The sequence below is a fragment of the Meriones unguiculatus genome, chromosome 8 (assembly GCF_030254825.1).
Source record: "Meriones unguiculatus strain TT.TT164.6M chromosome 8, Bangor_MerUng_6.1, whole genome shotgun sequence".
In the NCBI taxonomy this organism is placed as follows: domain Eukaryota; kingdom Metazoa; phylum Chordata; class Mammalia; order Rodentia; family Muridae; genus Meriones; species Meriones unguiculatus.
The window spans coordinates 109,835,135-109,978,264 of record NC_083356.1 but is presented as its reverse complement, the minus strand read 5'-3'; the positions used below and the strand labels follow the sequence as shown (position 1 = coordinate 109,978,264).

The window sequence follows — 143,130 nt, the reverse complement described above, 5'->3', positions numbered from 1 at the left end:
ACAAAGAGAGGAGGAGAAGAATATCCATCAGTGAAGATCAGCCCTGCCCCCAAAGAACCCAGGGCCCTTAACCAGCAGGAAGTGGTCTCATGATAACGACTCTCCTGCCCCTCATCCTTCTTTCTCTCCTACCTAGTGTTCAGGGGTTGGAAGGGTGGAAGAGAGTTAGGGACCCACAAAGCAGCAAACGCTGGCTACATAGCTCTCACTCTGTAACTGGGCTGTCTTGAACCGACAGTCTTCAGCCTTTCCCTCCCATGCTCTGAGATGACAGGTGTGTGCCTCCATGCCAGGCTCAGTCTTTTTCATCTTGGTTAATGTGACACTGCACGCTCATGTTGTCTCCCCCCCCCCCCCCCGGCTCTCTCCTTAAATGTCTCTGGTAGTGCTTCTTTTTCTACCAACTTCCTAAGTGCTGAGCTGTTTTCAAGCTCTGCTAAAGGCTCCATTGTTTTCTCTAACTAAACCATTGGCCTAGAGGCTTCTTTTAAAATCTGTGCATCGTAATCTCCAAATCAACATCTCTAGCTAAAGGATGGCCGCATGTACAGGGACCTTCCTGTATTATCTATCTACCGTTCTTATTTGTCTGACTGATGAAATACTCTGAATGAGTGTGGTCAAAGTGGGATTCTTTTCACCCGCTCTCAAGGGGCACGAACAGACAGCAGAAGTAGCTTATCCTTGAATGACTTCTCCAACTTGCTGAGAGGCGTGGCTTCCTACTCTATTAGTGATTCCTATAAAAATATATCCACCTCCAAAATGCATCTGTTGATAGATCTCCGTCTTCGTTATCTGCCGTGCAGGGAGCTACCACCCCTCCTCATGCTCATTGCTCCTCTCCTCTCTCAGCTTCCTCTCACGCCCTAGCTACCACCTGTTCTGCATAGCAGTTCTTCGGGGCTCAGTATTTCCCTGTCTTGATGGAAACAAGTGGCTTTCTATCTCTGAATTTAACCAAACTGGCATGCAAGTATCACTAAAATCAGGCGCTTTTTTGTAGTTAGGGGTTGTGTTGGTGTGATAAAAAGCACGATGACCAAACGCAGCTTCAGGGGGAGACTCGTTTCTGTCACAGTCCCCCTTAGAGTCCATGATCCGAGAAGTCAGGCAAAGAACGAGATGCAGGAGCTGAAGCACAGGCTGTGGAGGAGTGCGGCTTCCTGGGTTGTGTCTGACGGCTTCTCACAGCACTCTGGGCTACAGCCCAGGGGTGACCTCCCACAGCAATAGACAATGAATAAAATGCCCCACATGCTAATTCGGTGGAGGCTTTTTTTTTTTCAGTTAATGTTTTTGTTTCCAAAATGACTCTAGCCTGTGTCAAGTTGACATAAAAGTTAGCCAGCACAGGGTATAGGTTGTCTTCCTGTGTTATCTCTATCATAAATATGCCAATGACACATGTTTGTGGGTTTATTTCTTTCATATACCAGGTCATTTCAGTCAGTACCTAGTGTTATGTGCCTTCTACTGAGAGAGTGTTTGTTAATTTTTATTCAGCCATCTCCTTTCATTCAGTGTTCATTTTTAATTTCATTTTCTCAGAGATTCCTCTTCAATTATTTTATTTTTACTTACCATTTTGTCATATGATGATGAAGAATTATTAGGAAAACATCTGTTAAAGAGTTGAGGCTTCAGGAGGACATTCGAGGACGGTAGCCAGACTTTTGGCTACTTCTTTGGGTTCTTTTTCCTATCTCCCTATACCACCTCATCCACAACCCCCCAACACTAAGTAGGAGGGAAAGACGAGAAGGGAAGGGGGTGTCAATATCATTAGACTACTTTCTGCTGATTAGGGATGTAGAGTTCTTTGGGGCAAATTTGATCTTCCTTGTCAGGATAATGCCAAACAGCAAACAGCAACAGGAGCAAACAGCAAACACACCTCTTAGGGCACTGGCGTTTAACTACCCTCTCAAGAGTCCCCAGAATTCCAGAAGTAAACTGTGTGCATCTGGCAGAGTCACTCCCCTGCCTGAGAACAAATCACAGCCAGCTGCTGTAGACAGTCTGAAGCAGCCCCGTATTCCACCCCTGGGACTCAAGCGACTATTCTCCCCTAATGTTTCTGTTTTTTAAAGAGAACATGTCACACAATAGGCCTTAGAGCTGACGTGAGAAGGGGTGTCAGGGGCAGAAAGGTGTATGAAGCAAAACCAAGCAGAAAGTGCTTGTCTACCCTGGGCAGTCGGGGACATGCAGAGAAGTAACAGCTCCTGTTTTTAGCTTCATGAGTGGATAGGAAATAGTCTAAGGTCAGGTTTCTCTTAAAAGGTTATTTTAGAAATATGAGCTTTCTTCTAGCAGCTTAAATTGTTGAATTTTTGCAAGTCTTCTGTGTCACTAGAACACTCATTATTTTACGGCTTCTACGTGGCGTTGAGATCAGATCTTTGGAAAGTACAGAGGAGAAGCCCTGCAGGGAATTTTTGCTGCTCTTACTGCTTGCTGTGTAACTTAGGGGTATCTCCTACAAGCGTGAGGATGTGATTTCTTCCAAAAGTTGACTCAGTCTGTGACCTTCAGCTCAGCTCACGGCACCTGGAAACAGTGTTACTTGACACAAGAGCTTTGCTGACTGCTGGAAACACGAATTGTGGACTACAAGTGTAGTCTTCAGAAAAGTCCACCCCTGACTTTGCCTAAAAGGCTTTGAAGTGAGAGAAGGATCTAAAAACAAACAAACAAAAAACAAACAACAAAAAAAAAACCCACTTCTTTTTACAACCTTTATTTGCTCCTGTGATGAGGGAGAGACGAGGTTTGAATTTTTCAGTAGTCTGAGGTAGCGTGGATATCGGGATTATTAATTTTTCAGAGGATTCTTGTGTAATGGACTAAACCTTTGAATTTCAGGCCTGTGCTCCGTTGTACCACTGGAGGACCGAGATGAAGCAGGAGAGAGAGCCGGTCGGCACTTGCTTTCTTCAGGACGGAACAAGGACTGTTGAGTATGCTCCGTGCAGGTCAAGTAGGTGTGACAAGCAGCCCCTGCGCTTAGCGAGAGACCCCAGGAGCCTGCTGTGTGGCATGCAGTATGTGTGTTCGTGTGCTTGTGTGTCAAAATGTGTAGCCATTGTGAGGGAGACAGAGCAAAATGAAAAGTAATTCTGCTCATACAAAGAAATTGCAGATGTGAATTAATCATCTTTCTTGTTTCTAAGAGCTCAGTTTGGACAGCCTTGGTTCCTGATAATTAATACCTGATTTTGGAAATCTGTTGTTTCCAGTCACAGTTAGTGAAGACATACTCATGTGAGCTTCTCTCAAGGAGAACTGGGCATCACAGTTGAAGAATCAGAGTCACTATGTCAGGCCTGGCACCAGCTTTTTTACAAGCTCTATAAGGTGGTTTTGTTGGATTCCAAAGTTTGAGAAACATGGGTGTAGATGAATAATGTTAAAAAAGATGTTTCTGTGACCAGAGTTGGCACAGGAAGGTGAAGCTAGTGTTTTGGTGCCTGTGTCTAAATTTGCCAGGCTTTGGTTTCATTGGAATTTCAACTAACGTTAGTTGTAGCTCCTGTCTGTTGGTTATCCCTCAGGCTTTTCCCTGAGGCTAGCTGAAATTCCAGTGTCAGTTAATACCCTGGTGATTTCAAGCAGGGGTCACTTTGGTTTCTCCTTTCTCCACATGTCTTTCTTCCACTGGGGATCACAGACCTTTTGTGAAGCCCACTTTTTATTGGATTGGCCCTAAGTTTACAGCCTCTTTATATCAAAGACATACAACTAGGTTGTCCAAGCCAGGCTGTGATGGTGCAAGCTTTTAATCCCAGCACATGGGGAAGCAGAGACAGGTGGATCTCTGTGAGTTCAAGGCCAGCCTGGTCTACAGAGTGAGTTCTAGACACCCAGAGCTACACAGAGAAACCCTGTCTTGAAAAACAAACAAACAGATTGTACGAATGCAGTCTTGCCTTGTCTATGAGCACATTCTGCAGGATGTTCCATCTACATTTAAGATAGATGCGACATTTGATACTACGTGGGTAGGATCAAATCCTACATGCTACCAATTTTTTTTAATGAATCGTTTATTTAGAGCAGTTTCCCAAATAGTAACTTCAGAACATGATTAACAGTGAGTAATGAAACAGTGACCAGCAAAATTGTGCCAACAAATGGGGAACTCCATGTAGTCTCCCTGGTACCTTTTATGATGCTCAGATAGTTGAGCAGGCAGAATTAATTAGCAAAATCACACCACTTAAGACTCTTCCCGTTAGAGCTGTTGATTCCGTGTTAGCTGGCATATAACCTCAGGTCAAAGGAGTGACGCAGTCTTCCAGCGTCTAAGTGCTTGGGTTTTCGGGGAATTGCAAATTTTTTATTAAACAATCACTTCTTAGTTGGACACTTGGTCATGCCAGTTGTTGTAATGGGGAAGTAAGCAAAGGAATGGTGCCTGTGTGGAGAGCAGGCCCTGCGCAGGGCGCCGGAGACAGCGCGGCATCCCAGCGCTTGGTACCATCCGTGTCGCTGCCTTTGGGTGGGTGTTTGGGTCGTGGCCAGCATGTACAGGACGTAAGGACTACTTTGGCATTTTTGATGCCCGTATTTCAGAAACGCGCTCATTTTGAAAATAGAACTTTGTAGCTATGAGAGAGAGCTCATCATTCTGTGTCAGTAAAGCTGATATGGAACACATGCAGGTACACACTCACGCATGCCTACAGACTTGTGTGGACACACAGGCTTACACACACACACACACACACACACACGCACAGCAGTTACCTTTGTTCGCACTCGAGAAGTGCCGAAAGTGAGGCTCATCCGCTGGAGCATTTCCCTGCCTATATTTGATGGTACTGAATGGTCAACCATTGCATACCATGATTTAAACCCAGGTTGTCATTTTTTCCCTTCGGTGCTAGGTGTTGGGCCCAGGCTCTCATTTCGTTAAGCGCTTTCACTCCTGAACTATAACCAGACCTAGGTCTACCGTAGTCCAGAAGAATTCTTTCCTTGTGTTGCTTACCAGAGAACGTACTTTCCACTTCAGCTGCTTCTAAAAAGAGCATTTTAGTGATGGGACCTGTGTTTCCCTTCCTTCCTTTCTTTATTTTTTCCTTCCTTCCTTTTTTTTCTTTCTTTTGTTCTTTCTTTCTTTCTTTCTCCTCCTCCTCCTCCTCCTCTTCTTCCTCTCCTGCTTCTTTGAGACAGGGTTTCTCTATTTAGCCTTGGCTGTCCTGGACTTACTTTGTAGACCAGGCTGGCCTTGAACTCACAGAGATCTGCCTTTTTCTGCCTCCCTGAGTGCTGGCGTTACAGAATGCCACACCCATTTGCTTATACACTTAGAGAAAGTTGAGTCATTCTGGAGTTGACACGCTATATGGCCCCCGTTTCCTGAAACTCGTCAACGCCTGGCTCTTATCAGAAAGGGTTTATGGATTTCGAATTTAACTAAAACATCTCAAAGAAAAGCGTCATAAAACACAGAGGCAGAGGAAATGGCAGAAAAGACAACCAGGTGATAGTACAGAAGTGTGTCCACACCTCTGAACTCTGAGATACCGCAGACTCCAGATGAGAAAAGGGCGGTTTACCCAGAGCGGATGAGGATAAGGAGCGAGAGTGTGAAAACCTGGGTCATGGCCCCAGATTCCGCTGACAGCAATTCCTTTAACACAGCAGTGGTTACTGCTTGCACACTTCCTGACCAGGCATTTTCCAGGTACCATTTGATTTGTTTATTTTTTATTTTTCTGCTTTCTTCTTTCATGTATTACATGCTGACCACAGTTTTTACCCCAGCACCATTTGACATTCTTCATTTTATTCATCCTTCTGTAAACTGTATGGTCCAGAACACCATGACTCCCATTTTGAGAGGTCACATGCTGACCTCTTTGTGTATGCTTGTGCTGGGGTGCTGTTGTTTTGTTTTGTTTTGGTTGGCTGCCGAGTCATTGATTTTGCTTTTCACATGACCTGCCTGAATAAAGAGCTTCACTGCTTGCTTCCTTGTTACTTCTTTATTGTTTGCGGTTGCTTCTGGCTTTGAAGACAGTTTCCTTGACCATACTTGGCCTTAGCAGTGGCCACATGTCCATCTGTGAAGACTGCCTGAGTCATATAGTATGAAGTTAGTTTTAATTGAGTGGTAAGTTACTTAGTTCAGAATTGGTTGCTTTTCCTAAGACTTACAAAAGAAGGAACAGTTACAAAAAAGCAAATTATTGACTTCTGTGGTTGAAAGACACTCTGGGAGCCATGTTTAAATGAGACTCCCGTGAGTACAGCTGCAAGAACAGTTGCTTGTTTTACCCTTCCTGGAACATTAAGTTTGGACTTCTCAATTGTCTGAAAATCTGCACCGTGTTATTTGTAGTTTTTTGTTGTGTTTGTTTGTTTGTTTTTGTTTTTATTTTTTAGACAGGGTCTCTTGAAATAGCCCTGGCTGTCCTGGAACTCGCTATGTAGACCAGACTGTCCTTGAACTCACAAAGGTCCTTCTGAGTGCTGCTTAAAGGCGTGCACCAACAGCTGCCATCGAGTGTTTCAGCTGCATCGTCTATAAAATACTCATGTAGGAAATATATTGGGGCAGTGTAGATCTCCCTGCTGGCAACTGTGAGGTTCCCTGAAGGAGGAAGCACTTCAGAGAGAAGGCTTCCATTTGCAGCCGGAGCCTCACTGCTCTGTGTGGATAATGTTCACCGCTGAATAGAGAACGTACATTATAGAGCGCATTGCATGCCATGATTTTTTTTTTTGAGAGATTTTAAGCTATGTATTTGCTTTGCATACTCACAGTGATTGATGTTTCGTGACAGAAGCTATAATTTTTCTGGAGCTGTATTTGCAGGAAGGCGTTTAGTCCAGCTCTGGTGACGCATGCCTTAATATCCTAGCACTCAGAGGTGGGGGGGGAGCCTGAATGTGACGCTAGTCTGGGTTACATAGTGGGCTTCTGTCTATGGAAAAAAGATCTCAGCTGTCCCGGGTGACTGGTCACACCCTCCACCCTCCATCTCGGTGTCTGGGCTGAGGAGCTGGTCCTGGCGGACATGTCCCGAGTCAGTCATTCAGAGAGGTCTTGGGTCCAACCACAGTGCATTCATTTCATGCTTTGTTCTGTGTTATTTGCTTGTTTTGGGTTTTGTGTATATTTCCAATCTTTTTATTTTAGAAAATATAGATGCTGATGGACAGGGATTTTGTCAAGGAGGATTCAGCATTGATTTTACTAAAGTAAGTTCTCATTTAAGATAGATTCGGATCTTCTTTACTGACTCAGCTGGGTTTAAAGATACGTGGTCCTGACTTCAGTTTTTTTCATAATTATCATGTTTTAATGAAAATGGAGTGAAGCAGTCTGTTCATTTTGATATTCTTTGACTTAAAATATTCCCTCCTTCAGAAACATTGCACAGTGAGAGTTGGGGAAGGCAGAAAATTTCCGCAGTACATGATAGGCAACTATGACAACACAAAAGTTCCCAGGGAAGGCAAAACTGGCTCATACAGCAAAGGAGCTTGCCACCAAGCCTGGCGACTTCAGTTCATCCCTGGAACCCACATGAGCTGACGACAGATTTGTTCCCACATCTACACCTCCCTTACTTACATCATGCACAACACACACATGCACTCACACACACACACACACTTACACACATACACTCAAAACTCCTGCACACAATACAAATACACACATTCATACAAACGCATTCACACACACATATACACTTACACACGCTCAGAACACCCACATACACACATTCACTATCACACACACACACACACACGCACACTTGAAACTTCCACTTATGGGAATTTACAGAATATTACAGTTTTCTTTTCAACTGAATTTTTTTTCACAAAAGCTATTAATAGGAATTTTGTTACAAAATTAGTTTAATTATGTAAAAGCTGGGAAACATATCTGGTTGCCATCGTTTTGTTTTTTTGTTTTTTTTGTCTGTCGGTGCCAAGTGAAGCTGAGGCAGTTCAACATGGTGAAAAACTCTCATGAGCAGGGTTCTATTCCTAATTAAGCTGACATGCTCTTCAAACTCAAACAGTTTTTAGTTTATCTAAGTAAAAATTTCAGCAGCATTTTTACAGACAAACTTTCTTAAGTATGCTTCTTTAAAACTTTTTTGTTCACTTCAGTATCTTTTTTTGTCAGCTGCCTAAACACTTTGAATAGCAAGTTGATAATGTTAACCCTTCCTGTGAGAAGTTGCAAAAATACATTGATTAAAACAAGAGCTTCCTGGGACTGGGAGATGGCACATCCCATAATCCCAACACTCAGGAGGCTGAGGCAGAGGGTTTGCAAGTTCAGAGCTACACTGGCAACCCAGCAAGACTGCTTCAAAGTAAAAAAACAACACCCGAGGCAACAATGGCAGCAATAAATGTAGAATGTAAAGTTAGAGGAAAAAATATCTTGCCTGTAGCAAGAAAAAAAATTTCAAGACTCCATCATGCACTAACAAGTTTGTAATGGGCTTAAAAAATTTTCGTGTCCTTACTGAAATTTCCCCTCTGAAGCCACATATTTCAAGGTTTATGAGAAACTAAAATGGTTTTTCTTTAGCAGAATATTTCTCGATGATCACTGGAAATTTTATCTTAAGTAGTCATAATAAATGGAGTTGAGAAGCACCTCTTTCCTAACTGAAAGCAAGCCCTGTTTCTGCCAGTGTTTCATTCAGAATGTACAGAGTAGCCCATATCTTCAGAAACAATGTTTCCATGTTAAATGAAGGTCTTAAATTCCTGAATTCCTTTCAAAAAAGTTACTGTGTACTGCTGAAACAAGGGAGCCAGCAGCTGGGATTTAATTATGATATATATTTAATATGTGCACTAGTATCTGAATGTTTAGCACGCTGGTTTCTGTGTCCCAGCTCGCTGTCTTATCTCTTCTGCTCTGTGGTTTGATGTAGGCTGACAGAGTACTTCTTGGTGGTCCTGGCAGCTTTTATTGGCAAGGTAGGTTCACATTTTTCAACTGAGTACTTGGCCACTCATATGCCTGTGAAGTATTTCAAATTATACTGAAGGAAGAAATAGAAAATGTAGAGTTTTACTGCTACAGAACAAAAGCAGCAGCTTAAAGTGCAGAAAGGAAGCTTGAAGTGCTGCTCTCTGGTTCGCGGTGGCAGCTCTGACAGCTGTGTTTACAGCCTAGGGTGTGTAGCTCCTGAGTGTTTACCAGGCCCAGCTTCAGCCCCAGCACTGGGGTTAGGGTCAGAAGACGAAACACACAAGCTTGGGTTTGTTCTTCTTTTCATTAATGCCTTGTGCCCGATGGCGTAGGCAAGGGAGATGGTATTCCTGAGAAACCACTGTGAACGAGGCCAGACTTGGCGATTCTGCTGCTTTAAGACACATCTGTTGTACATTGATGCCATGTTTATATAATTGGCCTGAAATATACAACTAAAAGTCTCGATTCACAGAGAATTGTTTTTAGGTAAGCTCTCCCTCTCTCTCTCTCTACACACACACACACACACACACACACGTGGTTGTGGGTGTCTAGCAGGACCTGTGTTCTCCTCGCCTCACACGCTCCTGTGTGCCCTCCTCCACAGGCCAGCTCATTTCCGACCAAGTGGCAGAGATCATATCTAAGTACGACCCCAACGTCTACAGCATCAAATACAACAACCAGCTAGCGACACGGACTGCACAGGCAATTTTTGATGACAGTTATTTGGGTAAGTAAGCGCAAACTACAGACTGATGGTATGGGGTTGTGGCATATTTGCCCTGCTAGTTTGCACATACTACGTTAGGTAAAAAAAAAATTATGTGAAGTAGATTAATTTTTAATAAAGCCATCTGAGGGGCATGTGGCATCGATGGGCATTGCATGCCGAGGTTATGCCATAATTCAGTAACTAAAGCTGAGGAGGCGCTTACTGCTCTATAACACTGCTAGTTAACAGGTAACCGTGAGATGATGCCCCTCTTCCGGGCGTTGTCTGGGTAGTCTTTGCGCAGCTCATGTAATTCCCACGAGTCTACGGGACACACCATCCCCGCTCACACCTCATCACTAATAACGCTGGGGTCCAGAGGCCAGGCCGCTTGCTCGCGCTGCCTGACTACAGGCTTTGGTTTGGGGATGTGTCACTGTTGGTTCTCGCTCTTTAAGTTTCTCTCTTATTTATGGAAACAAGTCACACCACAGAAGTGGGGCTCCCTGACTGAGAATCTGTTATTCCTTGTGCCTTCTGGGCAAACTGCAGATTGCTGTTAATACTGCTGTTAACACTCCTTTTGTCTTATTTTCCGAATAGGGATGCCTTTTCTGAGTATTTAACCGACTCGCTGCCTTCAGGGTTTTAATTAACTAATTAATTTAGTATAGTGTTCTGTCTGCATGTACACCTGCATGCCAGAAGAGGGCACTAGATATCACTGCAGGTGGTTGTGAGCTGCTATGTGGTTGCTGGGAATTGAATTTAGGACCTTTGGAAGAGCAGCCAGAGCTGCTGGATGTGAGCCATCTCTCCAGCCCTTCCTTCCTTCCTTCCTTCCTTCCTTCCTTCCTTCCTTCCTTCCTTCCTTCCTTCCTTCCTTCCTCTTTCTTTCTCTTTCTTTCTTCCTTTTTTCCTTTCTTTCCTTTCTTTCTTGTCACGTGCATATGGATTCTTTACCCCTAGAAGGGAAGGCACAGCAAGTGTCTCGCCTTCTGTTTCTGTCCAGGTTACTCCGTGGCTGTGGGAGACTTCAATGGCGATGGCGTTGAAGGTAGGAAGAGCTCGGGCTACTGTTAACCCTCTCCATATAAGCATCTGAAATACAAGGCACTGGGAATTTCAGCGGTGTGAGGCCCTTGCTATGGAATACACAGAAGGAAGAGAGCGTTGGGAGGAGGCGGCATGGCTTCGCCTGGCAGGACACGATGGAATGGCCGTGGCTTCTGCCCGTGGCACCAGCCTCATTTCTGTTTACTTTTTTTTTTTTTTTTTTGTACTTGCTATAGTACTTGATCTTTCCATCCCCATTTCATAAGATGGCAAATGACTTAGAGCTTACTTGCTTGTATTTGAGTTCCTGGCTGGCCTTGAACTCATTCTGTAGACAAGGTTGCCCTCAAGCTTAATCTGCCTGCCTCCACAGAGGTCCTCCTGCTTCTGCCTCCCGAGGGTTGGCATTAAAGGTGTGTGCCACCAGGCCTGACATATTTGAGTTTTTAATAATGTTTTATGACTTACAAATTATGTTTTTATAATGTAAAATGCAAGGTAGGTTTTTTTGTATGCAACATCAATTAAAGAATATCTAGTTCATTTTCTACTGGATTAATAAAATTTAAAGCTCTCTGGCAGAGTACCTACATCTGTAAATTCCAGTGTTTGTCTTAAGAATGAGTAATTAAGGTTTGACTTTTTCTTCCCCCCAGATTTTGTGTCAGGAGTTCCAAGAGCAGCGAGGACTTTGGGAATGGTAGGAGTTAAAAGTGTTGTTTTTGAACACCAGGGCAGGGGCTGGGGTTATGGTCAGAAGATGGAGAGTTCTGCCTCCCTGGCATGGGGCCTCTCTTTGGATCACCAGCGTGCGTGAGCGTGCAGGCCTGCCACACTGCAGCCACTGTGCTGTGGGTGAGGTGAGACAGGTGCTACCGGAGCTCACGGTCGGCCAGCATGCTAATGGCCGCCCTCCCGGCTTAGAAAGGGACTGCCTCACACAAGCACGCTCAGCGTGGACCTCCGGTCTCCACACACAGACACACACCCTGCCCCCTGCACATGTCTCCACAGACACGTTCACCCTGAATCTGGAGCTGTCATTACCTTCACTGTCTTTCACTTGCTTTTGCTTTCCTCCATAGGTTTATATTTACGATGGGAAAAACATGTCGTCCTTATACAATTTCACTGGTGAACAGGTATGCTATTAAAATGTCACACCCTATTATAAGAATTGACTGAAAAAAATGTAGGAAGGTATTAAAAGTAGAGATATTAAAGCCCTGAACATCGTAAGCTGTCGCAGGCTGAAGAGGGTCCGATCACACAGGCTTCAGGCTTTGGTTTTGTTTTTCCGAGGCGGTGGTTTCTCTATATCCTCCTGGCTGTCCTGGAACTCACTGTGAAGACCAGTCTAGCCTCAAACTTAGACATCCACCTGCCTCTGCCTCCTGATTGTTGGGATTAAAGGTGTGTGCCACCACTGCCCAGCTGGCTTTTGATATTTTACCTTTGTTTTTAAACAAAAAATTTTGATTCAGCAAATCTTTTTATCTTGCCATATTATAGCTTGTTTTTGTTTGCTATTTAAAAAAAACATGAAAGTAAAATTGTACATACATGAAAATGTAATATTTCCCTATGATGTCATTAAAGTTTCCTTAAAGAATGACCTGTGACATTTTTAATCCCAGAACTAGGGAGGCAGAGGCAGGTGGATCTCTGAGCATTGGAGGCCAGACGGGTCTACAGAGCGAGTTCTAACCCCTTACCCCAAACAAAGGGGAAAAAATTAGAATGACCTGTGTGTGTTAGTGTTATTAGATGCCAAAAAGCACAACACAGATGTGTGTGTTACTGATGGTGTATTCTCAGTTATGTGTTACTGATGGTGTGTACACAGTTGTGTGTTACTGATGGTGTATTCTCAGTTGTGTGTTACTGATGGTGTATTCTCAGTTATGTGTTACTGATGGTGTGTACTCAGTTGTGTGTTACTGATGGTGTATTCTCAGTTGTGTGTTCCTGATGGTGTGTACGCAGTTGTGTGTTACTGATGGTGTGTACGCAGTTGTGTGTTACTGATGGTGTGTACGCAGTTGTGTGTTACTGATGGTGTGTACTCAGTGTCTGTTACTGATGGTGTGTACGCAGTTGTGTGTTACTGATGGTGTGTACTCAGTTGTGAATTATTGATGGTGTATTCTCAGTTATGTGTTACTGATGGTGTGTACGCAGTTGTGTGTTACTGATGGTGTATTCTCAGTTGTGTGTTACTGATGGTGTGTACGCAGTTGTGAATTATTGATGGTGTATTCTCAGTTGTGTGTTACTGATGGTGTGTACGCAGTTGTGAATTATTGATGGTGTATTCTCAGTTGTGTGTTACTGATGGTGTGTACGCAGTTGTGTGTTACTGATGGTGTATTCTCAGTTGTGTGTTACTGATGGTGTGTGCGCAGTTGTGTGTTACTGATGGTGTGTACTCAGTGTCTGTTACTGATGGTGTGTACTCAGTTGTGTGTTACTGATGGTGTGTACTCAGTGTCTGTTACTGATGGTGTGTACTCAGTGTCTGTTACTGATGGTGTGTACGCAGTTGTGTATTCCTGATGGTGTGTGCGCAGTTGTGAATTATTGATGGTGTATATGCAGTCGAACCCCAACATAAAGATTCTTCGGTAAAGTTTGGTAGGAGGCATTCTGAATGAGTATAGATGTCTTATAATATTCTTGTCTGTGTGTGTCAGGGAATTAAGTTACAGGGTGGTATCAGCAGAGATACCACTAAAGTTTCACAGTAGGCAGAGAGAAAACAAGCCCTTAGCTTTGTATCCAGGAGCCTTTTTGCTGGGCTGTGGTAGGCTTTGAGAGAGGAGGAGACGCTGAGAAGCCTCATGATGGAGGCTCTGGAACAATGAAGGTGATGAGCCTTTCTATGAGGTGTAAATGTAAGCCGCTGATCTGGCTGGCTGAAGTGTAAATGTTTTGTTCCATCTTCTTCTTCAGATGGCTGCATATTTTGGATTTTCTGTAGCTGCCACTGACATTAATGGGGATGAGTAAGTTTTAAAAAAATGTTTCCCGAAACTGTTTTTCTCTGTGTTTATAAGTGTTTGACTGAAACTAAACAGTATTTCTTCTGTTTCTTTGTCTCCTTCCTGTTAATCTCCTGTTACTCTAAAAAAGCAATTTGATGCTCCCTAGTCATGAATATGAGAAAGCCTCTGAGTTGTTTCTAAGTTTTAAAATAGCTCTAACACAGTGGTTCTCAATCTTCCTAACACGTGACACGTTAAAACTCCTAATGTGTGGTAGCCCCCAACTGTAAAATCATTTCGTTGCTGCCTAGTCACTGTAATTTTGCTGTTGTTTTGAGTTGTAAGCATTTGATATTCAGGGCGTCTGATATTTGACCCAAGACCCTTAGGCAGAAAACCATGCCTTAAACCATGGCACTGTAACTGTATGAAAGCCCTGCCATTGAGCCACGCAGCCGCAAGAGGCTTAAAAGGGGAGTGGAGAGTGAATGAAAGGAGTTTTAGTAAGAATGTACTGATGTGGGCTGGAGAGAGTGCTCCGTGCATAGCAGGCGCACACGGGCACCAAGCACACACGGGCACCAGGCACACATGGTACACAGCATACATGAGGGCAAGACACCCATCCACTGTGGTGATGGTGCACACCTTTAATCCCAGCAGAGGCAGGCGGATCTCTGTGAGTTCGAGGCCAGCCTGGTGGTCAGAGTGAGTTCCAGGACAGCCAGGGCCACACAGAAAAACTCTGCCTCAAAAAACCCAAACCAACCAACCAACCAAACAACCAACAAAACGTCCCCACACACATAAAATCGAAAATTGAGGGAAATGCTGACTGCGAGGTGGAGTGTGATTTTGTGCGAGGACGCTCTCTTCTCTCAGTTATGCAGATGTGTTCATTGGAGCTCCTCTGTTCATGGACCGAGGCTCTGATGGAAAACTCCAAGAGGTGGGCCAGGTCTCCGTGTGCCTGCAGAGAGCATCAGGAGACTTCCAGACCACGAAGCTGAATGGATTTGAGGTTTTCGCCAGGTTTGGAAGTGCTATAGCTCCTCTGGGAGACCTGGACCAGGATGGCTTTAATGGTAAGATCCAAGTGACTTTCTGAGTCACCTGAAAAAGTCCCCAAATCTCCACCTATAGACACGTTTGTGAGGGGACCTCCTGCCTGAGGAGAGCACATCACTGACACAATATTTAAAAACAAATTGCTTCCCCCCCAAAAAAATGAGCAAAAGATTTCAAAATTTGGCTTTTGTGAGCTACAATGTCAGATGATCAACTTTGGAAAGGAGGCCTCATTCCCAGGGAGCCCTCTGCAGCCTGCTGCCTTCCAGTGCCCTCTACTGTCCGTCTGGCTCCAAGTGAAAAATAGCTCCCAAGAATGAGATTCCACTAACGCTTTTATAGTCGGAGCTTTATGGTGCTGTGAAATCCTGGAAAAGGTTGTACGTCTTGTCGTGGGGACTTGTAAAGGGTGTCAGTTAGAGTAGTCCCATTTCAACAGTTCAGGAGCCTTTAAAAACAAAAGTTGGCTTTCACGTCACAGCTCTTTTCCAAAGCCTGAAACACAGATTAAAAGTTAGATACATAAAATATAGTTTACAAGGATTTTTGTAGAAGAATAGTAAGGAGAGAATAATTGTTCGTTTGTTTGAATAATCAGCAATGTATTTGGGCACCCCTCCCCCCCAAATATAGAAAGTCATTAAGGAGAAAATTTGAGAAATTCGATAGTACAGATGGCTGGCTGTCGAGTGAAATAGAAAAGGCGGCCTCTCCGGCCTTGTGGGCGGTGTGTATCACACACCGACCTGAATGACCACAGAGGAGCTCACATTTAGTGAACAACCAGCCTAACGTATATTTTGCTTCCTAAAATAGTCTTAAATCTTTTTTTTTTTTAAATCATAAAAGAACTTAAAGCTCATGACAAGTTATGGAATGACCACTGTAGGTCAGGTCAAATCATTACTTACAGGTGATAAAAACCGTGAGATAAGAGAGAAAACTGTATTTGATTTTCTACCCTGTGTAAAATTAAGGGCCCCTTGCGTTGTGGCTGGGTGCTGTCTCCCAGGCTTCCTGCTCTGTCCCAGAGGTTATTCCAGTTTTTTTGAGACAGGGTTTTTTGCCTTGGCTGTCCTGGACTCACTCTGTAGACCAGGCTGGCATCAAATTCACAGAGATCCACCTGCCTCTGCCTCTTGAGTGCCGGGATTTAAAAGGACTGTTTACATAATGCAAGTAGATATTTTTTAAGGTGGCATTTTTCGGGCTTGTTGCATATTTATGAAGAGTGACATTCTTAGGGCTTGCGGACAGCAGGTAGTCTCCTAGGTGCTGAAAATCGGAGGCTTCTAACCACAGCCGGCTGTGGTGGTGCACACCCTTGGATCGCAGTGCTTGAGAGGCACAGGGAACTGTCCACAGAGAAGCGCAGTCTCCAGGAAAACAACAACCAGCAAAAAAGGAGGGTAGTCACCTACACACATTTCTAAGGAACTCGGCGTGCCATAGAGTGTATAAATGCAGGAAGTTATTCTTTCCATGGTATTTGAGGTATTCCCGGCTCTGGTGGTCTCACAGATGGGATGGGCAGTCCGTGCATGTTTGGCCACTGAGGAGGCAGAGGTGGTTTAATAAGGACGTTGAAGCAATTTGGTACCAAGTGGCCAGTATAAGCCAAAGAGACATGCATGTCTCTTCAGGCTGGTAGCATCTCAGAGAGGAGAAATTGGTATATTATATTATATTGTATTGTATTGTATTGTATTGTATTATATTATATTATATTATGTTATATTATGTTATGTTATACTATACTATATTATATTACATTAATTTATTATTAAGGTAGGAGTGGCCACTATTACCATACAGTACCATTTAGAGTTGTTTTAAAGAATTAAAATTTTAACATTTTATGTTGTTTCAGTATAAAAGAGCAAGACTAAGCCAGAACTTTGAGATTTATGAGCTAGATTTTAATTTGCAAGATGAAACTCATGAATGAACTAGAAGGAAGAGTCAGAATGAACTGTGTTTGCATGAGTCCTTACCTTCATCTGCAATTTAAGGTGAAGTGCTAGGTCCAGAAAGGTGATGTCTCTTGTTCAAGGTCCGGCCGAGAGCATCTGCCTCCACATGTCATTTTTGCAGTTTTTCTTGAATTAGAGTTTGTTTCCTGTCTTGAGAGTCTCACTCTTTGGCCCGGGCTGACCTTGAACTCAGCATCCTCCTGTGTTAGTCTCTTGAGTGCTGGGATGGCAGGTGTGTGCTGCCATGCCAGCCTAGACTGTGACTCTGCCGGAAGGGTCGTATGAGTAACGTTAGTGCCGAGAACCTCTTCCGGCCATCCAGACCCACCTTCCTCATCCGTTCCTCTCTTGCTCATCTTCTCACAGATATCGCAATTGCTGCTCCCTACGGCGGCACAGATAAGAAGGGGCTTGTTTACATCTTCAATGGACGGTCAACAGGCTTGAACTCGGTGCCATCTCAGATCCTTGAGGGCCAGTGGGCTGCTCAGGGCATGCCACCAAGCTTCGGCTACTCAATGAAGGGAGCTACAGATGTAGACAGAAATGGATATCCAGGTACTCCCCTACAAACACACGTGGTTCTAGGCATTTTCAGCCCCCAGAGAATTAGTTATTCTTTTCTTGCCCGCCATTCTGTTAACGGTTCAATACTGGTGCAGGCTCTGCTGTCATCACTAACAGGAAGGAAGAGGAGGAGCGCCCCGTTTGATGAGAGAGTCCAGTACGAAACACACAGTCTCATTCGTTGCATTAAAGCTTATAATAAAGTATCAGAAAAAAAAATTACAGAAGCCACCAACAAAAGCCAAATGTACATCCCAAGTTTTTAAAATGGCATCCATTGCTTTTTAACAAGCTAGTATTTTTAAGTACTGGTGCAGTCATTGGTGTGTGTGTGTGTGTGTGTGTGTGTGTGTGTGTGTGTGTGTGTGTGTATGAGTGTGAGTGTGTGTGCATACATGTATGCATTGCATGTACCTGCCTATGGAGGCCAGAGGTGGTGTCTAGTGTCTCCCTCTGTCACTTTATAGTTCAGACCGGGCCATCCCTGGAGCTCGTAGATTTGGCTGAGCTGGTTGAGCGAGCTCCGGGGCTCTCCCTTCTCTCCCGCTAGCACACTCTCTGGCGTGGGCGCGGGAGGACACAAGTTCCAGCCCTCACTTCATGCACTTCACTCACAGAGCAGTCTGCCTCGCCTGGACCAATCACTCCCACTTAAAAACAATGCAAAACAAAACGAAACAAAATCCCATCTTACGGAAATTTCCCAGTAACAGTTGTGTGGAATGGAGGTTAAATGGGGTCACGATACGGCCACCTGGGGATGTGAAAAGTGACTGAAAGCAGCAGTGACTCGCCCACTGCATTAATCTGCTTAGAGACTGTCGCCGAGATTCTCACACCCCGTGAGCCTTATAGTGGACCCTTTCTGTACATGAAGTGAAGTTTAGGAAAACCTGTGTGATTTGTTGTTTAGAAATAAGACAGGGAGCTTGTCTGAGCCGGTGTTATTTCAGGCTCGGCTGTGCGCACATTACAGAGCTTACTGTAACAAAACCTTCCTCCCATTTCCCCCGGTGCACTTCTACTCTGTTCGTGTGAGGCAGGGTTTTGCTGTGTAGTCCTCCTCCCCTCGCCTTTTGAGTAGCTGTGGTTACGGGTGGGTGCCAAGCTCATTCATTCATTTATATGCATACGCACATATGAGTATACATATATGTTACATGCATATGTAAAACATACAGTGCATGGGGGTTTTTATTATTTTATATGTGTGGGTGCTTTACCTGCATCTATGTTTGTGCATCAGGTGGTCAGGGCCTGCAGGAGCCGGAAGAGCGTGTCAGGGCCTCACTGTAGTTACAGACAATCGAGTGTTACCATGTGTGTGTGTTGGATCTGAGCCTGGGTCTTCGGGAGGAGCAGCCAGTGCTCTCAGCTACCTCTGGAGATACCTCTCCAGTCTCATATATGCATGTGTGTGTGTTTGTATTATGCATGTGTCAGATAGAGATACCTATTTTTAATTTAACAAAATGGCACCAGGCTTTATAAGCACTGCAGACAGCATTGTGTATTTTATTCCCTTAAGATATCAGAAAGATTCATTATTTTAAAACATGAATTCCATGTTCGCCATTCCAACAAGTAACTGTGTCATCCCTTATTTTACCTTGTATTCTGGAGTTTGTATCTGTATGTTTAATTTTGTTGTGTGTCTGCAAACATTTCCTCAGGCTGAAAGGCCTGCACTGTGTGTCTGTGTGCAGGGTGCTGTGCCGGTGTTTGTATGTGTGGTTCTGCGCGCACGAGCAGGTTAGAGAACGTGTGTTTGATCTCGCCTTCCCACCTTATTTGAAACAAGCTCCGTATGCTGCTGCATAGCTTGGCCTGGTTGCTTCGAGAAGTCCTTCTTCTAGGGCATGCTGGGATTGTAAACACGTGCGCCCCTGTGCCCAGTGCTCAAGCACCGAGGCGTCTCTCAGCCCAAACACTTCCGTGTTTACCTGGATGAGAGTCTTAACTGACCATGAGAGCTTGTTCACTATTTTGAAGTAGTTTTGCCTTGTGCATATTATCCTAAAGCCCAGGAGAACTAAGCATGTCAGAGAATAATGTATATTTTTAAACATATTTTTATTGTTAACTTGTTTTTCCCTCTCTCAAGACTTAGTTGTAGGAGCTTTTGGTGTCGATCGAGCTGTCTTATACAGGTAGGTTCCACAGTCTTTAATATAGAAGTATTCTGAATTATTTGGATTTTTTTAAGTTAACTACTCATTTGAATTTCAGTTTAATTGTCTTGAAGTAGTGATAGAATTATTTGTTCTATTCAAGGTTTGCTGCAAATAGTAGATTTTTCAAGAAACCCTCAAAGAACAGAGAGCTACTTTTTTTTAAAAAAAATTTTTAAAAAGTATTCAGACTTTTCCCTCATTGTTCTCCTGCATTTTTAGTCTCTCTTCAGAAACGTATGAGTAGTACATTTTTGTGTGTCTTCGTCTTGTGTACATAAAACACCAGGCCCTATCCCTAGACCCCCACGAGAATGAATGTAAGATGACAGAGGCTTACATTTTTCTAGAAGAAAAAGCTGGTATTCGTGCCTCAGTGTTCTGTGGCCGTAAAGGAGGTGTCACTGCGATCCGCCAGCGTCACCAGCCACAGAGAATGTAAACATGGGCTTCCAGGGAAGACCTGGGCCCCCTGTTGTTTTGTTTGTTTGTTTTGTTGTTGTTGTTTTTCTTAATATAAAACTCAGAGCTGCGCACGTGAATTTTGCAAAACCGTATTTACCAGTTATTTACCAGACTATCCACTATCTGAAGTGCTTGAGACCAGGAGTGTTCCAGATTTTGGAGTTTTATGGGTTTTCAGGTGTTTGCAGAGACTGACCAGTCAAGCATTTCTAGCATAAAAATTCAAAACTTGAAACAGTCCAAAATCCTTTTCAGGCATCTTGTTGGTACTCAGAAGTTTTGCTTTGAGAGTCCGTAGCATTTCACTTTGAATTTTCAGAATATAGAAATACTCAGTGTGTGTCTTAGTTTAAAAATTATTGTTAGTAAAGAAACACTTGCAGGAGGTAAATTTCCAAGTGATTTAAAGGTGAACCTGGGCTGGAAAGATGGCTCAGCCTTTAAGAATACAGCTAGTAGTGTGTACTGCTCACACGGAAGACCCAGGTTCTGTTCCCAGCACCCACGTCAGGCAGCTCAGATGGCCTGAAAGTCCATCTCCATGGGGTCTGATGTCCTCTCCTGTCACCCCCTCCTCCCAAACACATATCTAAAGCAATAAAAACAAACATTTAAAAGCGCACACGTAACCGTGTGTGCCGTACTGTGGATATTCTCTTTAAGAAGTCTGCCTTTGTCTGTAGGCCTTCTCTCTGCACTGCAGACCTTCCCTGGTCCTGTTCGCGGGCTCCACGCCTCTCACATCCCTCCTGTGCCCCTTCTAATTGGCGGATGCCGTACAGCTCCTAACAATTGCGCTTTGCTGTGCTGAAGTCAGATAGGCAGACCAATTGTCTTCCTGGCCCGGAAATGAACGGTTGCCAAGATGCAGGACTGGGTTAGGTTAGTTGTGGGTGAAACGAGATGGTCGGCCACCTTGTGTTTACGTGTAGGGTAGTACAATGGCCGCAACGATCATTGAACTACATCTGCGGTGAGTGAGAATCTAATCAAACTGTTTAAATTCTCTCTTTTTCCTCTCCCCCCCTCTTTATTTTAAAATTTAAAACCAGAGCCAGACCTGTTGTCACCGTAAATGCTGGCCTTGAAGTGTACCCTAGCATTTTAAATCAAGAGAATAAACTCTGCCCGTTGCCTGGGACCGCTCTCAAAGTTTCCTGGTAAGGATCTCTGTTTCGTTGTAGTTGTGGTGGTTAACAGTTTACTCCTTGTACAGGGTACACAGCGTGAGCTGGCAGGGCTGAGTGTCCCTGAGGCAGTTTCTGAGAATGCAGCCTACATCCACGTCACAGGATAGACGATGGAAGCTGAGTTTCTAAGCGCTAGAAGGTTCCGTAAGCAGCTTATAAGCTAATATGAGAGTGATTTTTAATGTATTAAGTATGGTCAGAAGTATATTCTCAGACTTCATATAATGTTACAAAAATTACTTTTCTCTAATATTTTGTTGGTCTTTTGGGTGTGTGTTATACAGACACACACACATGCACATATACATTTTTTCATAAATTTAGTGTCTGAGTTCTCTATCAAATTTTTTTTGTGTTGCTTAGGAAATTTTAACGATTTTGGCTACATTTTCATTTAACTGTACTGTAGTTATCCTTTATTTAATTCAACTCATGTATTAAAAAAACTAAAACATTTTCATGTATGTCAAAACAAATATAAAAATTAACTAATAAAGAGTCTTGACTCCTGTATAGTGAGAGCAGCTTGGCTTGAGGGACATCTTTCATGGTCCTTACACAGCAAATTTAGCTGGAGCTTACGGTGCGATGAGACACATGAGCAGAGAGGGGAACATTTGGAGAGTCTGAGAGGGAGAAGGGCATTTTCCTGGCCCTCCTGCCTTACTCCCACAAACACAGGAGGTCTGCATTTATTTTCCGTTGGATTACATTAAAGGCTACGGGACACTAGCTCCTTGTCTGTTGGTGAGCAAGCAAGCAGTTCAGGCTTCAGCTGGCAATACTGCACTCACTTCTCCCGAGGAGTCAGGGGCGTGCTGCCAGTTCAGCCAAATCAGAACACCTCTGGTGGGACACCCAGTGTGTGCCCACACGCGACCATTTTATGCAAGAGCCCTCAGGCTCTTAGAACTGTGGCCATGGTAGAGTGACTTGCAGTGAACAGGAAGCCAGGTCTCAAAAATTAGGCCGAGAATGATAGAGGAAGATGCCAAGGACATCTGCCTCTGTGTGTGTGATAGGTGAGCTCCTCCCCCGTGTTCACATATGTGTACACACAGACAGACACACAAGACATGATTAAGCACTAGAGGAGTACTAAGGCATTACTGACATCGTTTGAGGTTTGCAGCCATTCTGCGGGTGACCTAACGTTGGAGGGCGAGGGCGTCAGCTGTGTGCGGACACCATGCCGTGTGAACCAGCCCCTCAGGACCCACTGGTTTTGGTGTCTGGGGAGGAGAGGCTGCTTCTTCGACCCACGCTGGACACGGGATAGTTACGTTAGCAGGGTGAGGTTGGGGTGGTACCCAGTGCTGTGCCTCACAGGCTGACGCCTGAAAACATGTCTCTTGCAGCTTTAACGTCAGGTTCTGCTTAAAGGCGGACGGCAAAGGAACACTTCCGAGGAAGCTCAGTGAGTATCTGGGGCAGAGTCCGTGTGCTAGTGGGAACACAGGTATGGTACTTCAGGGCGCACGGTACGGCGCTCAGGGCGCCGCTATCATTTTAATCTGAATGTCTGTGCCCGAAGACATTTAAGATACGTAACCACACGTAATTGCTTTCTTTGGCAGCTCATAGGCAGGTTCATGTGCGGTCTTTTTTTTCCCTGACATTGTGAGTGTGAGAATGTTCAGTGGTTAATGATGCGAGGTGAATGAGGTCTGGAGGAGACGTCACTGTTTGAGTCTGTGCTTGACTGAGACAGGAGAAGGCCTTAGCCTTCTGTAGAAAGGGTGGACGGTTTGCTGGAATGGCTGATGCAGTCCTGAGAGCAGGGTTTGCCGGGTGGGTGGACGGTGAGTGCTGCTGCAGAGTAGGAGACAGACATGGCGGAGAGGGATGCGGGAAGAGCTGTCCTGTGACGTGCAGAGCGGGGCAGGCAGGACTGGGTTGACTCGGACCTCCCTGGGTTGACGCAGACCGCACAGGGAAACAAGAGAGCTGAGGGGTGACCGAAGGACTGGGTCACACCTGCAGTGAGTGAGCTCGGCGAGCTTGAGAAGCTGCAGGGAGAGGCAAGCAGCCATGCAGACGTCTTAAAGTTTGCAATATAGACCTCTTTTAAGAAACTGCGTAAGTGCCAGGCGCGGTGGAGCACGCCTGTAATCCCAGTGCTCAGGGAAGCAGAGGCAGGTGGTTCTCTGTGAGTTCAAGGCCAGCCTGGTCTACAAAGCAAGTCCAGGACAGGCAGGGCTGCACAGAGAAACCAAAAAACCAACCAACCAAAAAAAAAAAAAAAGCAAGCAAGAAAAGCTGCCTAGAGAAATAAGCATTAGCAGGCAGTAATTAATAACAGTTGCCCGCGAATTCATTTTAAATAATTCCTAACCCATTGGGTTCTCTTTGGTTACGTGCCTCAGGAGCACACAGTCAGTTGTCACCTTAAAGTCCAGCTGGAAAGCCTGTTCAGGTGATGTAAACTGCTCCAGGGACTCACTGTCATGAAATGGATGCGCACTAGCCAGTACTTCCCAGGATCAGCAGGGTGCTTGCTGCTTACATCAGCAGTAGAAGCTGTGTGTTTGGTGTGTGCCATTCTGTGTGATGAGGGAGTGGAACCCAGGGTCTCGTGAGCCTCTCAGCAGGGGTGAAAGTCTTAATTTATTTCTGTTTCATTCCATGGATGTCCTTCCCTTAGCTTACTTCAAGTCCGTTTTTCCCCTCTGATAACTTGGTTTCATTACCATCATTACAATCGCATACGACATTTTTGGGAGACAGGTGAATTATTTAGCTGTTAGTTTCTGGGGTGAATTGGTTGCTCTCTCCCTACAACGCTTAGGCATTTTACTGAATTTAGAAGCAAGTTAGTTTTCTGCCTCCAGGAAGGCCGGAGATTGCTAGGTGAGAGGCCGCCGGAGAGGAGCGTGTGGTTACAAATGCTCTGCTCTGTCCAGACTTCCAGGTGGAGCTCCTCCTGGACAAGCTCAAGCAAAAGGGAGCCATCCGGCGGGCACTATTCCTCCACAGCAGGTCCCCAGGGCACTCCAAGAACATGACTGTCCTCAGAGGGGGCCAGATGCAGTGCGAGGAGCTGGTCGCCTACCTGCGGGTAAGGGACACCTCTTTTGGGCACATGGCTTTTCCTTTCTGTAAGTTGGTGTTTAGCCAAAATGAAAGGCTCAGAGGAACACGCCTGAGGAAATCGGCTTTTCCATCGTCAAAGCTAGCCGAGGAGGGCAGACGGATGGTCGAAGATGCCTTTCCGCCGTGGTATTACTGAATGAACCATGAAAAGTTCTTATTTCTTAAATGTTGCTGAACTCTCAAGTCTGTAAAGCTCTCAGTGCCCAGAGAGTAAGCAATCTGCTCGAAATCCCCAGTGACTAAGTGTAAAATCTGGGAGGTAAACCATGGTGGAGCCTCGTTTGGCAAGAGACTGAGCGCGGAGCAGGGGTGGTTGGCGGACGCCGGGCAGGCACTGGGTTTCACTGGAGCCTTCTGCAGCTTGGGACTGCAGATCGTGGCCTGACACTGACGGGCGCGGCACGAGATCCATTTTGACTCTGGCATGACGGGAGCAGGGCCCTCGCATGGGAGGGGGCCAGTCTGGGAACCAGGTGATGCTCCGTCAAGCAGGAACTTTTTGTTTGTTTGTTTGTCCGTCATGTATGGTTTTCTTACTTGCATGTGGACCATGTCTGTACCTGGTGCCTGTGGAAGCCGTTACATGTTCGAGCTGCCATGTGGGTACTGGGAACGGAATGTGGTTTCTTTGTAAGAGTACTGTCAAGTGAGCCATGTCTCCAGCCACATAGGATTCCTTTTAACAAAAGAAGACAACCAACACTCTCCCTGCCCTAGCGCGCACGCGCACACGCACGCACGCACGCACGCACGCACGCACACACGTTTCATGGCCATAAGCAAAGAAAAGAAGCGGCTTCCCACCATCTCTTTAAAGGTATATCCAACATTATCTTGATAATCACAGTGTGCTGTCGGTAGAATATAGGGAAAATGTATGCATACTTTAAATGCCTTTTAATTTACATGAAATCTTTGGCAAATTTGAAAAAACGAACAAACACATAAAATTTGAAATTGAAAAGGGAAATGATAGATAAAATTGGGACTTAAATTATGAAATTTCCTGAATAACCAACATATAGGAAAACTTGGATAAAAAGAGAAAAATTCTTAGACATACACATTATGTCTGCCATAAGAAGATATTTTAAAAATGGAACATTCACTGAAATTAGATTTGGAGTTTTGTTTGGGTTTGAGATTATCTCCTCTCATCTTGGTTGTCCTTGAACTTGCTTTGTAGCTGAGGTGACCTTGAATTCACAATTCTCCCACCTCCACATCCCAAATGTCCATTAAAAAATCTTTACACAAAAGAACATGAAGCCTCAATGATTTTTATGCCATGCTACAGTTTAGTAATGAGCCATTTCTGATAGTAAACAACCGTAAGTCTTCTAAATGCTCTCCCTGACACATGTCAGCTCACCAAGTTAATAAGTAGACCAGGGTGAATTCATCTTAGGGGACTAACATTAAGAATTTCGAAGCAGGGGCTGGAGAGATGGCTCAGAGGTTAAGAGCACTGGCTGTTCTTCCAGAGTTCAATTCCCATCAACAACCATCTATAATGAGATCTGGTGCCCTCTTCTGGTGCACAGGCACACATGCAGGCAGAACATTGTATACATAATAAATAAATCTTTTAAAAAAGAATTTAAAAGGGGAGCTTTCTACATGAATAAAGAAGGGAAAAAACAAGACCATAGCCATAGGAAAAAAACCCTGATCCCATGAGCGGTTCAGGATTTAAGAGACAGTCACGAATGTGAACAGATCCAAACTTAAATTTAATCTAGTTGCCAATATTTGCTAACTAGTCGGTGTGACGCTAGGAGACTCATTTGCCGCTGCCGAGCCCTTAGTTGTTAGGGCGATTTTGACAACTAAATAATGCGATAACAGAACTGCTGAATCTTGTCACCATAAGGGATCAGCCTAACGAGGGAGGGGACTGCAGTATTGAGATCTCATCCTGCCCTTTGGAGGCGAGAGACCCGCAGGCTCTCAGACGGATTCCAACGCTTTGAGCTAACGATGGCAGAAGTAAGTCAGATGATAGGTGTATAGCAAAGGGTTTTTACAAAGAACTAGTGAAAAATAAAAAAATAGAATAGCCTGTAAGAACTCTGGCTGCGTGTCTGCGCAGTACACCTCTCCATCATCACCAGGAGTCAGCTCGCGGCAGGCCGCTACCTACATGTGGTTTCTTTATGGCTCACAATTAACATGCTGTGTGAAGTTTTACATCATAGAACTAAACCTGGGGGGCTGGGGAGATGGCTCAGAGGGTCAGAGCGCTGGCTGTTCTTCAAAGGTCCTGAGTTCAATTCCCAGCAACCACATGGTGGCTCACAACCATCTATAATGGGATCTGGTGCCCTCTTCTGGCTTGCAGGTGCACATACAGGCAGAATGTTGTGTATTTAATAAAGTAAATCTTTAAGAAAACCCACTAACCCTGATGAATAGTTCTTACTGATCAGCATGTGAGTTTTGCTGCATGCTCACTACAGCCATCACAGGTTCTCAGGGGTTCTTAGGATTGAAGGTTCTAGCAGTGAACAGGGTCTAGCTTGTTTCGTGGTTACTCTGGCTGTGGATTTCTCCAGATAGTTAGTTGGTGTCATCTGTACCCTGATGCTTCTTGGTTTCAGGATGAATCTGAATTCAGAGACAAGCTCACTCCCATCACTGTTTTTATGGAGTACCAGCTGGACCAGAGAACGGCGGCTGATGCAACAGGCCTGCAACCCATCCTGAACCAGTTCACCCCTGCCAACGTCAGCCGGCAGGTAACGCGCCTCCTGAGTTATAGCTCACCTCACCCTTTGACCTGTCTGTGTTTTTTAATGTCATAAGGGATTTACAGTGCTGGTAGATGTTTAAGTAGAAGAGGCCAGAGGGGAAATAATCCAGATAGTTAGATCTTTAAACCTATTCCATAGTTACAGACATCGAAAGGCAGGGCTGTTTCATCTAGGTAGAATAGTAAAATGAGGCAAAGAAAACAGCAGAAGACCAGTTTATTTATATGCGGTTTTTAGTGCTTACTAAGCATCTTTAATGCCTCTTTTGTCGTGGGTGTCCATTGTGTGTGTGTGTGTGTTTGTGTGTGTGTGTGTTATATGAGCTACTAGGCCTGTGGGAGGAGGGTGCTTCACTGGCCAGCTTTGCACATGCTGCCAGTGTTCGCCCTGAGACCAGAGGAAGGCTTTGCTGGTTTGGAGCCTGAACTGTGCGGAGACTAAGCAGTAAGTGTTGCCATTCGCTGTAAGCCTCTGGCATTACAGCCGGGCAGACACCACTATGGTAACCTAACTTCGCTGGCCTGGCCTGCGTCCCACCATGCGGCCTGTCACCGGTCCATCTCCAGCTCTAGTCCTGGCTCTGCTGGAAGTTCTGCCTTCCTCTCTAGCCCTTGCTATAGGCCGCTCAGCTCTTCATTGAACCAATCAGGAGTGAGGGAAATGTATGTTTACCACACATGATGCAGCCAAAGAACACAGGTACCAAAGGCCTGTACTCCGCTCCGTGCCGGCACAGAGGCCAGCATTAGAATGACACAGGGACAGCCTTTACACAGTGCACTGAAAGGTCGCCCGACACTCTGCTATTCCTGTGGGTCTGATGCTTGGGGCCCTGTGACGTTGTCCATGTGACACAAGGCACAGACAGTTCCCACAGGTAACTGTTTTCATGAAGTGACACACAGTTTCAAGCAGTTTGGTTTGGAAAAACCCTTTTTTTAAAACATCTCCCTCTAAGTTTGATTTCCTGTCTCTCTCCTCCGTTTTATTCCTGTTCATAAGCACACACCTCGGTTGTCATTTCTTAACTGCCTCTTTAAGATCTCATGAGCGGCTTTCATTTCTGGGGGTAGAATTTGAGAACACAGAGGGCAAACTGAAAGCTTTTAAAAGCTTATTTGTAATTTATATATTTTAACAAACTTATGTTTTGTGCCTTGATAATTTACTGTATGTGCCTTTTTAAATATACTATCAACTAGCAATGAACTTGAGCACATAGTTCTGTGTTTGCAGTTGTTATTTGGAGATGGAATGGTGGTGCAGTGATGGTTAATTTAACAGTTGAGATTCTTAGTATGTGTGTTTAAGGTGGTACTTTCTTCAGAATAACTTTTTATCTGTGCCGTACAATATGCGTTTTGATATGGGCTATGACTATTTTTTCTTTAGGGTTTTATAATTATTTTAGGAATCTTTATCATTATCGTTATTTTTTTTTAAAGATAAACTCTCACTAAATTGCAGCAAATAAACCTCTTGGTTTTGCCTTTACTTTCTTTTTTCCTTTCTGTTTTTTTTCCTTCTGTGTATTCTACCAAGGTCTGTGTTCTTGCATTCTTTCTCTTTGGAGGCTTTTTCCATACTGTTCTTTGTGGCACATTCCCTTGGCCAGAGCCAGATAAAAAACAAGTTTAGATTTTTTGCTATTTTCTTCTGGTTTATTAATGCTCCTGGTTTGTTTGTTTGTTTGTTTGTTTGTTTTCCTTTCTTTCCCTGTGGGTTTGAACATACTGGGCTTATTTTGACCGTTTTCTCCTTACTAAATATTTGCAGGCAGTTTCTGTGATAGCTGGGGAGGCCATTGTCTTAATGAGGAGCGCTTCAAGGAAGTTTATTTTGTCCCTATTCATATAGGTTAGCCAGGAGCACATAAAAATGAGCCCTCATTTCTGTACTAGACTTTATTCTAAAGTGTTAACAGCTAATTTCGGATATACAAAATTTTCAGTAATTATATTTCATTCTTTTTTTTTTTCCTTGTTCTGGATTACCTACACTGAATGACATGTTTAAAGATGAGTGCCTAGGATCCATGTAGAAAATAACAAGATGCTTTTCTTTTAGGCTCATATTCTCCTTGACTGTGGGGAAGACAATGTCTGTAAGCCTAAACTGGAAGTTTCTGTAGATAGGTAAGTTTTTCTCTAAACAGTAGATATAAAAATAGAAGAAATTTAAGTGGAAAAGCACACTTTTCTATTAAAAATGCTATTTATTTAAAGGAGAATGACTTACAGTAAGGGTAGCAGATATCTGTCTTCACGTACAGGAATTAGTACCGTGGTTATAGAACACCACGTGGTGCCTGGCTTGGCAGATGTGCGGCCATTATTGGGCTGTGCCCGGGGCCCTGCTTACCGCCTGGCTGCTCTGCACTGAGAATATCCTTACCACTTGATACGACCCAGGGGAGACTAAGTCATCTTTCAGCCTAAAAGTCAAGGACTCCAAGTACATGCGCAGAAGTGCGGAGGCGTTGGTAACCCACGCACAGCTCTGGCGTGGGGCTGGCGTGAGCCTGCAGAGAGAGGAGCGCGGGTTTGCGCCCAGTGTGCCCGTGTCTGCTTTCTGTCGAGCAGTGCGGCAGCAGCCCCCCAGACCCCCTTGTTTCACTGTTGGACCTGTTAACTTCCAGCGATCAGAAGAAGGTGTACATTGGGGACGACAACCCCCTGACGCTGACGGTGACGGCGCAGAACCAAGGGGAGGGGGCCTACGAGGCTGAGCTCATCGTCTCCATCCCGCCGCAGGCTGACTTCATCGGGGTCGTCCGCAACAGTGATGTAAGCACGGCGCCTCCGGGAAAACCGCAGCCAAGGTCTTCCCAGCGTTACCCAGGCAGCCCCCGCTCAGTCCCCCTCGGCCGCACGCTTTGCGTAATGTGTTGATGTGGAATCTGAAAACGAGGTCTCTAAGCCTGCCCGTCACCTGCCTCGTCAGGGGTGACAAGAAGAAGTCCTCCGGGGCTTCCCGGCACTTGTACATTTACATGCAACTCGCGTGACAGCTCTGGCTTCTCTGCTCAGATTTCTGTGCTTCATTAAAAAAAAAAAAAAGGAATTTAAATATCTACACAGTAGCAGCGAGGGGGCTTTGTAGTTTCTGCTTTTTTGGCAGAAACTGTTAATTTTCTTTCTCCATCCCAACCTCACTCATCTTTTTTAAAATTATTTTTCATCTTTCAAAGGCCTTAGCGAGGCTTTCGTGTGCGTTTAAGACAGAAAACCAAACACGGCAGGTGGTGTGCGACCTTGGAAACCCCATGAAGGCTGGAACTCAAGTAAGAGGTTTTAATTGAATGGATCCTCCTCCCCCCCTGTAAATAGAATACTATGTGTTTTTTCCCTCTGGCTTTGTTTGTAGTAGTTTCTAAATAAGTTGGGGTTTTCTTTGTTACCGTTGTTTGTTTTTGTGTGTGGTGCTAAGGACCTAGCTCAGGGCCTTGCTTGGAAAACGCCCTGCTCTTGAGCTGCACACTTAGCCCTGTTTTTTGTTTGTTTGTGGTTTTAAGATAGGGTTTTGCTATACAGGCTCAGCATGGCCACAAACTCTAGTTCTTCCCGGCTTTGCCCCCTGAGTGCTCCATTGCAAGGGTGATGGGCACCACCATGGTGGCTCTGGGGAGCATCTTTGTGTGTGTGTGTGTGTGTGTGTGTGTGATGCCGGCAAATGCATGAAAGAATACGACCACATGCTGTGAGAAGGTCACAGGACAGCTTTTGGAAGCCGATCCTCTCTTTCCACTGTGTAGGTCCTGGGAACTGGACTCAGGTTTGGTAACTAGTGTCTTTATGCTCTGAGCCATTTCACCTGCCCTCAGAGGAGTGTCTTTAAATTAGTTTTGAGTTAGAGTTTAGTTATTAGCAGAACTCTGTTCATTTTAACTGGGATGTTGAAATTATAGGTGGAACTGTATACCCTTCCATAAACTCACCTTCATTTCACACTGCCTTAAATCTGGTAGATGGACAAAAACATGGTTTAAACTGAGGACTAAAACTACAACTTTAGCGTTCTGAGCCGAGGTGCTTCCGGAACTGTAAAAGCCACCCTAGCAAGCACCATGGCCTGTCCCTCTTGGGTGAGATGGTGTTACTCGCTGACTGAGGCCTCACCTCTAGGAGATATTTAGGTGGACCAGGCTCCCGTTCTGATGGTGAGCAGGGAGCCACGTCCCCAGGGAGGCTCTGCTCAAGTCCTCTAGAAAGCACGCAGTGTCTGTATTACTGGCACTAGGCGAATCATGCGTGTGGCACTGTCCATGTGGGTTCCCTGCGTGGCGCACTGATGCCAGGTCTGTGCACATGTGTCGCCATGGCCTAAACACTGCACGCGGCTTGAATTGTGGTTTCACAGGCAGTCTTTATTCTGCACAGCTGCTCCCCAGGGAAGAGCCTTTCATCTCGTTCTCTCTGCTCTTCTAGCTCATGGCTCTTTTAGTTCCTAGTTCCCCTTCCTTCCTTCCTTCCTTCCTTCCTTCCTTCCTTCCTTCCTTCCTTCCTTTCCTTTTTGTTTGTTCAAGACAGTGTTCTTTCTGTGTAGCTCTGGCTGTCATAGAACTCTCTCTGTAGACCAGGCTGGCCTCCAACTCAGAAATCCACCAGCCCCTCCCCCTGCCCCCAAGTGCTGGGACTAAAGGTGCTGGGGAAGGGGACTGGGCCAGGTCTGAAGGGAGGTTCTGCTTTTTGTCCAACTCCTTAACTCTGCACACTTAAAACCCCTCCGGTTCCCTGCCTGGCTTCTTAACTCAAGTCAGTGTCACCTTCTTCAGTCAAGTCTTACACTCAACTGTGCAGGGCCTTCATTGGAATTGAAAATTGTAATTTTCTGAAAGTCATACCATAGGGAGGTATGACTGTAACTGTTAATTGTTAAGCAGCCTCCATTCCTACTTCAGTGGACAAACAGATGTAATTATTTTTGTTCACTTTTACCATAAACTAACAAAAAGTATAATGTAGAACTCACTTTTAATTTGGATGTCAAATTTGAAGTTTCCAATTTAAAGAAAACACTCACTGTCGTCACCTTCCCCCTTCAGCTGCTCGCTGGCCTGCGTTTCAGCGTGCATCAACAGTCAGAGATGGACACTTCTGTGAAGTTTGACCTGAAAATCCAGAGGTATGGAAACAATATAGTAGGATAAAATAGCCATTTTTGTCTTACAGATATATTGAATACTACCGTTTAAAGGTGGAATAATGTAGATTAAAATTTCAGCACTGTATTATAGGATTCTTAAATCAGTATTTAATTATACAAATGGTTCTGTTGTCAATTTGAGTTTATAAAACAAAATTAAACTTCAGGAAATAAAACTTTTCTAGTTACTAACTTGAATGAAATGGTAATTAAAATAACTGCATGATCAGTAGGGCTTCAGTTTATGTACTGCTTTGAAATCTCTAGTGTTAGTCCCACTGAGTTTTCTTTTTTATGGCTTTGATGATAAATGTGCCCACTTGAGTTCTAAGCATGTTCCCCCCCTTTTTCAGCTCTAATTCTTTTGACAACGTAAGTCCAGCTGTGTCTTACAGAGTTGACCTTGCTGTCTTGGCTGCTGTTGAGATAAGAGGGTGAGTGCGAATCTCCCGCATCTCATTGTGTGACGTCGGTTGAACTTTCACAGGAGTTGCTTTACCGGTTCATGTGAGGCACACCAACTTAGCAGCGGTAGATTTGGTGTCCATTCACAAGCTTTTCCTTTAAGGCCTTTTAAAATTGGATTTTCTTCAGTTGAATGTAGACGCTTAGGGAAATGAACTGCCTGTGTTGTTTGATATTCACGGTAGGTTTTCTTTGGTCATTGTTTAGAGTTTCAAGTCCAGACCATATCTTTCTGCCAATTCCAAATTGGGAGTCCAAGGAGAACCCCGAGACCGAAGAAGATGTCGGGCCTGCTGTTCAGCACATCTATGAGGTTTGTAGTTACTGGACCCAGCGGAAAGCTAGTGAAGGGGCACAGGGGAGAGCAGCCAAACTCCTTTTAAAGCCAGTCCTGTGTAACTTTGATGTGGAGTTTGCACGGCTTGGACAAGAGCCAGAAGCAGTATTTGTAACTTGATTTCTGTAAACAGATATTTCTGTGCTTCAAGCTCTGTTTGAATAAAAGAGATAGCCCTTGGGCATGCTCCAGACACTTTAGAGTTCCTACTAGGAATTGGAAATGCCTGTAGTTGAGCAAAGTTTTATTACCTATCCGAAAGCTACTAAGTCACCGCTCAGTAATGTCTCAACTGTCTTCTTTACATCTTCATCCTGATGATCTTTCTGTACTGGAGAAACATTTTACCTGTGTATGTAACAGTTGTGTTTAAAATCTATCTGTAGAAATTGCTGCAACTCAGATCCTGTGGGTGATATGTGATTTCTAAATGTGAAGGGATTATAGAACTAAGTGTTGTCCGAGGTGCTTACATTTTCTTTTCCTCATCAGCTGAGGAACAATGGTCCAAGTTCGTTCAGCAAGGCAATCCTGAATCTCCAGTGGCCTTACAAGTTCAACAACAACACTCTGCTGTACATCCTTCATTACGACATTGATGGGCCGATGAACTGCACAGCGGACACAGAGATCAACCCTTTGAGAATCACGGTAGCGTGACTAAAGCAGCTCTCTGTGATGGCGACTCTTCATTTTCTTTCTATACGTATAAATGAAACACATGAAGTACAAACAGCTACTTTAATGTATGAACTCTGCAAAAAGTGTTTTAGTTTGTAACTAGTACACTAAAAATTAGCCCATTCATGCAATAAGTAGGCGTCAATTCTGGGATATCTGTGTGAACCTTATGTTTGTGGGTGTTCAGTAAGCCTTGGGAATTACTCTTTACCTTGGCCCTCTGCAAACTCAGTTTATCAAATGTTCTATCTTTGTTCTAGAATATGTATTTACTTAAGAACATTACATCAGGCTGGGTGGTAAAGGCACACCTTTAATCCCAGCACTCAGGAGGCAGAGGCAGGTGGATCTCTGAGTTGGATGCCAGGACAGCAAAGGCTACACAGAGAAACCCTGTCTGGAAAAACCAAAATCAATAAACAAATTAATAAAGTATTACAGCATATATAGTCTAAGGAAAGGTCAGAAAATAAATAAAAGTAAGCCAGGCTTGATGGCACATACCTGTAAACCCATAACAAGTTTGAGATTATCTGGTATTATATTTTGTGTTCAAATCCAGTCTGGGCTATATAGTAATACTCTGTTTCCAAAATCCTAATTGACAGTCATCATGGACGTACTGTAGAATTTCAGGCCCTTTCAGCGCTGGGATCAGTTTCCCTCCAGGGATGCACGGAAAAGCAATGGTTAGGAAAAGGTATCATGTGTAGGCTACACTAATGAAGTTGACCTCTTATTTTCTGTTCACTCTTCCTGTCACACCACATTTTCACAGACAGTCTGCCAATCACATCTAAGTATTAACGTCCGAATGTTTCCCCGCTGCAGTGTAATGCTGTTTTACCGTGTGCTCCTGTCTCGTCCCTGCAGACTCCAGAGAAGAATGACACCGCGGTAGGACAGGGAGGGCGGAACCACCTCATCACCAAGCGGGATCTCGCCCTCGGCGAGGGAGACCTTCACACTTTGGTAAGTGTCATCGCAAGTGCGCCAAGGGTGAGCATCTAAAAATACAGACTGTCGCCGCAGCGTGCCCGCACCCCTCCGTCCTCTTGTTCTTTATCCCTAGTTAATGACGCTTCTCAACCGATCCATTTCATGGATTGTTTAAAGAAAGCATAAAGTATTCTGACTTCCTTGACTGCCCTTCCAGCTGGACTTTTTTGATCTCATCTTTCTCTTTGACACTCTGCAGGAGGAACCAGGGGCCCCAGTGGTGAAAGCGTAGGAAGGGAATAATTAGCTAAATGTCTTCACTTTAACTGAGTCAGGCACTTCTTTGCTTCCAACATGTCAGTCCTCAGTTCTGGTGATGAGAGTCTTTACCTGCTAGCCCACAAACACTGTTTCTATATAACTGAGTTCCTTTAAAGCCGGGTGCGGTGGCACACGCCTGTAATCCCAGCACTGTGGGAGGCAGAGGCAGGGGCATCTCTGTGAGTTCGAAGCCAGTCTGGTCCACAAAGTGAGTCCAGGACAGCCAGGGCTACACAGAGAAACAAACAAACAAACAAATTCCTCTTAAATGTCTATCAGAAAAAAATAGATAAAAATCCATCATGGCGTTTCCCCAGTGCTTCTCTGTCCACGGTGATCCACATAGTGAAGGCGAACTCCGCGCTCTGTGCAGGTCCTTCCTCTTCGTCTCTCAGTGTCTACCCCCTGCATTCGGTTGGGTCCCTCGCCAGCTGCTGTGTAAAGCACCTAAGGTAGCCCATGTGCGCCGCTGCAGTCCTCGCTGTGTGCTCTAGACCACCTTCCTTCTGGCGGCTCTCGGCCCCCGTCTCCCCTGGAGTTTATTTGCCACGTAACCTGAGGGGTCCTTTGATGTGGGTCACTGCAGGTCCCTTCAGGACTTTCTTAGTAGACTCAGAAAAACTATGGGGGGCTGGAGAGACGGCTCGGTGCTCAACAGCACCGGTGCTCTTCCGGAAGACCTGAGTAGCCTCCTGACGACAGCCCCAGACAGAGCCAGCGCCTCTGTCAAAGGACCCTTGCCTTCATGTTCACGTATCCACGCGCAGGGACACTCAACTGAAAGCAGAATACCGGCGAAGGCTTGTCAGGGCGTGGAATGTGGCAGGCTTTATAATACAATCGTCTGTGAATAATATATCTTGATAAGGTTTTCCCTCCCCAAATTTCACCCAGATTGTCCCCGCCTCCCTGCTCACCTGGCTTTGTGTTCTGTTTTTCTATCTCATTGGAAAAAAAAAAGAAAAGAAGAAAAAAAAATTTAAACCCACAGACTCACAAAAATCTTACAAAAACACAAAATAGTGGCAAAAAAACCCCCAAAGACCAATAAGACAAAAATATGACAAAACGAAGCAAAATGACGAAAGTCCACAGAAACACTGTTGAGTGTCTCTTGTGTTGGCAAGTGTTCCTGACCTGGGCCTGCCCTAGTGTGGTTCATTACCCAGAGAGACTCCGCCGGAGAAAACTAATTTTTCTTTGCCCCTGGGTATCAGTTGTGATAACTTCTTGGTTAGGGCTGGACCTCATGTCCACTCCCCGGCAGCATGGGACCTCTTTGGCTTGCGTCTGTGCTGGTTTTGTGCATGCTGCCACACTTTGTCACTTTATATGTGCATCAGTCCCGTTGTTGCCAGAAGACGCCGCTTCCTCAGTCATCGCCATCCCTCTGCGCTTGGAACTGTTCTGCCTCCTTTTTCACATAGACTCCACATGAAGGCCTTAAAGGGAGGTGGGGAGGGCTTTGATAAAGATGTCCTGTGGGACCCTGCTTCAGTGTTTCACTGTCTGCACGTTGTCCAGTTGTGGGTGTCTGTCTGCAGCAATTGCAAGCTGCTCTGATGGGGGCTGAATTCGGCACTGATGGAAGGATAGGAGCCATCTCTGCAGTATGGTGTAGGGGTCCTGTGGGTATTTACCCGAGAGCAGTGTAGCTGGATCTTGAGGCAGACCAGTTCCTCGCTTCCTTCTGTCTGGTTAATCTCTTTAGACTAAAGTTCTCTTTCTAGTGCGTTCTGTAGAGACGGGGTCTCACACTGACCTTGGAGCTCTTCCGTTGGCTAGCCTAGCTGGATGGCCAGCCATGTGCTTCCTTGATTTTATTGTGTGGGTGCTGGGGATCAGAACTCAGGTCCGTACCCTTGCCTGCCAGGTACTGTACTGACTGGTCCACTCCCACTTCTTGCTTATCTATCCTGTTGATTTACGTGTGCATTCTTAATGATGACAACGAGCTGTTTTCATTACGGTAGCTCTACAGCGTGTTTAGAAATTTCTTCCTTTCTCCCTCCTTCCTCCCTCCCTCCCTCCCTCCACACTTTCCTCCCTTCTTCCCTCCCTCCACCCCTATCTTCACCCTACCTCCCTACTTCCCTTTCTTTCTTCTTTTAAACATAGATCCTTCTCACTGTGGCTCAAGTTGGTCTAGAACATCTGCTGATTTTCCTGCCTCAGCTTCCTGAGTGTTCCGATTGCAAGCTTGTACCATCATGTTTGGCTTATTTCCTTCTTTTTTAAGGTTATTTTGATGTTTGGAGTTTTTAGCAACTCCTTATGAACTTCAGGGTCAGCTTGTACATTTCTTAGGGCCGTTTGTGCCTCGTTAGCCGTTTGAGAACCCCTGCATTCTAGAACACAGGGCACCCAGTTAATTCCTTTCAACAACACTTGAGCTCCTTTCCAAGTGCTTGCACAGAGAACCCTGAGGTATTAGTGTGCTGGCTTTGCACTTGTAGTTCTTCATGCTGTTGTGTTCTTTTTGCTGCTGTTGCTAATGTACAAACTCCAAGTAGTATTTGTATTGCACTTTTGCCCTGGAAAGTCTGCTCTGTTCTTGTTTCTGTTCTCGGTCTTTATGAGCTTTAGTGCAGTTTGCTTGTTTTTGTCTTTTTTGAAATTTTAATGTGTCAGACCTTTTCAACTGCTGCGATGGCTTTTCTGATCTGTTTGCTATGTTGCTGCTGAGCTGTGCTGGCTAGACCTGAGCAGTGGACTAGAAGCAGCACGTCCCGACCCCTTGCCCGGTTCGTGGACTCCTGTCAAGTGTGGAGTTAGTTGCTCTTTTCTCACGGATGCCCTCTGTCAGGTGGAGGGCGCTCGCTTCTCTTCCTGCTCCTCAGCTGCTGCTACTCACTGGACAGCACGCATGTGACACGGTGCAATGTGACCAGCACGTGGAAGGATGTCTGTGGTGGACATTTGTTTCCTTTGGCTGCCAGCCTTCAGGGTCCTGATGAAAGCACTGACTGTGTCTGATGTCATCGGCACGTGACTTTCTTCCCGCAGGCCTCACACAGAATAGCAATAAAGGTCACTGCTTTCTGCTTTTCCACAGGGTCACTGTGCTGCGATTCTTAAAGTTGCCGTGCTCAGGGTGGCCCGAAGAATGTGCAGTTGTCATAAAAGTGAACTTTCTATTATTAGAGTTTATGTTCCTAGAGTAATTTACATAAAAAACAATGCTTTTTGCCAGGGGTGGTGGCACATGCCTTTCATCCCAGCGCTGGGGAGGCAAGGGTAGGCAGATCTCTGTGAGCTTGACGCCAGCCTAGTCTCCAGAGTGAGATCCATGACACCAAGGCTATGTAGCAAGACCTTGTCTCAAAACAAACAAGCAAACAAACAAATTAAAACACAGGAGGCCTGCTCTTTTCTTGGGAAGGGAGGAGGAGTGGAAATGGGAGAGAGGAGATATGGGAGGGGCTGAGGGAGGACTAGAGGAAGGAGAAGAAGGGAAACTACCATTGGTATGTAACATATGTGAAGAATAAAAAATTAAAAGGCAAACAAAACAAAACAAAACAAAACGTGGAGTTAACTATTGGCCTGTTAGGTGTCATACCCAGACGAGAGGAGAATCCATACAGTCTCTGTGTGGCCTTCACGTAGGAATTCTCTGTTGAACCGTTAGAAAAGATGGTGCGCTCTGACTTTTTAAGTGCCTTGTTCTGGCAGGGCTGTGGGGCTGCGAAGTGCCTGCAGATCGTCTGCCAGGTGGGGCGGCTGGACAGAGGGAAGAGCGCCATCCTGTATGTGAAGTCCCTGCTCTGGACGGAGACGTTTATGAACGTAAGCAGACAGGTGCCGCAGTTTTACAGGATTCTTCAGGCGGGTGACAAAGACCTGCTCTAAGAACCCGCTGTTGTTTCTGTGCAGAAGGAGAACCAGAACCATTCCTACGCCCTCAAGTCTTCTGCCTCGTTTAACATCATAGAGTTTCCGTACAAGAACCTTCCGATTGAGGACCTGTTCAACTCCACACTAGTGAGTCGCTGGCTAGAGAGTGAATGATGCAGGCCTTAGAGTGCTTTAGGTGGAAGGTTAACTACAGAAAGCGAGAGCGGTGAAGTTACTTGAGAGGATTACACAGTTCTTTCTTTTTTTAAATTGTCGTGAAGGGAGGGCCCCTGTCACAGTGTTCATTTTGGAGTCAGGGGACATTTTCCCAGAGCGATTTTCACCATCCATCCTTCAGGACCGAGGCTTGAGCCTGGGTTCCCGGTGTGGCCCAGTGCCTTGGCCGAGTGTCCTCTCACTGACCCAGGCTCGCCTTCCTGTGCCCTGCCCTCCCTTAGTCTGCACGTAGAGGGGGCCTTTTCCTTTAGTCCTTGTTCTTTGTAATGGGTTTTTTCGAGTATACAGTTTGTCAGGGGATATTTTGGGGTTGCTTTTGCCCCACAAAGTTATAAGGTTGGAAACTAACTACAATAAGTAAATGTATTTTGAAGATACTTAAGTCCTGATAATGGAAACGCCTGTCATGGTCTGTGTTGGGTTATTTGCAAGTGATTTCATCTGAGGTCAGCCTGTTACTGGGAGTTTCATGTGGTGTGTGCGTGCACAAGTGCTGTTGGTGCCTACTGTGCGCTCAGTGGATTATCTGTGAAGAGAAGAACACGATGCCTCTCAGCCCGTGGGTTGTTTAACGCGCAGTGTCCCCCCAGGTCACCACCACCATCTCCTGGGGCATCCAGCCGGCGCCCATGCCTGTGCCCGTGTGGGTGATCATCCTGGCGGTTCTGGCAGGCCTGCTGCTGCTCGCTGTGTTGGTGTTTGTAATGTACAGGGTGAGTGGAGGGCTTCGAAGGGGTGGGAGGTGAGTGGTGGAAAAGCCGGGAAAGGGTGAAGGGAGTAAAGGAAAGCAGGCAGGGGCGGGGCTGCCCGGTGAGCCGGCCTGTTTCAGGTGGGGCCTAAACAGCAGCACCATCAGGTGGGGCCTAAACAGCAGCACCATCAGGTGGGGCCTAAACAGAAGCAGCATCAGGTGGGGCCTAAACAGAAGCACCGTCCCACAGTGACAGCAGAGCCGGTCACACACAGTCAGAGCGTCCTGTTACCGCTGAGATCTGTGCTTCTTTAACTGGCAGATGGGCTTCTTTAAACGTGTCCGACCTCCTCAAGAAGAGCAAGAGAGGGAGCAGCTTCAGCCTCACGAGAACGGCGAAGGGAACTCCGAAACCTAACCGCGCTTGGCGAGCTGCGCCCCGATGAACCGCCCGGTGGCTGACTAATGTCTCTCCTGAGGAATAACGCCCAGCTGAACTGCCGAGGGCACCCGGCAGCTTACCCACAACATAGAAATGAACGTTTGCCGATATCTGCTTATGCATCAGTTCAGAGTAGCTTCACGTCACACACACCGATGTGTGTTCTCGGGCATCTGAGTGATGAAATTTCAAGTGATTGTCGTTGTCCAGTGTACAGAACCCCAACGGCACCTGAGTTAGTGCGTCATGTGGCATGGTACCTCTTCAGTTCCTGTTTCCCATGTACTCTGTACGGTAGGGCAGTGAGGACTGTAAAGTAACTCAGACGTAGACCTTAGCATCAGTGATTTTACACAGGTACCTAGAACGTTAGTGCACATTACACTACAGCTGAGTTCGTATGCTACTGAAGACTTTGCAGTCGGTTGCATGGGCTTAGATTTTAGTATTTACATAGTAGAACTTTTAAAAAATATGGTACCATCAGGATTCTTTCCTGGGCTATAGCTCGCTTCAGAGCATGTGCTTTGCATGTGTAAATCCCTGGATTTAATCCTCAACGTGGGGGTGGGGGTGGGGATAGTTTCCTATATTAACAACGGTACAGTATTTTTCTATGAAAATTAAGTTTTTATTTATGTTTAGTCTGCATTGTATTTTGTTGTATTTTAACGTTTGTAATTTAAATTCTATATCAAATCCTTTAAGCCATTTCATGCTGAAACTTTGTGATTTAAAAATAACCATTAAGCAATAGGGTGCTTTCAGCTAAATCACGATGATGACTGAAGCCATTGGACTGGGAACCTGATTCCGAAGTATATCTACTTCCTTTGTCTGCCTGTCTGCAACATACAAAGCTTCAGCGATCTTCTCTGCAGTTCTCTGCTGAAATTGCTCATAAAAACACACTCTTTAATTAGACCAGAGCTTTTAAATGGTGTTAATTTATTTTCCTCTTGTATTCATATTTTCCTTCTATTTCCAAAACTGAGAAGGGGTCAAGATCATCTTTATAACCTTTAGGAACCTCAGTCTCCCGCTCTTACCCCATGAGAGATGCTTGGAATCAGCATTCCAAAGGTAGCTCAATGGTCTGCCACTGGCAATAGCACGGGTAGCACCTCAGGTAATGCCGGCAGTGCGTGAAGCCTGCCTCAGCTGTCAGAACAAGTGCTAAAAAGTATTTTTGTAAGCAGTTTATGTTACTGAAAACCTTCTAAAGCTTTCTTACATTTCGTAAATGGCTTTTCTGGGGCTTTAATAAAGGCAGCAGAGGTAGCAAGGCCTGCTCTAAGTGGCGATGATTTATTCACAGTTCTTCAAGGCCCCGGGATGACTATCCTCTATAGCTATTTTTGGGCAATTACATCATGGTGTGCACTAGAAGGTGAGAATTTTAATAGCTTTTTAAACTGCTGTCCTCATTAAGCAATGAAAAATATTTCCCTTAAATAATTGAATATTTTTCTACATTTTAAAAATAATTAAAATTTGTCTCACCATTTCTTATGTTAATTCTATGTGCATATGGCCAAGCTAATTTGGAGAATATATTTTCATAACATGAAGCACACTTGGGTGAGCTGTAACGTTAGAATATAGACATATTTAGCTTTAATGAATTTTTAAATGAATGAGTTTTGGGGTATAGAATTTGTTAATGGCTTGAAAGATCACAATCATATATGCAATAAGTACTTTTTAACTAATAAATTTATATTCTTTTAAGAAATGTTTTTATTTTAGGGCCAAGGGTTGCCCAGCACCAGACTGTCAATAAGCTGGCCCTTACAAACTTACCTTCTCTTTCTACAAATAGCTGCCATTTTTGAGAAAAAATAAATAAATAAATGAAATTCATTCTTTGGTAATGAATCAACATTTTGTTAACGGTTATTTCTACTGTGTTCCTTACCAAGGAGTAATTTTCTATTGGAGATTGAAAGATGTTACAACTGGAGATTAACATGTATTAACATGATGTGTTGTTTTCAACAATATTATGGATTTTCTTTTAAAAAATACAAATTCGTATCTCTATAAAATTAGGAACTGTAATTTCAAAGTCAACTCTGAAAATGTATTGCAATTCTTTTTATTCTATAACAGCATGTGAATATGTTCAATAAAACATCAGGAGATTATTTTAGATTCATATTTGTAATTTACTGAGAATTAAAATTCATTTCCAAGTATAAAATTCTCAAAATGTAAATGTAGTCCAGTTAAAAAAAAATTGAGTTATCCAGAGTCCATTTGACACGTGAGAAATACTGACACTGATACTGATTTCTAATGGAGATATTTATTTTAGAGTTACTACTTTAAAACATCTGTTTGGGGCTTACTTTCCCCCTTACCTTTAATTATCATCATAATTCTGACTATGAGAGGTGAAATGGTCAAAATATTGTAGTCTTAAATCAACCTGTATTATAAAATTACTTACTAATAATCCTCATCAATACAACATTAGTTGCATAATGAGGAAATTGACTCATAGCAGACACAAGTTTTGCTGCTGCTTACGGAGAGCCGTGAGACTTTTGATGGTGAGCCGAACCCTAAGGAGGAGGATTTTGGTGGCAAAGTATGGATAAAGCAGCTGGTTCTTGGAGAATGCCAAGATGGCGCCTGTTCCCCTGTGGGAGAATTCTGGGAAGAGCCTGGTAGAGGAAAAAGCTGTTCTAGAATATCTGTGTGTGGCTGTTGCCTATCTGAGTGTCACTGTGTTTTCACTTGCGGGTGGCCTGTGCGTGTAATCTGACGAGTAAGGGGAAAAGATAGCAAAAATGTATTATGGGATCTACCAAGGCAAATAAAATTGCTAAATGTCTGTGACTTGTAAAGGGCTTCCCTGGACTCATCGGTCCTTTTGTTTGGACCATGGACCTGCAGTATGGACTGGCTTCGTTGTAATTCCTGAGACGTCACGGACTTTCTGTGAGGGGCACTGAATCTTTCCGTTCCCTTGTCATTGTTCTCAAGTGCAATATAACGATGGAACAAAGCTTAGACAGTATAAGTCACTTTTAACTTAGTAATCAGAATCTGAGTAGGCATTTATTAGTTGGGTTTTTTTTTTTTTGTTGTTAGCAGAAAAGAACAATTCTGCTGTAGTTATAGATATACAAGTGAAGTGGTTTTTTTTGTTTTGTTTTTTTGTTTTTTCCTCTAAACCATCCATTCTGCGTTTTATTTTAGGTGGAAAACTATTCCTTACCAGTTTTAAAACACTCTCAGTCTATCAAGGTAACTTGGAAGCTATGTGTATCAAATTACTTTGCTCTCTAAGTAACATGGAAGGTAATTTTCTTTGGCTTCTCTCGTGATCGCCCACATTGGGTGAGACATAGATTGAGTCTATTCTGAAATCTGTCATTTGCTAGCTTGCTTTGAGTTAGTGAAGCGGCTCCATGTTCTGCTTTGTTTCCAGTGTGTAACTTGTGATACAATAAACTTGAACGGCGGAGTCAGTTTCCTGTGTGGGCTCTATCCTGTCCTATGATCTCGCTCTTAATTACAGGAGCCGTCCAAACAGCGGCCTGAGGGCTGAGACACAGCTTCCTAAATTTTTTTTTTAAGAGTATTAGTTATCTAAAGGAAGGAAACCAGCAAAGATAAAGCCACATTCTTAGGGAGGAAAATACATTCTTAGCATTTCAATGGCTCTGGAAATAATAGCATGAATGGGCAAGTGAGATTGCTTGAAATGAAAAGGCCCCTGCATATCCAAGGAAACAGAGTGAAGATGCCTCCCACAGAACCGAAGACAGTCTCTGCTCTACAACCTGTAGAGAACTAATATCTAGAACTTGTGATGAACTCAGGAAACTAAACCCCACAAAGCTAAACCATCCAGTCAATTAAAGGAGCAGATAAAATCCTCAGGCATTTCTGAAAAGATGGAAGTATAAGGGGCTGGTAAATACATGAAAAACACTCAGTATTGGCCATCTGTCCACTTGCTCATCCATGTTTATTTTGGCTCTGTTCAGTACTATTATATCTCAGTAGCCAAGTTACCGGGTCGGTGTAGGAGTTCATAAATGGATGGATGGGTAAATGAGATGTGTATTACAACAGAATTTTATTCTGCAATAAAGAATGCCATTATTTGCAGGAAATGGGTGAGATCATCAAACTCAGTAAAAAAAAAAAAAAAGGATCAGAAAGACGTTGTACGTTTTCTCTTACCTGTTGATTATGATACGTAGAGATAACGACAAAAAAAGTTGAAGGGGAAGAGGAAGGCAGGCAGTGGGGAGAGTGAAGAGAGGTTCGTATGAAGTATGTTCATAGTACATGATAACTGGAGAAAATGTCATCTGTGCAACCCTTCGCTTTGTACACTAAAATACACCAAGAAAGTAGAAGTCTGTAGGGTAAATACAGATTTGCTGGAAATGTGAGTGTTTTTATTTCTAAACAAATAATCTCTAATTTTCATTGCACTGAGCTTTATTATTTTTATTCCATCAGGGTGCTTTAAATAATACACATTTACCACTTCATTTCCTGAGTTTTTATGTATCGATAGCTCTAGTGGAAGAAAACATTCCTAACACCTGAATCCATCCTGCTCCCTTATCCCAGACTGGCTGCTGTGAGGGTGGGGATCAGCATCAGGACCTGAAACTGATAAAGACAGCGCGTGCCGCAGGATCTGAAACACGCTGACCCAGCAAGAGAGCTCAGCACACTGGAAGTGAGCTCAACATGGATGGACCGTCCTATATACGTCTTTTAAAATTAACTTATGTATTTATTAATTACAGTTTATTCACTTTGTATCCCAGCTGTAGCCCCCCCCCATCCCCTCCTAGTTCCACCCTCCCTCCTTCATCTCCTCTCATGTCCCTCTCCAAGTCCACTGATAGGGGAGGTCCTCCTCCCCTTCCCTCTGACCCTAGCCTATCAGGTCTCATCAGGACTGTCCTCCTCTGTGGCCTGGTAAGGCTACTCCCTGCTCTGGGAGGTGATCAAAGAGCCAGCCACTGAGTTCATGTCAGAGACAGTCTCTGTTCCCTTTCTAGGGAACTAACTTGGAGACTGAGCTGCCATGAGCTACATCTCTGCAGGGGTTCTAGTTATCTCCATGAAAAGACCCCTGTGCCTAGATTTTTTTTGGTTCTGTTGCTCTCCTCCTGGAGCTCTGTCCCCTCCAGGTCTTTCATCTGCCACTTCTCTCACAAGATTCCCCGCACTCTGCCTAAAGACTGGCTGTGAGTCTCAGCATCTGCTTTAATACCCTGCTGGGTAGAGTCTTTCAGAGGCCCTCTGTGGTAGGCTCCTGTCCTGTTGTTCCCTGTTTTCTCCCTCTTCTGATGTCCATCCCATTTGCCTTCTTGCTTAGCTTCATTAGGTGTGTACAGATTTAAGTATGTTTATTCTATATTATATTTCTAATATCCACTTATGAGTGAGTATATACCATGTGTGTCTTTCTGTGTCTGGCATACCTCACTCAGGATGATCTTTTCTAAATTCCACCATTTGCCTGCAAATTTCATGCAACAAATCAAGTGATCCAATTAAAAAATGGGGTACAGAGCTGAACAGAATTCTCAATAGAAGGATATCGAATGTCAGAGAAACACTTAAAGAAATGCTCCTTAGTCACCAGGGAAATGCAAATCAAAACAACCCTGGGATTTCACTTTAGACCCATCAGAATGACTAAGATAAAAAACACAAGTGACTAAACATGCTGGAGAGGATGCGGAGAAAGTGGAACCCTCCTCCACTGCTGGTGGAAATGTAAACTTGTACAACCACTTTGGAAAGCAATCTGGTACTTTCTCAGACAATTAGGAATAGCACTTCCTCAAGATCCAGCTATACCACTCCTAGGCATATATCCAAAAGATGCTCAAGTACACAACAAGGACATCTGCTCAACCATGTTTGTAGGAGCTTTATTTGTAATAGCCAGAAGCTGGAAACCACCCAAATGTCCATCAACGGAGGAATGGCTACAGAAATTGTGGTACATTTACACAATGGAATATTACTCAGCAATTAAAAACAAGGAAATCATGAAAGTTGCAGGCGAATGGTGGGAACTGGAAAAGATCGTCCTATATATGTTTTTGAGGAAGGTGCTTCAAGATTGCTGTTGTATATCTCATAAATGCTCGAGGAGATGGACAGGAAACTGGATGCAGAGACCGTACAGTGGAACACACTGAAAGCCCATTAACGTAGCTTCAGGTTTCCTGTCCCACTAGTCACTAAAGTGGCAGGAAAGTAACACACATACTTCATGGGTTTTTTTTTTTAAGTGATTGGATATAAAAACTACTTGTTAAAATGGAGCATTTATAACTTTTGCCAGTACGTTGGTGGGTTTCAGTGTCATTTTAAATACTGTTGTCCTAGATCACTTTTCACATAAACTTTTTTTTTTTTAATTCGAAGGACGTTATTGTAAATGAGAGACTTGTTTGTTGAAAAGGAGAGATGGCTCAGTGGTAATGAGCTATAAAACACGGTGGTGCCTTGTCATTTGGCTTTGTCTCCTAGCCCTAGACTGTGGTTAGACGCCAGAAGTCTTGGCCCTATGGTAAAGGTTTGGTAAAGGAATATGCGTTTACTTAGAGGTAAAAATAACTGTTTAATATACACCTCAGATCCTGATGTTTGCTTGTTTGTGACAGGGTTTCTCTTTATAGACCTAGTTGGCCTCGAACTCACAGCCATCTGCCTGCATTGGCCTCCCGAGTTCTGGGTCCAGTGTGTCTAATCTGAGGTCTCAGCTGCCAAATGGCGACCTTGGGTGGCTGCCTACGACAGAATCAAGATCGGCTAAAGTGTAGGCCTACAGGGAAGGGCCCCAGCTGGACACACTAGAGTTCGTTTTTGGACTGCCCGCGGGAAGTCCTACCTATGATCTGCCTTGCGGCTGGGACCTCACTCTTTACCTCATAGCTGGCCGAGGCTGGAGCCGCGTTCCCCACAACTCGGCGGTGGAAAATTACTGTGGCCAAGAAGGTAAAGACGCCTGTATAAAGCAAAATCATAACAGATACTTACAAACACCCCTTGCTTATTTCATCGGAGCAGCTCTGGAAAGTCACTCTCCTGCAGGGGGTGGGCACAGGCCTTTAATCCCAACGCTCTCTGTCGATCCCCACCTTAAATTCCGTTTCCCCTGCCTCGCCCTTTGTTTTCAGGCTCAGGTGTCTCTGTTTTGTTTTTATGTTGTTTTAGGACAAATGCTCTGATGTGGACGTCTGTCTTCCCTTCCTTTCCCCCTCCAGTCTGTCTTTCACGCTCATAGCAGAGTGATCCTCCGGAAGACGCCGGGTTGGTAGCTGTCTCTCTCCTCGTTAACTCTCCTCAGAGCGGTCTTTGGCTAGATCTCTGCTTGCTTAGGCGGCGTCTGTGAAACGCCAGAGCGGGGCCCTACACAATACATGCAGTGTAACTGTCTGCTAGTCACTTTTCAACAGCTTGCCAGTCTCCACTGAGCTTTCATGCGTGTCACACACGCGCAGGCACCCGCGTGACGCCCTGCTCACTCTGTTTCTCTTTAAATCTCTATTCTGTGCACAGCCCGCCTTCTCCAGGGTCTTCCACGCCTTCCGTCCGCTCTGTGCAATCTTTCTTCTGCGGCAGCCACCGCAGCGGACTGTTTTGCTTGCACTTTGCTTTGCCTAACAGGTGGCAAGCCTTCGGAATGAAGCGATTCTCTTTTACTTACCCCGAGCTCCTGGCGAAAGGCACAGCTAGCATCTAGCTACGCGTTTGTTAAGTGAGACTTTTGTTTGTTTACTGTTTTGTTTTGACCCAGGGTCTCTCTACGCAGCCCTGGCTGTCCTGGAACTCACTGTGTAGAACAGGCTGGCCCCACAATCGCCAGCCTCTGCCCGCTGACGCCACCAAGTCTGTTCACGTTGTTGTTAAAAAACAAAACAAACAGAACCTCAAAACATATGGAAAGCATGGGTTACACCTAGAAAAGGTGGAATTAGGAACATTTTATGATGAAGAGAGAAATCCTCATTTAAGCAGGAAAACAAAAGTTTACTGAGAGCATCAGTTTGTCTTGTATCTCGTCAGTGGGCCGTGGCACAGCGGGGAGGACTCGGGAAGGGAGCCTGGCTTCTGAGCCACAGGGCCTCGTTGCTTTTCGAAGGGAATGAGTGTGTCACTTTCTTTTCTACCTCGGGGTCAAGCAGGAGGAATTCTAGTTCACGTTGTGCACAGGTCTAAAGGTCTCCAGCCGCGAGAAAGTCTCCCCTGTCGGTGTGCCCCAGCTAAGCGCCTGGGCACAGCGTCGTCGTGCCGAGCGCTTGCCGGGCGGCCTCTGGGGGCTCCCGCCGCTCGCCCCTCCCGGCGGTCACGTGCGCGAGGATGCGAACGCCGGCTCCCCGTCCTCCTGCCCGCCCGCCCTCCTCCTCCTCCCGCCCCGGCTGTGCGCCGCAGACAGCGCGAGGGGGAGCGAGCGAGCGGGCGCGGCCGGGTTCCGCAGCCCCGGCGCCCGCCGCCGCCCGCAGCCGCGCAATATGCCGCGGTGGCCCGCTGGCTCTCGGCCATGGCGAGGCTGTGCCCGCGCGCGCCCTGCGCGCTGCTCCTCGGCCTGGCCGCGGTGCTGCTGACGGCGCGGCCGGTGCCCGCGGCCGCCAGAGCCGACCTCGGCCGCTCCGACCTCAGCCTCATCCAGCAGCAGCAGCAGCAGCAGCAGCAGCAGCAGAAGCGGCGCGAGGAGGCGCAGGAGAGGCCGGAGCCGCCGGGGGCGTCCCCCACTTGGCCGGATCCAGGTAGGTCCAGCAGCCCGGCCCGGCCTGCGTCTGTGCCAGCGCCGCGCTCGTTTTCGAGGGGTTCTCTGCCTGGCCTGTCCCTGCGGTCCCCATCCCTCCGCGCCGCCCCCAGCCGCCCGCTCGGCCTCTGGGTCTCTGCTCGGTTGGGAACCTTTCCCGCATAGCCGCGCTACAGCGGGCTTGAGAGGGTCGGGGGCGGCAGGGAGGGTCCGCGCTGGGTGCCAGCTTCCACTGATCATTTTATTTTCCTCCTCCCTTCCTACTGCACGCGCGCGCGCGCGCGCGCACACACACACACACACACACACACACAGACGCGCGCACACACATGCACACACACACACGCACACATGCACACACACATGCACACACGCACACACACATGCACACACATACACACGCACACATGCACACACACACACACACACATGCACACACACGCACACACACATGCACACACACGCACACACACATGCACACACATACACACACACACACATGCACACACACACACACACACATGCACACACACACGCACACATGCGCATACACACACACACACACACACACACACGCTCTAGCATTCTGCTCTCGATCCTCTCCTGGATACTGAGCAAGCAGTCTTGCCTTGTACACCCACACAGCTTTTGCACTGTTTCTCCCTGCCTGCTGTATTTAAATTTAGAACCGGAGGACAGGAAAAAAAATCTCGGTTTATTTCATTGCAATTCTCTTCTTATCCCAGGAAAGGTTTGAGGCGGCTTACAAAGGAGAAAACAAAATTGCGTTTGGTACAGTAAGATGAAAGAAAACAATGAAGCAGGAGTTTGTAGTTGAAGGAAGGGACGGGGGAGGGGCAGACAGAGGTGAGCCCGGAGTGACGTGGAGATCGCAGGGCCAGCCCCTCCCCCAGGGGAATCTCCTTGGAGTGAAACTTAAATGAGCCCTCTCTTGACACGTTCGGTAACTGTGATGGGGGTCGTATCTATGACCATCACCGCCCCTTATTTTCCCTTTCCCCCCTCCCCCAGTTAAAGCTCCCCGGTGAGCAAAGAGCTGGGTTATCCATTTAAGTAGCCTTTTCCCAGCCTCCAACCCAGCTCATTGCCTTCTGCACTGTAGATTCTGCCCAGGCTTTGGAAAGGAAAGGGGATTTTTATAAAAAGCCACCGATTTTCTGGTTCGTGGTCTGAGGTTTCACAAACCCAAGATGAGTGTTATTATTAACACTGGCTTTTAAAAATCTGCCTAGTAACGTTATAGAAGACGCTGAAACGGAATTCTGCAGTGTGGAATCAGCGTCCTCGCTTATCTGGCTTGCTCATCCTCAGAGAGCAGTTCCCAGGCTCGCCAGCTGTGATCCATGACACAGCCCCGATGATTTAATTTCTTGAAGTGCTTGGAGCACAGTATGAGATCACCGAAGTGCACGGGAGAAAGCAAGTGTTTCTGACACCCCCTTAAGCTGATCGCTAGCACCCAGAGGTGGCTGAGATGGAGAGGTGTGCAGGGTGCTTGTGTCTTACTCGGGTTTCATCGTGGAGTGTGGAGGGCCCGAGCCGGTGTTAGACCCTCGGGAGCTCTGGAGCCGGACTGCCAGCCTCTGTATTACAGGAGAGCTTCCTCACACATGCCCAGTGTGGTCGGAGCCTGGGAGTGTGTTGATGAGTTCATGGTTTCTGATACTGTCATCTCTCAGGGATGTTTGTGACGTGGGTCTGATTGCCATGGCATAATGTGTTATAGATAACACATTAAACAACCTGAACCTTCAATATTCAGCGTTAAAGCTGTATTGTTTGCTTTCTGGCGTTATTTGGGAAGCTAGTCACCCCTGTTTCATTTAAGTTGGTTGAGGTAAAGCAGCTGCTGTCCAGCAGTTCACACCAAGGGCTGAAGAGTAGCCGGGCTGTAGTCTTTCTCAAACGCTCTAAAGCCCTGTCCAGTGGCAACCAAGAGCAGGTAAGCAGATTACGTCAGTTGTTGGCATGACAGTTAAATAGATGCCCCCGAACTTACTTCGAGGGACTCTTATTTCAACCTTTGTCCTTCGGCCATTTAGACATTTCTACAAAAAAACTAAGTAGGAGAATGGCCTGTGCTCAGATCATGACACTTGTGTGCAGGGGTCTGGCCGCTCTGGTTTCTTCCTTCTGCAGCTCTTGCCCTGGCTTCCTCATGGAAGCAACAGTGCCCAAATGCTTCTTTCATTTTTGGGGGAGGGGGGAGGTGTCAGGTGCCAGACTTCTGCACTCGCTGCCTTCTCTGTGTGGAGTTTGGAAACTTACATGGCTGGGCATGCCCGGGAACTCCTAACCTGAGGCCTCTCCTGCCCTGCTTCAGCCCCGCCCCCACCTGCCACTCTTAGCCCTTCTTTTAAAAATTACTTATTTGTCTTCATGTCTGTGGGGGTGGGGTGTAGGTGCCACAGAACCCCTGCATGGGGAAGCCAGGGCACAGCTTGCAGGAGCTGGTTCTCCTTACAACGCGTGGGCCCTAGGGACTGACCTCAGGTTCAGACTTGGTGGCAAGCCCTTGACCTGCTGAGCCACCTCACGGTCCCTCCTCAGTAAGCCGGCGAGGGCGTGGACTCTGTTGTGGTCACTGCCATATTTCTGTCACCTAGAAGAGCTCTTGGTATGTCTAGACACTCATCTGTTAGTTGGCCAAGTAGGTGAAGAGATGGATCAATATGCCGGCATCAGGGGACATGCATTTCTCAAGTGTTTGCTAAGCATTTAACATCTTGTGAAGTTCTTCATTCGAATTTGTACAAAAACAAATGTTATAGGAAAAGATTTGTGAGTATAGATGATCAAGTATGTAATTGTGGATCTTCAATGTTAGCTAATTTCAGTGTTTGGTTTAGGCTGTTTATACATGCCTAATTGATGCCGGTACTTGAGGCAATTGCCAGGTTCTGTCAAGAAGATTCTTCAATGCACTTGTGATCCTCTTGTGACCCAGGTGGGTATTAATGTGCTACATCTTTAAGCGGCTGTGCCGGCCGGATCTGTCCCCCGCCTCCGTGTGTCACTTGTCCTGCCTTGGACTTGGAATGCAAAAAGCACAGCGCTTTTCTCAGGCAACATGTTGATGACTAAAGCACACTGAGTGACGTGTCTTAGCAAAGGAAATGATTGTGGGCCTTGGTTATTAGTCTCTGTGGTTTACTCTTCTGGAAATTTCTTTTGTGTTTCTGAGAAATAAGAAAGGTTAAAAGAATGAGTGTATTACATCTAAAAATCAGGGTTTAAAAGAGTACGGTTCTGTGTACTGGTTAGCTTATGGAATATTGTCTTTACATAGTTCTGAGAAGAAAGGCCAAGTTTGGGCTCCGAGAGGCCCCTTTGTTCCCTCCAGCAGAAGTCCCGATACTGCCGTCTGTGCCAGGGTTTGCCAGAAACAGAGATTTGAGGGGCTATCAAAGAGTTAATTGGGAGCTGGCGGTAGTTGAGACAGCCACATCATATTTGCTCTGATGGCCCATTAGGTGGGAGGCATGTGCAGCTCGAGGCATGGGAGCTGCAAAAATAATGAGTGGCATTAAAATTCCATGACAAGCACAGACGCGGCCTCTCCGTGTCTCTTCACAAAAGTCTTTTGCACATAAGGTCCTGGGAAGCATAATCTTTATGGTCTGAAAATCCTTAGTCTTGTATTTTGGTGATATATACATATGTTGAATGTATAAAGAAAATAAACAGATAGCGTGATTGTGCCGGTCACTTAGTGTCACAATTCTGCCATTATTGTCCCACTCACACATCTAACCATTTGTAATGCCTGGATTTTTTTTTTTTTTTTGGTACAGTGGTTTTTTTGGTGATATGTCCATATATGTAAGCACACATATTGCTATTCTTTGATAAATAAGTATTTGCATCTAACCAGTACCTCTCTGGACATGTTTACATCCTGGTGGGACGTTTTCCATCTTCTCCTTCCCATGGTACCCTGTCCTTCACCCAGAGTTCTGTGCTGCTTTGATTGTTTTCATTCCAGATTGATTATGAATTTTGTAGATCTTCAGATATGGATTCCCATATCACTTAATGTTTTGTATTCGTCTTCTCTAGCTTTAGGATACTTTTTTACTGATCTCATTGATGTCCTAGGCCATTAGTAGTTTCCTTCTCTGTTCTGATGTGTAGGATTTCACCTTGAGAATTGCACCAGCTCAGCTTGTTGCTTCTTTTGTCATGATTATTTAGTTTGTCTCTGGTGACCGAGGCTGCTACATCCTTAAGTCTGTGTGAACATGTTTGGTTTATTTTTTGTTTTTGTTTTTGTTTATTTTTTAATGCTTATGAGTGTAATTGCTGTGTCAAATGATATACTTTAATATTTGAATATTATCCGATATTCTATGAGGCTGGGACCTATCTCACTTAATCTAATGGTGAGTTAAATGACAGTTCTCTCTTGAAATGACTTTTGCAGTACAGTGCCTGTCTGAGTTCTCAGTATATTTGATGCACGAAGGAAACAGCTAACGATGTCAAGCTGAGTATCGGCTCCTCCTCATCTCGTGGTTGCTAAAGCGTGTTCTCGGCAAGCTTCCAGCACGGGGCACGTTACGGCTCTCTTCCTTGTTTCCTACATTCGATTTTCTTGCTTGATGTGTCTATTTGCAGCTCTGCACCCTTGTCCTCTGCTTTTTTTTTTTTGTCCCCACTAGTTGTCACTTTCTTTCCTATTTAAATCTCCCATCTGGGAAAAATGGGTCTATTTACTTTTTGTAATCAAGGAATTTGAAAAATCAGTAGGAAAAGTAAGATCAGAAATGGTTCTGTTTGGAAGTGCTCAGGCCACAAAGGCCGTGTTCCCAGATGGGTGACTAGGATGTCTTTCCAGGATTTTAAAACCAAAGGGAACATTTAGTGTTGATTACAGGTTGAGAAACACATGTCATTGTGTTGAGTTTGAGTCCAGTTGGTTTTGTGGTGGATTTTACAATGTTTTTAATGTGACTCACCAGAAACTGTACCAAATATTTTTTTTCTGAAACAAAACTCTTCCCTCAAGAATATAAATATTGAACTTGATTCCCTTTCAAAGTTCTGTCTGGCTGGGTCAGCCAGTGTTATTGTCATTCATTTGGTTGGCCTGTTGAATTTTCTTTTGTCCAAATTGCCTTAGCTACAGAATGAGTGCAGTGTTTTTCATCGACAGCCAATAGAACACATGTTTTGGAATACGTACTCTCTGAGAAGATTCTAAAACTATAGAAGCTCTGCATTTAAGTGTTTAAATGAAACATAAACTAGGCAAATGGCTTCTCTTTGGGGCCAGGCGAGATGGCACACGCCTTTGATCCCAGCACTCTGGAAGCAGGCAGATTTCTGTGAGTGCAAGGCCAGCTTGGTCTACATAGTTCCTGGGCAGCCAGGGCTGCACGGAAAAATGCTGTTCCAAAAACAAACAAACAAACAAACAAACAAAAAACTAACACAACAAAACAAAAGATTCTATTTGGGAATGCATTTTGAACTGTTCTTCTGTGAGCACATAATCCATGTGTCCAAGACAGTAGATTTCCATGTGCATCAAATGATTTTTATGACTGCCTGTATTATTATTAGGCTATATTCTTAAGCCCTGCTCGATGATGCCTGAGAACAGAGGCATAAAATGAAGGAGGGATTCTAAATGCTCTTTCATGGAGGGACGGTGAGGAAGCGCAGTCACTTTCCATCCTTTCCAAGGAGTCAAGCTCACCTCAGTACCTAAGGAAGCAGAGCCGGCCCCAGGGCCGCACACTGCTGCTCGGAACCCCGAGGCCCGGAAGCCAGGTCTCAGCATTAAAGTTTTAATCTCGCACAGATTTGAAATTAACTTCATTTATAAATGACATTTCAGCTTCTTTTTAACATGCAGTGCCCTCCCCCCAGAAAGTGTTTTAGAGTCCTTGAGGGAATCATTTAAAATTTAAATAAGTTTTTGTCAGTAGCAAGGTCTATTGTACTTCAATTTTAGGCTTTAGTAAAAAATGCTGTTTATAAAGTATGTGTTTTATTTTATTTATTTAATTTTTCTTTCTTTCTTTATTTTTTTAAGATTGTGTCTCTTTATGTGGCTCAGGCTGGCGTTGGGTTTATGATCTTTCTGCTTCAGTCTCTGGAGTGCTGGGATGGCTGGCATGGCCCACCACCCTTGGCTTAATGGGCACATAAGGTCATTTGTTCTGTGGCACTTTAGAGTGCTTACTAGGCTAAGGCCGTGATCATTTCTGTGTGCGGGCCCCAAAGCGCACGCTCCCTAGGCCAGCTGTCCAGCTTCGCCTAGCCCCGGTTATGAAGGTCTGAGGCACCTGCTCCAGCTGAGTCACTGATTCTGTGCTTCGGCGCTCTGTGGTGCCTTTCCAGCACGTCTGCTCCTGCGTCTGTCTGTCCGACTGTTTTGTAATAAGGATGTGACAGTAACAAATCAGAGGGCTAAACAGACGTTTTCTGTCCGCTGCTGTGTGGATTGCACGAAGAAGCTGACCGGAGGGTGCAGGTAGCCCGGATGTCGTGACGCACACTGCGTCTGTCTGCTCCCTTGTTTCTTGGGAACCAGTCCAAATCCACTTACTCGAACGTGGCTCAGTCTGGCTCAACGGGTTATATTTCTTAAAAACATACACACAGGCTGGAGAGATGGCGCAGTGGCTGCTCCTGCAGAGGAACTGGGTTCAATTCCCAGCACCCACACGGCAGCTCACAACTGCCTGTAGCTCCAGCTACAGGGGATCTGACACCCTCACACAGACAAAATGTGCCGTCAAAACAACAATGAATATAAAACAAAAGTAAATAAATAAAAAAAAACCCCATAAACACAAGTTCCGTTTCTTTCACAGTTGCACGAACAGGACTGGATTGTAAATGTCTGGTGACCACAGCAGGGTTGGCAGAGTTACCAGATGAGTACCATGCAAGGAAGAAATGGCACCAGAAGGACAAGCACACTCAGCTATTTAAATAAGCAAAATAAACTATATACGAGTTAATGATAAATGTACTGTGAAATGAAGATTAGGAGTAACTAAATATGTGTCTCTGAAGTAAAAAATATGTTTACTCGTTTTTATTCAGATGAATGTGTTTCCAAGGTTATACATACATTTAAAGACAACTTTGAACCCCTAAGTTAATTACACCCCAAAATGTATTTTATCCTCTGATTTTTAAAATTAATTAATTAGTTAGTCGGTTTATTTATACACAGAGACAGGGTTTCTCTGTGTAGCCCTGGCCGTCCTGGAACTTGCTCTGTAGGCCATGCTGGCCTCTGCCTTCTAAGTGTTGGGATTAAGCGTATGTGTCACCTTGCCTGACGCCCTTGTCTTTTGTCTTGTTCTGTTTGCTTGTTTTGAGACAGGGTCTCACTACGTAGCCCTGTCTGGCCTGGCCCTCAGTATGGAGATCAGGGTGGTCCCAGATTCACAGATTCACCTTTTTCAGCCTTCTCAGTGCTGGGAATAAAGGCATGTACTTTAATGTATCTAATGTATATAAACATACCTGGCCCCACGTTATATTTTATAATATATTTGTGTTGTTAGATTCTGGAAGTTTAGCAGAAAAGCTATGATTTATATAATTTTTTTTCTTCTCCTTGCTTCCTTCCAGCATCCTAACCTTTATTTAGTTTAGCTAGAGAAAGGGTATTACTAAGTTGTGGTGGCTGGCCTTGAACTTGTAATCTTCACGCTTTAACCTCCGAGTAGCAGAGATTATAGGGATAAAGCTCATATGTGTGGCTCAATGTTTCTTTGTATTAATTGGAGTTTTACTTTTCTTATAGTTATATGTGAGGAAACTATAGAAATGTAAGAAATAACTAATCTTTTAAACTAAGTTTACAGTGAAACAATGTCAAACATTTAAAATACATAACTAAAAAGTCTGAGGTGTTCCTATTGTAGCTTGAGCCTGGGTCTGTGGTTCACAAGTGTTTTGGGAATCAGGGCCTCCAGGACTAGAATGAAAATGCCCTTGTATTATGAGATTTTTTCTTTTCTGGACATGTTTGAAAAGTGAATAGTATGAGCTAAGACAGGTCTTTCAAAGAAATTGAATCACTTGGTGCTCACCAAATCCAACAAAGCTATTAATTAATGATAATCTAATTTAATTTTTAGCAAATATGACAGAGTGAGTTTTTATTATAATTTAAAGCATTCCTTACCACCTGGTTCAAGTTGATAAATCAAAAGAATGTGAGTTTTAAAATTGTTCCTGTACTATAGCATTTCAAGTAGAGGAGATGTCTCATGACTCAAGGAGCTTGTCAGACACAGGAACTAAACAGATGAGAAGTGAATTTCGGGGAGGTCACACCACGCACTGTGACCTTTTCTTGATGTAAGTGGTCCTCTGGAATAGAAAATGATCCACCGTAATGGACCCTTTTTTCTTTCTTGTTTATGGGAAGGGTTCCTTGCCCCTGTTGATTTATCTTGCGGAGGTTCTAGGGAGCCAGTGGAAGGATGTGTCTGTGAGGGAAGTCCCAGCACTCCAAAGGCCAAGAAAACCCGTCCTGGCTACTCAAACATTTCTAAATGGACTCACCGGGAAAAGAACAAAGGCATCATTCAGACTCTCACAACTTTTTTTGTGTTTTTTTTCAACACGTTATTTTTGCAAAAGTGATGGGTACAAATTAGATGCTTGATAGAGATATAAGCAATCCTTCCAGAGGCTTTAAAAACAGCAATTTCTTAGGACACAGCCCTGTGGTCAGTTCGTTCAGGGTTGGCTCTTCAATTCTGTTTGTATAGTGGGTAATAGATAAAATCCTTTGGTAAGTCACATGACTTTGAATGGGTTTGGGTACAGGGTTGGTGGTACGGCAGGCTGTAGAGCACCTCGCACCTGTTACTTTGGCAGCAGCTGTAATCTGTCATATGGCTGTTTTACAGGACAGTCATGAGACTGAGTGACCCTCATACGGGCTGTGGTGATGACCGTGGTCTTCAGGTTCTGCCAGGCCTGAGTCTAAGCCTCAAACAGGCCCAGCAAACAAGGGCTGACCCCGAGGTTAGACATTTCCGAAGATGGCTTTTATGAAACTTAATATTTAATGTACTAAACTTTGGTCTTTAAACAATTTGCAGGTCAAAGCAGTAACTGCAGCCCAAAAAGACTTAAACCTGTGATGTAACTGGTGCTTTTCACCGCAACAGTGTGCTGGGCTTAGGAACTATTACCATCTTTACATTCAGGGGAGCATATTTTTCTTACTTTTTTTATTCGTGCCTCTTCGGCTTTCAGGAATAACTGATGGATTTGGAAAAGCTGGTGCTGTGAAGAGGGAAAGGCACCACGAAGGCTACCTGTGTTTTGAGGACTATGTCTATCTTGTGGAAATTACTTTTTCATTTGAAAATTCAAATGGGGAAATGCGAAGATAAACAGTAGTATGTGTTGAGACCCCATCAGACTGTAGCTTGAGAGAAGACTGTGAGGGACAGACATAAATGTCACAAGGATGGAGCATATGGCCATTTCGCATGATTTCGGTATGGAAGGACTCCTGCAGGGGCCGTGGGGTTCAGCATCCGGTGACTCAGAGGCAGGCTTGATAGGCTCAGTTTTTCCCCTCCCCTCATCAGCACTCCTTACCAGAAGTGCAGTAGAAAATCTGTAACTTCAGCAACTTGCTATATAATGTTTAAGTTGGAAAACTTCATTTACATATTAATGTCACCCTGGAAAGCTGTTTGGCATTGTGAAATATGCTTATTAAATGTATTTGTATTCGACAACAAAGTTAGCATATTTCCATTTTATTTACTTTTTTTGGCTCTCAGGTTTTCTTTCATGAGGTGCCCTCATTTGCTGCAGGGTCTTTAAATGCCAGCTGTGTGCTAAGAGTCCCTGAGCTCTTCGTGTGGAAATGTAATGGGCATTTCTGCTTTATCATGTCTAAGACTGGAGTTCAGTTTCTCACCACATCATGCAGGAGCAACACTTCTCCAGACTTTTTTTTTTTTTTTGCAGATTTTTAAAAATTTTACTATTTTATTTGTTACAGTTTATTCACTTTGTATCCCAGCTTTAGCCCCCTCCCTTGTCCCCTCCTAATCTCACCCTTTCTCCCTCATTTTCTTCCATGTCCCTCCCCAAGTCCACTGGATAGGGGAGGTCCTCCTCCCCTTCCCTCTGACCCTAGCCTCATCAGGTCTGGATGCATTGTCCTCCTCTGTGGCCTGGTAAGGCTGCTCCCCGCTCAGGGGAAGATGATCAAAGACCCAGCCACTGAATTCATGTCAGAGACAGTCCCTGTTCCCATTACTAGGGAACCCACTTGGACACTGAGCCTCCATGGGCTACATCTGTGCAGGGGTTCTAATTTATCTCCATGCATGGTCCTTGGTTGGAGTATGAGTCTCAGAAAAGACCCCTGGGCCCAGGTTTCTTGGTTCTGTTGCTCTCTTGTAGAACACCTGTCCCCTCCAGGTCTTTTTATCCCCACTTCTTGCACAAGATTCCCTGCACTCTGCCCAAAGTTTAGCTATGAGTCTCAGCATCTGCTTTGATACCCTGCTGGGTAGAGTCTTTCAGAGGCCCTCTGTGGTAGGCTCCTGTCCTGTTCCCTGTTTTCTCCCTCTTCCAATGTCTATCCCGTTTGCCTTTCTGAGTGAGGATTGAGCATCTTACCCAGAGTCCTCCTTCTTGCTTAGCTTCTTTAGGTATGCAGATTTTAATATGTTTATTCTATATTATATGTCTAATATCCACTTATGAGTGAGTATATACCATGTGTGTCTTTCTGTGTCTGGCATACCTCACTCAGGATGATCTTTTCTAGTTCCCACCATTTGCCTGCAAATTTCCTTGTTTTTAATTGCTACAAGATGTCCCCCAGACTTCTTAAAAACAAAAACAAAAACAAACAAAAAACAATGCTGAAGCTGGCATGGAGGCACATGTCTGTAATTACAGCATTTGGGAAGAAGAAGAGTTTGAGGATAGTCTGGGCTACATGAGGTATTGTCTCAAAAACAAACAAATCCTAATCACCAACCTACCAACCATCCAACCTACCAACCTACCAACCAACCAACCAACCAACCAACCATCCAACCTACCAACCAACCAACCAATCAACCCACCAACCAACCAACCAATCAACCCTCCAACCAACCAACCAACGAACCAACCCACCAACCCACCCACCAACCAACCAACCAACCAACCAACCAACCCACCAACCCACCCACCAACCAACCAACCAACCCACCAACCAACCAACCAACCAACCCACCAACCAACCAACCAACCAACCAACCAACCCACCAACCAACCAACCCACCAACCAACCCACCAACCAACCCACCAACCAACCAACCAACCAACCAACCAGCCAATCAACCAACCAACCAACCAACCAACCAACCAACCAACCAGCCAATCAGCCAACCAACCAGTCAACCAACCAACCAGCCAATCAACCAACCAACCAACCAACCAACCTCCAAACCTGAGATTTAAACCAGAGCCAGAGATCAAAGCTGGAGCCCTAATGCAGTCTAGACATAATACAGTCTAGACACGTGCTCTATACTGAGCTACATCTCTAGCCCTAAGTGTTTTTATTTTGAAACAAACATACTTAGTTGCTACTGTTTGCCGGATACCATGCATGCTCCCTGCCTTGCTTGTCTTGTCGCTGTGACAAAATGCATAACAGCAACAGTATGAGGAGGACAGGGCTTGCTCTGGTCCCCAGTTCATGGTGACAGGATCTTGCAGCAATGCCAGAACAGGAAGCAGTGAGGATGGGTTAAAAGTGGGGTGAACCTCAAAAGAGAAAAATCGAGGTTCCCTTTTCCAAAATGACTCTAGCTTGTGTCCAGTTGACAGAAAGTTACCCAGCACATTAACAGATGGTAGAAAAAGCATGGGTGCGCCATGGCCTTGCCACATGTTCTTGTATTCTTAGCATGTCAGTCTTCCGCATGACCTAACAGAGACAGATGGTGTCTTGGTGTCTGCTAACGCCTCCTTCTCTTGCCTCTCTGTGGTATGCACCAGCCTCATGAAAACATTTGCCTTGCCTTCTTTCCCTGTGAGAGCCCCAGGTCTCATCACTTATTGTTGTTATGGCATATGAATGGAGACTTCTACAAAATACCGTTTTCTGCGTAGCAATGCATGCCTCTTTCTGCAAAATGCAGAGGCTCCTGAGACAGTGCCTCAGGAATGCTATCCATGGAGTTTGTCTGCTTTCAGGTTGGGTTAGAGATGTGTTCACACAAGAGGCCATGTCTCTGGAAATTTCCAGTTCTGAAGAAAAGGTATCAAACTGACAGTAAACTGTGTGTGTAGACATATTTTCCTATATAGCATGCATTTTATTTGGTTATTCCTTTAAGAATACCTGGGGTGCTAAAACATGACAGATGAGATCTGTTATTAAGAGGTTCACAGTTTAAAAGGAAAAGAAAGGTTACATAGTTTTCCTTTTTACCACCTAAGGCCCCTGATACAGCAATTTCTATATTTTAAAAAAATCCATTAAGTTCTGTAACTCATCCAGGCTTGGAGAGCTGAGACATGAAGCAGGTGGCATCCCGAGGAAGCTTATGGGCAGATTATGGCTGTTCTCCCTCAGGCTGGGGCCCAAGGTTCTCAGGGTTCACGGATAGTATGTTGTCTCTTTGGGCTTTCAGCGTCTAAGGGGAAGGTTAGACCACATCACCCCAGTGACAAGGAGAACTGTCATTTACGGCAGTGAATCGGTTTTTTATCCGAGACACCGTCCCCACCCTGCAGACCTCTGTTTGCACCGTTTGGTCAATCATCCCGCTCGGGGAACCAGAGAGGAAACAGGAAACAGAGGGAAACAGAGCCCGGGCTCTCCCCTGCCTTTAAGCATATAGCCACAGCAGGTTTTGTGTCTGTTCTTGCTGGTGTATGTGCTCAGCCTCTTCCCCATCTGGCCATCTGTTTGGACTCTGGTAACAGTATATTGGGTCTCCCGTGTCTTACTTTTCTAATTCAAACAACCTTGTGGCATTCATCTCCCTGATGTTGTCTTTTTCATGAAGACTATAATTTCTAATATAAGAATGAAATTTTACCATATTGCTACTGTGGTCCCCATCAGCCCCCCACCTGTCCCCACATGCTCTCCCTGCTTTGCAAGGTCATCTGAACATTGCACCCATCTGTGTTTTCATTCTGAAATTCTTTAGCTTGTCTCTCTTAACTTTTAGCAGATAAGTTGAAATGAAACAATTATTTAAAAACTTTGAAAACTTTAAAGTGAAGGAAAAACACAATGAATGAATAAGTGAGTCTTCTGAAGCGCGTATGTGTCGGACCATTTCCCCCTGCCCCGCGTGTAACTTTCATGGCAGATAGTACATAGTTGTACTGGCCATCTCTTTCCCACCTCCCGTATCTGCTGAACCATCTTCTATGTTTGTGCTGGAGATGGTGAGTTCAGCCTCGGCCATTACTGGAGGAGTCAGGTATTCTGTGAGCAGAAAAGAGGAAGGTCAAATGCAGAAATGGGGGTCCCGTGTCAGTGAAGGTCTGCCTCAGTGACTTCCAACATCCTTGTGTTTTGCGTTTGTAAGTTACCTTCCTGGATTCCTCACGAGGATGAATCCCCCTGTTTGCATCCGCAAACGCTGACTGGATTTGTATGCCCAAAAAGTCTTCACTAGCTCTCTTACTTCCCACATGGTCTTAACTAGGGTGGACTTTAAATCTGTTGACTTTTCTTTTCTTTCAGCACTGTCCTGCTTCTTTCTCATCCTAACTCCAGCAGGATCCCACCTCACTCTGCCTTCACCACATTTGCTGACTCACAATTATCTCTCAACAAACAAGCCACACAGACCCTCTGTGGGATGAGTCTGTATCTGATAATATGTTGTTTAAATTGTCTCCACTCTCAGTTTTTCATTATTCTTCCTCTGAATCTTGTGAACCTTTTAAGATCATATCCATATTTATCCACCCATTTTTATATCACACAATGTCTAACATTAGGTGGCTGAGAAATATGCTGAGTGGTTTTATTGGTAATTGTCTCCTTTTTAGTGTGAGGCTCTGGACTGTGTCTTCTTGGTCTTCTGCTACATGAGCAAGAAGAACATTGATTGTTCAAAAATGCTTTTTAATTAATAGGGTTTATTCCAGATTTATGAGTCTGTGTCACATGCTGATGGTATAATGACAGCCTGGGAGATGAGAATTTAGTTCACTGCCCCTGTGATACACTTTGAGATTGAGAATTTGATGTCAGCAACTCAACGTTCCATTCTCAAGCATAGAGCCCTTCTGAAAAAGTTTCTTTCCCTATTCTACATTTTTGGTTTTTTTCACTCCCACTTTTTTTTTTTTTTAACTCTTATTAGCACTTAGCTTGTCATTTTTGGTCCAGGCTATGACCTCATGCCTCCTCACCCCTGCTTTCCTCCTTTTTCTCACCTTCAGTTTTTCCTCCCTCTACAGGATTAATTTAGATGTCCTTAGGATCCTTCTAAACAGGAATCTTTGCATTTCCCCTCTCTTATCAAAATACTGATCAAGGACCTCTGACATATGAGACACATTTCTAAATATACATTGCAAATTTGTGTACTAATTTGTCCTCAGTAATCACCAAATGCAAGGTGTGTGTGTGTGTGTGTGTGTGTGTGTGTGTGAGAGAGAGAGAGAGAGAGAGAGACAAAAGCTTAACAAAGCTATGCTGTGTTTTCGAGCACTTTATAAGATTGAGTAGCTAACTCGGTCGCACTTCTGGCCTGTAAGGTTGGATGGGAATGAAATGGTAGGTGTGAGCTGTCAAGAAGTGTGAGCACAGAGAGTGAGATGAGAGGTCTCTCGGCTTCCGCTGAGGTCAGCGCCAACCTTGGGCTCTGCACGCTCACACAGCGCGTGTGTGTGTGTGTGTGTGTGTGTGTGTGTGTGTGTGTGTGTGATGGGCGTGGCTGAGAAATCATTCCGGCTGTTCACTTTGGCAGTCGGAACGTGACGTAGGCACAAGGAACCCGAATTCGTATCCGTTCCCTCTAATGGAATGTTTTTAAGTGAAGAACAGATCAAGTTCTTTGAGCTGGGGACATGGGTAATGACAGTTACTGGCAGAATCGATGTAGGAAGGTGTGTGTAAAACACCTGGGACTCGGGGGTACTCATCAAACAATTACCCCCCTTTATTAGTTTTATTTTTTCAAAGAGAGTCCATGCTGTCATGCTGTAGCCCAGGCTGACTGTGAACTCAGGGTAGCATTCCCTCCCCCCCACCCCCTTCCTGGGACCATAGGTCTGAACCCTCATGCCACTACACATACTTAGGGAGATTTTGGGAAATTAAATATTGTAGAAATGTGACCATTTTATCGTCCTGATTTTTATTCTATGATATTATATCAGAAAATGTTGAATAACCTGAAAAGGAAATGTACCCATCTTATGTGATGCTGGATTTGTTTTTTTGTGGTTTTAGTTTTCCATTGTAAAAGAAGTGTTAAGTCATCATATGGAATAAAATTGTTTGTTTTCCTTTTTTAAAAAAACATAGAAACAGTATTGTCTTTGAAACATCACCTAAAGCAAGTGAGGGAAATATATTGAAAAGCAAACAAACAAATTAGTGAGGTATTCATCCATGAGCTTTTGTTTTTCAATATTATATTGATTGCCTTCGTTTTTCTGAGGATAAATTGGCTCATAAGAAAGACTGAATCAAACAATAGTAAGTTGAGTCTTCCTTTCCTGTCCAGGAAATCTTAGCTTGAACTAGCAGTATTCTCAGCATACAAATAAGCCAATTAAAGCTGCCTGGACCTTTGGAAAACTTACTGAAAAGATGGCATTTTAAATAAGGAACCACAGTTCCTGCTCTCCTTTGTCTCTGGATTGGGCACTGCTGAGGTAGTAGTTTCACTAAAATGTGAGTCTTGAAACACTGTCTTAGAAAAGCATTCTGCTGGAAAGCAGATGAAACCTTTTCTTTCTCCCTGTAACCTCAAAGGAGTAGTAAGTTATGTTTCTCTCTCGTGATGCACTCTATAAAGGAGAGGGCGTTAGCATCCTAATGGAGGCAGCTGATTGATTCCTGTATTGATTAGAGCAGAAAGACTGTGTTCTGTGAAATTTAAGGCTGATTTAATCCTAAAATTGGTTTGGTAGGTACATGTAAATAATTAAAAAAATATATATATATATATATAACAAAATTCATGTATCTGAGCATGCTAAGGCACTTTCTTTGAAATATGAAAATAACATATTAAAAGACTTCAGAGGTGACGTACATTCATTCTGTCTCTAAGTGGGGAGCAAAAGAAAGCCAGGGTTATTATGGCCCAATAGTGTTTGTTCATGAAACATTATTCTTTAAGATAAGGGTTTCCAAATTAAAGGAATAAATCCAGTGTGAGTTTAGACAGTCAGTAGGGCAAAACCAAATAGGGGCATCAGTATTTAGGAACAATTTTTGGTCCGTTTTGGTTACAAGTGAAAATAAATCACTCAGCTGTGTTTTGTATTCTGTGCAGACATTCACCATAGCAATTGCTTTTCCTGCTTCCGCTTTCATCTACAACTTTTTATCTTCACCATGAAAGATCTCAGACATGTAATCTCTATGTATTTCAGACACCCCTGTTCTCACCACCGGGATCCATCAAATCTTGGCTTTATGCTGTATTTGGCTTACACTTCTCAGTTTCTTTTAAGAAATAAAATTTAAACATGGACTCAAGCTCCACTCTTATTTAATTTCTCCTCCCCTGGAATCAATCACCATTATGGAACTGGTGTCATTTCTGTTTGAAAACAGAAATAGATGTGCATGTTATGTGTAACATTCTGAAATTTGTTTTTTTTTTTTTTTACTATTCAGCATCATATTTGGCAGACTTCCCTTGGTGATCCATTTGTACTCATTTGAATAACTTTGTAATGTTCCTTGTATGAATAAACCATTCTACTGGACAGTAAGGATTTTTTTTAGGGTTCAGTCATCCTGGATGCCTTTTAGGCGTGTGCGAGATTTTCCCAGGGGTTCATACAAAGAAATGGAATCAGCGACTTCTGTGGCATGTACAGTTTTCGTGTTTCTAAGGCTATCTACATAGTCTTCAGAAGAAGGTGTGGAGCATGAAAATGGCCTGATCTAACCGTGTGATAGTTATCGGAAGCAGTCATGCGCCTGCATGTCCTGGTTGTCCTGACTGCTTAGGTTCGTTCATTTTGTTCTTCCTCGTGGCTTTTCCTGCCCTCCTTGAGTGTTCCTCCTGGGTGCTTCCCCCCTCACTCCTGGCTTCATTGCTCTCTGGAACAGTAAGCTTTTATAGTACTGTTTTCTTCTAGGGTCTGAGCAGGCGAATGTGGTGTTTAGAGTCTTTTGCGATGTTCTGCAGTTTACTGGAGTCACATTACTACCGGCTACATTCCAGCTTAGCGGTTCCTTACATAACGGCACGTAATAGTATGTCCCCCCCCAAAAAAAACCCTCATTTCATCTTACAGAATTGTCTGTTTATACTTAGTAAATCTTAGCTAATCCAGAACTTAGTGTGTGTAAGGCATGGAGTAGAAGTAAGGTGAAAAAATTTAAATTCTTAATTATCTTTAAGTCTTTATATACTGTATTTCTGATTCTCAGTGAACCCCAATAAGCACTACTAGAAAGCTGAAAAGTACCCATTCTTTTAATTCTTCAGAATTTAATCATTTATTCCTAGTATGTCATAATTTTTATTTAAATATATATTATTTTTTAAAAATTCATTAATTTATTTGTTCACTTTACATCCCAGTTTTTGCCTGCTCCCTCCTCTCCTCCTAGTCTTACCTTCCCTCCTTCCTCCCTTCCCCTCCCCCTCCCCTACTCCTCAGAAAAGGGGAGCCCTCCTTCTTACCACCCCACCCCAGCACGTACAGTCTCATCAAGACTGAGCACAGCCTCTTCCCATGTGGCCTGTTGAGGCAACCCCACCAGGGGGAAGTGATAAAAAGCATGCAAGCAAGTGCTTGTCAGAGACAGCCCCTGCTCTTCTTACTAGGGAACCCACACGAGGCCTAAGCTGCCCACTGACTACATCTGAGTAGGGGCCTAGATCCAGTCTGTCCATGGTCCTTGGTTGGTGCTTCAGTCTCCACAGGCCCCCTGAGCCCTGGTTAGTTGGCTCTGTTGGTCTTCTTGTGGAGCTCCTGTCACCTCCAGGTCCTTCTTTCGTTCCCCCAACTTTCCCAGAAGACTCCCTACGCTTGGCCCAATGTCTGGCTGTGAGTCTCAGCCTCTGTTTTGATCTGCTGCTGGGTGGGGCCTCTCGGAGGACAGCTATGCTCCTGTCTGCAAGCACAGCAGAGTGTTGTTAATAGTGTCAGGGTTGGCTCTCTCCTGCGGGGTGGGTCTCACGTTGGGCCAGGCATTCCTTGGACATTCCTCAATCTCTGCTCTAGCTTTATCTCTGCACATCTTGTAGGCAGGGTGAATTTGGGGTTGAAGTTTTTGTGGGTGGGTTGGTGTTCTCCTCCCTCCGCTATTCTCTTAAATTATTTATGAAGGCATTATTGCTTTGGAAGTCTTCAACATGAACATGATCTGTGAGGCAAATGATTTTATGTCATATGTAACATTAGTGTGAAGGATGCAATACTCAATCAAGAGAATGTTAGTATAGTCATTTATTAACGAAGGAATGCTGTGTGCAGTATCTGCCAAGACCGTCTGTTAAACGAAGAGACAGCCATTTCATAGCTGAAAAACAAACAGGACTCCCAGATTTGCTTATGTGCTGACGTGCAATGCAATGCTGACTCCACACAGTCTTCCTGCTAAGAAACAGAGTTTGCAGGATTGCGCCTCCCCCCTTGAGAAGAGAATTCTGGGATTAGATGTCTACAGAGGGGAGAAGTGTGATGCCAACAGCAGAATCCATTTCTCGGGTTGGCTGGGGAAGTAGAGGCATCATCAGGGTGGGTCAGCTGCCTTGGCAGTGCCCCAGTGGGCAGTTAACGAAGCTCCAGACGCAGGGCTGTGGCCCGGAACTCATGGAGCACATTGACTGACGTTCAGAGCTTATTCTTGTCCCTTCCTATCACCATGGATACAGAACATTTTGTCTTAGAAGTGTGAAATGCAGCATGACTTGTTTCCAGAATCGACTGATCCATAAATCTGACTGTTGTATAGTTTCTTTAGAGAAACTATTACTCAGATTTGGGGGTAGCAAACGGCAGTCTGCCTGGTTCTGGGTAAATTTGCTTCTGTGCAGCTTTTGGCATGGCTTGAGTTGGGGGAGTACATTTATGTTCATACAATATTCCACAATCTCGCTATGAGCTAGTATCATATCATTTGAAATGTCAAGTGTTTCTGCTTGAATAAAAATACGATTTTTATTATTTATTTATTTGTCTGTTGGTGTGTTTTGTTTTGATTTTTGAAACAGAATCTCTCTACATAGCTCTGGCTGTCTTGGAACTCTCTGTGTAGACCAGGCTGGCCTTGAGCTGATAGAGATCCGCCTGCCTCTGCCCCTCAAGTGCCAGGATTAAAGGTGTGTGCCACCACCACACAGCTTAAAATAAGATTTCTTAAAACTGGGGAATACTGTCTTTACCACTTTGTAGTGAGATGCTGAACAAGTATTTCGTCATGTTAAAACTGGAAATAGAATCTGAAGTGTTTGCAAGACTTAAAATGACTTAAAATATGAGCTGCCTCCAATACTTCCCAGTGTTGGCATTTTTGCTTAGCCAGTGTTTATTGGCCAAATAAATCTTTACTTCAAATTAGACCTTTTCTGTGTATTTCATCCCAGATCAATTCCAAGAATGTTTAAACAAACAACCCAAAGTAATGAAAGCAAATCAGGTGTTTTGAAAAAAACAAAAAACAAACAAACAAAAAAACAGGTGCTTTGGTCATTCACAAATGTGGGTCATGTATCAGCATTTGCTATAATCTTTAGTATCACCATGACTATTATATTATATGAATTTTATTTATGCAAAAGCTTTATTGGAGTTGTTTTATAGAAACAGCATATTTTGAAGGGCCTGGTCCCCTTTCTGTCTCTCCCATGCTCAGTGTTTCTGGCTACGACTGGTCCTCTGCTGTGTTAGGATTGGTGTCCTTGTCCCCCGGCCTCGAGCTCCATCTGTTGGGACAGCCTCTGCTTGCTACAGTGAAGAGAGACTTGGTGACAACAGCTTCCCTTCTGGCGGGAGTCCTTGTGGACTGTGATCAGCCTGTGCATTGCCCCAGCGGTTGCCTTACCGAACCCCGAGCTCAGCTGGAATGGCCTATTGATCTGTCTGCAGCCCTCCAGAGACTGTTCAGAGACTGTGAATCAATGTTAGTTTGTGCTGTTTGGCTGGCCATCGGTGGGTGACAGCCTATCACCCCAACTGGCGCTAATGGTTTCATAAATAATTGTTAAATAAATATTACCCTCAAATCTTAGCACATTAAAAAAAAACCAAACAAACCCAATACTACATGGATTAGTTGCCAGGTTGCTTTTGCTTTGGATCCTTGCTGTGATTTTTGCACTAGTTTTTCCTTTTCTTTCTTTGATCCTAGTGTTTCAGGCGCTGTCTCCAGTTTCTCCGTAAGCAGCTTGTTTTATAATATCTTCCCCAGAGAGGGCTTTTTAAGACCGAAAATGTCTTGCCACGAGCTGTCAGACCTTCCTTTCATGGGCAGCATGGGTCCCTTTGCTCCCTGGTTCGTTCTTCTTAGTTGCTGTGACAGACTGTTATTCATGTTTCCCTTTAACACTGCAGCTCTCCCCTTTGAAAGAAAACTTTGGTGACACCTCCCTTCTGCTTTCCTTTCTTCCAGAAGTTGTCCTTATCTCAAATTCTAGGTTTTAGAATTTATGTGCTCTTTTAGTTTTAGTCTCAGCCTATTCTTTTTAGTTAAAAAAAATTTCTCATATATTACATCCCAACTGCAGTTTCTCCTCGTCACCCTCTCCCCACTGTGTCCACCCTCAACCCGCATGCCCATCCTCTCTCCCAGGTCCCCCGACCTCAGAGAAGAGCAGGCCTCCAAGGGACATCAAATAAGCATGGCATAACAAGCTACAATAAGACCAGGCACATACATCACATCAAGGCTGGGCAAGGCAATGCAGTAGGAGGAAAAGGGTCCCACAAGAAGGTGAAGGAGTCAGGATCAGCCCCTGACCCCCGCTCTCACTGTTAGGATTCCTGCAAGAATGCCAAGCTATTCAGTCATACTGTATATACAGACACCCAGGACAGACCCCTACAGACCTCCCCCCCAAACTGGATCTCTGCAAGTTCCCATTTTGTGGGTGGGGTTCTCCTGCTGTGTCTCTGACTCTTCAGGTCCTTCGATCCTTCCTCCCCCTCCTCCTCAGGACTCTCCGAGCTCCACCTAATGCTTGGCTGTGGGGCTCTGCACCGCTCCCATCAGCTGCTGGATGAAGTCTCTCTGGTCTCTTTGACGATGGTTCTGCCAGGCTCCGGTCCCAGCACACTCTGCAGGCAGGGCAAAGGTTTTGTCCCAGTGGCGCCACCGGAGGCCTTGCCTGGTTACAGGTGGCCAGTTCAGGCTCTGTGTCCCCCTAGTTGCTAGGCATCTTTGCTAAGGTTACTTTCGTAGATTCCATGAAGTTTCTCCACTTCAACCTCTACATGCACTCCCCTCCCCCCAAATCCAGTTACTCCCAGTAGTTCCCCTCCCCAACCTGGTCCCTCTGTTCTCAACTCCACTTGACCCAGGTCCACGGTCAGAGTCTATTCTATTTCCCCTTTCCAGGGAGACTCTTTCGTCCACCCTTAAGCCCTCCTTCCCAACCTATTCTTCAATGAAGACATTTGATATCCTTGACTAGAATTTATGTTTTGTTTTGTCCATACCGTTTTTTAATATGACCCTCCGCTAGAGCTTGAACTACTGTGAGTGGGAAACTGAGGAAGTCAGGTACGGTACCAGCATGCGTTAAAACTTAACGTAGCTGCTGACATCTAGCGCACTGGAGGAACTGGTGTGACATGCTACTCATGCTGGACTTGACACCTCCATAATCCAGGAAGGTTTACGGAGGGAGTTTAGCTGGCGCCCAGCGCTGAGGCGCTACCTGCGGACTCTCCTTCCGCGCAGCTCTCCTTCCGCGCAGCGTGTACGTTCTGTTTGCTTGTGTCATGTCTGCTCTGTCCTTTACAGTCTTTCTCTTTTCACTGAAAAGAGTAACTTAACAAATGGGTATAGTGCTTGTAATTAATTCCACACCCGCATCTCTTTCATGCTGTGAGTTCATATTGGCTAAGGTTTTAGGCAGGTCAGGTTCTCCTGGTACCTGAGTTTTTCTTGGCTACCCAGTACTCCTTTGAGATGGCAGATTATGAGGAAATCCTGCATTTTCCTAAGGTTTGAATAACTTAGACACGGAGCCTTGGAGAAAATGCTGAGACCCATTCCATTTAAAGCTAACTATTCTTCCAGCTTGACGGTTTCATCTGGTGAAATGGAATGCCGACAGGAGGTTTAAGCCATTTTAAAAGATGCTCTGCATGAAGCATGCACTGGGCTGTTTCTAAGCTCCACGTGCTGGTCGTTGATTTCAACATCCTTTGCATGGAGACTTCTTCAGGAAGGGAGATCGGTCTTAGCAAGCCATTTCTGATTTTTTTTTTTTTCTGTAAAGTGTATGAATGACCCAGCAGAACTGCAAAGCACCGAAGGACGCCAATGAAGCTCTTGTTCTCTATCTATTGTCTGTGTCTTTAATTTTCCCAGTAAGGGTTTCCTCAGCCCACAAAAGGGATGTTGTGAACGACAAAAGCAAACAAGAGCGTAGGGAGGGAAAGATAAGTTATCAGAACACACGCCGGTTTTTAAAGCTTTATTGAACATTCCCTTTTATGCTAGCTCCCTGGGGAGGCACGCACAGATACACTGATATAGTAAAATAAGATAGAAATAGTCTCCTGCTGAAAGTGTAAATTGGTTCTGCATTCTGGAAAGCATTTTAGCAATTTATGTCAAGCAGCTCTGAAGTATCCATACCTTTGGCCTATTATTTCTCTTCCCAAGAAGTAAAGGAAGGCTCAGACACAGGTGCTTAGATTTAGTTAACGCGTTGTTTGCAAATGTGAGAGACTGGAGAGGACTAACCATGCTGTAAGGGGGTATCCCAACAGGCGGTGGCACTTCTGCAGTCACACGATGCTAACTCGAAGGATGTCGGACACCATGGACTTCGGCTCACCGTGAGGTCTTAGAAACACCGCATCATCTCATTGACTAGGAGTAGGTTTACTTCTGTTCCTCCTTCCGTGAACACTTAACTGTAGTGAATCAGATCCTGAGTGCCTGAGGTTGTTGAGGTGGTCAATGGGAACAGTTCTGTGGGTTTCTTTCTGATCTGTTCCATCCTTATGCAAGCACACACACACACACACACACACACACACACACACACACTGCAATCTAAGCTCTGTCAATCTATATTACTCAGTATGTTTTTATACTCAGTACTGAGTATAAATCAAGTTACTTCTGGGAACTAAAACAAGAAAAAAGTATTTTCCATTAGATTTTTCTAAATTCCAAATATTTTATGAAGATTGTATTTTTAAAGAGCAATGAAATGAATTGGATGAAAGTACAGAGAATCACTTTTAATATGGTTAGACAGAGAGGGGAACGACAGAAAACATCAGGAACGAGTGGCTAAGTCCCCCCTTCCCCAGCAACCTAGCAGTGGTCATCAGACCTGATGCCGCCAGGTCGCCTTTATCTTTATCAGTGAACTGTCACTGTTGTTCTGGGGTGCTCACTTCTGCAAGAGTTCACAGCAGAGGAGCCATGAACAACTGATGGAATATTAAAAAAAAACCAAAGTCGTGTAACTTAATTTTCATTGTTATATTAAAAGAACAATTAAATATGAACTGTGAGAAGATGGCTTGGAGTCAGATCGGATGCTCTGGATAAACCCGATGGCCTGTCTGGCTCAGCGGTTCTCAGCCTTGCTTGCACTTTAAAAACATGGTGGACCCTTTGAAAACAAGAGTAAAATGTGTAAAATAAGAGTATTTATTAGAAAGAAGAAAAAAGAGAGTATTTATTAACAAATGCAGTAAATTTCGCTGGTCCCATGCCAATGATTCTGATAAATTTGGACTGGAATAGACCCAAAGCACACAAACATCATTTCTCCAGGTGAGTCTGATTTTCATCAGTTGAGAGCTGCTATGGTGGGTGAAGAGTTAAGTATTTTGGAAATGGTGACACCAATAACATGCTACACAAATGTATACTCTCGTTCAGTACAAAGTCATGTTTGCGTTTGTTTGCACATGCACGCATGTGGGCACGCATGTGGAGTCCACATTGGATGTCTTCCTCAGTTGCTCAGAATAGCCTGATGTGAGCGGTCAGCCCTGCCACCTGAAGCCGTGGAGAAGTCCTGGCCCATGTCGACACTGAGGACAATGGCCATGCAGCATCTAGGGTCTGTGTCAATGTCCATGGTCATATTACCACCAAAGGCCATGCCTAGGATAATGTTGATGTCCAAGAGCTGTGCAGACCTGGCCCCGCCCGTGGCGCTCAGGAGAGCTGGCCCTGCCCCTCACTGGCTGTGGCACTCAGGAGAGCTGGCCCTGCCCCTCACTGGCTGTGGCACTCAGGAGAGCTGGCCCTGCCCCTCACTGGCTATGGCGCTCAGAAGAGCTGTTCCTCTCTGCACCAGGCCTGGGTAGCACTGTAGAGCTGGCCCTGCTGACGTGGGTGCTGGTGAGCCCCAGGGAACGAGAAGGGGAGAGCTGACCCTGCCCCTTGCTGGCATTGGGTGAGCTAAATGGGAAAGTCCTGGAGAGCTTACCCTGGTGGTATGGGTGGGGAGAGCTGGCAGGCTGACCAACCCAGCTACTACCAGGCCCAGATCCAGGGCTTTGAGTTGGCCCAGCCCAAAAGTCTACCTCATCTAGACTGCTGGAGCATGTGAAAGGGCCATCTTTGGATCTTGCAGATCCAAAGCTGCAGGATCTCCATGACACACACAGGCAACAACAGGGTATCTGAGAGGAGTCCAGTGAGGATCCAGCATTGATAGTGCAGCAGGAGCCAGAGGCTTCGAACCAGACTAAGGACTCTTTGCAGTGAACATTTGCAAGTAAAGACGTGTGGACAATGGCTGGACTCGGTAGCACACACCTGTAATCCCAGCACTCTGGGAGGCAGAGGCAGGTGGATCTCTGTGAGTTCAAGGCCAGCCTGGTCTACAAAAGGAGTCCAAGACAGCCAAAGCTACACAGAGAAACAAAATAAACAAACAAAAAAACCTCCAGATGTGTGGACAAAAGGATATAAGACGGGACACACTGTGACACACTACAGCTTCCACAACAAGATTTTGTTTTGATTTGGGTTTTTTGTTTTGTCTTGTTTTACTTTTATTTTATTATTTTTTGATCTTTCTTTCCTTCTCTCTTTCTTTCTTTCTTTGGAGGGTTAAGTTGCAAGGGCTGAGGGTGGATATAAGGGGACAGGAGATGAATGGTATTGGGAAAACATGATGTGAAATTCACAAAGAACCAATTAGAAGTTAAAAAAAGAAAAAAGTTCATACATGACTGATTTCTTGCTTTAATATTGTTAACCAGAATAATTTAATTGTGCAGATCACTGAACACTGAAACATTGTGTCTCTACTTTCTTCCACATTATTATTGTTTCTAAATAGTAAGCACACGTATTTAAAGATAACTGTTTCTTTGTCTCTTTTTCAGTGGACAGAATACATCTTGCATATAGCAGGTGCTTAACAAGCAGGGAGCATGAAGGTGGCACAAACAGAGTTTCCTAAACTTCCTGACTCATAACTTACTTGATGCCTTAGTGAACTCTTTTTGTGGCCACACAACTTAATTTTTTTTTTTTTCATCTTATATATTCTGTATCTGGAGTCCATTTGAATATTAACTGTGTTATTTTTATACACTTTTTAAGCCTTAACTCGCCATTGATTTACCAGTTTAACGTTTCCTGGGGTTTCTTTTCCACTGGGGGGGGGTACCACAGCTCCCCCCTAACCCCGACCCCTTTGTTTGACTTGCGTCGTCTGATACTCAGTATTGTAGCTTTTCGTCTGCATGTTAACTACCCTGTAAATACGATGTTCCAATACTGTTAACATCCTTTGCTTTTTTTTTCCCCCTCTATGGGACCTCCAGGCCACCGTATTTAGAAATAGTTACCTTATTAAAAAAGAGAAAACGGTCTGTTGGCTTCTCAGTCTGCATCTTGGTGGCAGGGAGGCAAGGGCAGGTGGCCCTTGTCAGGAGAGAAGCTTATGCTCTATTTAAAGAAGGGAGTGGAGCCAAACCACTCAAACGTGGGAGAGGAACACTTCCGGGGGCTGGGGGCGAGAGACAAGGGTTGCAACCCCTCTGCTCTTTTTATTTCTCTGATGTGAAGAATAAACCGTACCTACACCCGGGAAGTGGCTGCGTACAGAGTGCTTGGTGCTGTGTCGGGGGTGGGGGGTGTGTGGAGAGCAGGCTGGGTCACCTTTGCACCACTCTGCCCCAGGCCTGCTTTAGACTCTTTGTCACCGTGACAAATAACCAGGTTGGGGCCGGGTCGGACTGCTCTTGGCTTACAATATCACTCCATTGGCTCTTGGTATCACTCCATTGGCTCTCAGGCCTGAGGCTTGACCGTCAAGGAGAGAGGGCCGGGAAGCCGGAAGATGGTCAGCCTGTGGCAGCCAGGATGCAGAGAGAGGGAAAGGATGGAGGCGAGACACGCCCTCTTTTGTTTCTAGGTCTGCACAACTTAATTTTTAATAAAACTAATCAGCTGAAAAAAATACATATTTGCTAGTTATGTAATGAGGTAGATAGGTTTATTAGGCACTTCACACAGTTTTATAACACTTTACACAGTCTGTGATAAGACTGAACACTGACCCTCACATTTCCTGCTCACATTTTGGAAAGATTAGGGCTTCTGTTGCTGTCATAAATACCATGATCACAAACAGCTTTGGGAAGAAAAGGTTTATTTCTTTTCAGAATTCTCAGGTCATACTTCATCATAATTCTCAGGTCACTGAGGTGGGTCAGGGGAGGAACTCAAGGCAGGAACCTGGAGGAAAGAACTGAAGCTGAAGCCGCGCTCACTTCTTGCTCCTCTTGGCTTGCTGTGTTTGCTTTCTTATGCAACTCAGGATTTCCCACTCAGAGTTGGTAGCAGCCACAGTGGGCTGGGCACTCCCACATCAACCATTCATCAACCAAGACAACACCCTACAGGCATGCCACAGGCCATGGTGGGGGTGCTTTCCCCACTGAAGTTCCCTCTTTCCAAATGACTTAAGCTTGTTTCAAGTTGACATAAACTAGCCAGCACACAGTTCAAGTGAATGCAGTCTTTGCTACCTGTCAGAGCAGTCACCGGAACCTGAGTGTCACAGAATGGCAAGGTAACTGAGTTTAGAGACAAGAGGATGGAATGTTAAGACTGCAAACTCGTGTGTGGTGCCCAGTGTGCAATTGTGTGGTTGTGCTTATATGGACAAAAAAAAATATTTTCTGGACCGCCTATGAATATTTTATCATTTTGCTAAGTTTTGCACATTATTTGAGAGCAATGGCTTCAGATCAGCTTCTAGGGGTTTTGTTTTAGGAATAGCACATTGTTCCGCAAATCACTGAGGAAAGACACCAGACTCAGGTAGTATGTAAAAGCAAAGAGCGTTTATTTTGCAGGAGTTACCAGCATGCTGGGATCACCATCAAGGCAAAATGGTGACCCAGAAGTGAACACAGAGGCTCATTTTATAGACAGTTAGGAGGTTTGTGCGGTATTTCCTAAACTTAATTGGTAAGGAATGACATAGAGGTACGAGGGGAGTCAGGATTGGCTGATTGTTTAGGGATTTTCCCTAGTTAATAGGGCTGGCTGCACTTTACTTTGGAAATATAGCTTTTGGTCAGCCTGACCTGTCAGCTGATTGGTTGCCCTCAGGTTGTGGCTTTTCCAGGAATTCAGGCCTAGTCAGACAAAGAGGAGAAAAAAAACCCAAAAACCTGTTATGGTGTCAGATTAGCCAAACAGATAGACATTAAATCTGCCCCAGCTTGTTCAGAATAGATCAGGGCATCTGGGATGGGCTGCCGGTAGACCCCTCAGCTATGTGACCTTGACTGGGGTGGGCTAGTGTTCTTGGAGGCTACATAACCCTGATTAGAATTGGCTGACTCCTTGGAATTAAGTCCTCTCAACAGGATGCATTTACTGATTTTAGCCGTGTGATTCACTTTGAATATTCTATTGCTGCATTTTAAGAGAGAAAACTGCTCCTATCCTTCCTTCTCAGCACCAAGCCATTGTAAAGCCATTAAAAATTGGGAGTTTACAAAAGGAGCACTTAAACAAACTCAAAGCACTGTGCTCAGTGAATTCTGTAAAGACCGGAGTCTTGGATGGTGAGATTGAAGCTTTTTACATTTCATTATTTTAAAGCCTCAGTGAGTTTGGAGCTTGTGTGCTGCATACCATTGACTAAGACGTTTTCTTTCAGAGGCGGCAAGGACTGAGGGCCAGAGACGATGACCACTGGGCAGGGTTCGACGATTCTTTTGGCAAGAGATAGAGTCCTCTGCCCTTCGCACAGGGAGCGCTGCCTTGCAAACGCTTCTTTGGGAATGGATAAATTCCAACTCCAGAAACTGGTTCTGCCTTAGTCTAGGCTTCCTGCCTTAGAGTTGTGTAAATAAAAATAGTAATGACATTTGATAGCTGCTATTTCAGGTCCTTTCGGGAAATTTTTGAGGAATTTTTGGGGGGCATTTTCAGTCTCAGACACAGTACTTTTCAAAATATCAACTATGTGCATGTCAGTCGACAGTTCTTGCACTGGCCTGGGAAACACAACATCTCCTCTGGTCTTTGTCCATCAGTTGTACCAAACTGGGTCTACTTAACAGCACCACATCACTAAACTTCAAAGAAAGCTGAGGCAGTCTGTGACCAACTCAAATGATTCACGCTTGATCAGTCCTCATGGGAACATTGTGTCCTGGTTAATGAATCTAACCTGATTGCTGCCGTTTGTTCATGAGAGGGAACATTGTGGTTTCCTGGAAGGCATTTTTGTCTTTCCCTTGTCTAATTTTACCAACATATTTGAAAGATATAAATAGACATATCAGTGCTATTGAAAGATCCCTGATGGATGACTTTTTTTTTTTTTAAATAACATAGATGTTCACACCTGGTTTATTTATATTAAAAGGGTGCGGATTAGAAACCAACACATCTTACAAGAAATAAATGATTAAACCTGACTCTGGTACATCGCTACCATGAGGTATTCTTGAGCTGTGAAAGCAAAGAGCTGCTAGTACATACACCTTGGATCTCAAGGGCTCATGATAAATAAGAAAAGAAAAGCTCATTTTAAAGTGGTTGAATTAGCAGTTGTATTTCTCATTGCTTCGACAAAGCGCCTGACTCTGGGTTCACAGTTTGAGGATAGACTCATCATGGTAGAGAAGGGGTGTGGCAGGGACAGCTGTGTGGACAGGACTACATGGGAAGGTTCCAGATAACCAGATGGAAGCTAGTCTGCTCTATCATCCTCAGATCACCCTGACTGACCCAACTTTACCAGGTAGACTCCAACCGCAGGGTTCCTATAAGCTTCTCAAGTATCTCCCTACACACGGGACCAAGTGTTCAAGCACAGGAGCTCACGGGAGGCAGCTGGTACTCAGACCATCATGCAAACAACATCCCAAATGATGCCGCTGACTTGACATTTCTTCTCCAGTACCGAAGACCGAACCTCAGGCCTGGTGCGTGACGTATGCTCTACCACTCCGCTGGATCTCCAGCCACATTATTTTTATGTGCTCGTGGAAAATTTCACACATGTGTACAGTGTGTCTTGGTCGTAACTGTCCATCACTGCCTGTCTTCAGGGCCTTCCCGCCAGGATCCCCACCTCACTTCTCTCCCAACTTCATGTGGATGATTCTTTCTTAAGTACCAGTTTATTAAGAAATTCAGATTAGGGTGAAAGAGATTTTTGGAGTAATTCTGTATTCAAAAAGCTCCCAAATTGTTACGATGAATTCTCTTTTCTCCTATCATTTACCCTATAGTCTCATTTTTTAATTTTGTTTCTCTCCTCCCCTTCTCTTCCCTCTCTTCCCCTTCCCTCCCCTTCTGTCTCTTTTCCTTTCCTTCCCTTCCCTTCCCTCTCCACAGCCAATAATAGTTTTATTGGATCTAATTCTGGGGCTTAAGCAATGAAAAGGTGGCTTTTCTATTTTACTGGATTTTTTTTCTTCTTAATTTAGTGCCTTTAAAAGAAGGCCACTAGTTGTCTGTTTGAAATGCTGTGGAAATTAAGTTGTGTAAGGCCTCTCCACTCATAAGTATACGTCCTTTCTCCTTCCAAGCTCCTTTGCTGTCCTCTGCTCCTTTCTAAACTTTCAGTTCTTGTTTCAAGTAAATATGGATATTGAACTCACATCCTGGAACAAAGGCTTGCAAAACTCTCCTGTTGGTGATTGTAATTGTGATTAAAAAAAAAAGTTTTCATCTTTGCTGTGGTAGGTTGTTTTACATTTAGGGGGTTCTGTCCTGATGCATTCTGAGTGAGCTTTCCAGGTTAAATGTTCTCAAGTGATGTCATATTAATTTTCAAAAGCATTGTCATTGTAGCAACGTACTCTTCCCTAACAACTGTGGGGTTAGGCTCAGAACTTCATACTCAGTACTGAAGTATTTACTACTGAAGTACTTAGTACTTAGTTACAATTAGATGGTGATTTCAGGGAACCCCTGATGAAGCCTACTGCTCCTTGCTTCTCTCAGGAGCTTGACCACCTCTGGTCTTCTCTGTTCTTCTTGCTCAGCAACGTTGCTTTCCCTGCTCTGCCCCTTTTCCAACCAGTGCATGTCCACACAGAAGCCCTTGCCAAGTTCCGTAAGAACATGAAGTTGTGTGGGACACTGTTGGTTACTAAGATACGTAGCTTTGTAGAGAGAATGTGGGAAAGCCAAGCAAACACCAGCAGATACTATGTGCTCTGGAACCTATCAAACAGAATCTAGACGGTGTGAAGAAAACATATATTTGAAAAAGCGGTGTTTGGCTTAAATTGAAAAGCGAATTGAAATTTTCATACGCAGAGTGAATGAAAAATTAAAAAAAAAGAAATAAAAAGGAAAGAACATGCCTGTTCCTGGGTTTCAGCACCAGATGAATTAAAAAAAAAAAGAGGAAGAGGAAAGGACATGACTGCATCTCGCTGTGGTGGAGGAGAAGGTTTATTGTAGATGTGAGGCAGAACATAGCCAGAAGCAGGGACATCTGGGAGAGTCCAGAGTGGACATGACCAGACTGAGCCAAGTCATGTGAGGAGAGGGGGAGAGGAGGGGCAGGGAGAGCCAGTGCAGCAACCAGGAGACCCAGAGGTACAAAGACAGCAGGCGCCAAAGTGCATGGATTGTAAAGGAAAGGGCAGCATGGGGAAGAGCAGCCCAGCCCCTGAGCAGAGGGCTCAGGGGAGGGTCCTGGGAATGCCAGCCAGGAGGGCCTCGAGGCAGGTGGGGACTGGGGGAAGCAGGGAGAACCTGGCCACCAGGTCTGATTTTGCTATGTTAAATAGGCATCTCAGCCATTTGTCTCAGGTTTGAAACCCAACACAGGTTTTATAAAAGTTGTCTGTCTTAGGGTCCCTACTGCTGTGATAAGAACACCATGACCAAAACAACTTGAGAAAACAGTTTGTTTGGCTTATGCTTCCACATTGCTGTTCATCATCAAAGTCAGGGCAGGGAACCTGGATGCAGGAGCTGAGGTAGAGGCCATGAAGGCTGCTGTTTACTGCTTGCTCTCCATGTCTTGCTTAGACTGCTTTCTTATGGAGCCCAGGACCATAAGCTCACGGTAGTCCCACCCACAAGGGACTGGGCCCTCCCACATCAATCGCAAAGGAAATGTCCTACAGGCTTGCTCAATCTAATGGAGGCATTTTCTCAGTCAAGGCTCCCTCCTCTCCATTGACTCTGGCTTGTGCCAAGTTGACATAAACCTATCCGGCATAGCGTGTATTTGGTCTTGGATAGTGACTAGCGACTGTTTATGTACAGCATCGAGGAGGATTCTGCAACCTTTTTTTTCTGTAAAATTCTTGATAGTAGGTATGTTAGCCTTCGCAATCCATATGACACACTGCTTTGCCGTGTAAGAAAGGTGCCCACGGATTCACAGGTGAATACGCTTGACTGCATTACAGGAAAACTTTTGTTGTGAAATCAGGCAGTGGGTCAGAAGTGGTGTGCAGGATGTGGTTCGCCACAACATGGTGGAGGAGCAGGTTAGAGGGAAACAGGTTGATAGGAAAGTGGAGGCAGAGGCCAGAGGATTTTGGATTTCAGCCTTGAGCTGGGAATCGATACCCTCTTTAATGAAACCAAGCCTGGTGTATCTCTCCTCAAAGCTATACCTCCACAGACATTTAAATGAGAGCCAGATGTTTTGTATTTATGTCTTAAGATAGTTGTATGCCCGGCTACAAATTGAGACGTCTCTGTGACTGAATATGAAATTTGTTCAAGTGGTATACAGAGAGTAAATGGGGCCTCTGAATGCCCCTGCTAAAGTCTGAGTTGGATCAGGAGCAGAAATCTGGCATCTTTGGAGTTCTTTCTATGACTGCTCGCTAGGAAGGGATCAAAAGATCAGATGCTAGAGGAAATCAAAGGATGCTTGACCAGGTCCTCCAGGGTCTCTGAACTCAAAATGTCAGCATGGTCCTTGTTTAAAATACCGGGGTGAACTGATTCCCAAATAGATATGCAAGCTACATCTGGGCTCCCTGTAGGAACTGTTAGCATATCAGCACTGAAGTAACTTCTGCTTATTTTCATTGAATGTAATGTTAGGTGCCATCGGAGCGTCTTTTGTCCGCTTCCGAAGAGCTTTTCCCCTCTGCCGTCAGAAATTCTGCAGTCTTTCCCTCACATGTTGTTTTTCCTCTAGCTAAACTTTCCCAAAGCTCTTTTAACGTTTTTATCTCCAGCACCAGTCCAGTCCTCATGTTCCTGGAAGTCAGCACTTGCTGAGCATTCATTGAATGAATTCATAGGGGTCAACATTTGTCCTTATTCAGAACAAACGTTTGTAAAATTGTATTTCTGTGCTCTTCATTGCTGCTTATTTTTCACTGAGGCATAATCTCCTAAAGTCTTCAGAATTTATTTCCTTATTTTGCTGTTCAGTTTCTGAAACCCTCTAATTTGGAGTTACATTTCTAGGAAAATGTGGCAGTATATCAAACGAAATTATTGTGGTTGCTTGCGGCGTCCTGGGGAAAAATGTAGGCTGGCTTTTCTGCCAGGAAATCTGGATCTTCTGCGGTGTCTGCTTTGCACAATTGTAACCTATATATTGGAAACAGCGCAATGAGATCGCCGGATTCTCTGCGAGCTTGTAAGATCTTTACCCCTCCCACATCAGGGTGTTGGTGTCACCCAAATACATACCCATAAGTATTTTTAAAAGTCCTTTCTAGAACCCAAGTTGCCCATCCCTGTAGAAGAGGAAACTGTTCTTTTAAAAGGACACTTCTTTATGCTGATTTAATACTCACTGGCTTTTAGTGACCCATATAACCTAGCACACACAGTAAGTAGTAGGCAGTAATCCCAGGGCCTAGCTCAGAAATATCTGTTTTATTTTAGGTTTTTTTTTTTTTTTTTTTGTACAGCATTTAAATTATATGTTTCCTAGTGCAGTTGAAATCGTTTGTTATTGGATGATTTTTAAACTAATGGTGACATATTGAAAAGAAGATTATGTGGGCATGGCATAATAATTATAATTACGTGACAGAGAAAATAATACACTCACAGAAAGCAGAATGAACAATGGGAAAAGTCGACAGATTATGGAGACAATTGCATTGCTTGCTGGAAATTGTATATACTTAAACAAGGATCTGCTTCAGGTAGTGGAAAGCCTGTTCGCTGGGCGCAGGGTCTGTGGGTGTGCAGTGCCTCTGGCTGCTCACGCTGGTGCCTTCTCAGCGGCCCAGCTGGCCAGAGCACCCTGCTAAGTCACGAGCAGGCGATTCTTCGTAACTGGTGCCTTCTGAATTGCTTTGACCAGACTTTTCAAGCAAAAGGATTTGCTTCTTTTTTGTTTTCTTCTTCTTCTTTTGCTGTAGGTTATGCTAGGGTAAGAGACAAACTATGTTCAGGGATTGGGAAAAGAGACCCCGAGATAACAAATGATTGTTTGTTCTCTTTAAGCACTGGTGAAGAGGAAACAGAGCAGTGAAGGTGATGAGGGTCACCGCTAAGGACAATGTGGGACAGAGGCCATGAGAGGTGATAGCAGAGGAGAGTGTGCTGGGCAGGTCTGCCTGCTCCCTAAGCTTGCAGCAGCTGTCGCCAGAGGAGGGGGGTACTGATGATAACCTTTCCCCCAAGTCTGTTTTCTGATCAAATTTGTCTTGTGTTCTTGGGGCGGGATTGTTTTAAGTCATCTTATCGGTGGAGCCCAGAGTTGGGTCATCTGGAGTCAGGGCTTTTTATCTTGCTGCCTGTTCTTTCACAAGCTTAGAGCAAATGGGGTTTTCACTTATTTTGTGACTTTCCTTTAGGATCATATCCACACATTGGAGTATTTTTATCCGAGAACTCTGAGAATTTTCAGACGGATGTTTGAAGCACACGCGTTAATGAAAACTCTCTTCAGGTCTTATTAGTACAGGCTAAGGAACTGCTTTAGGTGTATTTTGTTGGTACAAGTACATTATCAAATTTAAATAGGAAATTCCTTTAACTTTTGGTTTTACTGAGGTTTTGCTTTCTTTTTTTCCTTTTCTTGTATTTAATATTATTCTTCCTTTACTTTCTCTTACACAAAATGAAGTAGCCTGTTAATTACGTACATATATTTATAGTTGAAACAGTTAAGGTCTGTGCTGTAGAAGCAAGTTCCAAGACATTTGGCTATAACAAACGTAGGGGGTTCGTGGGAGAGATGATGCTGAAATCACGTGTGTCAGTCATAGTTCTTCTAGGATAGTTCAGCTCTAGAACCCTGAGCCTCCCTGTCTTTACCTCTGTTTAAGGTACTGGAGGTTTGACGTCAGTGGGTTTGGGGCCAATGGAGAAGAACCTCATGTCAACTCTACTTAGTCATCAGCTACATTCAGTGTAGTAACCCTCTGTGCCACGTGCATGGCAATAGTTTGCTTACACAAGATACAGTTCCCAATTAAGTGGAAGCCATCAGCCCAGGGGGCTTCAAACCCACACCAAGAACTGCAGGAAACTAAGGACAAAGCAGACAGACTGGTCATTAACACCAAATGGTCGTTAACACCAAAACATAGACAAGGCACATTATCCAGGCAGATGTGTAGTACTTCTGTGTTTAGAAATATATATATGAGTGTGTGTGTGTATATATGTATACATACATATGCATATATGTATGTATATATGTGTGTGTATGTATACATATATATGTATACATACATATATACACACACTCATATATATATATTTCTAAACACATATATACATGCATATGTGTGTGTGTAACAACAGTTGATGAAAAAAGGACCATGAGGTTGAAAGAAAGGAGGAGTACATCAGAAGATCTGGAGGGAAGAAAGGGAAAGGAGAAATGATGTAATTATGTTATACTATGAAAAGATAAATAAGTTTTAAAGAAGCCTTGATTTGAAGAGTGTGTCTGTGTGTGTGTGTGTGTGTGTGTGTGTGTGTGTGTGCGCACATGTTCAAGGGGGAACTTATTCTTTTTAGTTGGTATTAGGAGTTAAACTTCTCAACAGTGATTGCAATAATGTATTCTTTGAGATACTGTATTGTGATCTCTAAGCTCATATCTCGGCTCTGGGGAGGACCAGAGCGGCTTTGCTTTTCCATCTGCTGAACTGCCCCTTCCCAGGGTCAGAGTGATGGTTCACTAGTTCTGTTTGTTCTAAAATGATCCAAAACCAGTTAAGGTGTGGTTTTACAAAGTTGGAATAAACAGGCCTGATGGCAATTTGTTAGCCATCATGTGGCTTAGTTAACCTTAAGTAGGATTTTTCTTTTTGTGTGATGTGCTTTCTTGATAAAATGATGTTAAGCAAAAATGAACTTGATTTTGCAAATGTGGAGCATTGTCATCCTCAATGAGGTATTTATGAACGTATGGGAGTGGCGGGGGTGTGATTGTCCAGTTGCAGAATTTTTTTATTACTAAGAATCATCACAACCACAATGAAACTCTCTTGTGCATAATTAGTATACACTAATAAAAACACTTAAAAAAGATTTTCGTTAACTTTATCTCCTTACCTTAGAGTAATTACCACTCTCCCAGCGGCTGCAGCATTAGGACTTCAGGGCCACAGGCCTGTGGTCACACACATAAGGAATGGCGCTATGGGCACTGACCAACTCCAGAGCTCCTCACAGGAAAAAGAAAGCATCCTCCGCAAAGATGTTGTGTTACTTTCTCCCAGAGGCAGGTCCATGGTGCAAGCTTGTTTGTTTTGTCTTGTTTTGCCGGATATCATCAGGGGTAAATCTGATCATATCAGTCAGGATCTGTACCTGAGGGATGAGACCAGAGCGTTAAGGAGAGCCGGTTGTAATTCTCATGTCTTCACATTACATTAATATGAAATCTTATGTAGGTAAGGAAGGAAGTTTTTTTTTTTTTTTGAGAAAGATTTCTGTGTGACATTTCATGTAGTTGAAACACTAATGCATTTCCTGCCTTTTAGCTAACAGAAAAAAAATAAAGTAGCATGCCATAAATGAGTGTGTTTAATTAGTGTTAAAATTCTGTAAGTTGAAAGCAGACAAAGTAAAAATGTACTTTCCTCAAGAACGATTCACTGCTCTCCTTTTAAATGACAAAAATTAGAATAATGATACTGTGCCTTATTAATAATAAACATTCCAATTTATTTTGGTTTAGGAAGAATAATGAATTTGTTGACTGTTTTTACCTGTTTGCAGAGCCATTAATATGAACACCCTAAATGTAAAAAACGTTTTGCCTTGTTATTTGGAAGTACTGAACGACATTTTAGTGTGTAATGCCATACGTTCTAGGGCTTGACCTTATTCAGCTTCTGGTTTTTTGTTTTGTTGTTGTTTTTCTTCCCTCCAGTGTCTGTATTCATGCTAAAAGTCCAGGTGAATGACGTCATCAGTCGCCAGTACCTGAGTCAGGCAGTTGTGGAGGTATTTGTCAACTACACGAAGACAAATTCCACAGTAACTAGGAACAATGGAGCAGTATTGATAAAAGTGCCCTACCAATCAGGACTCAGCTTAACCATCATCGCTTACAAAGAGGGCTACGTCTTGACGCCTCTGCCGTGGAAGACCGGAAGGATGCCAAGTAAGTTCCTCAGTGGTGTTTTGCATTCACAGATGTAAACGATTTCTGCATCTGTTGGAGGAAAGTCTGTTGGGCTGAAAATGAGAATACCTGTAAGGAGGGCGTGTAACATGTTTAGAAGGAAAGGAACGTTGGTAGACAGCACAATTTGTCTGTTTGGGGTGCTGGAACAAAACACTGAAAGCTAGGTGGCTTGTGGGCAACAGAGACGTCACACTGTTCTGGAGGAGAGGAAGACCAAGACTGAAATGCTGGGGGGTTCACCTTCTGGTGAGAGCTTGCTCTCTGATTGGGAGAATGACTTCCCTTTTATAGATGTCACCTTCTTACTTTGTCCTCACCTGGAGGAAAGAGCTCTGTTGGCTCTTCTGAAGCGGCCTGATTCCACTGACGAAGCCTCTGCTGTCCTAACTTAGTTACTTTGAAAACAACGTCAGGTCTGAGTTCCGTCTCATGGAATGAGCCTTAGGTTCAGTAAAGTGGTTGGTTGGCCCTTTGATACTTGTGCCACCATTAAGCCAGGCCATCTCGCAGACATGGCGCTGCTGCTGGTCTTCGGGTTTGTAGCTGGGGCTTTGACGGTTACCCCTCTCCTCTACTAGTAGTATGTAGACCCACGGTCCAGCACCATGAGCCCTAGTCAGGAGGGGTCAAGCTTTGGGTCATCGGCTCCATTTCTCCAGGGTTGATGACGTAAGTATGTCAGCAACAGGACCTTTACCATTAGGATGCGAGGGTAACCGGTAGCCTTGGCGATTGCCTGTGGTGTTGGGGGAGGGGACCTAGGCGACCTCTTTGTGCGGTGACTCAGCAAGATGTAACCCACTCCTGACACTGAGGCTTCATTAGTGGAATGAGCTGTCTTCTTGCTGTGCTGTCTTTCCTGTCATGTGGTGATCTGTTCACATTTCCACAAAAATCTGGATTGTTTTAGGAAGCCTCTGCAGTAGTGGGTTTCCATGAGGTCCCTCCTCATAGCCCCTCTCCTTTACTCTCTCACCCCTCCCCATTTAATGCTCCCATTCTAGTTTCCCCGTCATCTCTTTATCACTGTGTTTCATTCCCCTGTCCTCGGAAGGCCCCATTCTTTGCCTTGAACCCTTCCTGGGTTCCTAGCCTCTGAGTATTGAAAAACGTACATATGTAATGCTCTAAACCTGACAGCCATATATAAAAGAGTGCATGCAATATTTGTCTTTTTGGCTCTGAGTTACTTCACTTGGGATAATTTTTTCCAGCTCCATCCGTCAGTTTACCCACAAATTTCATTTTTCTTAACAGCTGAATAATAATGTAACACTTTTTCATTAGCCATTCATCAGTTGGTGGTTATCTAAGCTGTTTCCAATTTATGGTTGTTATGAATATAATAATGAATGTGGATGAGCAAATATCTCTGAAGTAGGATGTATAGTCCTTTGGGTAGATCAAGAAGCTTTTGAGACACACTATGACAGAATGGGACCTGCCTCAGTTTCCCCTACAGTAAATATTTTGATTGTGTTGTCCTATTTCCCAGTATATTCTTCGGTTACGCTTTCACTGTTCCCGCAAAGCCAAGCAAACATCTGGCTCTTTGAAGATACTGTTTTGATTACTGGAAAACTAGCTGGTAAGTGTAACACTTCCTTAGTGAGGAAGTCCTAGGGTGATCTTTTTGTGAGAGGATCGGGTTGGTTGTAACGTGACAAAAGTCCACGCTAGGCATTGCTGCTAAGTTGAGCTAAACCAGTTCTTATCTTATTATAAAATCATGGTTTTGAGTATTGGCAATAGTTACCTTTCACGTGCACTCAACAGGGCACATATGATGTGAGGAAATAGGGGGAGTTCTTGTCTACCCTCCCCTCGTCTCATCTCTGCCTGTGAGACAGCACCTGAGCCAGTGACAGGGACAGAACACGTTTCCCACACCTTCGGACTAGGAAGTCTGCGCTGCTCCCACGTGTGCCTCCAGGTGAATCTGGCTGCTCATGTCGGAGAGGCTTGTGACTGGGGAGCTCGGGCCCCTCAAGGCAGCCATCCTTTGTGGCGCTTGTCCCTTGTATGTCTGAAAGAAAGAGTTTGAAAGCCCCCGTTTCCTCCGTGTGTCCTTTAATCGGCACACAGGAGAAACTCAGACAGACACGCATCACACAGTGCCTATATACAGTGCCTATATTGCTTGTTTGGTTTGTGTGGGTAAGTTAATGGTCAGCTCTAACATAGGGAGATGACTAAAAGGCAGGAAAGCCTCAGGAAAGAGTCAAGAGAGAGGCGTGGCCTAAAGAACCACTTGTGAAAGCTCACACTTGGAAGCCTATCTGTGCATTTCTGAAGGATTAAGTAAGAAAACTTATTAGTTCCCAAGTGAGAACTTGACTTTGGGGTTCATTAATCTTGGAGTGAGTTACTACGTAAGACTGTAGCCCCTTTTCCCTGGATGTTACAGCATTTGGTGCACATTTCGCTAGCATGTGGCAGAACATGGCCTGGAGCCATGCGTGGAGGTTGGAAAGTGAACAGGAGCCACATGGCTACACGCGTCCTGGCTTTAGCTGCTGGGGCTCGAATGAAGCTAGACCCAGATCTTCTGATGTTACAGCTCCCCATAAAATACCTACTTCTTAATGCTCACAAAATACCTGGTAAAGAAGACATTTGCTTATCATACTAGAAGTGTGATTGTATAATAGACGTGTGTGAATGTATTTGTGGACAATAGGACAGAAAGATTAGAACACTTCTCGAGGTAATGCAGATAATTTGCATGGGACGCATTTTTTTTTTTTACTTCTAAGAAATTTGTATCTTCAGCATAATTAAACCACATATTTAGAAATTTTTATTTTTTAGGTTATCATACAAAAATAGTACATTTCATCATGATATCTTCATATATAAAGGTCACATATTTTAACAGGGAATGTTTTAGGGAGTATTTTAAATGATCTGAAAATTGTTTTCTCAAATATCTTAATCGAACAATAATAACTATATAATTGTGTTATTTTACTCCAGTGTTTTGCAGGTATTATTTTTCTACCTTTATGCAAAAATCTTAGAAGTTGATTTTGAGAATTATTTTACATTATTCTTTCATTATCATACAAATCTTTAAAATTGATACATTTTCACCCTAATAATTCAAACGATTCCTTCTGTGATCTTTATCAGTGATCTCATCAAAGTTCAAGGCCAAAGGTAATATATTTAATAATTTATTATTTTAATTTTGGAATTGATCCGTGGCTTGTCAAACTGTGTTGGCTATAGAAACATCATCTTGTCACTGAGTTCTCAGTTGTCAAACATCAGAAGAGAATCAGCTCAGCACGGCTGACACGAAGTCATATGTATATGTCTGGAATCTGGCATCTGGAAGACTTTTAAAAATTATTGTGTGGCTCTCTGATGGAGAAACATACCTATTCCACTATGTGGCTAAATGTGCTGAGGACCGTTATTTTTTAACTTGCTGGAAACCCGTCCTAAACCAGCATAAGCCCAAAGGAAGCATTTTTCTTTGACAAAGTAGAGTCAACTTCAGGCACAATTTAATCGGAAGGACTGAAGTTGAAATAATTGAAAGACTTTTTTTTCTCTCTCTCTCCACTTCTCAGCTCTACCCTGTGAACACTGCCTCCATTTTCAAACAAGCTTCCGTTTGGGGTTACAAGATGGGACCCAGTGGGAGACAAAGCAAACCTTCTGTTGTGCACCCAGGCAGGCACCCCTGTGGGCTGTGCTTGGCACTAGGCCCCTGTTAAGCAAGGGCAGGAGGACTGTTTGGTCTTGGCCCGTTCTGACACACACCATCAAGTCCAGGCCTGGGGCACACAGACCTTGCCAGCTGAGGATGATCACTGTGTGCCCCTAACGAGATCTGAGAAAACCATGAAGGAATTCTGGGCAGCAGGGTCAAGCAGCTGGAGCCTGGAGGTGCTCTGTGACCCGAAAGTACACTGACACCTTTTCCCACAGCTTCCGCTGCACCTTCGGGTTCCTGCCATGCAGCCATGTGCACACCAGTGGCTCATTGGCGGCAGATTGGTGCTGTGGTGAAATAAAAGTGCTCATTATTTAAATCTGTAAGAGGAAGCTTCTTAGTTCTGAACTCAAAGTAACTACGTGAGATGTCGGTGGCACTCAGGATCGTTAGAACCACACTTTAGAAAACGCCCTGGCCGGCGATGCTGTCTTAGTGTGTGTATATTTTGTCCATTTGTTAATGTGATTTCCTTTGTCCAGATGCCAAATCTCAACCAAGTGTTCAGTTCTCAAAAGCCTTCATTAAACTTCCTGACAACCATCATATTAGCAACGTGACTGGCTATCTAACAGTTCTGCAACAGTTTTTAAAGGTGGACAATTTTCTCTATACGGCTGGAATCACTCTTAACAAACCAGGTATCTTCTGCATTTTAATTGTGTAATCACGTTTCTAAGAAACATCAGCACATACATTTTCTATCAAATACTGTTTATTTAGGTACATAATATTACGCATTTGATTTTCGTCTAAGGTTTGCGAAATACACCTTACTTTGAAGTATCTACTATTAAGTTGTTCATAAACAATTTCCTTTCATCCAAGACAGAATAATTAAGCTGCTGGTGGTGGCACGCTCTTTTAATCCCGGTACTCAGGACAGATGCAGGTGGATATCTGTGAGTTTGAGGCCAGCCTGGTCTACAGTGTGAGTTCCAGGACAGCCAGAGCTACACAGAGAAACCCTGTCTTAAAAAAGAAGCAAACAAAACCAAGGAAGAACATCTATACCAAAGTCTTTGGCATTCATTACGTCAAACTAATCATAATGATCTTTCATTTTAATTCACCAAATTTCATCTGAGCCAAAGCAAGTAAGAAAAAAAAAAATACAACAAGCTTTGATTGTTGTAAAACTTCTCAAAATAGTTCATTTAGAAACTTTTACTTAAATACGTGTCCTAGTTCGACTTTCTCTGCGGTCTTAGCGAACTGCTGAGGCGTGTCAGTGAAAGCATACCAGGAAAGGTATGCTGTTTAACTGGTCTCTGAGTTATGTTTGCCAAGTTTACAGAGCTGAGAGAGCTATCATTGTTTCTACTTAATGCTTTTTAGCTGCATAGAAGCTGATACCCCTTCCAGAGTGCACAGCTTTGATGTTAGGTTCTTATGATGTAAATGTTAAGGAATTAATTTTGCCTTTAATTAAAAACCATTTGTCACACCACTTCTGCTATTCTTTGTAAACCTAACTGAAACTCCACTGTCTAAAATTACCTCAGACAATCTGTAACGTTGAGTATTTCAGTTGTGTCAAATTTTTGGCTCACTTCGGTACATCTAGAAATGGGAGTAACGAGAGTGTATTATATAAACAATATATCTTGTAAGTTGTAACTGACGCTGCCAGTGTCCCGGCCTGAGGAGGCCCACCCTTCTGTCACAGCCTGCTTCCTGCTGCACACAGCAGTCACTGCTGGAGGACACTGCCTGGTCTACGCAGCAGGCTCCGTCCTTACCCGGGGCATGCAGGCGCTGACACACACACACTCCCGTTTCCTTGCTTTGGCTAGTGTGCTCGCAAGTCAGTTCCTGCTCAAATTATCCCAGAGCCTGCCTCTGGAAGAAGTCAGTCTGAGACTTCTGACAGTCTTCTAGATGTAAGCTAGAGGTCGTTCACGGGAGTGCTGGAACGCCGGTGTCACGGGTGAGCTCACTTGCAGCCTGGTGCCGCTGCTCACCAAGTGTGAGAGGCCATCAGTGCACCAAAGGCCTGGGCATCATATAAAAGCCACGTGCAGCCGGCAGGCCCTCTATGGTATCACACGGTTCTAGAGCCCCGTGAGTCTAAAGCTGTTTCGTTTCTTAAAAAGAAACTCAGGGTTAGGGTTTGGGGACTGGTGTGTGTGCTCTCACTGCAGCACGCCCACGGATGCCAGAAGACAACTCTTGGGCGCCAGCGTTCTCTCTCACACTTCACCCAGGATGCAGGTGAAGGCTCAGATTATTAGGCACAGCAAGAACGTCCACCCGCTGAGCCCTCTCACCGGCCTGGGCTTGGGTTTCCAACGCCGTTGGGTGGGACTCCAGTGCTCGTGAATAGATGGGGGGGGGCAGAACCACATCAGCGGAAGCTTAGGCCCATCTGCCAGTGTCACACTGTCAGCTAGCACTTACTTAGGAAATATTTTGAAATTATACTTTAGAAATCTTTAATAGGCATCCAACAGTATTTGTTAGGATGAAAAACAATAATGAAATAGAGCAAAATCGTTTTTGGAGACATAACACTTGTTATGTATATACAGCCTCTGTTTGTGTCTGATTTTGACAGATTGTACTCTCTCTTAGGCTTGGAAAACATCGAGTTGACCCCTCTTGCTGCCATATGTGTGAAAATATATTCTGGAGGAAAAGAATTAAAGGTGGATGGCTCCATCCATGTTTCTCTTCCTCTTCTACCCACAAACAGTGTAAACATGGGCGATCGACTACCTGCTTGGACGTTTGATATGAACACAGGTATGGTTGCTAAGCGACAATAGTCATTTTTCTTTCGGATATTTGGTTATCTCATTTTAGAGTTTGGCTCACATCTTTGCTAAGGACCACAAGTGGCCTCACTGGTCAGTGTGCTTGTGAGGGGAAATGATGCTAAAACATTGTCCTGGCTGCTTTTCCTATCGCTGTAATAAAATACCCTGACAAAAGCCGCTTAGGGGACAGGGCTCTGCTTTGGCTTACAGTCCGTCCTGGCTGGGAAGCTTCATCAGGGGAGGGGCTGAGGCTGCCTCCACAGTCGAGGAGCAGAGAGCGAGTGCGAGGAGGGCTGGTGCTCGGCTGCCTGTCCCGTTTTTCAGGGTCCTAGCCCAGTGCCTGGGGTGTCTTCCCAGCTCAATTAACCCCCTCAAGATGATTCCCCGCAGGCATGCCAGAGTCGCCCCACCTCCCAGGGTGATCCTAGAGCTCCTCAGGCTGACAATTGAGATTAACCATGGCCTGTGCTACGTGAAAACAGATCAACATTATTTACCCACATTGTCCTTTCTTCCTCTAACATTTTGAGGAAAAAAATATTTAATATTAAAAAATATTTCAAGAAATTTCAGTAGGTAATATGAACTTACTGAAGAGTTTGTTTAGACCATGAAAAATGAATGCTAATATCGTGACAGTCAGTTGCACAAGAGATGGAAGGAGTGATGACGCCCCTTTAAGCACCGGTTTTAGACATGGCTTTGCATGGCAGCTGGGGAGCCTTTGCTCTTTGCAGCCTGTTAGCTTTGTTCTGATTCCCATGTAAATACAGTAATAGTGTAAGTTTCTAAATTAACTAATAAATAGGTAGGTGCAGCAGGATGGCCTTGTGCAAAGCATGCTGCAGAGCTGGACAGGTCTGCGGGACTTGCTTTATCTTCGTTCCCACCCATTGCCTCTATGTTAACACCTTTCTGAGACCGGGTATTGAAATGCCTGACAGAAGGTTGTTGGAGCCACGGCTTCTGACTGTACACTTAGCCAGGCTGAAGACGCGTGGAAAAGCCAGATGAGCTTTCTCTGGCAGCCGCAGCACAATCCTTCAAGTGCTCTGCGCTGTAGAGCAGGATTTGTGCAAGAAGAATACACACATTTTACACAGGTTAGCTCACATGCTGATGTGGTATGGGATCCCAGTCTCTCCACGTCATCTGAGAACAGGGCATGGAGGGAAACCCGAGGGAGGTTAGTGTCGAGATGGGTAGGAAGGCCAAACCCACACAGTGTCCCCAGCGGAAGGAAAGCTGCACGTGTCTGTGTTCCTCAGGTCAGTGCGAACTACACAATTGATAGTGGTGGCCCACGACTGGGAGATTTGGGGTTAGGCAGGGAAAGGTGTTTATGTAAGCCTGCCAGCCCAGTGTGCCTCACAGAGTACATGAGAGAACGGAAGCAAAGAACCGATCCTACAGAGTCGTTCTTTGACCTCCATGTGAGGGATCTGCCACGCACATCACCCCCCCCACAGAAATGATGATGACGTTTAAAATTTGTAATTGATTTATCATATGTGCTATGTTAAACATAACTTAAACTAAAGGAACAGGGTTTCTCTACCTTGTTGTCAACTGTTTGGTCGATATTGCTGCGGATGATTGGGTCCATTTACTTCCGTATAACTGGTGGAATTAATCTGTATAGATACATCGTATTTACCCCCTCATCCACTGGCATCTAGGATGATTACATATCTTCTTGGCTATGGTAAACAATGCTCAGTAAACAAGAGACAAAGGGTACAAAACCAGTCGGGAGGAATTAGTGTTTAAGATAGCGGGACCACTTACCTGTAACAATTTCTGGTGTTTCAAGATCACTAGGGGAGTCCAGAGGCTCCATCCTATAAATGTGACTGATGTGTGTATAAGGTAATAGAAATGCTGTTTTACATTATACGTTGTTGTGAATATCTGGGAAATTCTACTGTATACGATAAATATGTGCAAATGTGTGAATTAAGGATAAAAATAATATAACCCATTTTACCTTTTATAGATAATAAGCCAAAATACTAATGTAGATGAAGCTTGTAAGTAGCTGTGTTAGCTACTTTACATAAAATTTTATCAAAGCTTTAGATTTTACTGAGTTTGTTTTACTATGGATAACAAAACCTCATTGGAGGAGACAACCTTTTTTAAAGTTAAGAGACAGTTCGAGCTTTTTGAGATTGAGTGTGAGGTCGTGTGGGCTGGATGAGGCATGTTTCCTGGGAGGGCACTGGTCTCCAAATGGGCCTTGAAGAGGCCTGTTATCTCCAGGCCTGCCTAGTCTTGGGACTGCTGCAATCTGGGTTCTACCCGCATCATTTCATCCTTTCTTCCTGGATCTCCCAACCCCATTCTCCACTGCAGCTAAGACTAGGTCAGGGCGTGCTTCCCAGTAACAGCAGCACGCCTGTGCTGAGCTGCTTTAATTTTGGATATCTTGGATGAAAATTGCATGTGAAATCTGATTCATTCATAGATTTAGCTCTGGGATAGAAAAGAAATAGTTGTGGAAAAACTATCAGTAGCGTAATAACAATAGTTCTTAAAGTGATAAGACAACAAAACAGTATTTAGCCACAATCTCAGGACAAGTGACAAATAGCTACCCGTCAATGAATTAGCATTTATTTATTTCTCTCTTGCTACATGTATGTTGCTGGAGATTGAACTCTTGGATCCAAGCACTGTACATCTGAGCTAGCCTTTAAATTAGAATTTTATTCCTCACATCCTCAAAAAGATATCTCAGGGGATATAAGCTGCATTTTGCTATATTGCTCTTATTTCCTTTGGTCATTCATGACAAATAATTCTCGTTATGTTCTTATGTATGTATTATACTATGAACATGATACTTTTATTTACCATTCTAGTTAGTTAGTGTCATGATATTTATAATTTCTGAAATGTTCTGCACTGTTTACATGACTACCAGCAAACTCCTTAGCTCTAAGGTATAAACCTGTAACTAACTGTTGTTTTACGGCATGCTTTAGGTGCGTGGGTGCATCATGGCTGGGGAACAGTCAAGGAGCATAACAGTCATTTGATTTGGACCTATGATGCACCACATTTGGGCTACTGGATAGCAGCGCCATTCCCGGGAGCTAGAGGTACTGTGAAAATGAGAGGGAATGGAAAGAGCAGTGCGCAGGGCAGGCGGGAGTGGACGCCCACCGGCCCCCGCGCAGCGAGACACTGCACCACATGGACAAAACCTGATATGGCTCCTCTTTTCCTTGTGCAAACGACCCCGGGATTAAACTCCCCGAACTCTACATCTCCTAGTGTCATGTCTGATGATTCTAGAGAGACTGAAGTTTGTTCAAGTATTTCCTAGTGTCTGTTTTCCTGAATAAATCTACCCAGACCAGTTAGGCTATAAGAAATGGGGACATTTTGAGTAACTTTTTTAGAAGGTGAAGACCATGTGTAGTTTACAGGACCCTGGGGAAGGCTGACGAGCCTGGGGAAGGCTACCATCTCTCCAGCCCAGAGACCGGACAAGAGCCTGCTTGCCTGTCTTTACCAGCTGGCTGTCACTGATCCAGGCCTTTCCAGTCTCTCCCCACACAGTGCCTGGTTTTCCTAAGGAGGAAGACACTGTGGATACAGTATAAATTATGTGGGAAACCTGAACCCAAGGCACCCCCACATTTAACCCAAGCAGCCCCCACATTTTTCACATTCAGTAAATTTCCCAAAAATAAAATAAAATAAATGGATTCAATTAATGAAATCTTCCTGAAAATAGTTGAGTGTAAGGGTACATGTCTTTAATCCTAGCACTTGGGAGGCAGAAGCAGGTATATCTCTGTGAGTTCAAGGCCAGTTTGATCTACAAAGCCAGTTTCAGAACAGCCTGAGCAATATAATGAGACCCTGTCTCCATAAAGCTGAAAAATGAGCAAACCAACCAACCAACCAACCAACCAGCTAACCAACTAAGCAACCAACCAGCCAACTAACCAACCAACCAACCAACCAACCAACCAAAAACAAACCCATAAACCCTTCCTGAACAGGGAAACATCATTTTACATGCTAGAGATTAGAGGCTAGGTTCTACCAACTTGGCCATCACTCTAACTCGGATTAAATAAGAATCCCATGCTTGTATTCTATATTTTGCTACTGTATAACTTGAGTTTCCATATTTACAGCTTTCTGCAACAACTTCCTTGATGCTCACTATAAGACTTGGAAGCAGGGCCGCACCTCTTAGGGTTTTATTTTTGTGGTGTCAGCAGATTGCAAGAGCAGGCTGTTGTGCTGCAGTCGTATCGTTTATTTGACTTTTAAATGCATGTGTATGAGTACTTGGGATTGTTGCTCTGCTCTTAGGCCTGGAATGGTTCAGTTCAACATATTTTCTTTTTTAATATTTTTTAAATTCATTACAATTTATTCACTTTGTATCCTAGCTGTAGCCCCCTCCCTTGTCTTCTTCCAATCCCACCCTCCCTCTCTCTTCTCCTCCCTGACCCTCCCCGAGTCCACTGATAGAGGAGGTCCTCCTCCCCTTTCATCTGACCCTAGCCTATCAGGTCTCATCAGGACTGGCTGCATTGTCTTCCTCTGTGGCCTGGCAAGGCTGTTCCCCAATCCAGCGGAGGTGGTCAAAGAACCAACCACTAAGTTCCCTTACTAGGGAACCCACTTGGACATGCACTGCCATGGGCTACATCTGTGCAGGGGTTCTAGGTTATCACGATGCACGGTCCTTGGTTGGAGTATCAATCTCAGAAAAGATCCCTGTGCCCAGATTTTGTGGTTCTGTTGCTCCCCTTGTGGAGCTCCTGTCAACATATTTTCTTATTTCAGGACTCAGGTTGAAGGCACAGCGATTTTCTGGGACACACTGTTGACATGTGAGGGTGCTTTAGCAAGATAAATTAGCCACATCACATGCCACAAAACTTTTTCTCTTGGAGTAGTTTAAGCCAAAAGTGACCCCCAATTGGATTCTCTACTTCTTTCCTTGTGTGTGCTGTCTGGTTTTTAACAACGTGCTTTGTTCTATATCTATTTGGTAGCACAGAAAATATGGTATGGGAAATGAATAGGGAATTTCTTGTCTTAATTTTTTTACAAGCATTTACAAAGGAAGAATTTACTGACCCCCAAGTAACACTCAACAGATGCTGTCAACCTATATCCACATGTCATTTCCAACATTTATGGTGAATGTTTTCTTTAAGGTTGCTTTCAACATATTGACTACTTTCAGAAAATGAAAAGCACAATGCATATATAATATTCTGGGTCAGGGACATGGAAGAGTCACAAAGGAGAGGGGTCGGGGGAATGATCTGAGATTAAAGCTCTGTATTCAGTTTATTTTGTAAATAAATTACATGGGAATTCCAAGACATAGTGAGATTGGTTATTGTTTTCTTAAAGATAAGTTAAAGTATGTTTATCCTACATTACATGGCTAATATCCACTTATAATAAGTGAGTATATGCCATATGTATCTTTCTGTTTCTGGGTTACCTCACTCAGGATGATCTTTTCTAATTCCATCCATTTGCCTGCAAATTTCATGATTTCCTTCTTTTTAATTGCTGAATGATATTCCATTGTGTAAATGTACCACAATTTCTGTATCCATTCCTCAGTTGAGGGACATCTGGGTTGTTTCTAGATTCTGGCTATTATGAATAAAGCTGCTACGAACATGGTTGAGCAAATGTCCTGGTATGGTTGAGCATATTTCAGATATTTGCCTAGGAGTGGTATAACTGGATCTTGAGGTAGCACTATTCCTAATTTTCTGAGAAAGGGCCAGATTGATTTCCAAAGTGTTTGTACAAGTGTACATTCTCATCAGCAATGGAGGAGGGTTCCCCATTCTCCACATCCTCTCCAGCATGTGTTGTCACTTGAGTTTTTCTATCTTACACCCATTCTGATGGGTGTAAGGTAGAATCTCAGGGTTGTTCTGATTTGCATTTTCCAAATGGCTAAGGATGTTGAGCATTTCTTTAAGTGTTTCTCTGCCATTCTATATTCTTCTATTGAGAATTCTCTGTTTATCTCATTTTTAATTGTATCACTTGGTTTGTTGGTATTTTACTTCTTGAGTTCTTTATATATTCTGGATATTATCCCTCCATCAGACATAGAGGAGAAAGAAGCTACACAAGGAGACCAACAGAGCCAAAAAATCTGGGCCCAGGAGGGCCTGCTGAGGCTGATGCTCCAACCATGACCATGCATGTATAGGATTTAGATCCCCCTGCTCAGATGTAGCCCGTAGGCAGCTCAGTCTTAATGTGTGTTACTTAGTAGGAGGAGCAGGGACTGTCCCTGACAAGAACTCAGTGGCCGCCTCTTTGATCACCTCCCATGGGGTCTTTCCAGGCCACAGAGGAGGACAATGAAGCCAGTCCTGATGAGACCTAATAGACTAGAGTCAAATGGAAGAGGAGGAGGACCTCCCCTATCAGTGGATGAGGGGAGGGGCATAGGGGGAGAAGAGGGAGGGAGGGTAGGAGTAGGAGGAGACGAGGGAGGGGGCCACAGCCAGATACAAAGTGAATAAATTATAACAAATAATAAATAAGTTAAAGTAAAACAGGTTGAATACACAATAGGGAAATAAACTAAATATATAATTTTAAATGATCTGAATGAATGGTATCTAACTAAGATGCAATATTAGGCAAAAGGTTCAGTTTCTGAAGGCAAGTGGTATTTCGGAAAAAGTTATTTCCGCGGTCATGCAAAATTCATTGGTGAAAGCAAATCAATTGATTAATACCACAGGACATAGAATTTGAATAATACCAAAGGACACGCGTGCTTCCCCCACAGACGTCCACCATGAGCAGGAAGCAAACACACATACTCTTTGTCTCGTCTAGGAAAAAAACAAAACTAAAAGTCTCACCCAAAATGATACGGTTTTTTCTGTGTTTACATTGAATCAGGCTCAGGCATCCATGAAGATTCCAGAGACATAACTGCCTACCACACAGTGTTCCTTACAGCCATCTTAGGGGGAACCATAGTCATCACCATTGGATTTTTTGCTGTGCTGCTTTGTTACTGCAGGTAAGAACAGCACTCCTCTTTGCGGGTAGACACAGAGCTGCCAAGTTACAGTGTAGCGTGTGCATTGAAATTTTCATCTATAGAAAAATTGTTTCTGGTCTAGAGAGCTGGCTTCGTGGTTAAAAAGATGTGCTCTTACTGGATCTGCATGCATGGGGACTCCAGGGCTCTGCACCAGGTCCTCTGTGTGTCTGTGATGGCTGTTAGCTTGGTGTTTTTGTGGGACTCCTAACAGGGGGAGCAGGGGTGTCTCTGACTCTTTCACCTGCTCTTGGGGCTCTTTTCCATCTATTGGGTTGCCTTGTCCAGTCTCGATATGAGGGCTTTTGCCTTGTCTTATTGTATGTTGTTTTGTTATGTTTTGTTGTCTCTTGGAGGCCTGCTCTTCTTCTGAAGGGAAAGGGAAGGAGAGTGGATATGGGGGAGAGGAGAAGAAGCAGAGTGGGAAGAGTGGAGGGAGCAGAAACTGGGGTTAGGATGTATCGTATGAGAGAAGAATCTACTTTTAATAAAAAAATAAAAACGAATAAACAAAACAAACAAACAACCAAAAAACACTTGCTCTTCTAAAGTTCCTGAGTTCTATGCCCAGCACTCACATCTGCCTATAACTGCAGCTCTAGGGGCTGAGACGTGCACACACATACATACATGCGTACATACAGACATACACATACACACATAAATAAAATTAAAAAATACAAAGAAATTACTTAGTCTTTACTCCATGTCAGTGATAAAGCCACTGTATTCTGATGGCATCACTAGCTACGTTATCTGTATATTTTAGTATAGTTTTCTCTGATGAATCTTGTAGATGGTAACTTTTAAGTATCTTTTGCTTTTTTTTTTTTTTTTTTTCTGCTCCAGGGGGAAGTGTGGAACACCACAGAAAAGAGAAAGAAATATCACTAAGCTCGAGATCCTCAAGAGAGACCAGACGACATCCACGACACACATAAATCATATCAGTTCAGTCAAAGTTGCCTTAAAGGCTGAGGGCAAGCCGCAGCTCTTTAACGCCAAGACCTCCTCCTACAGCCCCCAGAAAAAGGAAGCCGCGAAGATGGAGGCAGAAGAGAGAATTTCTATGGTGAAAACTCGAGACAATTTTAAAATCTACAACGAAGACGTTTCCTTTCTGTCCGTCAACCACAGTAGCTACTCGAGAAACCCAGCGCGGTCTTTGGAGCCAAGCGCGGGGAGCAAACAACCTGAGCACGAAAACTGCGCGCTGTCCCCGCCGCTGGGGGCCGAGGAGAAGCGGTACCTGGCGGGGGCCGAGGAGGCGTTCGGGCGCTCCCGCCTCCCCGAGCAGCTCCTGCACCTCTACAGCCAGCCCATCGCCATCCTCCAGACCGCGGACCTTTTCGCCGCACCGGAGCAGCTGCACGGCGCCAAGTCCGCCACGCTGCCCAGGAAGGGGCAGCTCGTGTACGGCCCGCTGGCGGAGCCGGGCAGCAGGGAGAGCTTCACGCAGACGCTGCCCAAAATGCCCGCGCACTGTCACGCGCAGGCCGCGGGCGCCGGCGAGGAGGACGCTGCGCTCCCGGGCCAGCAGAGCCTGCCGCCCCAGGCCGCAGACTGGGGCCGCTACTCCAGCAGCCTGCTGGAGTCGGTGTCCGTCCCCGGCACGCTCAACGAGGCCGTGGTGATGACTCCCTTCTCGTCCGAGCTCCAGGGCATTTCGGAGCAGACCCTCCTGGAGCTGTCCAAGGGCAAGCCCTCGCCGCACCCCAGGGCGTGGTTCGTGTCTCTGGACGGAAAGCCCGTGGCGCAGGTGAGGCACTCCTTCATCGACCTGAAGAAGGGCAGGAGGACGCAGAGCAACGACACGAGTCTGGACTCCGGGGTGGACATGAACGAGCACCACTCAAGCCGGAAGCTGGAGAGGGAGAAGACGTTCATCAAGAGCGCGCCGCAGCCCAAGATCCTCTACCTGGAAGACCTGGACCTGAGCAGCAGCGAGAGCGGGACCACCGTGTGCTCGCCCGAGGACCCCGCGCTCAGGCACATCTTGGACGGAGGCAGCGCCGTGGAAGACGCCGAAGCCAACACGTCTCCCACCAGAAAAAGAGGCCGGCCGCCACCGCTCGCCCAAAGAGACAGCAAGACTAACATCTGGAAGAAACGGGAGGAGCGCCCGCTGATCCCCATGAGCTAATCGCCAGCGCAGTGTGGTCTCGGGCTGCGCGTCCCTCTGGCGGACTGCAGTCCGGGCTTCTTCCAACGCTAAGACTGAGCCATCTCGTGGGCCTTAGCCGCTTCTCAAGCAACGTAGATGGTAAAACAATAGTCAGAAGTCAGACATGCTTCCTCTGGCCTGTTCTTTTCGTTGTTTTTGTTTGTTTGTTTTGTTTTGGGTGGGTTCTTTTAGTTTTTTGAGTGATGAGGACATTCAAGTCTTTGAAATGTAACATAATGTAAAGATGCTCGCTGAAAACGTTGCTCCGCTCGCCGGTTGGTACTGATTCTGAGAATACCGTTGTGACATGTGAGGTAAAGTTGCCTTCCGAGATGGTGCCTGGGTCTCCTGGAGCCTTAGAAAGGCAGGTGTCTTCTGCAGTCCTCCTCCTCAGGCGTGTGACCGTGGTGTCCCCCGCTGCCTCTGCTGAAACACTGCTTGGGTAGCGCGAGGGTGGACAGTGAAGGCCAAACAGCGCTTTTTTAAGGGTAATGGCTTGTGCACCGCCATTCCCAAAGAGAATACTGTAGCGTGGGCGGGAAGCCCCGGGTGACTAGAGCAGGAGACCCGGATTCTGATGACTGGGGATGTGGGTGCGCAGAGTAAATACGGTATTGACCTGTTTTGCAGAGATTCAAGAAATGGAAACTCTGGTCTTGTCTGTTTATTTTCGAATGAAGTGACCTTAGTTGGCCACTGAGAGGAGGCCCTGAGTTTAAGGTTCACTGACCCGTATAGCCTAAAACTGGCTTTTAATACATTTTTCCGAAATTCAAATTTGGTCGTTTAGAGACTTTCAAATTTGATGTAAAAATACAAAAATTTCTTGTGAATGCCAAACAATGAAAAGACTGTGGAGAAAAAGGAAATGAGTATTTGGATAGGAAAGGAAAGGCCAATTTCCTGATATTAAAAAAAAAAAATCTCCAGGGTAAGAGTTACGTTTCTAAATCTTGACACTTGTAAAAGATGTTTGAGGGGAGGTTTTCCTCGTCCCCTGTGTTGCTGCAGCCTCACGGTCAGTTTCAGGCGTTTATTGCTGTCCTTCCCTCAGTCTGAACCCAGGAGCTGTTTTCAATTGTATGTCCTCAATTCTCCTGAAAATAAAAGCTCTTTAATACAACTGACCATCCTGTTCTACTTAAAATTTTTCACAAGGACACATTTGTGCAGCAGCTTCCCCATTTTCCGTTGGTGGGAAGAGATGGTTCTTCTCAGTCCCAAATGTAAGAGCTGCAGAGATTCAAGCCACCTGAACAAGTTTGAGGAAAGGAAAATAGACACCCCAGCTTTGTAAAGTTGTAGATAGTTACATGACAGAAGTCGGCAGCTTTCCTCCCTGTGATCACTTCTAAAATATCTTACCTGTTGTAACTCTCCTGGCTGTCTGAGTTTAACCCAAAGAACGCAAAGACCCTTGCCTATGTTTCTTGTATATTACCTCTCTTCATATGTGTTTGGGTAGCACACGGGCTTACTTTGGGGGGTAGAGTGGTAAGGCTTACGTTTAGAGGAGGTTTTGTATCGGTCTCACACAGAAACGGATCAGGAGCAGCATGAACAAAACGGACTTGGAGAAGTTTAAGGAGTTAGTGCTCTGTGGAAGTGCCTTTGACTCGGACTTGCGTTAGGAGGACTGTGAACACCTTTCTTCAGTGTACATTTTCTTAGCCAAATTAAACAGATGTGCAGTTATTAAACATATAGGCCTAGTGCTTCACGTTGGAACAATGAATTTTGCATGTAACATTCTCTCTTGCGTGCTGTTTTTTGGATCCACAATATATTGTTAAGTTGCTTGTCTTGGGGTGAGGTTGGGAACGCCAATGTAAAATGCTGCACCTCCTCAGCACCTTACGTGGATATCCTCAGCTTTAAAAACAGCTCACGTCTCCACTGGGCAAACAGGGATGTGGCACCTGGAATGCCAGCGACTTCACTCGTTCTCGTCTACGGGAGACGAGATGATGTATCCAAAGGGCTGTGTAGAACTTTAGTTTCACAGAATACTCAGCAACACCGCAAGGCTGCTTTGATGGAGAATGATAGACAGTTTATCTTTTCTAATCGGAAGACTGAGACTTATTGCGAGCAGGCCAGTTTCCTGGTAAGGAGCTGAAGCCATCTACTTTTTCTTAGCCCCAGTGACACACCAACACTACTCACTGCTTTCTTAAATTTTTCAATCGAAAGCCAGTGCATACTTTTGCATACGAAAACTAGAGAATTTTGATTATAATTGTTGACATTTATGGCTCTTTTGTACATAGTCCAGATATAACTTGAAGGCAAAGCTATCAATTAGCCGATGGATTCATTTACAAAAAGCACAGCTTTGTGCAGTTTTGGATACACATGACCTTGAAACTTTATCAAACCCATTTTTATGACTTCCCACAGTTGAGTAGGGGTCGTTTGTAGTGTGCCACAGTGTGCCACGAAGATCGCTAACGCTGAAGAGTAACAGCTCGGCTTTGCTTTGGCAACTACTGTCAGGCCAGTTTCTGTGTATTTGGATCCTCTGCTGTCGAGATAGTATAGGGTTTTAGAGATTTGGGGGTCAAATATTGTCCTCCCAAACTTCCAGAAAGGTGATGCTCTAAGCTCCACGTTCATTTCTTCGGCTGGAGTTACCCGCTGGAGAGCTAGAGTTGGTATCTCACCCTCTTGTTCCCAGGTGTTTCTATTATTTTCCTTTGTATTCTTTCATCAGAGAAATCTCATGTTTTGGTGTATTTACTGCTATTATTGTATTTCTTGAACAGTCTGAAGATTTGTAAAATGTTACAAACAGTTCTTTAAGGATAATAAAATCAATCTAAATGCATATTTGTTGTAGTGTTTAACTTTAAGTAAAAGGAAAGGCTTCCTCCCTTGTCTAGTAAATACTTAATCTTCGTTACTTTTTAATCATTATGTCCCGCAACATCAGCCCTGTGTATATGACGAACTTGGTAACTCCTTCCTGTCACGTCTCCAGAATTCCCGGTTTTACTGGTCGAGACGAGCATAGACAGCTAGTTTTCCATCGCATACGATTCATTGCCCTCACAGGCTTTTTTTTTATTATTATTATTTTCAATTTATTTATTGAATCACTTTACAGACAGAACCCCAGCCCCCTCTCTCCTCTCCTCTAGCTCTCATGTATCACCCCTCTCCTTCTCAGAGAAGGAGAAGCCCCCAAGGGGTACTAACCTACCGTGGCACCTCCATCACAGCAGGGCTGAGCGCATCTTCATCCACTGAGGCCAGACAAGGCAGCCCAGCTAGAAGAATGGGATCTAAAGGCAGGCAACAGAGTCAGAGACAGCCCCCCTCCCATTGTTAGGGGACCCACATGATGACCAGGCTGCACATCTGCTACATATGTGTAGAGGGTCTAGGTCCAGCCCATGCTTGCTCTTTGGTTGGTGGATCAGTCTCTGTGAGCCCCCATGGGCCCAGATTGGTTTACTCTGTAGGTTTTCTTGTGGCGTCCCTGACCCCTCTGGCTCCCTCTCTCCTTCCTCCCACTCTTCCACAGAACTCCCCGAGCTCTGCCTATTGTTTGGCTGTGGGTCTCGGTATCTGTTTCCATCAGCTGCTGGATGAAGCCTCTCAGAAGACAACTATGCCCAGCTGCTGTCTGCAAGCACAGCAGAGGATCATCCACAGTGCCAGCGGTTGGCTCTTTCCCATGTCTCAAGGTGGGTCAGTCATTGGTTTGCCATTCCCTCAGTCTCTGCTCCGTCTTCACCGCTACACTTCCTGTAGATAAGACACATTTTGGGTTGAAGGTTTTACGGGTCAGTTTCTGTCACTCTCTCTCTACTGGAAGTCCCTCCTGGCTAGAGGAGGTGGTGGGTTCAGGCTCCATGACCCCCTGTTAGGTCTCTCAGCCAGGGCCACTGCCACAGACTTACAGGGCCCTACCATGTCCCAGGGATTCTCTCCAGATTTCCTCTCTCCAGGCCCTCCGCCCTCTGTGGGGAGTGTGGAGATAAGCTATTCGGAGGCCCGTAGGGAAGGGCGAGTGAAGCATCAGTGGCTCCTGCAGCCCCTCGAAAGGTCCTGATCCACTGCACACAGTGTGGACCCACTAGGCCCCAGCACACCAGAGAAGTCTCAAAATGGATCCGAGGCCAGGGCAGAGACTGCTTCCCTCTTCTTTACCGAAATCTTCTAGGATGACTTTTGCCTCCCCACCCCCATCTTCCACATTTCCTTATATTCGCACCAACCTGACTGATTGTTACTGGTGCTTGAGGTTGGCATGGATGGTCTGATTGGCCTTTCAGTCATTTAAAGGCTGTTACACTGGACAATAAAGTTAGGTCTGCGCCTTTCGGTCTGGTCTCCAGAGTCTGATTCCCAGGATTCTGCATGGGCGCCATCGATACCCACCTCCCCCTGTTCCTGATCCCCACCCTCATTATCCTCCCCACCTCTCTCCCACACAGCTTCCTCCCGATCTACTTCAGATGACTATTTTATTTTCTCTTCTTTGTGAGATTCAAGCATCCTCTCTGGGCCCTTCTTGGAGTGAAAAAAAAAAAAATGAAGCCCCCATAGCTCTTTTTAAAATACCCTTTGGGCTTTTGACCTAACACTAAGTAATAGCTCTAATGCTCTTCTTCACTCTCAGACTTCCAAGGTCCTCTGCTGTGGATGTTTTGGTTTATGATACATAAACACGGTTTTGTTCTGATCCCAGGTGTGGGATATAGGACTGATTCAGATGGTCCACAGCCACAAACTTTGCCTCGTGCAGGCCGAGAGGCACTCTTTGCCAGCTGCAGATAGTTTAAGTCTGAAGACTCTGGAGAGTGAATAAATACCAGAGCCTACAGCACGCTGGGGGGACTCCGAGAAAGGAGGCTGCTGCTGCTGCTGCCGGCTGCTGCTGCTGCTGCTGCTGCTGCTGCTGCCGGCTGCCTGCTGCTGCTGCTGCCGCCTGCTGCTGCTGCTGCTGCTGCTGCTGCTGCTGCTGCTGCTGCTGCTGCTGCCGGCTGCTGGCTGCTGCTGCCCCCCTTCCCCTCTGTGCTCCTGGTTGCTGTCGATACAGTTGGAGGAGGCGTTGGAGATACCCCGCAGTGGAGACTGGACTTGCCCCGGGAACCCCATGACCCTAAGCAGCAGGTATCAGCCAAAGGGAACTGCGACCGCTCTCCCCACTAACTTTTCTCTCTGATCCGGCGTTGGAAGGGATTGGGGTGGAGAAGGGAGAAAGAGGCCTAAGAAACAGAAATGAAATAGTTTAGAAAATCGCGCGAGCCGTCCTCACTTAGCTAGTTGAACGATGTTTCTGTTCAGGCAGGCTGTGTTTGGGGCTTTAGAGTTGTTTTGAGGATTATGTTTTTGGCTGCCGTGTTTTTAGACTTCTGTAGTACGGTCTATTCATTATGCCGGGCATTCTTTGGGATAGTTCTGCTGTGTGTCGGACCGGACATTCTTTGGGATAGTTCTGCTGTGTCAGACCCTGAAGTCACGTGGTGCGCAGTACCGCAGACACTGAGTCTCCTGGCATTGTGCTGGAGCCTTCTACCTGGAGCCCGAGCGCCGGCAGGGCTGCAGCTACCTCTGTGCCAGGGCCTGGGTACGAACGCAGGGAAGACTTGGATTCTGAGAAATGATGTGGCCGTCATGACCAGAAGCTGTCAAAGCAGTGACTCCTGAGCTGGCCAAGACGCTGATCCCAGAAAAAAAAGATTACATAGTAATGATGGGAAATGCAAAGAGCTGCAGAAAAAGCTGGGTGGAGACAAGGGATTTTTTTCATGTTATGGGAAGTGATTCTTTTCATGTACTTAATAGTTGGAACACATAAGGAGGGGCCCGCCCCTTTGACAGCATGTTGGAAAATAGGAAACGAGGCCTTGGTGGTGTTTGGCTCCATAATGAAAACTTTTTCTCTGCATCGAATGACAGACTCCTTTATCAGGATTCACAGCACGATGGATTCCTCCCCAGACTAGGCCCTCACACCAAGGCAAGGGCAGAGGAGACTGCCTTACTGTGTGAGGTTTGGATTTGCCTTGCTGTCAAAATGAGGATTATTTCTTTGATGTTTTTTATCTTTATTGGATTCAGATTCTGAAATACATCGTTATAGTTTAATGCCAGAAAAGTAGTCAAGAACTCAACAACAGTTTGCTAAATGTGAAATATTTTGGGGAAAAAAATCACATACCATTAATTTAAACTCATTAACAGCTAATTTCTGGGAGGATGGAATAAGTTTTCTTTCTGAGACGGCTACGCTTAACGATCACAGTTTTTACTGTGACATTTGTCAGAGTACTGTAGGAACAAATTTCTCCTCTTCACTAGCTGAAACAAGTGAACACCTTGGCATTTCTGTTCACGTGATGAGGTGGACAGAGCCTTTCTTAGCTGGACCCTGCATTTTCTGGTCTTTGAAGCTACACCAGTTGTACTGCTAAATAACATCACATGATTTTGTAGGGATAGCCTAATTTTTTTTTTTTCATGAGTTGGCTCTTCTCTTATTCAGGTTGACAGTGGGTTTCATAATTCATATGTCACTGTGTTCACATGTGTGCTAATCCTTGCAGATCTTATTAAAACACTAGACTAATTGCAGATGGTCAGATTCAAAACAAGCCAGATAATTGCGGCCCCAGGAGCCTCTAAGCTTGTTAAGCTTCAACAATGACTTCATTAAAAATAAATAAATAAATAAACTTTCAAAACTACAGCACGAAAAAGCACAGTTGTGGCTAAGGCCAAATAGTGTCTCAGAACACTTCCTATTTTATATTTCCATCTTCCAGCCCAAGCGATGTATCTTTGTCTTATACAAAATCTGCTTGTTAAAAAGTTATACTCAAGTTTGTCTCCACCAATCAGCATTTTGTAGTACGTGGTATTTTGAAACCTTAATTTCCAGCTTGGATAATCTCTGAAATGTTTGTATCCATTAAGCAGAGAAAAATTAATTATTAATGTACACTTTCATAGATTTTCTTGTTGCCCGTTTTTGCCATTTAGTGTTTATTTTTAATTTAAAAATGTCATTTCATGAATAATTTATTAACCAATGTTTTATTTTTTAAAGATTTCATATATTTATGCAATGTATTTTGAACTACTTTGTCAATACCGTTGATCTGAACACTGACTGTTAAAGTCGATGGTGAGTGCCTGAGGTCTGTGACTCAGGGCTTTATTTCCTAGGGAGCACTGACGTTTATAATAACAAAGGGTCAGCAGGGGAGACAGTTGCTTGCCTGGTCAGATAGTTTGCTTTCCTTTTTTGCTGATAAAAATGGCAAATTAATTTTTAAAAGAGTCTAAAAATGAATTTTGTACTAGTGATTATTAACACATATACTTATTTTCTGAAACCCTCTTACTCAGAGTATTACTGTTTGTGATTTTTTTTTTACCATCAAAGAACAAGTTGTAAATTATTTACAATAGAACTGTACTTAGTCCTCTTCTATTGAGACTTACCTATCTTGTCCTGCTTTTTTTAAGAAGGTAAATTTTAATGCCATTAAAATTAAATTTAGTAAAACAATTCCAGTATAAATCAGATAATTTCTAAAACCCTATCTGTCCAAGACATACTCAGTTCACTTGTAAAGAGACGAAAGGCTGCATGTTCTTTGTATGTCCTGCTGTTTAAGATGGCCTAGGTTGTTACAGTGTACCGATAGCTAATACCTTATGTTTGTCTGCTCAGGTCATAGGATCCCTGTGGACACCAACTGTGCTTTAACATGCTTAGTTTCCACTAATACCTTTGTAACATACGTAATGTTGATTAATGCATACATGATAATGCATTTTGTCACTGGAAACATCTAAAGTGTTTCAAGAAGTAGGGAGAATGATGTCAGCAAGATGGTAGAATGTCTGTAGTCTGGAGAGGTGGCCTGGGGGGCCACAGTGCTCTCCGTACACCACGAGAATCTGAGTGCAGTCATAGGCCCAGGTAAAGAATTTCCTACTGATATTTAACTAAGTTGACAATGCAGCAAACTTCCTTCTAAATATCCATGCTTACACTGATAGGCAAAAGTTGCTTTCAACCCTTAGTCAGAGACGCTTCTCTGCATTGTAGAGAGTGGTGGATTGCCAAGGTGCAGGGGAAAGGGGTGCTTTGGGAGGACGGAATTAGTTTCAGATGTTAGGCTGGCAAACTACATCTGGCCCCCTCCAGGGGCAGACGTGGCTCTACCCACCTTGTAGATGCTCCTGAAGTGTTTGACTATTTTTTTTTTTTTTTTGAGATAGGATTTCTCTGTGTAGTTTTGGCTGTCCTGGACTCGCTTTTTAGACTAGGCTGGCATGGAACTCGCAGCAATCCACCTGCCTCTGCCTCCCTGAGTGCCTAAATAAAAAGTGTGCAGCACCACTCTGATTTTAATCTCCTCTTTAAAACCTAAAAGCAAGTGAGCCAGGAAGAGCCATGGCCAGCATGTCTCAGATAACAGGCCTGCCATACTTGGTTCTAGTTGTGGACCCTGAAATGTTCTGATATGTGGCTACAGCACATCTTTGCTATCAATGGAACCACTGTTGCCCTCTTTTAGAAACCCAGAGGCTAGGAACATACTTGTCTAATTCCCAGTTGCAGAACTACAGACCAGATAAGCAAATACGGATGAAAACCATTGTTAGTAGATTTATCTCAAGAGGAAAGATCAAGGGATTCTCTGTATGAAACAACACAAAATGTGAAAACATAAAGCTCTCTGGTTAAAGTTAATTCACAGTGAGATTAAGACAAATAGTATATGAATTATCTGTCTCTTTAGTACAAAAGCTAGAAGTAAAAGCATTTAAAAACATAATTTCAGTGCTAATTTATAAACAAAGGCTATAATGTATAACATCAAGAGGATAAAAGATGTTGGAGGAAGAAATGTAGAGTTTTGCATGTGTCTGAATTTAAATTATTTGCTTAAAATAATTTTATAAGTGTATTTTATCTAAGTATCATGATTAATTAAAGGGAAAATTCTTTCTAGTATACACACAAAAGATCAGAACAAAGGGATCAAAACATACTATTTTAAGTTTTAACAAATCATAAGGGAAGATAGGAAATTGGAAAAACAAAGGAATTACAAAACAAACAGGTTAAAATGTTGATAACAAGTCTTTATAAATCAATCATTAAAAAAAACAAAAAATGAATCAATCTTTACTTTAAATGCAAAATAATAAAATCTTGAATCAAATAATGTACAGTACCTAAAACTAAAAATAACCAATCAAACATTATTCTTTACTATTTCTTCAAGATTAAAAACTATGCTGCATATGAGACAATTGTAGCAAGGCTGCCTGTGAGTATATTAGACAAGATAGCCTTCAGATCAGTAACTATGCAAAAACACCAATGTCTTTGATATGAGTTAATAAAAAATCCAATATTTATAAATAAATATGTCTTAAACATTAGAGTTCATAGGTGTTGACCAATCTGCATGAAAATCTTTACAGCAAGACAAAAATAGTTGACGACTCCAATACTTCATTTTCAATAATAGATTGATAATACAGTCCAATTGCTCTAAAAAATTAAGTTGATAAAGAGTGGACTTAAAGACACTGTAGGCCAAATGAACATATCATTGCTCCCAGAATGCAACAGCAGAATGCACAGCCTCTCTAGCATATGTAGAACATTATGCAGGAGAGGCTCACATACTAAAACAGTGTATGGTTACTAGAATCCTCTCCAATGAGAGCATGATGATGATGAGGTTCCTGACAGCTGCCCCAGACACACATCGGGATGAACTGCTATCCATGTGCTGAACTACCTTTACAGTAGCTAAGGAGCCTGTGTTCTGAGAAACCCAATACCTGCCATTAGCACAACACCTTAGAGGAGGTGCTGAAGACATGAGAGAGGCACTTGGCGTCCTCCCACGATAGAAATGTGTCAAGCCTTCATTCAGTTTTAAAGCAAGATGGAAGGAGATGTATACCGTTAAGGAGAGTAAAGAGGAGGGTCAATCTTGGCCTTGGATTTTTTTTTAAAAGATTTATTTATTTTATTTATATGAGTGTTCTATCTGCATTTACACCTGCCAGAAGAGGGAATCAGTTCACATTATAGATGGTTGTGAGCCACCATGTGGTTGCTGGGAATTGAACTCATGACCTTTGGAAGAGCAGACAGTGCTCTTAACCACTGAGCCATCTCACCAGCCCCCAGCCTTGGATTTTTAATCCAGTACCAGGACTGCTGCAGTGAAATCTGTTCTGGGAAAAGCCACACAAACCCTACTCTTCAGCCAGCACCCAGGATTAAGTTGCTGGAACCCTTAAGTCAAGTGGTATCTGGTTACCTTACCTCACAACCTTGGGTAGCAGAGCAGGGAGCAAGACGCTGGGAAGCAGGGCAAGGAAGTGAGCACTGGGTTTTGTTTTGGTCCCAAGTTTGGGTTGTAGGAATGTCCCCCCTCCCCTCAGAAAACAGCCTTGTGATAAGGCGTGTAATGTCCCTTAGCTGAAGGCTACCCCATTAAAGGGGTGAGCTGGAAAACATCCTTGTGTGGACTCTGAGAAGAGATAAAGAGACGTCCACAGACAGTGAGACAGTGCTTTTGCATCACTATGCTTTGCAATGGTTTGGCTTCTTCGCTAAGCTTCGCAGAGAGAGAAATGCTCCAGAGAACTACTCATGCTGCTTTGGCTGAGTTTGGCTGCTTTCTCAGTCTTGTGCTGTTTGGGTGGAGTACTTCTGCTTCTGCTGAATTGTTCTACTTCTCCTGACACGTGTTGCTGCTGCTGCTTTGCTGTTTGGCTGGACTGCTGGTATCCTGATGACTGAGATTGGTATATCCCCAAAGAACCCATCGACCCTTACCAGCAGGAAGTAGGTAAAAGGGGTTTACAGCCCCTTCCCCTACTAATCTCCTACGTAAGGTCAGGGGGTTAGAAGGAAGGTAAAGGCATTTAAGAACATTAAATAAAATAGATGCTTAAAAAAAATCTAAGCCTACAAGCATGCATTACTGATTTTTAAATTTTGTATTCTTGAGAGCTCTATCAAAAATCCTGTTTATTCCGTACCCACTTAGCTGATACTTCCCATTTGTATAATTTTCTGCTGTATCCCCATTATTTCTAATTTTAAGTGCACACATGTCCCAATCCCCATTTTCGCTCTAAACTTGGTTATTTAGAGGTGACAGAGACTGTTTGCTCTAGGACATTCTGGAAGACATGGTTGCCTAACTGTTCTGCTTGCAGAGGAGAGACTGGAGCATGCAGGAGATTGCACCATCTATGGCAGGAAGAAACCTTTTTACCTTCTCCCTTAGCATTAATCAGGCTAGTTAAATGACTCTAACTGTGATGGAGCCAGGAAGGGAAGAAGCTAGTGAGCTACAAAATATATACATCAGAAAAGAACTAATGTGACCTTTTCTTCTTTTTAAACTTATCAGTAATATCCTGAAAGGTATCTTGGTCTAGTTTTTGCCATCACTGCTTATGGGAGCAATTTTTTTTTTTTTTATCAGTATCAAAGGGAGGTTTTGTTTCTTCAGGCTCTGCCTCAGTTACAGAGCCTGCCTAACCAAGTCCTTCCATCAACGGTGAACCCATACTTGATTGTGGCAGGACTATGCTCAGGGCCGAACAGGAATACTCCTCTAACTGCCAAATTTTGTTTACAGGTAAAAATCGTGAGGAAAGATAAACAAAATGTCAACATTTTAAGTAGATTATGCTAGTCCAGGTTTTCTAGAGTTTAGAGAAATGGAACTTATAGAGTGAATCCATTAAATGGGAATTTATTAAATTGGCATATCCAATGATTTGACTACTCCAACCATGGCTCCCTCACACTGGAAAGACTGAGAACCCGGTAGTTACTTGGCCCATGAGGCTGGGAGCCTCAGCAGTCTCAGTGTGCACTTAAGGCCTGAGGGTTTCGGCAGAGCCTCTGTAGACCACCTCAACTGGGCTTCTAGCAGAATGCTCTGGTAAAAAGCAGCTTAGAGAGGAAAGGGTCTCTCTCGGCTTCCATATCCCCATCACAGTCCTTTACAAAGCAGTGTGGCTTACTGGCTTATGTCTCATGGCTTTATCAATCTGCTTTTAGGACCAAGGACACCCACCTAGGGGTGGTAATGTCAACAGTGAGGTGGACCCACCAACATCAATCACCAAGAAAGCGCAACATCAGCATACTTACAGGACAATCTAGTAGGGTTTATTTTCTCAAGTGATATTCCCTCTTCCCAAATGACTTTAGCTTGCATCAAGTTGAAATAAAACCAATAAGCACGGAATTTAAAGAAGCAAAGGAATTAGCAACAGCAGCAATAGTGTAGACGAACTTGCCATGAAGAGTGAAAGCCTTCCATGGCTTCCATATCCTTTTATTTGGTCCAAAACCACAAGGCGAGTCACATATTTAGAGTGAGCGTTGCCATGTCAATTAAAGCAATGACGACAACCTGTCCTACTCAAGTCCACAGGCCAACACAAATGTAGCCAATTCCTCACTGGGAATTCTCTTCTCCCATGCGTCTGGGTTGTTTCAAGTTGACAACTAGAACCGACCATCGCAGATGGAATCGGGCCCTTTCTATTGTTGCTGAGCACAGAGCTGGTCTACTATAATCCCTTTAAACAATTGTTTTTGGAAGCTGATAATTGGAGAGGCCTGAGAAAGCCATTGAGACACCAGGGGTCTGTGAGCTGGGTCACTTTCGGCATCTTTTGACACTAGGTAGGTGACCAGTTATTGAAAGCAAAGAACTGAGAGAGACTGGTATGCACTAGTTGGTGAGAGTTGTAAGTCCCTTGAAAAGACAGGAACTCTAATGGTAGTGAGAATGGATGGGCACTGTTAAGCTCACAGCTACCCTGGAAAGCAGTAATGACATGGGCACCAAATGTGTAGGCTAGAGGGCTTTCCTGATGACTGCATAAGCACTCCTGTGCATCAGGAGAGAAGCAAGAGCGGAGGGCCCAACCTTAGTGGTGTGGCTGAGCTCCTGCAAAGGTTATGGTGTATGTTTAAGCAGTGCCAGTAGGTTATCCCAGGATCACAGTGTGCTTGGGAAAACGGAGGACCCAGTTATGTCGACAGAGACTCTGTTAATGAGCTCCTTTTAAGTGTTTTGGCCCTGACCCTTTGAACTCCCTGAAAATGCAGAAGCAGACAATCCCCTTGTTTGACTGCAGCTTTTCTCCATAAGACTTCATGTGCTCCCTGGGGATTTGTCTTTACCTTTTATTATGGTCAACAGGTGTATAATTAGAGCTAACTCTTAACTGATGAACCCAGCCAATCATGTGCTAGTCCCCATATGGCCTAATATCTTTAAGAAGATATAATCTTACTATTGTGTGCTATTAGGTCTTGGAAGAGAACATGTGGGTCTGAGTTAAGAGGTTACTTACTCTAGCTTGCTTTCTAATGCTGTGATAGACATCGTTACCAAAAGCAACCAGGGAAGGCCGATGGCCTTATTTGGCTTACGTGTCCTATTGTAAGATTGTAAAGTGGTTTCATCTGCATCGCAACGTGCAGTTGACGCGTCCAGGGTTGGGCATTAGCTGTGTCGAGAGGCGCTTGCTTGAGCGAAGAGCTCAGAGTCCCCTGCTATCCTCCAGTTGTGGAGCACAGACCTTCCCGTGGCTCACTGCAGTGAGCTGACTGTGAGAACACAACACCCGGGGCTCGGCTTCTGAAGGAGTCAGTTGAATGGAAAGTGGATGGCAAGTACTCACTCAGTGTGGCCTCGGGAGTTGTAACCAAAAAAAAAAAAAAAAAAAAAAAGAGGGATGCTGGTATAATGTTCTTAGGGAATGTAAACAATTTACCCCTGTTCTTTCAAACGCTGATTTCTCTCCCCCACTATCTGATTTCAATCAATTGGGTCATTGCATTGTGATACTTATTCTAAGCATCACCTGTCTCAAGTTCGTGTAAACATGCCACCATTTGTTCTCTGTGTTTCCAATAAAACAATGCTGTGCAATGGAGAGAATAGGGAGGGACATCCTGGTCTGGAGGGGAGGAGAAGGAAGCCAGTGGAAGGGTAGGAGATGAGAGAGCAGCAGGAGAGGACTTGGAACCATGAAGAGAGATGAACTGGACCTAAGATATGACTAAAAGCAAGTATAATGTGGGAAATCTGAATGGGAGGAAACTATGCAGGCTTGGAGGTTTAGGATGGAGTAATTATTGCCCAGCGTTGTGCTATAGGTGAATTAAATAAATCCTAGTCTCTGTGTGGTGATTTAGGAATAACTGCTGTTTAACTAAAAGATTAAAAAAGAGAATATTAATAACCAACAACAGAGGGATATCTCTTCTCCCAGTGGGTGGAGTCAGGGCGGGGCCTTCACCAGTGTGCCGTTCACATGTCTTCATTACACGCTAGCCTACTTATTCTTCTGGGAGTTGCCCAGCCTAGTAGGAAACTCGCTGCTGCTGAGACTGTATGATGTTAATGGGAAGGGCCATTCTCCCTTGTTGTAAACAGGAAGATACTCTGCCTGGAATTTGTCTAACAAAATAATGACAAAATTAGTCAAATTCTCCTCTCTGAGTCACCAAAATTCACACCCCAAATTGTGATCAGTGTTGGTGCTTGCTATGGAATTGCTATCAGTCATTATTCTAAGGAACTGCTATAATATCAGGTGTATTTTGTAGTATATCATTGCAGTAACAAAACGCAGTGTCATTGTAAAACCTTCACAAACAAGTTTGATTACCATAAGATTAACATCATTTTGCCTTTCAAGCAAAACTATCTTACAGTATCATTTCTCTTGGCTAGCATGTGGATATCGTTTTGTTCTTTCATAATTGTTACAGTTCTGCTTTCTAAAACATTTTTATCATTTTCTGGGGGATGATTTTGAGAAGGCTGAAATATTTGTTGGAAAATAAATAATATGTGGTCAACTGAAAAATTACGTTGGCATTTCTATATGTTTCAAACAACTAATTTGATAAACAGAATTTATCAATTTATCTTTGTCAATTTTTGCTGACAAAGATATCTGACTATCCATTTTATATTAGAAACAAGCCAAACTTTCATTCAGTTTTCAAATGTGGTTCATGTTCATTCATTGTTGCTACTTTTTTTCTTGCAATTACTTTTTCTTTTTGATTAGTCTTAGGTTAATGTCTCCTACAGCCCTTCCTTCCCCTCCTTCGTAGGCTTCCCCATCACCGAGGGGAGGGACCTGAAGGAAACTTCCAAATTAGCTTCCCTCTTCACACAATGTCTGGCTGTGGTGGGCGGACGCCTCCCTGATGGTGACTGGACAAGGCACCTGTCCATAAGGAGAGCAGAATGTCAGTAGGAATCATTTCAGGTCACTGGTTTTCTCCCAGTTGTGTTTGCTCCTCTCGGGGTCTCCCTGGGCATGGCTTCCCTTGTGATGTGATTGGCTGGCCACTCCCACAAGTTCTGCCGCTGCTTTGCCCCAACACATCTTGCATGTCCCTCTGACTTTTTTCCTCCTCGTGGGTGGCCTTGTCCAGCTTCACTATGAGGCTGTTCTCCTTGTCTTAGTGTCTTGTTTTGTGCTGTTTGCTGTCATCTCTTGGAGGTCTGCTCTTTTCTGAGGAGGAAGCATAGCCGGGTGGGTCTGGAGGAGAGAGGTGGTGGTGGGCAGGGGGAGGAGTGAAGGGCAGGGAGACTGGTCACAGTGTACTGCAGGACAGAAGATTCTATTGACAGTAAAATTCTTAAAATTCAAATGCCATTTTCTCTTTTTGAGTACAAAAAGATTTTAATTCTTAGCTTTTAAATAGAAGCACAGTTGTTCATTTAAAAATTAAATATTCCTCCTCAAATGCCATTTTCAAAGAACATCCACACTTTTGGAATTGTTTCACAGAACTGTGTGTTCCATTATCATGACAAAAATGTGAGCGGTTTCCTTCCATGATACAGATAATAGAAATCACTGACATCACGATGCCGAGGTTGAAGCATAGGTTAAAGAAGTGCTGACAAAGCTCGATGACTTGAGTTAAATCCCTGGAACACACAAGGTGGAAGGAGAGAACTAGCCTCCACAAGTTCCGCTCTGATTCTCAGATTCACGCTGTGACGTGTGCACGCGTGCACCTATACACATAAAATAGAAAGTACTATTTGAGAGGCTGGCGAGGTGGCTCAGCCAAAGAGTGCTTGCCACATGAGCGTGGGGACCCGAGCGGAACCTCAGCACCCGTGACGGAACCTCAGCACCCGTGACGGAACCTCAGCACCCGTGACGGAACCTCAGCACCCGTGACGGAACCTCAGCACCCGTGACGGAACCTCAGCACCCGTGACGGAACCTCAGCACCCGAGCCGGACCCTCAGCACCCGTGACGGACCCTCAGCACCCGTGACGGACCCTCAGCACCCGTGACGGAACCTCAGCACCCGTGACGGAACCTCAGCACCCGTGACGGAACCTCAGCACCCGTGACGGAACCTCAGCACCCGTGACGGACCCTCAGCACCCGTGACGGACCCTCAGCACCCGTGACGGACCCTCAGCACCCGTGACGGACCCTCAGCACCCGTGACGGAACCTCAGCACCCGTGACGGAACCTCAGCACCCGTGACGGACCCTCAGCACCCGTGACGGACCCTCAGCACCCGTGACGGACCCTCAGCACCCGTGACGGAACCTCAGCACCCGTGACGGAACCTCAGCACCCGTGACGGACAGTCAAAAGCTGGGGCAGTGCTTGTGATCTCGGGAGTGAAGGCACCCCCGGGGCTCGGCGGACAGCCGAGCCGAGCTGATTCCATGGGCCTCGGGCCTCGCGAGAGGCCCTGACTCGGGGCAATGTCCACTTCTGCTGGGCATACATACATACATACATACATACATCTCAAAAGAGAATTGGCAAAACCACTCTAAGTGTCATAGTTTATTGCATTGTGTTTCATTTCATATATAATAAAACTGCTTTAAGGAAACATAGTTAGAATCACCATTAGGAGTTCTGTATAGGTTTTCAGTGATTGTTAGTGTAAGAAAAATGAGAAATCTATGTAGTTCCCTGGAGGTAATCTGCATGCAATGTTATTTTCTTGCCTTTTTAGGGCAGTGACTCAAAGCAGGGAAAAATCTCTTTCTTTAGTGAAAAAATTATTTAGCGTACAATACGATATGAATGCTCTGTTCATCATTCACAACGACATCATGCGTACTCTGGGTTTAGTGTCCCCTGCGCAGGGTGACCTGCCTAACCACAGGAAGTCATCACAGACACAGGCAACAACGACAATAGAGCATTTTATATACATTCATCAAGAGTGTACATTATATTCTACAAGTAAAATATCTGCATATTAAAATGTAAAGTTTTCTGATGTAATGAAAAGCATTTTTCATAACTGAATCCCCTCCATTATTAAAGACACAGCAGCAGTTTGTGTTTGCAATGGGGGATAGGCAGCTAGTCTGGGTGGGCGGCTCCACTTCCGTCTCACTCTCCTCCTGGAATTATTGTGCCTGTTAGACAAGGTGAGATTGGTCATACCCCAGTTGATAGTGAAATTCAAGTCCTCTGCAGGGAAGGAACTTGATCTCCTCTCTTTTCTTGCCTTAGTACCGAGACATTTCCTCGCACTGTATTTCATGTGTTCAGAACCTCTGGTTGTCTTCTGACTCTGACTGGTGCGGTGTCTATCACAGGTGTGTGGGCTTCCAGTGAGACAAGTCATACTCTTGTGGGAAAGGGAGGGAAGAAATGTTTGAGATGGTGTTTGCCCAAATGATCCAGTGGCTGGATCTTGAAAATATGTGGGGAAATGGTGGCTACCTTTAGACCCATAGCCTAATTTTTTTGAATCTGAATTGTCTAATTTGACAGAGCATAGGTCATCTATTGTTAAATTCTGGTAGCAGTCTGATGGATTTTGAGGTGTAGTCAGAATTTTAGAACTACACTGAGGGATGGTAGGCAAAATTCCAGTTCTATTTTGTTTTAAAACTAATCCAGTACCAGGAATAAAAAGATTGGGCTCTTGTTGCTTTGACGAATGGGCGTTGTCTGCAGCTGTGCCTTTCCAGATCAGCGGGTTGTATATGACTTGTCTGTCAATAGGGCATGAATTGTCCTTGTAGAATAACCAATCGTCAATACATTTCCTGTGAAACTTGAAACAAAAGGCCGTAAGTTAATCAGACCTATAATGACACTACTTATATAAAATTTTCCAGTCTACTTGTATACTGGAACTATTGAGCAAAAGGAAGATAATTCTAGCTTATCAAGTTTTAGGAAAAGGTTTTGAACAAGTTCACTTACAAATACAATGCCTATGCTGACTAGTTTCCATTTTCCACAGTAAAATGCAAAGCCTTTTATATTATCACCTTCATAACTTTGTTAGAAACTCCCTTGTCTAAGGTAGGATTTTTTTTACTAATAACTTCTAGTGAAAGAAAACAATTAAAAAGTCATAATCAATTACAGTTGAAAATGAGTCTAGCAATTGGGAGATGCTAATTAACACACACACTTTTTGCTTATACAAAGCACTGTCAGACAGTTTAAGTGTGACTTTAAAGTTCACTTAAGCAGTATTATTTCTGGAAAATGATTATTAACCATGACTATTTCAAGTGACATTGGACTTTGATTCTAGTGAGTTCTTATGAGTAATTTTCAATGAATGCATACCTATTTTATCTAGAGAATTGTAAAGACACATGGCACAATGCTGGGATTCTATAGGCTTTTTTATGTCACATGTAACAAAAGTGTTCGTATAATGTTCTTTTGGAATGTATATACCTTACCCTTGTTCATTCAAATGCTGATTTCTCTCCCTCACTCTCTGGTTTCAATCCAGCCATTGCATTGTGATACTTATTCTAAGCATCACCCGTCTCGACTTTGTGTAAACATGCCGAAATAAAACAACCAGCCACAATGTTGAGCAATGGAGAGGAAGGAGTAGTAGGGAAAGGGGAGGAGCCAGAGGTCAGGAAGGAGTAGGAGGCAGAGGAGGGGAGAGAGGAGAGAGGCTGGGAGAGCAGAGGCTGGAGGAAAGGTCCTGGAAAGACGCAGAGAGGTGGGCTGGACCTAAGATATGACTAAAAGCAAGTATAATGTGGGAAATCTGAGTGGTAGAAACGACATGGGCCTGGAGGTTTAGGATGGAACAACCATTGCCCAGCCTTGTGCTCTAGGTTAATCAAATAAATCCCAGTGTCTGTGTGGTGATTTCTATACAGCTGTTTAGGACTAACCGCAGCTTTATTAAAAGATATGTCAATAGTAAATACTAATCGACATTACTTAAGTACATAAAAGAGTGCAGCTAAGGTGCCATTTATCCTACCTATAGAGTGTAAAAAGAATCAAGTCCTGCTGAACACAAATGTGTCACAAAGGCAAGCTACCTTCTCTGCATGAGTTTGACCTGTGCTGTGCCAGGGAGCATCTCTGCAGAGAAGAGCCGGCCAAAGAATAGAAGGAGAAAGATGGACTGCCCCTTCCTTCATGAGAAAGGGCCCATCAGGACTATTAAAGTGAAAAAGATGTGATTTACCTTGTGAGTACATGGTAGCAGTCGTGTGTACTGACCAGGACAAAATGACTTCAGACAAAGTCGGCACTGGTACCCGGGAGCCAGCAGCTTGCTGTTCTTGGTAATCAGCAGGAGAGGCAGTGACTTCACAGCATGTTTTGGCGTGTAAAACTGACTGTGTAAAGATAAGCAGAGGCCTAAATGCCCATGTGTGATTACAGACCAGAAAGTAACTCAGAGCACACGTTTTCTCCGTAAATAATACAATGGAGACCGAGGTTTTCTTGAGTCAGCGCAGTAAGTCTGCTGTGTAGACCCCGAGTCTGGGAAATGATTTCAGTTTGAGCAAATAATTCTACATTTTCCAAACACAAACCAGTTTACTAGTCAGCTGAGGTGTGCAGCAGGAAGCTCGAGGGCTCGGGGTACTGATGTCAACGGGTAGGTGATGTCAGCGTTCGTGAAGGGAGGAGGTTCACCTCGCCCCAAGCGGATGGGCTGACGGAGCAGCTCCAAAGTGCTGCGTACCGCCGGTGACAGACCGCGAGCGGACTGCTATTCAGTGCCGTTAGCAAGCGGTGAAACAACAACAGCGTGGTGAAAGGACCTGCTCTGGACTTTATTCACAACACGACAAAATGTTAATGCTTCCATTACTCTGCAGATTTCTGCATATAATGGTACAAAATTATCCCTGTCTGAAAGGTGAAAAAGATGTACAGAAAACAGGGACGTTTGTATCCCCACAGCAACCTTGATAGAGTATGTTTGGCGAGGGTGCATCCGAGTGGGCTGACTCAGACCCTTGCTCTTCAGTGGGATGTAAAATATTGGGATACATAAGAAATTGCTCAACAAATATGAAACCAAGGGACACATATAACCCATTCAAAAAATCATCCAAAGATCCCGTCACACAGGAAATGTAAATTTTACTGAGACACTCACTCTTGCTTTTCTTGAAAATGTGGCCTATTTGCTTCTCCCTCATTTTTAACATCTAAATATTTTACAGCATCTGATATTTTTTCTACTGATCTCCATCTTTGGTTTCTCTTCTGAAATAGGAGAAAAAGAGTAGATGTTATTTTGTAAATCATAAAAATTATTTTTGTTAAATTAAGGCTGCATATTAATAATATTGTAAAATGCTCATTATAAGAATATCTACCACCTTAAAAGTATAAATTACTTGTGAATCTCATGTGCTACTGTGAGGCAACTAGAACAACTTTAATTTTTTTTTTCAGCGTTGAAGTTTTAACCAGTGGAACACTGACTAACACCCCCTCTTTGAATTCATTATTTTTAATTAAAGAATGTTATGTATATGGGTGTTTTGCCTACATGTATATCTGTGTACTAGGTGTGTGCCTGGTGCCTCTAGAAGCTGGAGCACTGGCAGCTGGAGCACTCTAGAGCAGGGCACTGGATCCCATGTAACTGAAGTTACAGGAGAGTTTTGAGCTATCCTCTGGGTCCTCTGGAAGAGCAGCAAGTATCTGAAAAAAGGTTCTGTATGCTCTTGTTTTGTAAAGTTTGAGGAAGAGTCTCCTAAGTCGTCTAGACTGGCTTTGAATTTGCGTCCTCGGCCTTCTGAGTAGCTGGGATTGTATGCAGGCACCACCGTGCCCAGCACTGTTCCTTCTCTTCCTCCTGTTATATTATTATTTGTCTCTTGTTCTCTCATCTCCCCCGCCCCTCTGTGCTGCACACATGTGATGGCACTTACATTGAAGGCAGATGTTGAATTACAGGATTAGACCCTTTCTCTTGGCCACGTAAGCCTCAGGGGTTGAACTTGGGTTATTTTGCTGGCTTACCCAGTTCTTCTTAATGCGAAAATATTAATTGTACTCACAGATGTTTTATTTTTATAGTAAGAAAAGGTGGCATTATTCACCATCAGGATACACATGTACAGTAGAAGTAAATATTGAGCTCTGGGTTTCGCTGAGCAGCTCAGACTGGCATCAAGAACGTGACTGCCGTACCTTAGCCTCCTGGATTACAGGTCTGTGCCACCACAGCATGCTTCAGGTGTTACTTTTAAAATGAACAGTTCAAAGGGTGCCTGAAAGTCTCCATGTAGTATGTATGGGCATGAGAAATTTTAAGAGAAACCATAGTGCTTGCCAGAGATGTTACAATAATCCTGCCTCCAGGCTAGCGTCTCTAGAACTCGCTCTCGGGCTGAGGGCTGCCGTGCCCGTTCCTTAGCTTTGTGAAACCCAGTGCAGGCTATAGACAACAGACTTCATAGAGCACCAGCACAAAAACTGGTTGCTTTGTACACGGTAGAATTCTATTTCTAAATTTCACAATTTCTAAATTGAAAGCCAGTTCCTTCCGTCCAGAGTGTTATCTGCGGATCTTTAGGATGCGAGGGGGCACCTTACCTCTCGGAACATGAAGGGGTGGGAAGGGTGGCAGCGGCTGCTGAAGCACTCCTGGCATAAGTGGTATTCCACACACTCGGTGCACCTGAAATACAACCCGCCAAGACAGGAGAGAAGAAGCCAGTCACCGCATGGCTGTAGGTGGAGAGCTGCAGATGATCTCCCCGAGAATGAGCCACATGGCAAAGCCCACACGGGTTAGTTTCCTATTGATTCTGCAGAATTTTCTTACCAGGCAGTTCTGTGGAATGGAGGCTAGATGAATCTCAAGAGGATACAGATAAGGTGTTGGCCCAGCTGTGTGACCTTCTGAGCCTTCAGAGGAACATCTGTTTCCTGGGCTGTACCATACTCTAAAGGCAGCTCACACTTCCCAGCTTGCGGTCCTCACCCCATCTTTTAGGAAATTAAAGCCATTTTTCCATAGCTATATCTCTCACTCCCCCCTCATCCCTTTTCAAGCCCTTGTGATTATACTGGGTTTATCCAGGTCAGGGCCATCTTATTTAAAGGTCAGTTGATAAGAAACCTTAGCTCATCAAAACCTCTCTCCCTCTGACATGTACCCTGGATACTAAAGTTCTGTCATAAGCCTGGATATACATGGGAGACTGTTGGTACTTTGCCTTCTCCATGTCTATCCTGTGATGCTTTTCCAAACCAAATTAGGCCCCAGTGATTTCTTTCTTTAGCATTCCATGGGACCTAAGCCCATGAAGGCATGATTTGCCTCACGTCTGCTGCATTACTTTCCAATTGTTCCATGAAGGATAGGGTTACAATCAGCAGGATTCTTTGACAACAGAATCATATTCATTTTTTCCCCTCCCCACAAATTAGGAAGGATAAATGTGTGAAGTCTCAACAAAACTTAAGACTATAAAATGTAACTTTACAGAAGCCCAATTTCAGGTTTATACTATTAGTAAACATTTTACCACATAGGATTTCAGTTTACTTGCTACAAGATTCGTCAAATAAACAGTATTATGAGAATAACCAAAAAAGTTTAGTTTTAAATTCAAATGTTCTAATTTAGAAGGCAATTTCCCCAGAGAAATGAGAAAAATAGGTCCTCATACATTTTAGAAGACACAGTGCTACTTTGTGAATGGTTATTAATATAAATAAATTCTTAATGATTACCATCACAAAGCAGCAATTTGCTTGATGTATCAGAGATGCTGGGATAAAAATTTAAGTAACTCTAGGCTTTACTTTTAACATACATATGATTTATTTGTTAGGGTTTTTTTGAGACAGGGTTTCTCTGTGTAGCCTTGGCTGTCCTGGACTCACTTTGTAGACCAGGCTGGCCTTGAACTCTGCCTTTGGAATGCTGGGATTATAGGAGTGTGTCACTGCGCCCAGCCACATCTGATGTTTTCTGAGCTAACCTAAAAGCTGAATCAGCTGTATTGTGACTCGGCATTAAGAGGAAACTGCTGTTACATGGAGCAGAATTAGCTCTTGAGGCTGACTGAAATAGTGGGCGCTTGAAGCAAAGAGTAGAAGATGGAGTCATAGATGTCACAAATACAGCTTTGTTTGTAATTGAGGAATTCAGAATCGGTAGCTGTTAGCCACACTCAAAGACAAGTCATGAGACCTTATCCTCCCATCACACTGAGCGGGGAACAGAAGCACAGATGGGAAGAGCTGACCTAGCAGATTCTGGAAGGACAGTCTCCCGCCCGAGGAGTGGGCAGCCCTCAACAAATACATGACGCAGTGTTCCCCGCTGCTGATGGAGTCAGCTGAGCCACGCGTTAACCCTTTGAGGAGTACAAGGGCCAGGGCTTTTCTGCTTTGTCCTCACCACTCTTCTTCACAGCTTTCTCGCCTGTGACCCTTGGTCCCTGGCTTTTCAGTACCCTGCTCATGAGAATGGTCAAGCTGTCCACGCAACAGCTGCCGGAGACCACTGTTCCTAGAGTCAACACTCCTAAGCTAGCACTCCTCAGGCTAAATGTCTGTACACGTCCTGCCCTTGCTCAAGCTAGGTGGCTCCTTGGGGCCCGCTCCGGCCAGCCATCTTCCCACACGCTTTCTGTTAATGATTAATTTTCTTCTGCACAGAAAACAGGATTAAAATCAAGCAAAGGTGTAAAATGTTGTTGGGATGAATCAGAATGTTAAAAGAAATATTTAGTTTAGCTCATACATTGATATATTTCAGCAATTTTTTTTTTTCTTTTTCAAGACAGGGTTTCTCTCTGTAGCCCTGACTGTCCTGGAACTAGCTTTTTAGAGTAGGTTGGCCTCAAATTCACAGAGATCTGCCTGCCTCTGCCTCCCAAGGGCTGGGATTAGAAATTTTAATGAAGATTGAAGCAAAACATTTTCAGACAGACAACTTAAGGTTTTATTCAAGAAATTATAGTTTCTAAGGTATTAGCAGTTGTGTAGCTGTGGCAACTGTAGGAAGGTTTGGCGGTTGAACATGAAACTGTCAAACTGTTTCCCCCACTAATAACACTGCTTTTATTATCACCGCGGTGAATATGAATGAAAACGAACCAATACTCGAGGTCGATGGAAACACAGCTTGTAATCTGGGGTAGGTGGGAATAGATGAAAAATTCAGCCAATCTAATCAATGTCCCATGATTCTTAGGAGACGTGGCAATGACTCCTCACCCCTAGTCTGTATATTACAGGATAGTAGTGGTGAGTTTCCATGTGGGAAACCACAGCCACAGAAACAAAGAAGAACAATTGTCAGGGCTTCCGGATGCTGCTTCATAGTCAGCCCGCAAGAGAACTCAAAGCCCATACAAGCTGTCCTCCATCACCCAAGCACAGCCTCCGTCGGAGGGAGAGCGCGCCGGGTGGCTCAGAGCTGGGCTGCGGAGCTTACAGAGCCGGAGCTTACCTGTAGCACGTGCCCTCAATCGGCAGCTGTTTACAGTTGTTGCAGGGAGTCCCGAGGTGCTTGTCTAGGCGTTCTTTCTCAGACGGAGTCAGAAGTTTGTTGGAGTTCTTGAATTCCTCCAAGATGACTTTTAACGGCGCAAACTCTTCCCTGCAGAGCGGGCATTTCAGCAGTGAGCCTTCCGATGCCTTCTCCTGGTAGCTCGCTAAGATCTTCATGCATTTTATGTGAACGTTGTTGCCGCAGCCAAATCTGTCAGAAACAAAATTCACGCGGATCACTTATTGTATTTGCTGTAACTATGTAAATTAAAACCTCTCGGGGGGCATCTTTATTCCTTATAAGGTGCACTTTGTATTGATTTTTAGGTATAGTTGGATTACATATAGATGAGTCTAATCTTCCATCTTTATCAGAATTTCAGATATAAATTTTTCTCATTTAAAGAAAATGGTGAAATATTTTACATTGTTAAATTATTTTTCATTCATAATGCCAGAATGAGTGTGTAGCTTCAACACAGAGGAAAATAAAACATTACTTCTTTAAATAAAAGATGGAGTCCTACCCTACTTTTCTCCCTTTTGCTTTTTTGAGAAATCACGTAGCATATGACATGAGAAACCTCTGCTGAAGAAATAATATTTGGGGAGGTGTAGTGCCTTTTAAATATTCGATAGACACAACCACGTGAGAATGTGCAGAATCAGAGTCAAATATTTGGTAAGTGTACAAGAGAAAAAAAGGATGAAAAGACTTAAGCAGCAAATGGCTGCCTCAGTGTCTAGATTCCAGTTGCTGAGTGTCATGAAGAACCGGATGAGTGAGATTCTGTCAGCGCAGACTTTTACTAAGTAAAACATTTGAACAACTTAAGTGGAAGATAGAATTTCCTAAAAATTGGAAAGTGTTTATAACTTCAAAGTAAAATAATCTTTACATTCAGAAAATAGGGTTGTGGTCATATCATTTTCCCCTATATAAAGAAGAAACAGAGCAGGTGAGCCGCCACGAGAGGAAAGGCACTTGTGTGCGCAGTGGTCTGAGTGAGAGCTGATCACTAGAACACACAAGGTGCAAAGAGAAAACTGCTACAAGCTGCCCTCTGACCTTCACACATGCCAAGGCACATATGTGACGCCACCCACTCCCCAAATCAACCAACTAACCAACCAGTCGGTCAGTCAATAAGGTCAGTCAATAAATCAGTAAAAATGTTTAAAACAAAAAGTCTTCCTATTCTTGATTACTTAAAGCAGAGCGGTGAATTACTATGGACTTATATTTTCAAATTTTATCTTACAACATAGCCTAGAAGTGTTTAGAAGAACAGAACATCTTATAAGATACGTATTAGGAAATGAAAGAACACAAAGGGAGTTAGACGAGAGGAAGCTTTTACTTTTCCTATCGGGGAATCTCACACTATGGTTTCCTGGGAGCTGAGCTGGAATTGTCCTAAGGCTTTGGAAGCCCAGACAAACGGTCACCTGCAGAAGGTGACAGGGAGCTTCTTCTCCAGCAGCTCCTCCTGACAGATGGGGCAGATGTCCCCTGCGCCAATGTCCTTCTGCTTGAGACAGCCGCCTTCGTCCACGTGTGCATTCCCATCGCCCGCTGCACGCTGGGGGGTTTGGATCTGATGCACGCCACGAAGCAAGTCATTTATTTCTCCTTCCACAAGGCCCAACTGGAAAGCAGCTAGTGAAAAATAGCAGAACCTTAAGACTCAGTGGCAAGAAAGGAAACAAAGATGGAATGACAGGCTGAACTGCAATTTTCTTTCAAATATCAGAAAGATAGTACTCGTTGGATTGTTAGTCACCCTGACCACTTCTTTGTGTTCTATTTGGAGGAGAAATGGCTAGAAAAGAACAATTTATAAAAATAATGTCATCGCCTCCCCCACCTTGTTACTTAAATAGTGTGGGATGGCCCACAGGCTTTGGGTGTGATCACGTTAGTCATGGGGTTGGATTAGAATGAGGTGAGGATCTTTTCACGTGACTGCAAACAAATCCTTCATCAGTTCACAACAGTATTAACGTGAGGGCTGCCGAGATGGCTCGCTGGTTAAGAGCACGTGTTGCAGAGGACACTGGCTCAGTTCCCAGCACCCTGCAATTCCAGGGATCCCGACACCCTCTTCTGGCCTGCGTGGACACCCCTACGTGGAGCGCGTACACAGACACACAAACACATACACAAATATAGACAAAGAAAGTGATTACAATTTTAAATGAATCAAGAAACAACGGTAAGCACACATGAAGAGACAATAGGGCACGTGAGTAGGCTCGCAAGGCCGGTGTTTGTCAAATGAGTGAATAATGGAGAGGTGGATCGATTGTGCTTCTCTTCCTGCTCAGTTCTGAATCCACAGAAAAGATAGCTGTGGTTGTCTCGCTCATGTCACACTGGGACAGTGTTCTGCAGGACAGCAGGACAGGAACCGCAGTTGCCTGAATGCTTGGGATGCACATTCTTGAGTTATGAATTTGCCCCATTCTGCTGCTCTTACGAACAACTGTTTTACTCTTTATCCCCATCCACAGCTTTCTCCTCCCCAACATAGCACTGTTTAGACCATAGGTTAGTCCCCAAGTTCTGTTTACTTTGTGTATTTTAAATACATGTAACTTAAGTATTATGTGCAGGAGTGTGAAAGCTCTGTTTCCCTGGAGAGACCCCCAATTAAACACTGAAGGAACCTTTGTCTCTTGTCTGCGGTAACCAGGCAGGTGCAGGTGGACGGTGGGAGATCAGTGCTTGGAGGAGGAGGGCTATTTGTCATGGAGAGCAGCAACATCTGCTCTCTTTAAAAAGAGTATGAGACAGAAACTGAGCAAAAGACTGCACATTTAAGAATTTCCCAGAAGCTGCCCGGAGACTGTTCTGTGTGGTATAACATGACCTAGAAAATAGAGGGCACTCTGGGACCATACAGCAAAAGCAGTGTGTGAGGCCAAAAAGAACAGCCGGTAAGGGAAGAGCGAGGATGCTAACCTTGTCTAACAACCGCCGTACATCACACAAAGGAAATAGTCCGTATTCTTGGGAACAAGAGGCAAACAAAACATTTGCACATTTATTAAATAAGTTTTGTTTAGTGTGCAAGCTCCTCTCTATTTTAACTCGCTCCTTTTCTGATTCTAATGAAATTTGCAAGGCTATCATCCATCTCCTCATTTGCTATTTGGACTTCTTTATGTATAAATTACCCTTTGACTGTTTACTGGAATAAAACCAAAAATTCTTTCAAAACATTTCAGAGATTACCCTTCTTTGCCAATTTGTTTCTTGCACCCTTATGTTTTCTTTATTTTTACACCAAGCATTTTGTACTGTTGAATATACTTCTTTTTCTTTCCGTGTGCATTGTGTCAGTCCTTTCAAAACCAGCTTCTTTTTCTTTCCGTGTGCATTGTGTCAGTCCTTTCAAAACCAGCTTCTTTTTTTTTTTTTAAATAATGGCAATAGTCATTGGGTTTCTCTTGCTCGCTCTTGTACTGTTGTTACTGTGGTATCCATGTATAGCTGTGTTGGTGGAGGATGGAGGATGGTGTTTGGTTTGTTCATTGTCTCTGCATCAACCCTCAGTCACCTCAGTATGTTATTGAAATACTTTCCTTCCTCCTTCTTTCAGGTGAATTAAAACAAGAATAAGGTAGGGACGTTAAATTAAATCTATTAAATAAGTAACGATACATAAAAGTATAAACTTTCTGTACTTAAAATGTTGCTTGGAGGCATTTTGGATTTCTGTATAGGAATGGTTGACATACGGAAGAGTGATAACAAGTCTACTTAATTTAGGAGGCGCGAATAAATAACTATGAATTTGCATCTGCCATCTATATTTTGCGTGAATTAAAATTACAGTTATATTAACACATATATTTCTATTAGAGACCTGAATATGTGGTTAATATCTTTGAGTTCTATTAAACACGAACTTAAAACTATGGAAAAATATTGCTGTACTGTTGAACTCACGTTAAATTGGTGAAAATTATTTAAAAGAGCAATTCACATGAGAAACAAAAATTCTTAACATGCCTATTAAAAATCAATGTTCTGTTAGGTTAAAACATTAAAATGAGAAAGCTTCATATAAAAGGTTATAAAGGCAGAAATGAAATAAATATTTAATAAAGGGAGATTAATTTTGATATGCCATATTCAGTAGAACATTAGCCATTTAGTGAACTTACAATAAAAACATAGAATTGAAATTAGAAAGTGATACAAATTGTATGGAAAAAACAGAACACAGAATTCCAACAAATTAGGTTTGTATATACATGTGCTTAGGTTTACATATACATATATAAAATCATAAAATCAACAGAAAGTAAGGTTTTATATATTATTATGGTGGGAACTTGAAAGTTTCTTTTTTAATATGGTTTTTATTTATCTGTGAACAATTTAATAAAAGAGCAGATTTCTTCATACATCATTGCACTCAAAAGAAACCACTAAATATATTTAAGTTTATTAGGAATATACTTTTGGGAAAAACAAAGTTCAATGTTCAAAATACTTATTTCAGTACGAAGTATAAAATTTCTAAATTAATGTATACAGTCAAGCTAAGTCATTTTATACTTTCTGTACTGATACTTAGAAAAACAATGACTTCTGCCATTAAGAAATACAAAGAAAACACACAAAATATTAGAATGATTCATAAAAAATGCTGTTTTTGAAGTGAAAACACTGAAATATTAGCAATTCACATGATTTAATTCATAAAATGTACCTAACACACATTCTGCCTAATATTTTGGCCATAAGAACAATTGCATTTTTTTGTTTTTGTTTTTTGTTTGTTTGTTTTTGCTTGGCTTTAAACTAATGTGGCTGAAACAAGTGAATTAAAAATTGTGTCATTTAGGGCTGATGATCTGCAATCAGCAAAAGTTTTTTGTTATGACTTTGGTATTATGTACATCTATTTGTATTATTATTTTAAAATTAGCATGCAAAGTAGTAGGCTTCCTTACGCCGTTTTCATACATTATACTATAGGCAGAGCAGACGTTGGCCGTGTTAGAGTACAGGTGAACCCGTGCCTGAGTACAGATCCTGGGAGGTTATCTCATGCCCTGGGCTTTGAAGAACAAACAGAAATGAAAGAGTAAGTGCTTTTACATTCTAGTCCCATTGCATAGTTACATTTTATTTTGCTGTAGTAAGTTGAAATATGTTGTTAAATTATTTGTTTCTTTTTAATTCTTATAAAACTGCAATTACAATTGTACAGATGGCTCATCGTATGTTTCTGTTCTTCAACTGAAATATGGAAGCTTGTGAGAATGATGTGGAAAGACACCAAAAACAGCAAGAATGAGACTTTTGGAGGAAGTCAACATTTAACCTAATGTTGAAATAGAAAAGAAAATATGTACGAGATCAGACAAGCTTGTCATCGTGTGGAAAGCATTTGCAGATATGACAAAGAAGGCACGAGGCACAGGCTGTGAAAACAGTGAAGCTGTGGGGAACAGGAGTAAGGGCTGAAGGTGTTGAACCTTGATAAGAACACCAGAGGTAGGAACCTTTAGAAAAAGGTAGGGTGCACCACAAAGGTAGTGAGGACCCGTGGACTCACTAGCCGTGGAGGAAGAGTATGAGAGGACAAGTAAAGAATTGCGTCATTTCTAGGTGTAGAGTTAGAATGTGCGGTAGTTTGAAGAATATCACCACAGGTTCATATCTCAATGCTTAGAATCGGGGAGTGGCCTTTGACAGGCTTAGAAGGATGAGTAGGTGTGGCCTCGTTGGAGAAAGTGTGTCACTGGGAAACTTCATGCCGGCCCGTCTCTGTGCCTACAGCTCAGAATGTAGCTCTCAGCTCCTGCTGCAGCTCCTGCCTGCCTGCTGCCATGGTCATAACGGACTAAACCACGGAAGCTGCAGGCGGGCCCCAGGCAAATGCTCTCTTTCCTCAGAGGTTCCTTGGTCATGGTGTCTCCTCACAGCAACAGAGCAGTGACTGAGACAGGGTGTGACACAGGGCACACAGGTCAGAGGACTCCGCTGCTCAGAGCACCAGACGCCAGGACGCAGCCGGGAAGGCTGGCGGGCTGCGGCAGCACAAAACTATCATAGAAGACATCTCTGGAGGACCATGTGGGCTTCAGAGAGCAGGAGGAAACTCGGCGTGCGACACCAATGTTGGTTTACCTCTCAACAGAACACTGGGATCTGTTCTATGATGGGTGACATGGGGAATCAATTTGCCTAAGTAAAAGCTCTGAATTAAAAAAAAAATTAAATTAGGCTGTCAGTTTGATTCTTCATGAATATTATGAACAGTCATTATTAAAATTCAGATTTTAGTTCTTAGGTTGAACATCAAGTAACTCCTCAGTTTTACTTTTGTACAGACAACAGTATCTATATAGTGACAGATTTTTCTTTTATTTTTCTTCAATTTTTTCAGGTTATTAAAAGCTAATTTAAGTAGTATAGCGATGCCTAAACATTTTTGCACAAAAATTTTAGCCAAATTACCTTTTTTTTTTTTTTGAGACAGGTGTCACTATGAAGCCCTGGCTGTCCTGGAACTCACTATGTAGACCAAGTTGGCCTTGAATTCACAGAGATCTGCCTGCCTCTGCCTCCTGAGCGCTGGGATTAAAGGTGTGCCCCACCATGCCTGGGTTAGCCATGGTTTTGAATGCAATTCTGTGTCATGGTAATTATGGCACCTGAACATTTTTACTTATTCTATACTTGTATATAAAGCCTCTGTGAATCTTTGCTTAGGATAAGAGAAACACTTTTCTTCTAAATAAAACCATTGCTTCATCTGTTTTGTTTTGGTTTTGTTTTTTAGCAGATCTTGTGCAAATTTTCAGAGAAACCTTTGTTATTCCGGGTCAGCTTTATGTACTTTTGTCGTCAATGTGAGCGTGCAGCTTCAGGTGAGTGTCACGGCACATGTGGATTCAGAGGGCAGCATTGCTGGGGGCGAGGACTGCATTCCGGTCCCCCGGGCTTGCAATGCGGGCCCCTCTACCTGCTGAGCCACCTGTGGTCCTCATTCCCAGTGTCACTAAGAATCTGAGCTCGAATGTGATATGCAAACTTACAGTTTTTGTTTGTTTGTTCATTTGTTTGTTTGGTTTTGGTTTTTTAGACAGGGTTTCTCTGTTTAGTGCTGGCTGTCCCAGAACTCGCTCTGTAGACCAGACTGGGCTTGAACTCAGAGTTCTGCCTGCCTCTGCCTCCCGAGTGCCGGGGCTAAAGGCGTGTGCCACCACCACTGGGCTCAAACAGTTCAAACTGAACTGGGAAGAGATAGTTACTAGATTCTTTAGGAAAATAAGCTTGTTAAGAATATGTTTAAATAAAATGTTCACATTTTTGTTAATTTCACATTATTAAAGGATGAGAAAATAAAAAGCAGAAACTTACATTCATGATTCCTTGGAAGCTTGAATTTTTTCAACAAGACCCTAATATTTACAAGTAAAAAAAAAATTTAAGCATTTATTTTGATATAATTTAAAAATATTGTTTAAACATGTAGACTAAGAATTATTTAATGCAGAAAATGTTATGAATAAACTTAAACTTAATTTTCTGTTAATTATAGTTGTGATTTAAGTTAAGGTAATGTAGATTGACGGGCAAATTGTGCCCATGCTGAAGAGACTGACGAGAGAGAGAATGCCTTTACTTCTCTGGTCTCAGTCCTTCAGGGCAAGCGAGGCGTCCAGGTGCTCACAACAATCCCTTCAGCCTCCTTGCCAGTGAGCGCCAGGAAACTGGGTTTCACATCTCCTATTTTAATGTGCAGTATAAAACTCTCAAATCTTACTAAGACTGTGACTCTTAAAGAGGAAGGAAGCACATTTTTAAAAAGATAAAGCAAATGAGCTTCAGCATTAATTGCATTAACATTAATATACACTACATACTTGGATAATGTTTGCATTTAGCTTATAGTTATTGTATGAAGTGAGTTATGGTATGTTAAAATTAGAAAAGAATGACAACTCCCCGTTCTATCATAAACTAATATTAAAAACAGCTACTGTAAATGTTATGATGACACAGTGTACATTTGAAAGAACAGTGTCTTTATCTTTTTTTCCAGATAGAGCCAATGACCTATGTCAGTAGATGTTCAATAAAAAGTGACCACAATGGCACAGTCCCAAACCTGATAAGTAAAAAGTATTAGGAAGCTCTCTGTGCTATCATGCCTGGCTATACATTAAAACAACGTATTTTCTGGGGCTGCAGAGATGGCTCAGTAGCTGACAGCACGTGTTTGTGCAAAAGACCTGGCTTCAGTTCTCCACACCCACCTGGCAGGTCACACCCATCTGCAGCTTCAGTTCCAGGGGATCCAACATCCTTGACCTCTGTGGGTACCAGGCACACACATGGTGCACATGCATACATGCAGGCAGGTAACACACACACACACACATACACACACACACACACACACACTAAAATACATCTAAAAATACATTTTTGAGAAAGTGTTTCTCTGTGTAGCCTTGGCTGTCCTAGAACTTGTTCTGTAGACCAGGCTGGCCTCGAACTTATAGAGATCCACCTGCCTCTGCCTTCCAAGTGCTGGGATTAAAGGCGCGCACCACCATCGTCAGACTAAAACATTTTTTAAGAAGGGTGTGTTTACTGAAATGTTGGTGTGAGGATAGGAAGGCAAAGCAAACGTAAGCAGGGCCTAAATGACGAGACTGTCTTCCACATGTGGGAGACAACTATCTAATACACAGGCTTCCCTATACACAGGCTTCCCTAACACCATGGAAGTTTCAGCTTTGAGAGGCTCCTTCCTTTAAAGCCCTCATTTCATCTCAGGATACTTATAGTGAAAGTGAAAACGTCTAAAACTTGACACATAGAAAACGACACTGTGTTTCACGAGACAGAAAGTTGTTGAGGAAAGTAATGTCTCAAGAGTAATGATAGATTTGATAGTTAGATATCACATCTTCGCACACAAGATATATCTATATTTCTTACATTTATATTACTAAATGTCTCCCAGTTGATTCACTCACTTTCGGACCCAAACTGAATACTTGCAATTCTAACACATTGGTAAGTTATGGCCACTTAGCTTTTAATTCTCTCGGTACCAAACTTCCTCATTCTTGCTGTATTTAAGCTGCGCAAAGTGGTAAAGCGTGTTTCTTTGCACACACTTGCTCGAGGCCAAAGGTCACTCACCAGCAAATGTGCTTACACAGGTCCCCGCTCTTCAGAAATGTGGGGCAGTTGCATTCATGGGGGTTTCCCAGCAAAACCTTTAAAGGAAAATTAAAGCATAAAAAAATCCCAGTTAATCTTAAGAGTTAGTGTAAAACTAAATTGGGAAAATAACTAGATGAAAAGAGACTTAAATCATTAATTGGTTCAGTGATTCTGAACGGAGTCTGTGAGTGAACGAGGTCTGGGAACACTCTCCCTTCCCGGTCTCGGCTGGGCTTGCACTTCTTTCTTTGCCTTGGTTAACAAGGGAGACCATGGTAGCACATTTCCTAAAGGTCGTCTGTTCTCAGGTGAGATTAAATACTAAACTAACAGCTCTCCCTCCAGACCACAACTTTTTAAGGGATAGAGTTAAATGCCTTTTGTACGATGGCTTGTTCATTTGAATTTTTTTTTCAACGGAACTATACTTTCATTAGAGAGGATTTGTTTTATTCAAAACTATACAGAGTAAAACTGTTAAACTCAATAAACTGTGTAATCAGCAAAGTGAAAAACATCCTTTGAACAAAGTTCAGAGTAATGAACTGTATCGAATACTCTTTTATGGGGGGGACAGGGGACAGGGTTTTCCTGTGTAGCCCAGGCTGTCCAGGACTCACTTTGTAGACCAGGCTGTCCTCGAACTCCCACAGATTCTCCTGCCCCTGCCTGCCTGAGCGCTGGGGTGCGCCACCGCGCCTGGGAATCTAGTGCTCTTAACTATGAGGCAACAAGTTTAAAATATTTAAAGCAACAGGAAAGTGTTCGGTGGCTCGATTTAGACAGACAAGAGCAGGACATGTAAATATGCAACATCTGTTCTCTTTTACCCGCTCACACACTTTCAACATTTAAGCTACCCTTTAATTAGCTGCTACATTTTAAAAGAGGAGTAAAGAGAAAATGATCATAGAAACTATTGCACAGAAACTGATTTTAATGAGCAGACACTTAGAAGATAACAGGATCTCCATTTGATTTACAGTGCTTCTGAGCTCATACCACGAAACAGATATTTATATAACCCTCTCCTGTGTTTTTAGTATTAAAATTCAAGGTCCCTCATCTTACAGGATTTTGGACGCAATCTGAGCTACTATCTATCAAGGCTGAATCTTCCTCTAGCAAACACTGTTTCCTTTTGTGACCTGCAGGTTTTTACAGCCTGGGAGCACTGGTGGGGATGACTGCTGGTGTGGGCGTGTGCGGAATCGTGAGGTCGGCTGGGGCGCCTCCCCGCCCCCAGCCCCCAGCCCCCGGGAGGCGGGCGGCGCGGTAGTTACGCGGAAATCCCCCTTCTCCGGCTCCTCCTCCCGCAGCAGGAAGCCGGTGGGGCCTATCTGCCGCAGGAGGTAGATGCTGCTGCCCAGCGCTTGGTCCTGCTGCCGCTGGAGGCTCTCGCTCCTGTGTCGGCGCCTCTCCGAGGCTTTACCGCCTCCGCGGAGCATCTGGACGGCGCCGGCGTCGGCGCCTCCGCGCTGGGCTCGCTGGGGCATCCCGGGTCTCCATGGCGACAGCGTGCGGCGCGGTTGCCGGAGCGACTCAGGTTCTCCTCGCCGGCGCCCCAGCCGGCCCTGCTGGGGGTGAGGCGGGAGACTCCAGGAGCCCACCCGCAGCTCCAGCCCCTGACTTTGAACCTGAGGCCGCAGCTGCCCTGGTTGGAGCGGTTTGCACTCCAGGAGGTCTCGGACCCGCTCAGGGCGAGCTTCCGGGGCCGGAGGGACCTTCTGCGGATTTCTCTAAGTCATGTTGGGATTGGATGTTTGGGATAGATTTTCCGAGGTGTGAAAGGCCGACCCGACAATCCTCAGATTGCTTCTGAGCTTTGTTGAGAGCCATCCTAAAACCTGAGTCAACAGTCTGAGAAACTGAAAGCGGGAGAGAGCTCTGGTCACCGGAACAGGGAGGGCTTCGACCCTAGCTAGATCAGGTCAGGAGCCGGACAAGAAAACGGTAAAGGCCCAGCCCCAGTGTCAAGGTGGCGGTTGCGGCAGCTCCCAGGCGGGAGCCCTCGGCCCACGCACCGCGGGGCCGCGGGTCCCGGGTCTGAACTGGGGGGATTCTGCTCTGCTTTGTCCTAAGTGAAGTATTAATGAAGAGCTCACAGTTACAGGACCACGCTTCCAGCGCTAGCATCGGTCAGACACTGTGCTGTCAGAGGGAAACACGAAGAAAAACTCCCGAGAACGAGATAGATTGTAAAGCTATTTTATAGAGAGCATTTATAACTTAAAACTCAGAATGAACTAACTCAATTCTGTTTTCTGTGGACCAGAACGAGTTGGGTTTCATATAGAAGGCTCTTTACGCAGTCACTATTCACCCGCCATCACCCATGTGTCTGAATGTGTGCATACAGTTATTTAAGGATTTAAAAATCAAACAGCAATAAATATTTAAGCTGTTGCGTTTTATTTAGAATGATATTTGCTTCATGTGTGATAAGTGCTGTTTTCAAAAAGGTCACACACTTAAATTATATAAATTGACTGCAGTTCATTTACTCCATTCTGAGGAATGGTAAAAGGCACAGTATTCATGTTCTCATGCGAGAGAAAGAGAAAGTACAGATTGCTAAACAGAACGGTCGTCTAGCTGGATGACATTTGTTTTTCTAGCTGACAGTGGAAACTTAGAAACAGCTTCAGAGTCAGGTGACTGTCCCATATGCTGTCTTTTGAAATTTTGATGACAGGACTAATACTTATGCAACTGTTTTAACAGGAGTTGAAATTTCTCCTTAAATTTACATTATTCTCCTTCCTGTTCCATGTTAAGGCGTATTTTCCCCCAGGAAAACTGACTGAGCTTCATGAATGGATAAACTCCTTTAATGAGTGAAGTATCAATGCTTTTATCCACAGAAGACAAACGCTAGTAAATTAATGGCTCTCCAACCCAAGATGTAAAAAGCGAGACTTACAGTGTTAGCATAGAAGGAAGAAGGGTAGTTAACTGCAGAGGGAGAAGTCAGTTGTACTCTTCACACGGGTGTGTGTCATTAGCATAGGAGGGCTGAGGGCTGAGACTGATTGGAGATGATTGAGCATGCCTGGGACCTGTGGGGGGGTACGTAAGGGACAGAGCTAGGGAGGCCTCACCGACTAGAAACGCTAACACTCAGGGAGGAGTATGTGGGGGTTTGAAGGAATAAAGATAAAGGGGGTGTGCATGGCTTCTGTCCTGGCGAGTTTTGTGTCAGTTTGACACAAGCTAGAGTCTTCTGAGAGGAGGTGAGGTGGTGTGGAGAGGAACGGCCCCCATAGGCTCATGTGTTTGAACGCTTGGCCCATAGGGGGTAGCATTGCTGGGAGGTGTGGCCTTGCTGGAGAAAGTGTGTCACCATAGGGGTGGACTTTGAGGTCTCAGATGCTTCAGGCCAGGCTAGTGGCACAAAGCTTTTTCCTACTGCCTGAGCATGGAGATGTAGAACTCTCATCGGCTCCAGCACCATGTCTGCCTGCATGTTGCCATGATCCCACCATGATGATAATGGACTAAACCTCTGAAGCTCTGAGCCAGCCCCAGTTAAATGTTTTCCTTTATAAGAGTTGCCGTGGCCACGCTGTCTCTTCACAGCAGTAAAACCCTAACTAAGACAGGAGGAAACCCTAATCCTTGAAAAGATGCCTTCATGAAATTCAGCTGTAGGGCATTCTCTTAATTAGTGTTTGATGGGAAAGGGCTGAGCCCATTGTGGGACTCGATCCCTGGGCTTGGTGGTCCTGAGTCCTCTAAGACTGCAGGCTGAGCAAGGCAGAAAGCAGTACCCTCCATGCCTCTGTCAGCTCCTGCCTCCAGGTACCTGCCCTGTCTGATTTCCTGTCTTGACTTCCTTCAGTGATGAACAGTGCTGTGGAAGTGGAAGCAAAAACCACTTCCTCTTCAAGTTGCTTTGGTCATGGTGTTTCATTATAGAAAGGTAAGCCTAACTAGGCCAGCTTAGAATGATTAAGGGAATACAGAGAGAATTACAGTTTATGTTTTTCTCTAGAAGATTCAGAATTAACTGAGCTCAAGGGAAAAGACGCAGAACCAAGGAGTTCAGTAGACGGTGCCAACATGGTATCTTTAAAAGGAAAAACAGTTTCAGTGGTCACAAACGGGGAACACGTGTCTCACAAGTGACTACTAGAAATCTAGAAGATACTTATGAGCTTACGGTCCTCAATTTTTGTTGTCAGACTCAAGCTTATGTACACCTCAGTTTCCTTGTGCCCTTTGTACCGTCTTGGGGGAAGGAAGATAGAGTGGAGCATGTGATAGTTTTTATTGTCCACTTGACAACCTTGAGTCATCTGGAGTGAGAGTCTCGAAGGGGATTTTCTAGATGAAGCTGCTCTGTGGACATGCCAGTGAGGGATATTTTCTAATTGTATTAACTAATGTGCAAGGATTTATTCTCAATATTGGCATCAGTTTCCCAGGCTGATGTGTAAGACTGAAAACGCCAAGCTGAGTTGGTTATTGCCAATGTGCTGTGACTATCAGCTTTAAGTACCTGCTATGATGGACTTTATCCTGGGAGCTAAAACAACCTTTCTCTTTAGCTGCTTTTTGTTTTGGCATTTTTAATCACAGCAACAGAAACAAAACTAGAATAGAGGGAAAAAATAAGAAATCCTAAGCTTTTTCTCCCTATTGATTAAGATGACCTAGCACCCCAGTTAGCTCAGCTTTAGGCTTCAGATTACTGACTTCCCTTGTCTTAGGATAATGTTTTAGAAAGCTTCCAATTGAAAATTCTCACTTCTCTGAGATGCAAGTATCCAGTGTTTTGATGGTAACAAAACCCAGTAAAATTCTCCTTAGAACACCTCCCCCTTTGTATCAAGAAAGTGAGGACTCCTACACCTCAGCCTTCATGACAATTCAGTAAATATCAAGCAATAACTACAGTGGTTGAATCACAGAGACTAACTTCTCCTCTTCCACATGGTGATGCTTTCCCACTAGCTCGCCCAAAGCTCAACAATTCCTGTTCTCATCTCAGTGTAACTGGGTTTGGTCTCTCCTTATCGCAATAGCGTTTCATAAGCTCTTCTGTGCATGTTAAACTCTAGCCAGCGCATTTTTCCTTTGGCTAAGACCGTTTAATTGTTAAACACACAAAATTACATTTAGCAAGGATTTTTTTCCTTCTTGTGATCAAGAAAAATGGAGGCTCACATTGATGATCGATCATTGATGATCATTTATAGAGAAAACCTATTTCTATGCTTCACAATCAAGAGGTAACAGAAATGAGTTTGAAACTCACTGTATTATTAGGACTTTTAATTCAACAAGCCAGACGGAGCAGGCTGGAAAGATGGCTCAGCTGCTAAGAACACTGGCTCTTCTAGAGGACCAAGGTTCCATTCCCAACACCTGCTCAGTAGTTCCCATCTGTCTAACCCTGAGGAGCGGGGCTCTGTGAAGGAAGCAGGACCACGGGGCATGCCACTGTGGATGTCTTGGTACCGGGTTTTCTCCCCTCTCCTTTTCTTAGCTGAGGTAATGAAACAGATTCTCTTCACCACAAGCCACACACACTGTTCGAATGTGGTCCAAGAATGTGGTAGTGTGAGATGTCTGTGACCTTGCGCGAAAACACAAGAAACCGAGCCAAGAGTCTTGTGACCTCCCTCTCTCCACCACCTGATGAACAGGTCCCTGTCTTCACGGACCTGTTCTTGGAATGTATGTCTTTGCCCCTCCAGGTGCAGTGACAGGACTGAGTTTACTTCAGATTGTTTAGTTCACGCTTCTAAGGAAAAGCATGTTTTTGCCACACGTGGCTTACCACTACATGCAGCTTGTCTGCCACGTCTGGCTTGCCCACATGTGGGGCTGGTCCTTCTGACTGCATGCTTTAGTCATATGACTGTACTTAAGCGTCAGCGTTTACGTCGTCTGACGCTCTGAATAAGGCTGGCTATTGCATGAAGCTAGTTGGCCTCATTTGTCAGCTCCATTCTCCCAGGTCCTACCCCCTCTAGAGCAGTGAACAAGTGCTGCCTGGATCAGGAGCCTGAAGTTGGCTGTGAGGGAAGAGAGGAGGTGAGGGAAGAGAGGAGGTGAGTGAGAATAACGGGATAAACCCAGGAAGACTGCCTGTTCTTAAGCTTGTGCATTGTTTTTCCTAAGAAAGGAGGAGGAGAAGCATTAAAGTAGCAACTATTAGACTGCAAGCTGTTTATGACTATAACGCTGCTCTCCAGAAGAGGGAACTTTATACAAAAAGCATGGGAAGGAGTCTGAAACAATAGTGAAGAGGCATATAAAACAAGGGGAAAAGATCCCTGTCAATTTTGGATTACTTGATCATTAATTTGAGTTCTTATCAAAATGCTTTAAAGAAGATAAGATAAGAATATCAATCTTGAGGAAGAGATGGATGATTTCTTGAATGAATATGAACTGAATAATTGAAGCTTAAAAATGGTAAAAGAGGCAACAAAAAGGAGATTTTACCATTGAGGGAAAATCAAGAGTAAAAGCAGTACCACTGGCCACTCTGCCGGCTCCCTCAGCTCCCTTACTGGAGCCTCTTCCTCTGCCTGAAAAGCCCCTGAAGCATGGGTGGAGGAATCTGATAATCAACCTCGCCTTGAATTGTCTCCACTTCCGATGAGAATTTAGGAAAGCCCATGAACACGCTAAGTTTACAACCTAGTCGAGCTAGGGCACAGCAGGGAAAAGGAATTCATTTCCCAATTCCTCCCAATCTTCATGTGCTGTGCTTGTATTTCCAGAGCAACTTCAGCAAAATCAAAATCATAGTAGAGTCATTCATTCATCTGACAAAGGAGCTGTGTTTAATTTTTCCTTGGAATTTAAATCACTCCCAATTTGCAGAGGATGTCATAACATTTGTGTTCCCATTAAAGGGCAAATATGGGCTTATGCTGTGCAAGAGATTTGAATTACTAAGCACATGGATCTCTTTGCTAGATAGGCTCTAGATCAGTGGTTTTCAACCTGTGGGCCATTCCCTTGGGGACTTGTGTGTCAAACAACCTTTTTGTAGGGTCACCTAGACCAATGGAAAACACGGATACTTATATTGTGATTCATAACAGCAGCAAAATTACAGCTATGAAGTAGTAACAAAAAT

At 44.1% G+C, this 143,130-nt stretch overlaps 3 protein-coding genes across 3 annotated transcripts in view; 2 read left to right on the top strand and 1 right to left on the bottom strand.

Annotated features, from left to right (window-relative positions):
- Positions 1–43,570, top strand: part of Itgav (integrin subunit alpha V) — a 66,766-nt gene extending 23,196 nt beyond the window's left edge. Inside the window, exons 4-30 of the mRNA XM_021654451.2 lie at positions 2,869–2,983; positions 7,154–7,215; positions 8,922–8,967; positions 9,573–9,698; positions 10,693–10,737; positions 11,393–11,436; positions 11,822–11,878; positions 13,689–13,741; positions 14,603–14,805; positions 17,128–17,319; positions 19,433–19,478; positions 21,017–21,124; positions 22,513–22,571; positions 24,058–24,212; positions 26,848–26,985; positions 29,068–29,135; positions 29,639–29,786; positions 30,191–30,283; positions 32,045–32,124; positions 32,499–32,579; positions 32,818–32,923; positions 33,440–33,598; positions 34,502–34,600; positions 38,564–38,677; positions 38,765–38,872; positions 39,553–39,675; positions 39,976–43,570. Coding sequence (XP_021510126.1) covers positions 2,869–2,983; positions 7,154–7,215; positions 8,922–8,967; positions 9,573–9,698; positions 10,693–10,737; positions 11,393–11,436; positions 11,822–11,878; positions 13,689–13,741; positions 14,603–14,805; positions 17,128–17,319; positions 19,433–19,478; positions 21,017–21,124; positions 22,513–22,571; positions 24,058–24,212; positions 26,848–26,985; positions 29,068–29,135; positions 29,639–29,786; positions 30,191–30,283; positions 32,045–32,124; positions 32,499–32,579; positions 32,818–32,923; positions 33,440–33,598; positions 34,502–34,600; positions 38,564–38,677; positions 38,765–38,872; positions 39,553–39,675; positions 39,976–40,071 — 2,724 coding nt within the window. The 3' untranslated portion in view covers positions 40,072–43,570. The remainder of the gene's footprint in view (positions 1–2,868; positions 2,984–7,153; positions 7,216–8,921; positions 8,968–9,572; positions 9,699–10,692; positions 10,738–11,392; positions 11,437–11,821; positions 11,879–13,688; positions 13,742–14,602; positions 14,806–17,127; positions 17,320–19,432; positions 19,479–21,016; positions 21,125–22,512; positions 22,572–24,057; positions 24,213–26,847; positions 26,986–29,067; positions 29,136–29,638; positions 29,787–30,190; positions 30,284–32,044; positions 32,125–32,498; positions 32,580–32,817; positions 32,924–33,439; positions 33,599–34,501; positions 34,601–38,563; positions 38,678–38,764; positions 38,873–39,552; positions 39,676–39,975) is intronic.
- Positions 43,571–48,226: 4,656 nt separating this feature from the next.
- On the top strand, positions 48,227–104,838 carry Fam171b (family with sequence similarity 171 member B). Its single transcript, XM_060390383.1, has 8 exons — positions 48,227–48,863; positions 86,035–86,268; positions 87,788–87,880; positions 90,499–90,657; positions 92,591–92,761; positions 95,763–95,879; positions 99,703–99,826; positions 100,697–104,838. Exons 1-8 carry the CDS (start codon positions 48,242–48,244, stop codon positions 101,988–101,990), a joined length of 2,814 nt encoding a protein of 937 aa, XP_060246366.1. The 5' UTR covers positions 48,227–48,241; the 3' UTR covers positions 101,991–104,838.
- Positions 104,839–118,944: 14,106 nt separating this feature from the next.
- Positions 118,945–137,526, bottom strand: Zswim2 (zinc finger SWIM-type containing 2). The gene is made up of 9 exons (XM_021654450.2): positions 137,315–137,526; positions 136,008–136,084; positions 134,211–134,251; positions 128,273–128,483; positions 126,783–127,034; positions 123,908–123,992; positions 122,457–122,566; positions 121,530–121,683; positions 118,945–120,128 (listed from the first exon to the last, which is right to left on the bottom strand). The coding sequence occupies exons 1-9, from the start codon at positions 137,477–137,479 to the stop codon at positions 119,358–119,360; spliced, it is 1,866 nt and encodes a 621-aa protein (XP_021510125.1). The 5' UTR covers positions 137,480–137,526; the 3' UTR covers positions 118,945–119,357.
- Between the last annotated feature and the right edge of the window lie 5,604 nt (positions 137,527–143,130).

What these genes read in the sequence shown, in the direction of transcription:
- Fam171b (XM_060390383.1), top strand. Translation starts at nt 48,242, where the DNA reads ATGAGTGTGTCACTTTCTTTTCTACCTCGGGGTCAAGCAGGAGGAATT. An exon ending in GACGTTTGATATGAACACAG is followed by an intron (nt 92,762 to 95,762) that starts GTATGGTTGCTA and finishes GGCATGCTTTAG; the next exon opens with GTGCGTGGGTGCATCATGGC. An exon ending in GTGCTGCTTTGTTACTGCAG is followed by an intron (nt 99,827 to 100,696) that starts GTAAGAACAGCA and finishes TTTCTGCTCCAG; the next exon opens with GGGGAAGTGTGGAACACCAC.
- Zswim2 (XM_021654450.2), bottom strand. Translation starts at nt 137,479, where the DNA reads ATGCTCCGCGGAGGCGGTAAAGCCTCGGAGAGGCGCCGACACAGGAGC. An exon ending in ATTGAGGGCACGTGCTACAG is followed by an intron (nt 123,993 to 126,782) that starts GTAAGCTCCGGC and finishes GTTGTATTTCAG; the next exon opens with GTGCACCGAGTGTGTGGAAT. An exon ending in CATTTTCAAGAAAAGCAAGA is followed by an intron (nt 121,684 to 122,456) that starts GTGAGTGTCTCA and finishes ATCTTTACACAG; the next exon opens with TCAGTTTTACACGCCAAAAC.